Source organism: Pimephales promelas, chromosome 18 (assembly GCF_988280905.1).
Source record: "Pimephales promelas chromosome 18, fPimPro1.hap1.1, whole genome shotgun sequence".
Classification (NCBI taxonomy): domain Eukaryota; kingdom Metazoa; phylum Chordata; class Actinopteri; order Cypriniformes; family Leuciscidae; genus Pimephales; species Pimephales promelas.
The window spans coordinates 23,121,573-23,265,751 of record NC_142786.1 but is presented as its reverse complement, the minus strand read 5'-3'; the positions used below and the strand labels follow the sequence as shown (position 1 = coordinate 23,265,751).

At 38.4% G+C, this 144,179-nt stretch overlaps 3 protein-coding genes across 5 annotated transcripts; all 3 read left to right on the top strand.

Moving 5' to 3' along the window:
- The first annotated feature begins 73,357 nt into the window (after positions 1-73,357).
- sfpq (splicing factor proline/glutamine-rich) lies at positions 73,358-105,306 on the top strand. Of its 2 annotated transcripts, XR_005623857.2 has the most exons (12): positions 73,358-74,245; positions 74,703-74,891; positions 75,201-75,502; positions 75,612-75,707; positions 75,959-76,155; positions 76,238-76,322; positions 76,403-76,517; positions 76,609-76,657; positions 77,836-77,945; positions 103,313-103,364; positions 103,449-103,527; positions 105,193-105,306. XR_005623857.2 is itself a non-coding variant. In XM_039680706.2 (10 exons), exons 1-10 carry the CDS (start codon positions 73,574-73,576, stop codon positions 84,455-84,457), a joined length of 1,935 nt encoding a protein of 644 aa, XP_039536640.2. In that variant the 5' UTR covers positions 73,358-73,573; the 3' UTR covers positions 84,458-84,839. The 2 variants fall into 2 exon arrangements, 1 of the variants encoding a protein (XP_039536640.2); XM_039680706.2 differs by lacking the exons at positions 103,313-103,364; positions 103,449-103,527; positions 105,193-105,306 and adding an exon at positions 84,338-84,839.
- An 839-nt stretch (positions 105,307-106,145) lies between these two features.
- Positions 106,146-108,444, top strand: LOC148970987 (uncharacterized). The gene is made up of 2 exons (XM_089123167.1): positions 106,146-106,451; positions 107,809-108,444. Exons 1-2 carry the CDS (start codon positions 106,246-106,248, stop codon positions 108,362-108,364), a joined length of 762 nt encoding a protein of 253 aa, XP_088979293.1. The 5' UTR covers positions 106,146-106,245; the 3' UTR covers positions 108,365-108,444.
- A 2,632-nt stretch (positions 108,445-111,076) lies between these two features.
- LOC120485171 (zinc finger MYM-type protein 4) lies at positions 111,077-143,201 on the top strand. 2 transcript variants are annotated; one of them, XM_039680743.2, is made up of 29 exons: positions 111,077-111,842; positions 114,095-114,146; positions 114,804-114,890; positions 120,211-120,735; positions 120,830-120,882; positions 120,978-121,142; positions 123,238-123,292; positions 123,398-123,635; positions 124,848-124,977; positions 131,347-131,562; positions 131,641-131,791; positions 132,189-132,304; positions 132,398-132,619; positions 133,600-133,750; positions 133,882-134,057; positions 134,165-134,330; positions 134,416-134,568; positions 135,851-135,888; positions 136,136-136,280; positions 136,368-136,474; positions 137,182-137,353; positions 137,537-137,743; positions 138,245-138,348; positions 140,241-140,394; positions 140,633-140,784; positions 140,870-140,984; positions 141,064-141,303; positions 141,387-141,513; positions 142,468-143,201. In XM_039680743.2, exons 1-29 carry the CDS (start codon positions 111,552-111,554, stop codon positions 142,682-142,684), a joined length of 4,725 nt encoding a protein of 1,574 aa, XP_039536677.2. In that variant the 5' UTR covers positions 111,077-111,551; the 3' UTR covers positions 142,685-143,201. The 2 variants fall into 2 exon arrangements, with proteins under 2 accessions (XP_039536677.2, XP_039536678.2); XM_039680744.2 differs by lacking the exons at positions 111,077-111,842; positions 114,095-114,146; positions 114,804-114,890 and adding an exon at positions 117,100-117,290.
- Positions 143,202-144,179: the final 978 nt, after the last annotated feature.

Here is a 144,179-nt window from a genome sequence, read left to right as displayed (position 1 = left end):
GCTAAACCTAATTATATGCGAATTAGTGAGTCAGAGCTATGTTATAATTTACTCAGAATGCAAGCTATCCGAATTAGAGTCACCTTTTAAGGAAAGACTGAAATTTCAATAGATTTTGCTCATTCCTCTGAATAATATGTGCGTGAGCAACATTAAAATTACTTTAGCCTTCAGCTAGTGCAATTAGATTTTTTTTTTTTATTTAGAGTTTTTAACGTCATGAAATATGATCGATGGATAATTTCTGATCTATATTCCTTCCCCAAAACACTGACATTGGGTTTACAATATTTCTAAACAAACCGTAAAATGAAAATGAGCAAGAAATTTACTAAAGAAATTGCAATAGTCTTGATTTTTGTCCATGGGGAATTAACTGGATGGTTGTGGTTTGCTATTGGTTGATTTCATGAGAGTGACAGGTTTATTTTCATGGGTGCCAGGTGTGTGAGGGCATTTGTTCCCCTACAGTATTTCTTGTATGAAAATGTAATAAGCAGTGTTGGGAGTAACGCATTACAAAAGTAATACATTACAGTAACATATTACTTTTTGCTGTAACGCAGTAGTGTAAGGCATTACTAATCAATTTTCAGTAATATTTTACTCGTTACATGTTGTATTACAGTTGTATAACAGTGTATTGTCTGCTTTTACTTCTTAAAGGCAGTCTTAAAGCAGTCTTAGTGCCAGTTCAGAGCGGTCGCGTCTGTAACATTGTTTTTTCCTCATAAATGCGAACACGAAAGCTAAAATAAAATGAATATTTTAAGTTCTATGGAGACTGGAGAGCCAACCCTTCCTCATCCGATTTGCGCAGTGTAATTAACAGAATTACAAAAAATATATTTTACCTCCTATTTTTTTGTCACGCATGAATGTGTGTCTTTTCCCTAATATTAAAAATAGAACATAGACTGATATTTGTCTAATGTCTGGAGTCCTTTAAGGAAGTAGCCTATATACGTTTCAATACATGAATTTTCTGAGAATTTTTATTTCAAGTTTTGACTGCAAATGTCATGTCCATAATGCTGGACTTCCCCAATTTTAAATAATTTATCCTCAACTAGTTTTGTGGTGTAGGTCTACGTATTTTATAATGTTAACTTCAAATAATACTAATAGCCTAATTTAAAGATAAGGCAGCATTGGATCTGGACGGTAAGGAGAATAACGCTGGAGTTGTTGGAAGAGGTGTGTCGCGATTCTGTTCGTGGATCTGAGTCGTGTGGCGAATCGCGATTTCGGTTTCATATTGCATATCGTTACAGCCCAAAAGTTAAGTTCTACTTAGTTATTTTGGTGAAAGTAACTCAAAAGTAATACATGAGTAATGTAACGCATTACAATTCTGAGACAGTAATATTGTAAGGTAATGAATTACTTTTAAATAACAGTAACAAGTAATACCTAATGAATTACAGTTTGGAAGTAACTTGCACAACACTGGTAATAAGGTTATATAAGGTAATATAGTTTCATCGGTCTTATGGACTTTAAAGAGTTCTTCGACTTGCACAGAGAAGTGTAGTCATGAAGAACATCGCCCCTTTTCCTCACTTAGCCCTGCAGTATAAGAGATGAAAGGATGTATTAGCTTTCCCCTATTAAGGCACATTATATATTAAGCTTCAGAGAGAGAAAAGCCGGATTTTGCTCAAAAAGCAGATTTTTCACTTTCCTGTAGAACAAGGCAATTGTACTACATGTTGCTTCAGACATTGAGCATATAATATCTAAAATTAATAATAGTTGAATAAACTATACGCAGTTGTATGATTAGTATTTTTCATGTGTATTCAGATACCCTCAGCTTAGGCCAGCGTCCCGCTGGCTATTTTTTCAGTCAAATTTTCCATCGTAAACTGCATACAGTTGTTTGAAAATCAGAGGAAGTCTAGAGTCGCTCGGCAGGGGGGCGTTAACGGCCCAGCCGAATCTCTGACAACATCCACCATGTTTGATATTATTGCTCAGTTGGGGTTCTACGCTTGTGGAATTCAGTAATTGACCAGTCAGGAGTTTATGGGGCTCTCCTTCCCTCAAACAGATAATAAAATAAGAAAGCTAATGCCTAACAGACAGTGTTTACTAAAAAAAAAAAAGTGAAACTCTATTGCCTTGTCCTGAATGAACAAATACACATCAGATAACACAAATTCACAGCTTAAATGACTCTTTGAATTGAATGCTAATGCAATCTATTGAAGTTACTTGCTGTTCCTGTATATTCCTGTATATTTCGGCAAGCTTCACGCCGGTTTGCTGTCAACGTGGGGCATTGCAACACGTGGCAGAGAGAAAGTTCAGAGATTGTCGCTCATTCTGTCAATGCTGTTCCATTCTTAATGGGTGAACATGACAGACTTTGGACAGATAAGGGTGAGATTTTGGAAAGAACAGTCAGTAAGTGCGACATCCTTGACTACAACCGAGTTACTGATAGTGGAACACCTTATTATGACAGCAATTTAGTCACCAGAAAAGACAAGTTGGAGAAAGAAATCTGAGACCAGCGTCTTAATTAAGTCTCATTCCTATAGTTTTTAATATTTATTAAATTATTATGCTTTTATGCTTTTTATTATGCTTTTTTAATTATTAGTTTTCATGTGTGTAATATGTGTCTGTAAGTCTGGGAATGTAAAATGGGTAACACTTTACAATAAGGTTCGTTAGTTAACATTAGTTAACTACATTAGTTAACTAATACAGCATTTGTTAATCTTTGTTAATGTTATTTTCAACATTTACTAATACTTGATTAAAATCTTGTTAACATTAGTTAATGCACCATGAACTAACATGAACAAACAATGAACAACTGTATTTTCATGAACTAACATTAACAAAGATGAACAAATGCAGTAACAAATGTATTGCTCATGGTTAGTGCATGTTAGTTAATACATTAACTAATGTTAACTAATGAACCTTATTGTAAAGTGTTACCGTAAAATGTTTTAAAGATCAAAATACAATCAAGTAAGGCTATTGTCTCTTAAAAGAAAGAATCAATTCTGAACTGCCAAAGCATTTGCAATTCCAGTCTCACTTTCTGTTACAACACAGTATAATTGCATTGTATAATGTTCGACCAAAACAGAATGGGTCCTTTAAAATAGCGTAATATGGGGCACTTTAAAGAGATACTCCACCATTTTTTCATATTAAACTATGTTATTCCCTTAACTAAGACGAGTTGATACATACCTCTCTCGTCTCTGGCACGCGAGACACTTTGATCGCACTTAACTAGCCCAGTTCATTTAATATGGGCCAAGAGTTTACGACAGTAGTAGAGGACAATACTGTTTCCCAACTGTAGGGGGACCCCGAGAGCAAAAGTTACCTGGTGTTACTTTAAGGGAATAACAGTGTAATATGAAAGAACAGTGGAGTATACCTTTAAAATGTTATTTATGATTACATTTGTAAATATTCCCAAATTTTTTTTACTGGTCACACATTACTCCATTGCCTGTTGAATTGTCAGCTTTTCAATTCAAAACGTGTTCTTGTGTGAATATTTTATATTTTATTCTATATTTTATATTGATGAAGATATTAATGTATATTTTAATTGCAGATAATAATGTGATTGTAATTTATTGCGCTGAGCTACATTAGGGCAAAAATAAAATGGTGAACTAAGCAAAATCAAAATTACAATATTTCATTTATATTTAAACCAGCTGTTAAAGTAGTCGTAAAATAATAATTTTCTAGTTCTAGTTATTTTACCCAATATGTGTGTGTGTGATCTGTGTTGTTGTGCTTATTAGAGTCACATTGTTAGTTTAAAAGGAATTTAATTACTCCAGAGGAGTCCAGAGGAGCTTTCAAATTACACCCAACCATTTCCATTTATTAAGTTAAATCAGATCTTTATTCATCAGATGAAACTTGCAAAACATACTCTGAACATTTTGACCTCCAAAAGAATCTTACCTATTTGCATCTGAAAGCAACATTTAAAGGGCTCAAATGAAGATGAAAGTCTATTCCCTTACTGGATTTCAGTGGTTCCTGCCTTAAAGGGTACATATCATGCTAAATCATTCATTTTTACATATAAATCATACCGCTGTGATGTTTATTTAAAGTGTCCCCTTTAAATAAAAAGGAGATGCATCATACCCCGTCCGCTCTCCAGGTCGATGAGTTCACGGTCAGTTCAACTCCCCGTGTTCGGCCATTATTGTAGTTTGATTAGAGATATACGATTATACGATACCTTCAAAGAATATTTTTATTCACACGTTAATAAAATGTCAACAACAGAAGACTTGTCCATCAGTGGCGGCTGGTGAAAATTATTGTAGGGGGGGCTGAATAAGAGGGGGGTCGGTGGGTTCCCCCCCAGAAGATTTTGAAATTAGTAGATGTGATTTCCTGCATTCTGGTGCATTTTAGGCCTTAGGCCATGCCCTTACCTATACCAATAAAATAACTTAAACCAGTCAATACCAATGGTCAAATAATACAATAATAATAATAACAGTTTGACAGTTAATGATAATGAACAAGTTGCATGTTTATTATGCTCTGTGTGCTGACAGAAAAAGTGCAAACGCATAATATTGATAAATTATAATATAATAATAATTATAATACCTATAGGTAATACAAAAAAATAATAGGTAATACAACAATCTAGTTTAATCAACCCCCAGCTGTAGACTACATATTTTTGACAAATTGACAATTGGATAATGGATAACAATGTGTTGATACTAGAGAAAGAGAGAGAGAAAAGGCTCTGAAAGAGAGGTTGGGACAACATTCTTGATTGTAACACCCAACAATGAGAAGAAAGTTGATTTTAACTAGTATGAAACACAGTAATCTATCTCAGAACTTAAAAACATCAAAAACAAAGCAAACACACAGGTATTAATATTCCTATAACTATTTTAATATCAAATGTGTGTGAAACAGTGTTTATGTGTGTGTGAGTGAGTGAGTGAGTGAGTGAGTGACAGAGCGACTAACTTTACATTATTTCCACTCGACGTCACTGGCGCAGCCATTCTTCTCTCATCTGAGGTAAAAAAAAATGTCCCGTGGTGCGCGTGCACGGTGCACTCCCCTAATCTGATACTGTGGGCGATATTTTCAGTGCCCCCAAACCATAAAATTTGACGGCGCTGATTGGCGAAATATAAACTTTTTTGCATAGCAACCGGGGAACCATTGGCTTAAATTCCAGCACTGTGGGGCTGAGCGAACTGGCGCCCTGACAAGACAGCCTATTGGCTATACTACTACACCAACATGATAAAAGTAACGAAAGTGAATGCAAATATCATTCTGGTGAGTTCAAAACACTTTTCAAAGTAAAACCATTATTAGCATATAATTAACAAAGATTATTTTTCAAAATGATAAATTATAATATATATATTAAAAAAACAGACAGACAGGTCGGAGGGAGGGCGGCGCCCCAGCGCCCTCTATGGGCGAGCCGCCCCTGTTGTCCATCAAGCCTTACATATTCGAGCCAGAGCGAGCGAGTTAATGAAGACGACTTCTATTTGGCTCGTTCTTACATAGTAGAGCACGTTCGCACATGCGCACTCTTCAAACACGTTACTTCCAATCTTTTGACAAACTAAAAGACGTAAATTCCATTTGTATGTATTCTAAATAAAAGACACCGGTTGTCCTGAATGTCAGCTTGCTTATTTTGCTCAAGATAAGGATTTATTACCTCCAAATGTCATGCAATATAGAAACGATGCCTCTAACCACAGGTCGAGAGCTGTCGTTCAAACCACACAACTTTGCGATGCTGTTTGCGAATGTTCGTTGGAACGATGGTTTCGGGAAACACCGACTCATTGAACTATGCTGATAACGACGGAACTTGCGACCATAGTTGGCAAACGATCGGGAAACGCACCCCTGGTCCGTTTATTATGATCAGAGTGGGTAAGCGACAATCAAATCAAAAAGGGAGGAGTGCACAGAATCATCTCTCACTCCCTTGAAAATGTTCTCTCCACCTCCTGTAGTCTCCTCCGAGTCCTTGTCTCTTAGCTCTGTGGGTTCAGCTGTGCCTCGGGCCCATCGAGCCCTGCTCTGTGGCCAACAATACTGAAGAACAGCAGGTTTCAGGCTTGATATGTGGCTGCTTGTGTAATCAAACGCTCCCTGGCCAATACAACACTGTAGGGTTTTTTCATGACCTCTCTCTCTCTCTCTCTCTTTCTCTCTCTCTCGCTCTCTCTCTCTCTCTCTCTGATCGGCTTTCATAAAAAGAGTGTGACTTCAGGCAGAATGCACTTTTTGACAGATGACATTGTAGCTTTTACAATATAGTTTGATTCATTGTGCAATTTTGTAACTCTTCAAATATTCAAGTGGGTCAGGCTTGAAAGTCAAAGGCAGAAACTTAAGCTCTTGTAAAGGACTGTAAACGGAATGAATTATTACACAGCACCAATGACCCGCTAAACTTGAATGCCCTATACATTATGAAAGATGGTACAACAATACAGTATCTTCCACCCACTGTTTTTTTTTTTTTTTTTTTTTTTTTTTAAATAAGAATAAGCTGGGCAGTGTGTGTGTGTACGCTTGAGTTCAGAATAACTAAAAGCACTGAAGCTGTTAAGTGACTGACATCAGAATAGCGAACAGACCCTCATATCGCCTTTGTGTCTGGGGTACGAGTGACATTTTCATTCCTAATTCTGTTGTTTTGGGATTTTACAGTGAGATAAAACCCTTCTTGAATTGTTGTGTGCACCCACTTAATCATTTTATCAAATAACACCATGTATTCACATGTATGGAACAGTAATTTAAAATGAAGACACATGGAGTAATAAACAGGCCCGGTTTATTAGTTTCATTTTATTAATTTTATTTTGCAAGTGGAAAGTTGGCTGTCTCTCAAAACGTGTTATTTAATTAGAGTAGCATAAAGTATTGTATACCGGATTGTGCATATTCAATAATGCCACCCTTTGTTGTTTATATTCACTTATTTATCATTGCACCCCTTATATGAAGCTTTTGGCAAGCAGCATTTTGGATAGCACCATCAATATGTATTGTCTATCTATTTGTCATATTGTTCTCATGATACATTGCCAGTGTTGCCAATATTGAAAAACAGTAATTACATCTAAGATTATGGTGGACAAAAAACTGTAAGGTGAACTGTGTTCCCTTTCGTAGTCACTTCGAGTTACGTCAGAAGTGACGGAGATTGGGGGATTTCGCATAGAAAGCCAATCCTCTTCGAGTATTAAAACACGAGCCAATGGCATGCAATGCCTTGGGGCTGCGGAAATTTGCATAGCGTACTCCGCCCTACTCCGTGAGTATAAAAGGAGGAAGTGAACGCAACCGCAGTATGTTTTCGCTTCGGAGCCAAGAGAACCTCTTCACTCCTAAAAGCTGATTCAAGACTCTTCGAGAACGAGCGTCCTCTTCAGTGTTGGTGTGACGGCGGTACCCAGCGAGATTTTGCATTGCCTGCGATCTGAGCAGTGGTCTGCCAGACTTTGCACTTCTCCCTGGTAGCTTCAGCGCTGAAAGAGTGAATTTCTCCTTTCTCTAAAAGTGAAAGTGAAAGAGCTGCACGCGGCACGTCTTTTTAAAGATGGTTCGCCCGTGCCCTTCTGGATGTGGTAGATTTCTGTCATCATCTGATGGTCACGAACGCTGCTTTGTATGCCTGGGCATTCAGCATGCAGCAGCAGCGTTCGTGGATGACTCATGTTCCTTCTGTGGGAGCATGACCATCTCCACACTGAGGTCGAGGCTCAATGATCTCACTAGAGTGAGAGCCCCGGTCCCCCCCACTCGATCGGCTTCCTTCACGAAAGGGGGCCCGTCGACCCGGGGACCCGGCGATCTAACGGTGACGGTGTGGGATAGAGCCCCGACGATTCCTCGGGCCACACCTCCCGCCTCAGTGCGTGAGCCAGCGAGCGCCAGCTCGATTCAGTCGGCTGTCTCTTCGGCGGCGCCGGCTGCTTCTAGCAGCGCTCCAGATGATGATGTGATGTCTATCACTGCATCACTAGGCGGGCTTGAGTCCTCGGGAGAGGAAGATGCGGCTGCGTTGCCTCCTTCGGGGGTGCCAGCGTTGCCCGTGTCAGATCCCGAGCTGACGGCCATGCTGTCTCGAGCCGCTGGGAGTATCGGGCTAGAATGGAAACCTCCATCCTGCCCCGATCTCTCGCGGATGGATAACTGGTATCTGGACAAAGCTGCCGCCGCAAGGCCACGGCCAACTCCGATACCTTTTTTCCCCGAGCTGCATGCGGAGTTATCGCGCTCTTGGGGGGCTCCTTTGTCCACTCGAGAGCGCGATCTCTCCCCCGCCTTTCCCCCCCTCGACGGTGGGGCCGCCCGTGGGTACACTGGGATGCCCCCGGTGGAGCGCTCTGTTGTGATGCAGCTGTGTCCACAGAGCGCCTCCACCCGTGGTCCTCCTAAGCACCCATCCAAAGCCTGTGGGTTCTCGTCTGCTATGGCGGCGCGGGCCTATAGAGCGGCGGGACAGGCGGCCTCCGCTTTGCATGCCATGAGCACTTTGCAGGTCTTCCAAGCGAAGGTGCTCAGAGACATGCACGAGGGCGGGACTGACTCGACGGCATTTAAGGAATTGCGGTCCGCCACTGACCTTGCTCTCCGGGCAACGAAAGTGGCCGCTCGCGCCGTCGGTCAGGTGATGGCCACTTCGGTGGTTCAGGAGCGCCATCTCTGGCTCAACCTGGCAGATACGCGGAGCGCTGAGCGGACTCGTCTGCTCGACGCTCCGCTCTCCCAGGTTGGCCTTTTCGGCGGTGCGGTCGAGGACTTCGCCCAGCAGTTCTCCACCGCTCAGAAGCAGACGGAGGCCATCAAACACATCCTGCCCCGGCGACCAGCTGCTGCCTCCACCCAGTCATCGGCGCAGGTGCCTCCCTCTGCTCGCCGCCGAGGACGCCCCCCTGCGGCTCCCCTCCCTCCCGCCCGGCCCCAGCAGCAGCCTTCACCCGGGCCCCGGCGTCGAGGAGGCCGCAGGCCGGCGTCACAGCCCCCTCAGGCCGCTCGCCCCGCTAAACGCCAGGCCAAGCGAAGATCCTGACACGGGCCGCTCAGTGACGATCTCGAGTCTTTCCCAGGAGGCGGTAGCAGGCCCCCTCCTTCCCCCGGTGGAGGGCCGGGGGAGAATCTTTTGTTCTCAGCTCCCCGCTGCTCACCCACGGGTGGGCAGCACCCTGAACTGGTTAAAGAAAGACTTGACATCCTCACTGAGCTCACAGACTGGAGTGGGTGCGCTCGATGCCCCCGTGCGTCAGCCCACACACTCCTCTCTGTCTCTGAGGGCGCGGAAGGGTGCGTGTGTCGTCCCAGGGCTACACCAATCCCTTCCCCCTCTGTCGCCAGACCCCCGGCAGAACAGACCCCCGTGGAACGCTCCGCTTTCCCTGGTCCCTTCTGTCGGGGAGCGGGCTTCGACGCATCCGAGCGGGGTAACTCCTGCACGCGTGCCAGTCGACCCGCACCGCTGCCCCTCCGGGGGGACGTCTGTGGTTCGCATGACCCCGTTGGCTCATTTCCTGGAAGCCTGGTTAGCGCTTCCTGGGATATCCCGCTGGGTCATCAGAACGATCAGACTCGGCTACGCGATTCAGTTCGCACGGTCTCCTCCCCGCTTCACGGGAGTTCGCTCCACGATGGTCGGTGGCAATGCCCCAGTCTTGAGAGCGGAGATTGCGACCCTGCTGGCGAAGGGTGCAATCGAGACGGTCCCTCCAGCCGAGGTGAGGTCCGGGTTTTACAGCCCCTACTTCATTGTCCCCAAAAAGACCGGTGGGTTACGACCGATCCTGGACCTGCGCATTTTGAACCGTTCTCTCCATCGACTACCGTTCAAAATGCTCACGGCCAAACGCATTTTCGAATGTGTTCGGTATCAGGATTGGTTTGCAGCGATCGACCTGAAGGACGCGTACTTCCATGTGTCCATTTTACCTCGACACAGACCGTTTCTTCGGTTTGCCTTCGAGGGCCAGGCATATCAGTACGCCGTTCTCCCATTCGGGTTAGCTCTGTCCCCTCGCGTCTTCACGAAGATCGTCGAGGCAGCCCTTGTTCCCCTTCGCGAACACGGGGTTCGCATCCTGAACTATCTCGACGACTGGCTGATACTAGCACACTCTCGAGCTCAGCTTTGCGAACACAGAGACCTGGTGCTCCGGCACCTAGCCCGTCTGGGCCTTCGGGTCAACCGGGAGAAGAGCAAACTTTGCCCCGTGCAGAGGATCTCTTTTCTCGGCGTGGAGATAGACTCGGTCGCCATGTCCGCGCAGCTCACGAACGAGCGCGCGCACTCACTGCTGACTTGTCTTCGACAGTTCGAGGGCAAGAGTGCGGTTCCACTGAAACTATTTCAGAGGCTCCTGGGGCATATGGCATCCGCGGCCGCGGCAACGCCGCTCGGTTTGCTTCATATGAGACCGCTTCAGCTGTGGCTTCGCGATCGAGTCCCGAGGTGGGCATGGCATCGCGGCTCGCTCCGAGTCCCAGTGACTCCGGCATGCCGGCGAACCTTCTTCCCGTGGTCGAACCTCAGCTTCTTACGGACCGGCGTCCCTATTCAGCGAGTTTCCAGGCATCTCGTTGTCTCCACGGATGCATCTACCACGGGTTGGGGTGCCATGTGCAATGGGCATGCAGCCGCCGGTTCCTGGACAGGAGCCCAGCGCCTCATGCACATCAATTGCCTCGAGCTGTTGGCAGTACGGCTCGCCCTACACCGCTTCCGAGCGTTACTCAAGGGCCAGCATGTGCTTGTCCGCTCAGACAACACTACGGCAGTAGCGTACATCAACCACCAGGGGGGTCTACGCTCACGCCAGTTGTCGCAGCTCGCCCGCCACCTCTTGATATGGAGTCAGAAGCACCTGAGGTCCCTTCGTGCAGTGTACATTCCTGGAGACCGGAACTGGGCGGCCGACGAGCTGTCCCGGGTCCGTCCCCTCTCCGGCGAGTGGCGACTCCATCCCCAGTCGGTCCAGCTGATTTGGGACGAGTTCGGGGAGGCACAGATAGACCTGTTCGCCTCTCGGGACTCGTCCCACTGCGCCCAGTTTTATTCTCTGACCCGCGGCACTCTCGGCTCGGATGCGCTGGCGCACAGCTGGCCACGGGGCCCACGCAAGTATGCGTTTCCCCCAGTGAGCCTCCTTGCACGGGTGTTGTGCAAGATCAAGGAGGACGAGGAGCAGGTCTTGCTGGTAGCCCCCTACTGGCCCACCAAGACGTGGTTCTCCGATCTCATGCTCCTCGCGACAGCACCTCCTTGGCCTATTCCTCTGAGACAAGATCTACTCTCTCAGAGACGGGGCACTCTGTGGCACCCTCGTCCCGATCTTTGGAGGCTGCACGTGTGGCTCCTGGACGGGACGAGGCAGGTTTGAGTTCGCTGCCACCTGCGGTGGCGGCAACCATCACTTCCGCAAGAGCGTCGTCCACGAGACACCTTTATGCGTTGAAGTGGAACCTCTTCGTCAATTGGTGCTCTTCTCGCGGAGAAGACCCCCGGAGATGTTCGATCAGTGTCGTGCTTTCCTTCCTGCAAGAAGGGTTGGAGCGCAGGCTGTCGCCCTCCACCCTTAAGGTTTACGTCGCGGCCATTGCCGCTTCTCATGAAGCAGTGGAAGGTAAGTCCTTAGGGAAGCACGACCTGGTCATCAGGTTCCTGAGGGGAGCGAGGAGGCTGCATCCGCCTCGTCCTCCCCTCGTACCCTCTTGGGACCTCTCGGTAGTTTTAAATGCTCTGCAGAGGCATCCCTTTGAGCCTTTGCAATCGGTAGAGTTAAAGTTTCTGTCCATGAAGACAGCACTCCTGGTTGCATTGGCCTCCATCAAGAGGGTGGGGGACCTGCACGCATTCTCCGTTGACGAAGCGTGCCTGGAGTTCGGGCCGGCTTACTCTCACGTGATCCTGAGACCCCGGCCTGGTTATGTGCCCAAGGTTCCCACCACTCCCTTCCGGGACCAGGTGGTGAACCTGCAAGCGCTGCCCCTGGAGGAGGCAGACCCAGCCTTGGCACTGCTCTGTCCGGTACGTGCTCTCCGCACCTATGTCGACAGAACGCAGTGTTTCAGGACCTCAGACCAGCTCTTTGTCTGTCATGGAGGGAGCCAGAAGGGAAGGGCTCTCTCAAAGCAACGGCTGTCCCACTGGATTGTGGATGCCATTGCTTTGTCTTACCAGCAGCAAGGCCTTCCGTGCCCCCTTGGTGTGACGGCCCATTCCACTCGGAGTGTGGCCTCCTCTTGGGCTTTAGCGCACGGTGCCTCGCTAACAGACATCTGCAGAGCTGCAGGCTGGGCGACACCCAACACCTTCGCCAGATTCTATAATCTGCGAATTGAGCCGGTATCCTCTCACGTACTCGTTTCGGCCAGTTCTGGATCCGCTCAGGTGTCTTCGCTTGCTCGCCACTCCACTCCCCGGACTGGATAAGTGCGATATTTCCTCAGTTCTTCCATTGAAGCCTTGAGTCCTCCAGCACCGACGATGCGGGCACCACTGCTGTGGCTCTGGATGCTGGCTAGGTGCCTCCATGCGTACGGTTCCCCCTTGGTAACCGTCTCATGTGTATTATCCACTGTAAGCCTCTCTGAGCATGTGTCTTCCCTTGGCAAGCCATCTGCCACCCCTGGAGCTGAAATTAGTAGCCACCTACGGTTGGTGCTCCAGTGATTCCGTATGTGTTCCTATGTGGCCATATGTGTATTCGTAAGTCCTCCCTTCGGTAGGCAGCTGGTAGCATGTCCCCTTCGGGATATGTTTCCCAGTGTACCTTGGTAATCCTGTGTCTAAGTCGGATCCCCTAAGGAAAACAGGTAAGGCTCGGGGGTTAGACTTTCGCAGGGCACTGGAAGACAGCCTGAAGTTGGCGTGATGGCACAGACCCCCAATCTCCGTCACTTCTGACGTAACTCGAAGTGACTACGAAAGGGAACGTCTCGGTTACGTATGTAACCCTCGTTCCCTGAGTAGGGAACGGAGACGTTACGTCTCCCTGCCACTTCTGCTGTATCGCTGGGTAGAGGCCGAGTTCAGTCTTGGCTCCTCAGCGAAGACATACTGCGGTTGCGTTCACTTCCTCCTTTTATACTCACGGAGTAGGGCGGAGTACGCTATGCAAATTTCCGCAGCCCCAAGGCATTGCATGCCATTGGCTCGTGTTTTAATACTCGAAGAGGATTGGCTTTCTATGCGAAATCCCCCAATCTCCGTCACTTCTGACGTAACGTCTCCGTTCCCTACTCAGGGAACGAGGGTTACATACGTAACCGAGACGTTTTTCTTGCTTTAATGTTGATGTGTCAGTTTGTGTTATACAATGTACAAGCATTATGTGCTTATGTGTTTAGCTTCCTGAATGTGATGCAGAAAAGATGAGCCTGTATGATCATTATAAACTGACACTGCGTTTTGAACCAATTCATGGATATATTTGTTTGTTTACGGGTTTTAAACTTCATGCAAAGGCGAGATGTGCATGTTTGCCAATTACTTCGGCATGGAGAATTTTTTTAACCTTTTGCACTTTATAGAAGCATGAAGAACGCTATGAGGCATAAGTCAAATAATACATGTTTAATCACCACTTATTAGTTTCTAATTTATTGATAAAGATTCTTATTTTTAAACAGTAGTAAATACAAATATAGATTGTTTGCATGGCTAAACAGAATATTAAATGATTCAGTCAAACTAAAAACTAACAAAAGCTAAACATTTTGGGGTCAGAAAGATTTTTAATGTTTTGTAATAAGTCTCTTATGCTCACCAAGGCTGCCAAAGTTAATATTTGAATGGCAGTCGACATCCACAAATTTGGTATTCGTTGATTTTTGAAGTGTCATACACTTGCAAAGAAGCTAAAAATATAAACAACTACATCATTATGTTGATATCCTATATTTTTACAATAAACCCATTATGCAAGTTCACTTTAATACCCCGTGCTTTATAAAATCATCAACACTATCAGCCCTTACAAGTGTTTTATTTAACAGAATACATCACAATAAGCTAAAAACGAATGTGCAGGATACTTTACTTCCTGAACAAGTGCACGTCCGAATCCGTGTTGCTTTCACATTCACGCGAACCGTGCCATGGTTCAGAAGCAACCGAACTCAGACCACCTCTTCCAGGTAGTCTCGGGTTCGGTACCCCAGTGCGCACCCGGGTCCCATGGCAGTGTTCACATTAACGATTTTTCATGCGAACTGTGGCCCATTCCGAACTAAACTGCCAGTGTGAAAGCCCCCATATGGAGCAAACGAAAGAGGGTAACGAACAAAGCAGGTGGGCAAGATTAATCAATATCAGGTAACGAGATGGGAGGGGCTAGACAATTGACAGAAGAGCACAATACATGCTACAAATGCTCACAGACTGAACATAAACACAGGACAAACTGGGAATGTCAGAGTTCTGTCACCAACCAGAATACCTTGACATTCTTAATCTCTTTTAATGCTTCTGATTCGTGAATCGTGCAGGTTTCATTAGTGTGGCCTACCTGAACATACAATAAAAAACACCTGACATTGTAGTGTCCTGTCATGTGACTGTCAATCTGGAAGGATTGTATATCCTACCTGTCCATGCCAATCTCGCCTGGGTTTCATTGCACCGAGGTGGCATGTTTCTGCCTCCGCCACCCTGTTTGAGCAGAAGCTTCATCACCCAAGCATAAAGAGACTGTGTAAAACGCAGGGCTAACTCTCATTAGCTCTGATGGACAACCTCCCACACATCCTCCCCTTTCATTGCGTCAGTTATGTCAGATGACTGCTGTTCGGAATCGTAACACCACCTCGACTCCTTCATCGACCCACAGTGGGGCACCACTACATTCTGTGTGCCATCTGTGTTAAACTTAATAGGGCTGGTGTAATGAGAGCCTTGCCTGCTACTCTGTAAGGTATGAAAATGTTTACTTGCATACAATTTAGTAATTGAAGATCAGTTCTCGCCAGGCTTCCACTTGCCTTGCATACTCTGGTGTGAAGTGCTGGTCCGGTCGGTCGATCAGTTTAGAGCAGGGGTTTTCAATTCAGGTCCTGGCCACAAGGGAGTTTTAAGGGATCCATGGAAATGTTTAAAAACAGTGTAAAAAAAAATTAAAAAAAAATTTAATAAGTTCTCTCACACAAGGATGATCATTTTCAAGGGCCCTTGGCATTTAAAACAGAGAAACTACAAAAACAGATAATAAAAGAACTCAGCCTAATGTCATATGAATACAGACCCGCTCTCTTCCAAGGGAGGGATACCATATTTTATAGCCTTGATGAAGGTGATGACATTATTCATTTATGCAATTCATTAATTGCTGTCCAATTACAGCCATGTCAACCTTAACACGTCTCAAATTGAAGAGTACGCAGCGTTCTCGGTGGAATTAATTCTTTAATGATGTATCAATAAAAGTCTAGGAGTCATGTGACCCAGCGCTGTGGGAGAGTAGGGGTGACGGATGATAGATGAGCACGCAGGGAGAAGATATTAGACACACAAGAAAGCAAGCACATAGGCCTATACATTACTGTACAGCCCTAACAGATGTGCTCTTTAAGATCATACATGTAATAACTGATGTATTTTAAAAGAAAATGTAAATCACAATTAATTAACTCTTTTTATATTTCCGTAGTTCTCAGAAGCAGTCTTCATAGATGGGTAATTATCTACAGTGCTGAATGGGAGACGACAGCAAATATAATTTTTGTATTCACCCCAGAAGCAAAAGGAAAAAAATTGTTAAAGGGACAGTTCACTTTGAAATTAATTTTTTTTAATTTTTCGGTCAAACCATTTTTGTCTATCAGTCATATAATGGGGTCCACCCTCGGTTCACCTCAAAGAGCATGCACAGAGAAGTCAAAATTAAACATGATTTAATGACTCGTAAATGTAAGTGCACATTGATGGCCTAAGACAGGAAACGAGCGGTTTGTGTGAGAAAACGAACAGTATTTATATCGTTTTTTACCTCGTGTAAGCACAGCCATGTCCAACTGATCTGACGATACGGGCGCTTCGGTCTTCGCATGCGCCAGAAGTGATTGCTTGAGTGTTTGCGTCACTCATTGTTTACACAGAGATTTCGGAAGTTTTACCTTTCACTAAACATATTTAGATTTCGATATATCTTAATGTTAATAATACCAGTTTTTCTAACCCATACATGCTTAAACAATTGCCTGATGGGCTGAATGAGACCCTCTCTGATCACTGCGATTTCCTCTATAATCCTTGTACAATAAAATAAATAAGGGACGGAATTTGAGGCTGGGCGTGACGTCATACGGATTCACGTTCATCTGGCTATGTCTGGCAGGTTTCTGTATTCGCCGCCATTCTCCGTATTAGCGAAGACAATGACAAAATTTTAGTCAACTTTTGACAAAAGTGGAAGATGGATTCAAAGAGACCGACTTGTAGTTCATTCCAAACCCCAACGCAAACTCCACATAAGACAAAGAGTCTATAGTGCCAGGCGTCGGAATAAGACGAGAGTCAACATCGGGAAGGCTTTCAACAAATGGAGAGATCTCCGGTCTGCTCTAGGGCTCAAACAGGATCCTATACAAAGTAAGAACTTGTGTTTCCATACAATCATGTATTATGATTGGATACAGTAAACACATAAAACAGTTCAACATGGAGATAGATGGAAACAAAAAACAAAGTTTTCTACTACCCCCGTTTTCCCCTCACACATAAGTGTGTAATTTACTCAAATGCCTTTCCGTTTATATGTTTAAAAGGACTTACAGATTTATAACGTTATTACCTCTGAAGACATTATGACTGTAACAAAAGATTTGTGCGGCAGATGCTCCTTTGATTCTGAACAGCTCGAGCAACTCGAGTGTGTGTGGTCCATGAGCGTGCACACCTCTGGTTGCAGTTTTGTTTGTCACCAGAGGGGGCATAGTTCTGCAAAAACTCAGAGACTTGCGCAACCTTGCCCATTTTCATGACTTTCGAAATGACTTTCGAAATGACAGAAAAATATTGAGAGATAACAACAGTCAGAAGATTGAATGATGATTTGCCATCACTTCCTCAGCCGTTGTTCCCTCTACAATGTGTAATAACCATTATATAGAATTAGACTATACATTATAATTGAAATATACCCAAATAGATCAATGTTTTGCAATACAGAATCAAAGCGAAAACGGCACTGTATATTGCAACCCAGCCCTTTACTCACCAACATTGTTTTTTTGTTTGTTTGTTTGTTTTTTATTGTATGATTTTTTTTCTGTGGACTGCAAAAGGCAAGCGCCACAATTTTTATATTATTATTTGATCTAGCTTGATCTAGCTTGAATCTACTACTACTACTACTACTACTACTACTACAGTAGTATAGCTTTCAACACACATCTGTTCCAGTTTCCTACCTTTCTCTTCTACCCAAACTCCCTCTCCTCATGCACTTAGCTTAAGAACAGATGTGTCCACTAGTACTTTCTCCAAAACAGCTGTGGATTGTAGAACAAAATAGCTGCTTTTCCAGACAGCTCTCAGCAGTAAGCTGCCATCTTGTCAAGACCCTAAATGAACACCCACCACCCGAGGGTGAGGACCTCAACAAATAGAGGCATGTAGTACTGTAATTGTTACAATATGAATACAAGGTGCTGAAAGCATTCTTTAGAAATGTTGGCCCATATGGATAGGATAGCGTCTTGCAGTTGATGGAGATTTGTGGGATTCACATCCAGGGCACGAAGCTCCCGTTCCACCACATCCCAAAGATGCTCTATTGGGTTGAGATCTGGTGACTGTGGGGGCCATTTTAGTACAGTGAACTCATTGTCATGTTCAAGAAACCAATTTGAAATGATCCGAGCATTGTGACATGGTTCATTATCCTGCTGGAAGTAGCCATCAGAGGATGGGTACATGGTGGCCATAAAGGGATTGACATGGTCAGAAACAATGCTCAGGTAGGCTGTGGCATTTAAACTATGCCCAAAAGGCACTAAGGGCAAAGTGTGCCAAGAAAACATCCCCCACACCATTACACCACCACCACCAGCCTGCACAGTGGTAACAAGGCATGATCTCATTCTGTTCACACCAAATTCTGACTCTACCATCTGAATGTCTCAACAGAAATCGAGACTCATCAGACCAGGCAACATTTTTTCCAGTCTTCAACTGTCCAATTTTGGTGAGATCTTGCAAATTGTAGCCTCTTTTTCCAATTTGTAGTGGAGATGAGTGGTATCCGTTGGGGTCTTCTGCTGTTGTAGCCCATCCGCCTCAAGGTTGTGCGTGTTGTGGCTTCACAAATGCTTTGTTGCATACCTCGGTTGTAACGAGTGGTTATTTCAGTAGAAGTTGCTCTTCTATCAGCTTGAATCAGTCGGTCCATTCTCCTCTGACCTCTAGCATCAACAAGGCATTTTCGCCCTCAGAACTGCCACATACTGGATGTTTTTCCCTTTTCACACCATTCTTTGTAAACCAGTTTCATTAACTTTCAGTTTGGAGTTCAGGAGATTGTCTTGACCAGGACCACACCCCTAAATCCACTGAAGCAACTGCCATGTAGTTGGTTGATTAGATAATTACGTTAATGAGAAATTTAACAACTGAAGGTTCTCTCTGTATTGAAAGCACAACAATAGCAAGGCTAGAAGACAGAAATAAATTGAAAACTGTAGATGAAAATGTTTTTGCATAATTTAATTTCCACTTTTGAGATTCTGAAGACCCTACTGAAAATGAGTTGGTAGACTTTGTAATGAGGTGTATTCACACACTGTGATTATTCCATTCATATTAAGCTTCGTTAGAGACATATGCATTCAATTTATTATAATATCCTTGTTAGCGTTCCTTCTTTTCCACCTTCCAGCACGCACAGCTTTGAGAGTCAAACAATACAGCTTAATGAATATTTTAATACCCCACTCAATTACAAGCTTTACTTTTGAATGGAATATTTGGAAAAATAATTTAAAACAGAGTACAATTTTGGCCGTGTCCAAAAATCAATTGCTAATTGCTTTCTCTAATGGAATTGCTTCACTGTTAATTTGATGAATAACAAGGCCTATGACTTTACTTTTTTTAAGCCTTGCTTTAGGAACATTTATAATATAGATAACGGTGAACAGGTCAAGTTATCACAAGTTGAAAAGAAAAGAGATTTTGGTAACAGTGGCTGTCTTTAAGAGTGAGGTCAATTGAAACAATTATTTAAAAAAAATATATACAGTCCGAGCAGAGCAATCCTGGATTCCTCAATTCCTAGGAACAATTATCTTTATCAAAGCAAAAGTAAGAGGCAATATTGTGTCTAAAATTTTCTGTTTATACGTTCATTTGTTAATATGTGCAGCCAAAAAAGTCAATAAAATGAATAGGCGCCTCACACCATCTTAAATTGTGTGCCAAATTCCCCAAAAGCCCCACAGCACACTTGTATAAAGAGCTAAAGATGTTTTGCAAGGTTTACAGCAACAGAATATTAACAAAACAAAGTAACCCATAAATTGTATATATTAAATATTGTAAGTCTAGTGTGCACCACCCGTTAAGACAGGATTATGATGATGAAACGACGCACACCTAGTGAATATTAAAATCTATTACTGGACATTCCATGCCCAACACCTACATTCAATAAAGCTCAGGGAAAATAATGAAAGCAATTTGCGGTCCCGCAGGAGCATCAAGCACAACATGCCCATCTCTTTCAAGATTTGTGAGCTGTTTATTTGTCATAGCTGTAAATTACGCATATTTCTCTTTATAATGCTCTGGAGCCCACTTGGCAAATATGACGTTATGAAGAGGCGCATCTTTCCACCGAATCACTCACATTATACTGATGGCATCACCTTTAGACTCTCCAAGAGGGTCATATTTTCCGAAGACTCACTCTGGCTTCGGAAACAGTTGATGCGACCGGTGACTGCTGAGGGAAAAATGTAAATTATTCGCTCTGCCATACAAGATTGATTTTTCATTTTCTCCTGGTTAAATATTTACTTTGATGGAGGCAAGTGCACACATATATTCACATGTCTCATGATCAACAAATCACACTAAGTGCATTGCTGCTTTCCCCAATACTCCTTGTGAAAGTAATTAGGCCTTAATTCCTCCCGGGTGGTGATAAAGGTAGCATATAAATGACAGCCTATGAGGCTTCCCAATCATAGATTGTTGTCACTTAAGAAATAATAGATTTTCCCAGATCAGGACAGGGATGAATATTTATGGGGTGAGGAATTTATTAAAAGTCACTTTCTATTCTCCTTTTTGCTTGATTGGCTCTCGTGGAGAGAGAGGGAGCGAGGCTGTGTTGATCTTAAAGCATTCACTGTGACTGAATTAATGGACTTGTGTTAGAGAAAAATATCTGTGGAAAAGCAAAGACGGAGCATGTGATAGAGATTGCAGATCATTTACATTTTTGCTAATTGGAATGAGCAGCATCTTTCCTAAAACGTGTACTGTAGGTGGGGTCGGCACAGTGCGGGAAAAAACTGAATGTAATAATGGTAAATATGTGCAGAGAAAACAATTAAACATTAAAGGATAAATATAAGTTAATACGATTATGTAAATTAATAAACTCCAATTTATATAATCCCTCTGTTTATTTATATAAATTGTCAGGGCTCAGGTTTGATCTGTCTCTTTTCTCCTGCATGAGTCTTTGGCTGTGCGTCTGAAATCGCATACTTCCCTACTACATAGTAGGCAAAATAAGTACCGACTCAAGAGAGGAAGATTTTGAACACAGCCTTTGTTTTTATCTATTCTCTACTTATATAACCCTCTGGTTATCTTCTGGGTCTTTTTGACCCGCAATAAGTTCTCCTAAAAAATGTTTGTCCAAATATGAAAACTTCTACACCTCTTAACACTGTCTAGATCTACCAAAATGTATACAGTATATATATATATATATATATACTGTATATATTGGAATGATATCTGTTTTTATGTTAGCGTATAAAAAAGGCAGACACTTGTTATCTTCGGGGTTCCTGGAGACCCCTCATAGTGAATATACAAAATTCATCATCAAAATCAGAAACAACGAAGAAACAACGTAGATCACATAGACAGAAATAAAGTGGCACACTTCCAACAATGCAAAAATAAAATCCACACACACACAGTAATACATTTGTAAAGCTATACTATGCATACTGCCTGCAGTGCACTGACAACGAGACTGCATGTGATGACCACAAATTATTGTTCCTAGCTGTTTGATTTTTTCCCCATTCACTGTTTTTTCAACTAGTTTTATTTTTTTTACTGCTTTATTTGCTCATTTGTTATTGCTGTTCAGTTCACTGCATTTTGATGTTCATGTCATGTATTTTTACTCAATATGTAATATAACTGTTAATTTCTGTCATTTTTTGTTCTGAGTTAGTAAAACTGTAGAATTAAAAATGTAGAATTATATTAAAAACAGATGATAGAAATAAATTATTAAATCTAAAGACTCCAATTTTGAAATCTTGCTCAGGTTTGATTCTAAGCATAATGTAACATTATTGAAAAACTACGTCAGTACAAAAAATGCTAAACTTTGACAAAAAGTTTTTTTGTGTGTTATAATTGTGTTATAATTTATAATACTTAGATATGAATCCAACTGGAAAAACTTGTGAAAAGATATGTAGTTCGGTTAATCACATAACAAATAGCTTATGGTGGAGGTCTATGGCCATCTAGTGGTTAAAGTGAGTATTTTTTTTTTAAATAAAATTGGCAAAAATCTTACATTAAATAATTTAAAATGATCCATGTTATCCCCATAAATGTTAGAAAATTGGAAATCTGGAAATCTGAGGTTGGAAAGTTAAGAAAATTGGAAAGTTAGAAATCTGTGTCTTTTTGTAAATTTGACATAAAATGCTGTTTTTTGAAAAAAAAAAGCCTATTTAAATAAATATTTATTTATTTACAGAAATTTAAAAGATATCAAAAATTCTCCAAAAACTGCACGAATGTTGAGTGAAAACATTAATAAACAGACTAAAATTACATTTGTAAATATATACGTATATATATATATATATATATATATATACCTGGAAACCCCAAAGATAATGAGTGTAGACACAAATGAAGATAATCAGAGGGTTAAATCTCCAGTTTTCACCATTTACTTTGCAAGTGTTTTTTGTCATTTACGGCGCTTTACACGCTTCTCTTGTTATCTGTCTTATGTCGCTCTCTTTTTTTCTCTTATCTGCCCAGTTATTATCTTTGATGCCTGTGCTTACTGACCAGTGGCTTGTTCAGCAGGATTTCGGACTCTCACTCTGGACTGTTACTCATTTCCATGGCTCCTTCCAATTCTGTTTGATTGCCAGGGATAATCATCTGTAATGACCCTTGTCTATCTCTGACTATTGCTATACACATCTATTCGATGTGCAGCTGCTCACCTGACCACTGCCTGAACTTTGAACTCTCTTTCGATTGTGCCTTTGGATTGCTGATCTGGAATTTGGCAGCTCGGCATCTATTACCATTATCACTGAATAAAGCTTTTGTTTGAGCTTAACTGCATTTGGGTGCTTCCTTTCAGTGAGTCCTGACAATGAATTAAATGATATTCATTATGCCTAGATATTTATAAACGTCATTAGGAGAGCTGGGCACATTTTGGTTTTGGCTCAATTATTAAAAAAATAAATATTAAGTTAGATTCAACTTTTTTTTACACAAGCAACATACACATCTCTGCTACAAATGAAAAGTTTTATTGACCTACCATTTTTGTACAGTTGCACTGAAAGTGACAGAAGTGCAAATGTCACAACTTACCCCATATGCTGGGTTAATTGTAACAGACAGAGGCGTTAGTTGTAACACTTGTGTGTAACACACATAATTCAGTACTATTTTATTTGTATAGTTTGTATAAATAGATATCCCAACACTATCTCATGACCAATTCGTATGAATTCGACGCATGATTAAAAAGTGGCTAATTCGTACTAATTCGTACGACCTCACTCGTACTAATTCGTACGATTTGTCTAAACCCACGTGATGGTTAGGTTTAGGGGCGGGGTAAGGGGTAGGTCATTCGTACGAATTCATACGAATTGGCCAATTCGTAAAATATGTACGATTTAGCAAAATCGTATGAATTCGTACGAGTGAGGTCGTATGAATTGTTACGAATTAGCCACTTTTTAATCATTCGTCAAATTCGTACGACTTGGTCGTGAGATCGGGTTGGATATCCATACATCCATCCCTCATCAATCATCCTTCTGGATCAATATCATGGATATAGACATAGAAAAGTGCTGCACAGTTTTGCAATAAATAATAATAACTAAAATCATAAAATATTGTAATTGCAATTAAATTAGATTTTGTGTGTGGCAGCTGCATGTAAAATTATTATTAATAATAATAATAACAGTAATAATAATACAAATGAGCTTAAAATCAAAATTTAAAGGGTTTATTGCATTAAAAACAGGCCATATTTTTAATAAATAAACAAGTGATCAATGCATAGTAAACTACATTTTAAACATTTAAAATTCCAACATTTTTTGTGGAAGTCCAACAAAGTTCTGTATAAATAAATACTCTAACCTGAAAAGTTGTTTGCTCCCTGTTTTCATTTGATTCTCATTGTAGGCTACACTTGGTGGCTAAGTTGTAATACTGTGCTACAACTAACGTCGCTATGTATCACATATTTTAAGCCAAGCTAACAGTTGCTACGAATTGCTAACATGTTTCAAAACGGTGCTATGTTTGAGCCAACAAGACAGTGATTAAGGCAATATAAAGTTAGATTTGGAAACGTATACACCCAACTCAGAAACCGAAAAAAAAAAACCTATGATGAAAAAATGTACTTGCATGGTGTCAAAACACTCTTTGTCCAGTATCTTTAAATCTTATCAAAATCTATCAAATTTAAATCTTATCAAAACTTGCGGGAGACCGTCTCCTGGTAGCAAGAGAAAAAGAGCGGAAAGACAACCTGCTTGATCCTGACTGACTATGTAAAAGGTCTGTGTGCAACGCACTCGATGCTATTATCGTCTCTGTGTAAACTATAAAAACGTGAATTTGTGAAAACGGTGATGTTATGTGCATGCGTATGGCATGTACTAGAGAATAATGCCGTTTCTGACTCCATCTTTGTAGAAGCCAACGGAAGAAGAGTGCAGTCTGAGTGGTTGGATTATACCCATAATGCTTTACAATCCACCCTCAGCTGTAATTAACATCCCACACAGTGATATTCACTGCTTTCATAAGCTCTTGTCTCATGAGCACTTTTATGACATCTTGAATGCACACATCAGATAGTCCCTGAAATACCGCTGGAATCCGGATTGCTGCAATCAAATCAATCAGTCAGGATTTGGGATCTGTGGAGGGCTTAAGCTGAAAAGTGAATATTTAGTTTCATTGTCCGTTGTTACCATGGTGCATTGACATTCCAACAAGACATATTTCAGAAGCTAAAAATTCCATTTTGAATATTCTTCAGTAATGCACTTTATCATATCAGACTTCTAACTTTGACTTCACTTTCATGCAGTCTTTGAGAATCAAACCCATGACCTTGCCTTTAGTGTTATGTTCTATTATTTGAGCTGCAGGAATGCTTTACAGAAATGATTTTGTGTGTCATTCATTGTGATCTGAAATGTATTATGATAAGCAGATTATTTAGTGATGAAAAAAAATAAATGTCAGACTATTTCAGGCCATTTTCCAGTTAATCTAGACTTGATATTCAGTATCGTTCAAATGTTTGGTGTCAATTAGATTTTTTTTTAAAGAAATGAATACTTTTATTCAGGATGCATTAAAGTGACATTCAGGATTTCTGAAGGATCATGTGACACTGAAGACTGGAGTAAGGACTGCTAAAGTCTTGGTAAACATAAGAGATTGTCACTGGCTTACTTCCTGTCAATGGAAGGATGAAAAAACTGCTAATCATTATAAACAATATTCGTTCATAGATATGAATCTCTACCTCAGCTTGTTGCAAATGCCACTGTGAAATTAGATCCTCTTCCTCTCTAAGCATTAATTAACAGAGAAAGAAAGCGATTCGATTACATGGACTCGTTGTGCTTAATATCAGGGGAATCAAACAAGCCGCTGATTCAATATTGATTGAAGCTGTGCTGAGCATCTGACTTCTGTATCGATGAAATGCTGATGTCTGCACAGGCTCGTCCTTTTAAAGACCACCGACCTTATGTGTCTAACACAGCAAATGCTTGAAGTGTGGAAGCACAACAGGAACAGGAAATGCTGTTCATGCAGAGCTCTGTGTGTGAGGTCCAGGTGTGTCAAGTAGATAGATTAGGAATGTTTCCCGCCCCCTCTCGAATAAAACAAACAAATGCACTCATTGTTTTCTAAAAAGTTCAATCTGAGTGAAAGACCCAAATGTACAGCCATCAGGTTACATCATTATGACAATGTAGAGTCATCGAGTCATTTGCTTATTTTCTTTAGAAGGGGCTTATATTGAATGAGTAATTATTTCACGACCACTAAACACGTATGTTCTATATAGTACGAACGCAATCTGGACTTACATTCGCCATGTTGTCATTATCGTGTGATCTACCAGGGTCAGTCACGTTGCCTTACTGCCATTCACAAATCCTTTCCCGTGGCCTCATGGGATAGTAATCTCGCCGGAGGTAGTAGGTCATCCGGGTACTTTTGACGACTCTTATATGAGCACGGTGAATTCGGACAATCTTCTTATATCACATACTGTTTTTCTCTTACGGGAAATATGCGATTTCGGATGCAGCCCTGGTCATCACTTTCATTCAGGAACTAAACTCTTAAATAAAAGACTCTCTTGCTCATGATCATGACATTGCCTTATATCTATACTTTATTCTGATGAAAATACCTTAGATGCCTTGAAGAAGACAGAGAGATAGATATTGTCCCAATCATGTTTATTGTCTTTAAGTTTCTACAGTCAAAACGTCCCTATTTGCAGCCCATTCTCACCCCCAAGGCGTCACTTAACTGACGCCTTGGGAAGCATTTGGACATGCTTCAATATCTGACGCTTTAGGCGCCCTTTAGCGTCAGTTAGATGACGCCCTAGGATCGCGTGTACCCTACCCCCACCCCACACCTAAACCTAACCGCATCCTCTAACTGACGCTTTCCTTTAGCGTCAGTTAGATGACGCCGTAGGATCGCGTCATGTAAGTGACGCTAAAGGGCGCCTAAAACGTCAAATATTGAAGCATGGTCAAAGGTGACGCCTTGGGGTGAGAATGCGTTGCTATTTGCCAATTTGGCAACAGTTGCTATTTGGGTGGGGGTAGGGTACACGCGATCCTAGGGCGTCATCTTACTGACGCTAAAGGGCGCCTAAAGCGTCAGATATTGAAGCATGTCCAAATGCTTCCCAAGGCGTCAGTTAAGTGACGCCTTGGGGGTGAGAATGGGCTGTATTTGCTTGCTATTCAGCTGCAACCATCTCTGGATGTCGACATAAAGGATTGTCATATTATTTATGATTTTACAAATCTCATTCATGGACTTTCTGCGTGAGGGTGCCCTCTTGCTTCCAGTATGAATGAAACAGACATAATATGAAACTATTTAGTGATCCATGCTAACATCGCCGGATTATAAAAGGAAATTTGAAGTAAGCAAATGAGAATCCCACCCGTTCTCATTCCAAGGCGTCATATACTGACGCTTTTGACATTTCGTCTACATCCAACGCACATGGCACCCTTTAGCGTCAATATGAGACGCAGATACTGTATATATGGGCAAGATGGCGCCTCCTAGTGGCGAACAAAGCTCTGTGCCTGTTGTATTGACGTTAAAGGGTGCCATGTGCATTGGATTTAGACGTTGTTTAGTCAAGTACTTGCCGACCATTCAGGTGTTTTGTTTCTCAATGGATGTGGCTGAGGCTCATATTTCATCCGTATAGATTCCATTTTTAATTTTCATAAATCTTAACACAAATTCAGAAATGACAGTCACCACAGGATTTTATTACAGTAAAACAGAGTTAAAAATTAAAGCTTGAGTCTTCAACATTTTTAATGATGTATAGTTTTTCAAGTTAATTACATTATTTTACATTACAACTAACATTCATTTTGAACTATTGTAAACAAAGAACGTTTCAGTGGCAAGTTGCATTTACTAGCTACTTGAGATTAACTTGTCTTAAGAAATCGTTTGACCAACAAGCAGTTAGACCAGATGTAATAAATCTTGATTTTACGACTCAAATTAGATCAAACTACTGTATGTAACTGACTTTAAAAATATAGGAATAGTCTTGAAGAAATAAAATATGACTAATTTTTAGGACTAGTCTAAGCAGTTTATGTAACCATCCATGGGTTAAATATAACTTACAGCTCTGTTTAGGCATTAAGCGAAAGTCTCTTTAGATAATATTAATCACAGACCTTATTTACATATTTTATATATAAATTCTTGAGAAAATCCATAGATTTAAAATGCTGATTCTTTTCAGGGCTTTACAAGATTGTGAACTGATTTGGAAAAAAAATCTTTATTGTAATTGTATTAATATTGTATTCAAGCATATTCATTGTAATGAGCAACAACACTGGTATTACTGAGAAACAGGGCCTGAAATTAACACCCGACCACCTGCCAAATGCGGGTGAATTTTGCTATTGGCGGGTAACACTGTCAATCTACCTGCCACATTGGCAGGTAGCCAATGAGAATTGTGAGTGATTCATTAGGATTTTTACATTTCAAGGAAGTCCGCTATTGCGTTGGACTTTAGCTAAAATGTGGCGGCACATTACTGGGGTAAAGAGGCCAGCTGAAACAAAACAAACAGCCAACAAAAAGATGAGGATGAGAAAAAGAAAAGTAAAGAAGACATTTTATTACAAAGTGAACAATCGGCGGCAATGGCAAGGTTTGTGAGCGGCTGATTTATAACAGCGACTGTTGTTTCGTAACATTCATGCGATCAGAAAGAAGATGAGGCTCTTTTTCTGACTACGTATGCGAGAATTAAACTGTTGATGAGATGGGATGAGATAATGTAACGCGTCGCTGTTGCAGGTTAAAGTACAATGACAGTTGCACAGATGTGTGTGCGTGTGCAACTGTGCATGTTGGGAGTTGGGAACCGGTGAGAAAATGTCCGGTACCCGGTAATTTTATCAGTAATAACAGTATTAATTTAGTTCATATTTAACCGTTCCTGAACGCTGTAACTAAAAGCTGTTAAGAGTAAGACCTGTCTACGTGACTAAATCCGCCATCAACACAGCCGCGTGTGATTTGTTTACGAGCTGCGGTAGGTCTATCTGTTGAGTATACTATATTATAGGCTATACTATGCAGTATATGTTGTGCGTGTGTGTGTGTGTGTCTGTCAAAATCAATGAATAAAAAGATTTTTTTTTTTTTAAATGTATGTTAGCCTATTAAAGTTATTATTACTTGACAGCACTTAAATGTGTATTCTTACAAGTTAAAGAACAATATTGTGAAATTCCCGTTTTTTTTTTTTTGTTTTTTTTTACGTTTATGAGGCAAAAAAAAAATGGCTGGTAAAAAGTCTCTGTGGCAGGTGAATTTTTAAATCCACCTGCCACAGTGGCCGGTGGCCGAAAAAATTAACTTCAGGCCCTGCTGAGAAATGTTCATTTTCTATTTCGACTGGTAAAAACATTCCACCTATTATTTTTTAGTAATATAATTTCTCATTCATGCTATGTTTTTTGAGAGGTGAATGCATTTGCACAGTTGTGTTGGTGAGCATTCAATCCATTCCTAACTGTCTGCTTTCAGACCAAACTAATGTCCCCTCTGGAATTTGGTAATTGAAAATCTATGACTGAGTTCATTTTACAACACAGCTGACACAATTGCACAAAAGTTTTAGCTTAATATACTATCATATAACTCAAATCAATTCCTTGTTATTGGCTTTTTTGAGCAATGTCTTTATCAATACACAAACTTACAGGACATAATAAACCTCGCCAGAGGTGCAAGAGGACAACAGATTGCATCAGCTTTTCTTTTATTTTTAACCCTGCATTCCAGAGCACAAATACCTCTCAAAATCATACATATGAAGCAATGTGTGTGTTTGTTGCATCCATTCTCCATGGTATGACTGGTAAAGGTTTAACAGAGAATCCCTACTCAAGTTATACACAGTGTTTAGGGCGAACATTTCAAGCATACAGAACATGAACATTGTATGCATGGAGGCAAAATATCAAAGGCTACTGTCAAAATGAAAAACAAAAATCATAAATGATTGTGATGCTGTGGGATGCAACTGAAGAGAGAAAGCACAAAGCTCTACTTAATTATAGACAAGCTAAAACCTTCTGCATGATTTACCGTCTTTATTATCAGAATCTCCCCCACTATAAACGTAGCTATAATCTGCACACAGGCACCACATGGTAATCCTAAAGTTATATATGCAATTTGCAATTTGTCATACAATATGCAATGTGATTTTGTACACTCACCTAAAGGATTATTAGGAACACCATACTAATATTGTGTTTGACCCCCTTTCGCCTTCAGAACTGCCTTAATTCTATGGCATTGATTCAACAAGGTGCTGAAAGCATTCTTTAGAAATGTTGGCCCATAATGATAGGATAGCACCTTGCAGTTGATGGAGATTTGTGGGATGCACATCCAGGGCAAGAAGCTCTCGTTCCACCACATACCAAAGATGCTCTATTGGGTTGAGATCTGGTGACTGTGGGGGCCATTTTAGTACAGTGAACTCATTGTCATGTTCAAGAAACCAATTTGAAATGATTCGAGCTTTGTGACATGGTACATTATCCTGCTGGAAGTAGCCATCAGAGGATGGGTACAAGGAGGCCATAAAGGGATAGACATGGTCAGAAACAACGCTCAGGCCGTGGCATTTAAACGATGCCCAATTGGCACTAAGGGCCCTAAACGTCCCAAGAAAACATCTCCCACACCATTACACCACCAGCAGCCTGCACAGTGGTAACAAAGCATGATAGATCCATGTTTTCATTCTGTTTACACCAAATTCTGACTCTACCATCTGAATGTCTCAACAGAAATTGAGACTCATCAGACCAGGCAACATTTTTCCAGTCTTCAACTGTCCAATTTTGGTGAGCTCTTGCAAATTGTAGCCTCTTTTTCCTATTTGTAGTGGAGATAGTACCCGGAGGGGTCTTTTGCTGTTGTAGCCCATCCGCCTCAAGGTTGTGCGTGTTGTGGCTTCACAAATGCTTTGCTGCATACCTCAGTTGTAACGAGTGGTTATTTCAGTCAAAGTTGCTCTTTGAGGTTTGGAATGACATTGGGTTAGTAAATGATGACAAAAATGTTCATTTTTGGTTGAATTGCCACTTTAATATCTGACAAATCTAAAAATTTAATTTTTCATAATTGCTACTTTATAGTGGCAACAGGTTTACATATGCATATTTCGTAATCCTTGATCCAAATATGTTGCAGTTATGAGGCATTTATCCTTTATTAATGATGATGCTCATACTATTTTACCAAATGCTCCATAAATGATTTTTACCCTGTTTATGAATTATAATAAATGACTTGTCAAGAGGATATAGGTCTCGCAGTTGTAACAGGAACGACTGACCGTGAGAGATTAATTAGCATTGTACTTATAATTACTCAAAGATCAGCAGGGCCATTGTTCGCAATGACAGCAAAATGTGTTTAGCCTCAGATTTAGGTCAGCACATTAAAAAGCATAATTGAGGTGCCAAATGAGCCTAATTAATGAACACACAGTAATTAAAACTCAAGGAAAGAAGAATCCTGTTTTTTTACAAGGTACTCATGTGATCTACACAGCATACAGGCTGAGATGCATAATTTAAATAAAAAATATGGTTCTTTTAAACCAAATTATATGTGAAAATACCTCAAACACCCACACTATAAAGGTCAACGATACACCTGTCTATTAAACCTTTGACAAGTACAATCACAGTGAACATTCAAATTCAATCTTTCATAAAAATATTGTGATTCTCAATTTATCCAGGAATTTTGCAGCTCCACTTTCTGTATTTACACCGCTCCCAAACCCAATATCAAGCCTCTCATACAGGTACTCATACACGTATATGCAGCGCATTGTGTATGATAAATAATTACTTTACATATCCACAGAGCTGCTGGATGAGAAGAGGAAGAAAAGAAAGAAATATGACAAGACAATCTCGACACCTCCAGGGGAAGAGGAGGGCAGGCACTAGGTGAGATGGAGGAACTCTTTCATGGCCTTCGGGGATGCAGAAATCTGTTTGCTGTGACTGAACGCTGCTTCCTTCTGTGCAGAGATCCACCCCTCTGTCAGCGCTACAATCCTCATTCATTCATCAAGAGAATCACGAGCAAAGGGCCTGTGTATGCTGCATTAGCATATCAAAGCCACTCTTAATTCTAATTCCATCTAAAGTAATTTTTAAATGAGCATTGTTAACTGCTGACTAGGGCTAAGAAATTGAAAAAAAAGCACCTGCGATCAAGAGGAGGGGGCGGTGGTGTGATCAAAGGTATGGTAATATCTGCATAAAACAGTGAGTAGGAGTTACCATAAGACCTTTTGTGCAACTTTATATACTACAATTGTGGCTTTCTATTTCACAATGAGAATTTTTTCCTTATGACTTCTTTATTGCGGAAAGCAGGGCGGGGCCAATAGCCGTGAGAATGGAGCGAGGATGCACTGTAAAAAATGATGCAGGTGGGTGTTAAATACAACCTCTGCAAATCAGTTATATTTTACTTAAGTATATTAGTTAGCAAGTAAAATATATAAAAATGGGTACATTCTAACTACACTACCTATTTATTAACAGTAATATCTGGATCATTAAAAAATGAGTAAAACATACCCCATTATATTAGTTCAGTCATTGCAAATTGCGTATGCGTCAACTTCAACGTCCAGGCGGGAATCGCGGAATTCAAATTCAACGTCTTCAGAAGGACCACGAAGTGTTGAGCTCCAGGTAAGATGTTTTTTGTTGTTTTTTTTATCATGTTGTTATCATATAACCCAAATATTAACTTATTTAATGGTAAGATTCATAAAAAGATTTGTAATTTGCTCGCTTATGTCGGTGCCACAGCCAGCTGACAGGTTCGAATTTCAGGCTGGTCGATTTAGCTTTGATAATGTTAGTGTTATACTGGGTCTTATACTGGCAAATGCGAGTAAAAATCTACATTGATAATTAAAATATTAGCTGCCATTTGTGTCATGCACATTGCTGAAATTAGTGAACAGCTTAGCGAAGGTGCAGCTGTGTGATAAGGGTTTGTTCACGCCGACAGCGTTTTTATTTGATAGCCTATACGGTCGACGATGTCCTGTTATGAGGTCAGAAAAGTTTAAGTCGTTTTTTATGTGATTATTGTCATCATTGTTTTAATCAATGCTTGTGACAAATATTCTGGGTTGCTGTTTCAAATTAATAGGATTATTGTTGCTGGACGCGTATGTGTGTGTGTGCCGCACGTGCAGTTCAGAGAGAGTTCTCGAGTTGACTCTCTTCACTTTTCGAAGCGACGGCGAAGAAGCATCGCCTCTGAATGATAGGGATGGGGGTCGATTCCAAAAAGAATCGATTCCGAGGCGTTGGGAATTGAGAGTCGATTCCAAAGGTTCAAAATGCAAAGGTTGGGATCGATTCCATTAAGGGGAATGATCTTACTCGACTCGTAGTATAAGTAAATCTGATTTATGAAATCAATCGACAAAAACAATCAAATTATTTTTTAAGTCATTAAATTCAAGTTCAAAAAATCTAAATGTTCACCTATATAATCAGGTAGTGGCAACTCTATTATTCCTTTGTTCTATGTGGACATTTATTTCCTGAATGGTCCAGCATGACAATCTATTCCAATCCTTACAAGATATTTCCATCTAAAGTAAAGGATTAGATTGCTAATTGTTTTATTATAGGAAACTGGGGTCAAGAATTCAAGTATTTCTTTCGATTTTTTTTTTACCTGTTGAAATTGAAGTGCTGATTAATACAGAAACCCTGCTTTGTCTTGAAATAAATGACGTAAATAAAAAAGACAACTGTTTTGGAACAACGTGTTGTCAATATGCTTAAACTAACTTGAAAAAATGATATGCTTTTCCTTTTTCTTTTTAACAGGAGGACGAACTTGAGGGCCACACAAACCAAATAATGAAAGTTTTGGTGATTCATAATCCCACAGCCGAGGAGGACCCATCAGATGTGTTGGTTGTTATAGAGGGCAACAGAGTACTGACTGGATGTGGAAACAAAACCACATCATGCATTCTGTTGATGGGGCTGATGTATGCCCTCAACCTGGAGTACCCCAAAACCCTTAAATACACTTTTGACATGTTCCAGAAACTTTCAGTGTCACTTTCACTTTCAGCAGTTCGTGTCTGCTGTTAAAGTGGGGGAGTGAGGATGTGTGAAGACAAGCGAGGTTCTTTATGTGCATGACATCGAAGACCATGATTAATAAGAGTCTCAGACCATCATCAGAACGACCACAGAAATGCAAGTTGGTCAACAGATTTGTCTTTGTCTGTTTTTGTATTAGTTTTAAGAAGTTGTTAATGATATGTTGTGTCACTTGTAATTAAAGTCCCCGTGAACCGGAAGTCGCAAACGATTTTTCTCCAGTGCTGTGACGTATTTCCAAGTGAAACAGAATGTTTTTATTTTATTTAATTTTTTTAAATGAAATGTTTTTATCCATATTTGGTCAATAAAGAGTAATTTGTTACTGTTAAACTACTGTGTCCTGTGTCTGGCCATTTTTAAGTAAATTTAACCATCTCTGAATAAGTAATGTTTAATTATTGCTATTCACTTATTATCATTAATAATAATTACTGTTTTCTGCTAATAATAGAGTAATTATTACTCAATTTGTATAAGTAATTAGCTGTGTAATGTATTGAGAAATATTAGGTAGAATATTTACCTAATTTCGTTTAGTATATCATAGCTGTTAAAGTCCGGTACTCCTTACTCAAAAATATAGAATGAAATCTACCCAAACAAAATGAGTGCAAATTGTTACCTCACTTTTATTGAGTAGATTCTATAGGTTTGTTTTTACAGTGTGGAGGCGCGATTGCTAATCACACCTCCTCCTTACCTGAAACGTTAAAGGGATAGTTCACTTTGAAATGAATATGTTTTAGCTTACCTCAAGGGCATCCAATATATCGGTGTTTTTGTCTCCGCAGTAGTTTCAGTTTTGATGTTTTTTAGGTCAAACTGTTTGTGTCTATCAGTCATTTAATGGAGGTCTGTGGTCACCACCTCAAAGAGCATGCGCAAAGAAGTCCAAATTAAACATGATTTATGGACTTGTAAATGTAAGTATACATTGATGGTGGTTTGTGTGAGAAAATGAACAGTATTTATATTGTTTTTACCTCTTAACACAGCCACGTCCAAGTGATCTGATTTTGCGGGCACTTTTGTGGCTGTTACCAAAAAAATTTATATCGGGAACTGTGGCTGCCGGGGGCCGATCCTGACCTCCCTGGGGCCCCAAGCAAAACTCTGTTAAGGGGCCCTCTTAACTGGCATGCACTGTTTCAAGTCAGCCGCAGATCGGTCTGCGGAGAGCTGCATGAAGTCGGACAAGCCTTCTGATTGACGTGCTTTGATACAAGGGGGAGGCGGGGCCTTGAGTAATTTGCAGGGCCTTACGCAACTTGCGTAGTGTGCATATAGCGAGGATCAGCTCTGTTGCGTCCTAAATCACATTCTCTCTTGAGTAGGTACTCCATTTGAATAAGTAATTGCTTCACAACCACTAAAAAAGTACATTATATTTACACTCTAAGTACATCCCATGAATGATCAACCCATCACTAGCTAAGAGTCAGCTGATACAAGCTTGACTGACGTGGCCCGCCAGAACTAATTCCACACTCGATATCTCAACGTATCTCAAGCAAATCACACACATCGAAACTGTATAACTTCTGAATTAAATGAACAGGGGTGCTTTGGATGCTGATGATCATAATGAAAAAGATCTCCTATGAGGATATTAAATGAATGTGATTTCCTCCCTGTGCTTTGGAAAGTAAGTTTGAGCAGTGTCTAATTAACCTCATGCTGTGTGTGCCCACTTCAGCAATCAAGCCATTTAGGGCACTCACTCCACTGAGACATTTTTCAATTCTTACCTTTTAATTTAATTACAGTTTCAGAGCAAAGACAAGGTCACCTCAGCTGTTACACTGGATAAATATCAGCTGTGGGTGCTGAAATCCCAATCCGCATACAGGTTAATGGGTCATTCACACAGAATGTGTTCTTGTCTTCAGTCTATGCTAGATGTAAACATGCCACAGCCCCACACTTTTTTAGGTGTTAACTTGAAAGTAGTTAAACTATTGAGATGCAGTGTGGGCATGCTTTACATACGGACATTTTTTATATGTATAGCTTTTTAATGCATGTAATGGGCAGTTGCCTTCTAAAAATAGTCTTGTTTTCATCTCAGCGTTGCATTTTTAATTTCTGAAAGAAAAACGCATAAAAAAGATGTTATAAATAAAGCAGTGCTTGCTTACAAGTCTTCAACAGATGAAAAATCAGATAAAATTTAGCACAATATAACATTTGTATTATACAGTGATTTAGTTTATTAAATGTAGGCCATGACTTCTAGGAAATTTAAGCAAATTTTCAACTTGATTGTTTATGCAAGATATCCAAAATGTGCAAAAAATACACGCATGGAAAGCCCTAATGAAATGGCTAATTACATTTTTATATTATAAGGGAAACATTTGGTTTGTTATTTGTTGACAAACAGATAATGTAACACAGTCTCATCCCAAAAAGTCATATAACTGACGTTTTGGGACGTATTTTGACCATACGTCAATATCCGCCTTTTTAGGGCCCCCTTAAACGTCGGTAGATGGCGATCCCGGGCCGTCATACAACTGACGCTTTACCTTTAACGTCAGTTAGGTGACGGGTTAGGTTTAGGGTTAAGTTTAGGTATGGGGTAGAGTTAGGATCCCATAACCTCATCTACCGACGTTTAAGGGGGCCCTAAAAAGGCGAATATTGACGTATGGTCAAAAGACGTCCCAAAACGTCAGTTATATGACGATTTGGGATGAGACCGGGTTGGATAATATATGGTCAGTTTTCATGAAACCTTAGCATAAATCAATGTTATGCATATTATAAACTTATAAACTTGCACCAAACTGATGTGACAAAAGTTAATATGGAGTTATTCATAGTTTAAATAATAAATCAATGAAGTTCACTGATTAATTACTCATGGTACATCATGCTGAAAAAGTTCAACTTATAGGAGTAGTTCACTTTAAAAAAACTCAAACTCGTTTATCAAAATGAACAAATCTTTTTTCGTGTCATTTGGTTCATTCAACGAACGAAATGAACGAACTGACTTGGGAAAAGATTCGCTCATTTTGATGAACGAGTTCGAACAGGAGAGTCACGAACGTGCATCGCAGTACAGAGTAAGGCGAGCATTTGAGCTTAAAAAACTTAAACTTTGTCATTATTTTTTTTAAATGAGCGATCGTTTCACTTGATAAAACCCTTATTCATCGCCTGGAAAGCATTTAAAGCCCTTTGAACAGTTTGCAGTTTGCACTGAAACTTTTCTTAAGGTCTTTTGGACCTTGAACCATTTGGTTACCAGTAAAGTGCATTATATGGAAAAAAAATCCTGGAATGTTTTCATCAAAAAAACTTAATTTCTTTTCGACTGAAGAAAGAAAGTCCTGGACATCTTGGATAATATGGGGGTGAGTAAATTATCAGAGTAAAAATTAAAGTTTTTTAAAAGTGAACTACTCCTTTAAGCATCAGAGCCACATAAAGGACTGTAGACGCAACATTAGTCCAAAATACGTTTGGTTTTTAAAGTTGTAGGAGTTGAGCTAAAGTTATTATTCCCCTAAACTGTTTTTTCTTATCTCTTTTATATTGGCTGTATTCTTTCACATTTACATTATTTACATTGCACAGAGTCCTTGGTCTGAATATTAAAGGGGCAACAGGGGAAACAAAAAACAGTCCAGAAACAAGGTTAAAATGGTCCTCTCAAACACAACTAGAGAAGTGTGTGTGCTACAGTCTGATTAATACATGAAGAGGAATTTAGAAACATCTCGGTGGAGAGAGAAGTGAACTCAGCTGCCGAGCAGTACTGTATACTGGAATCTTCACCCATATCACACAGCAAAGCAGATGCTCATGCAGGCAGCCCGAATGAAACTGTTTTCAAGTTTTTTAAAATTCAGTTTCCTTGTTTATTTTGTATTCTTTTCAGTCTGGTGGTGCGACACAACTATTTTTATTTGACAGATGCATTCAGATTTTAGTGTTGTTTTGGTGACTCCATTTCCCTAACCTATTTTTCCCCTTGAAAAATACTTGACATCCTGAAACACAGAGAGCAATATGTCAATGTAATCAGTTTGATTACTGGTGTGATTACTGAAGCCAGGTGATTCTACACTTGAGCTGGCTCACAAGTGCCTGGCCATGTGACAGTATTCTGCTAAAGCCTTGTTCACACTACATGATTTTAAAACATCGGGCTGTACTGTGCGGTTCACACTACATGACTTGCTCTCTGTGAAATCAGGAGTGCTCAAGTTGTTTAGCTGTTCACACAACACAACACAACGTGATTGATCCGCAACAGGAGGTAATGCACTACACGAGTTGACAACGCACTACATAGAGATACAACCACAAACGGATGATAAGAGCAAATCATGTGTGACTCTAGTGAGAGCTGTTTCAGTACTATGGTACGGTCTAAATCCTGAAAATAATCAAATAAATAACGAGTTGACAACAACTCTGTCACCCAACGATTCTATCTTGTCTACAAACCACGTTTTGTCACAAAAAACCACGCCACAAAACGAACCAGAAATGACGCCAAACAGCACGTGTGCCAATACCCAGCGAAGAAGAGAAGAACACAACACGCGAATATGGACGTCAGACAGAAACTAGTGCTGCACACTGTTTGCTCGACGATCTGCTCTGAGAAAAAAAAATGCAAAAAAGAAAAAGTAAGATTTACCTGGTGTCCTCAACCCATGCGTTGCTATGATTGGCTGTACTCATGACATCACTGAGATTGAGTCGCGCGACTGCGCAAGATATCTAGCATGCTAGATATTTTTCTGAGCTCGGTGACCTGTCTGCGAGCTGTCTGCGAGCTGTCTTTGATGCGTTGTTGGCTCTTTCACACTAACTGATTGGCGAGCGTTAATCGCCCGCTAATCGCCCGCGATTTGCACGCGATAACACCCTGACTTGTCGGCGACTCAACGATTTGCAAATCGGGCTTAAATCGGGCTTAAAATCACGTAGTGTGAACTAGGCTTTAGACGTTAAAGGGTGCCATGTGCGTTGGATATTTATGCTTTTGCAAAAGCGTTTTATATGGCGCTTTGGGATGAGAATGCGTTGCACTTCCACGTTCTATGTCAGAAAGAGAAGTTGACTGTAGTCACATTATTTTAAAAACATCTTTACCTTTCTGAGCCTTGAAAGTTGCAATGACGTTGCTGCCTATATGGATGGTTTAGAAACCTCTTGGATTTCATCAAAAAAAGTCTATTGTAAGTCTACTATTGTACGTCTATCCCTCACAGTTTTCATCCACGTTAAATTCAATAATGCCGTCTAACCTCACTAAGCTCTATTAAAGATCAGATAACTTTCAACAAATATTCTATTAACGTTACTGGAAGCAGGGGCGGAGTGGGACAAAAAAATCTACCGGGAAATTTCGTAGACCACCGGCCCTCGTCGCCGGCACGATTTTAATAGCCGATAGCATTTACAGTTTTATTGAATTTTGTACATTTTAAGGTTAAATGCATCAATCTCGTGCTCTCTGAGAGATCACAATTAAGAGCTTCAACCCATGAACTGCCCGTATTAAAAGTATTAATTTGTACCAGGACAATAAAGAGGGCTCAAACATCTTTTTAGTTATGAGAGTCTCAGTCTGCATTACATTATCAATGGTGTTTTAGGATGCCAAACATTTATTATAATAATGTAATAATGATTTATAATTATTCCTATGACGTACTGTAAAATCAATTTAGCCTAGAAATGTACTATGTAAATGAAAATGAGTATTTCAAAAGTATATTTTAACCTACATTACACTATAATATAGGAAAATTAAAATACGTTTGTCCTAATTTCTTCACTTGCAAGAAATAAACCCTTGAGCTTTTATTTAGGAGAAAACACCAGACCATGATGATCGCGTGAGCAAAGTAATCACGCAGCACAAACTGGATGCTATTCTAATGTCAGTTATTATAATGGCGCAACGCCATATCATGGTTTCAATTTTAGTTAGTTGGCAAAATATAACGCTATAGAGACCTTAATGTTAGGTTTTACATGTATCTTTACATATGTGTTGGGAAAAGGGAGAAGAGAGAGAGAGAGTTCAGCAAAAGGCGGATTGGAACTCGCGTTCAGCGCATCTAAAGCTGCTTTCAAGCACTTCACGCCCTATGACCTACGCCACTGAAGTTGTTTCAAGATGGGCGTCTTTTTTGCTGTAAAGGCAGGCACTTCGTGCAAATATATACTCCATTAGAGAAAATGTTAAAAAAATGTTTTCTTCCCTTAGCTTGGGCCCCAAGTGCACATGGCGAACTTCCAATAAATACATTTTATCAGACCGGCCCTCACGGCCTCGAAACACTAACGGCCCACCGGGAAAACTCCCGACTCTCCCGATTGCCACTCCGCTACTGACTGGAAGAATGTTTGATCATAACTTTGAAAGAACCTTGCCAGAACGCTGGGTCTATATTAGGGATGGCGAAAACTAATGATTTTCTTGACCGACCACCAAGCCTCATTAGCAGGATGAAAGCGGTTAACCGATTAGTTTAAAAATATGCTACGCTATTAGAAATAACAGCCATTTCGAGCCGCCCTTGCTCCCCGCTCACACACACGCACTATTGTCTCTGAGCGCTCCTTGTCACATTTCCTACCAGCTAGCATGGATGACACGGTAGGCTTTGGCTACCTTTCTCACCCGAAGAGGCTTGCAGGTGTCGCGTTTTCAGGTGATCCATCATAGATGATGTCCTACTACTGTATTTAAGCACTGTATCACACAAGTTACAACTTACATCTGTGTCATTCTTTTTGGTAAAATGGTCCCACACACTATTCTTTGCATGCTTCATTCTGTCGTCTGCCCTGGCTCTAACCTTGAGTGTTTTAGCCTGTAGCGTTTACTTTTCGCAAACCTTGTGACGTTGCGCCAAATGTTTTTATTGGTTTATTAAGTACAAACAGGTGAGTTATGAAAAATTGAGTGAGGAATTTCTTCATACTAAAAATATGAATGAGATTGCTAACTGTAGTAGCCTTTAGTCCACTGTCTAATAGCCTAGATATTTTTTTCTGACTACCAACAACTTTGATCGGTTAATGCTGATACGGTCAACCATCGGTCAAACGGTCATCAGCATCCCTAGTCTATATCATCATATGGTCTATCCATGTGAATTAAAAATAAATTAAATGCTTTCTTTAGTTTTGGGTAGACATGTTTTTTGTTTGTTTGTTTTTTCACTATTTTGTCCTTCTGTACAAGAATAGTTACACTAGTAAGTTTAGTATATCCCTTTGAGGCCCACGAATGGCTGCACTTAAAACACATCTATTTCTGTGCTCTGTTGTTGTGCTATACTTGAAATATTTATGCCATCTGACGAAACTAGCTGAGTAAGGCTCACTGTACTAGGAATATCAACTGAAAACAGTAATTTGCTTGGCACTCACCCTAAAAGTAATCTCAGGGGCAGGTTGTTTGCTTCATTATGACAGGATTCCAAATGTGTAGGATGGTAATGTGTTCAATATTAATTGAGGGGCACAAAGAGAATGCTAATGGAGAGGGTTCTCATCGGGGGCAAGGAACTTGCAGAAGATCCCAGTAGTTTGGTAAATCGTGTTACCGTGGAAAAGCAACATGTGCTGGGTAATACGGAGGGCCATGCTAATGCGGCACAAAGCACTCCTCATTTCAAGCTCCATTTGCTTGTCTTAGAGAGGCAGTGCCTCCTTTCACACTTTTGTCTACCGTGGCACAGCTACAGCAACACTGACACTTCAGGGATGATAAATGCACATTAAATTAACATATTTCATGATACTAGACTGAAAACGGTTTTGTCTTTTACAGGATTCATAAACATCAGAGAAATATAAACATGCTAATGTTACTGTAGCCAAAGGGTGTCCGGATGTGATAAGTAAGCAAACAGCCTTTACCGTGGCCTAAACATAATTTCACTTGTAGCTCTTGCATATGTATAAAGCCACACTCTTAGAAAACATTTCAGAGTGCTTCAGCATAGAACCCTGGGGATTTTGACACCAAACCTAAAGATAGAAAAAACTATTTAAAAAATGGCTTTATGGTGCATATTTTGCAACGGAACTTTGACAAACATCCAAAACAATGCTGTGTGCTATAGGCTAAATACGCTTGCTATACGTGTGTACATTTGATGGTATATGATGGTGCTGACAACTCGTGAAGATGTGTAAAAGATTCAAAAAAGCATCAGGAACCCCTCTGTCACACACACAAGTGATGATCTTCTGATGCCTGTACCGAATTGTGATGGGCAACATTGCGATAACAATGAAGAAAAAAAACACACTATGGAGTTCTCAAAAACCTTTCCATTGTCAAAATATATTCTTCAGGAACATTTCTGTAGTTTACTTGGTTAAATTCATGAAAATAATGGTTATCTTCACATTTAGCTTCATGTGACACAATCATATCCAATCAGTTACAGTGATTTTGGACCAGGATGCCAAAACAGAGTTTATAAAGTGTTTTTTTTTACAGGAGACATACACTGTTAAGTTGTGGGTTAATTCTGAAAGAAATGAATACTTTAATTAATCAAGGATGCATTAAATTAACTGATTAAAAGTGTCAGTAAAGGCATTTATAATGTCACAAAGTATTTTTTATTTCAAATTAAAGGGTTAGTTCACCCAAAAATGAAAATCAAGTCATTAATTACTCACCCCCATGCTGTACCAACCCCATAAGACATTCGTTTGTCTTCGGAACACAAATGAAGATATTTTTGATTAAAATCTGAGAGGTGGATCACTGCTACATATAGGCTTCCTAAGGGATTGAAACTGGACGGCAAGGACGAAAAGGAATAGTCAAATAAAGTCGTTATTTTTGTTTGTCTTTTCGCACAAAAATATTATTGTCGCTTGATAAACGTATACTTGAGCCACTGTAGTCACATGGAATATTTAAACATTTTCTTCGATGACTTTCTGGGCTGTCAAGTTTCGATCCCTTAGGCAGCCTATGTAGCAGTGACAGCCCGTTCTCATCCTTTAGCGTCACATTGAACGCTATGTGACAAAACGGCGCTATACTACGCACATGGCACCCTTTATCGTTAATATTCCCAAGGCGTCATAAATCCTTTAGCGTAATATGAGACTACCATAACCTACCCCACACCTAAACCTAACCATCACAGCGCGTGTTATATTAATGATAACGAGTGCCATGTGCGTAGTATAGCGCCGTTTTGTCATATAGCGTTCTATATGCACTGTAAAAAAATATTGTTGGTTTAACTTAAAAAAGTAAGTAACCTGGTTGCCTTAAAATTTTAAGTTCATTGAACTGGAAAAAGTGAGTCAATACAATGAAGGAGATTGATTTAATCATCAGAAACTCAAAATGATATGTTATCTGAACTAAATAAATGATTTAAGTTGATTTGACAAAAGAAAAAATGTTGTGATTACTACAATGTAAAAAAAAAATATTGTTGGTTTAACTTAAAAAAGTAAGTAACCTGGGTTGCCTTAAAATTTTAAGTTGATTGAACTGGAAAAAGTGAGTTAATACAATGAAGGATATTAATTTAATCATCAGAAACTCAAAATAATAAGTTATCTCAACTAAATAAATTATTATAAAGTTGATTTGACAAAAGAAAATATGTTGTGATAACAAATGTTGAAAATATTTTTTTTACAGTGTGACGCTAAAGGATGAGAATGTGTTGGCAGTGATTAACCTCTCAAATTTAATAAAAAATATCTTCATTTGTGTTCCGAAGACGAACGAAGATCTTACGGGGTTGGTACAGCATGGGGATGAGTAATTAATCACGTAATTTTCATTTTTGTGTGAACTAACCCTTTAATACTGGTCTATTTATCAAAGAGTCCTGATTTTCTTTTTTTTTTTTTACCACCGTTTCCACAAAAATATTATGCAGCACAACTGTTTTCAACATTGATATTAATAAGAAATGTTTATTGAGCACCAAATCAGCAGATTAGAATGTACAAATAAATGCTTTGGTGAGCATTTAACTAACTACATTCAAACCAATACATATGTTTGTAGTGTCATGAAAAAATAAACTCGTTTTAATTGCTTGTTGCTTTATCGTGACACACACAATGGAGGATGAAAGAAAAAAAAAACAGGGTATCTTTCAGGTACAAAAAGACGCTATTAATCTCTGACAGACATTCAATCAAGCACCAGGCATTAGATGCCATTTGTTTTAGTTTAAACACACAACTAATGTCCCTTTTTGGGGGTTGTACAGCACTGGGTTCAAATCAGGTTAAAGCAAAATAGAGAGAGAGAGTGAGAGAGCACAAGATCAACGCTGCTTTCATTCCAAGGGCTCATATATTCCACAGTCCGCTAAATATTTAGACATTTTGACAAACAGCCCGTCAGCATAAGTCAGTGGAGAGCTGGAAAGACACAAAAGCAGAGCAGAGGTAAGTCTATGTTCGGTCCCATTCCTCACCCCATGAAACACTTCTGTCGAGCACACAGCCTTTTTTAAAGCAGCCCTGAGAAGCACATTCAGCCTCGGCATCAAACGGAGTCATTGATGGGAAGGGATGATAGAGATGGGCCGAATAAGTTGGTAAAATATGAATGTTTCTCTTGGCAGCTCATTACGGCAGGTTGAATAATTTCCATAGCATTTTCCACTCATTTTACGGTTTACAGAGGATCTGAATAAATCACAAGGACCTTACAGAAATTTAAAGAAAGGCATCAGATGCATCATTCTAGTTTAAAAATAAAAACCCTAAACGAAAAACATGAAATGGCTTTACAGGAAAGGGTTTTAGAGGAAACCTAAACTGACAAGCACAGTATATGTTTACTTGGGGACCTCTTTAAGGTCCTCTTAAAGGGGTGGTGATGGTGCAGTAGATAAGACACGTGCCTTTGGTGTGAGAGACCTGGGTTCGAATCCACTGTGAGACACCAATGTGTCCCTGAGCAAGACACTTAACCCCTAGTTGCTCCAGAGGCGTGCGACCTCTGACATATATCAATTGTAAGTTGCTTTGGATAAAAGCGTAAGCTAAATGAATAAAAAAGCATCTGAATCTGAGCATAATCTGTGTGATGTGGATGTCTGTACGAGCTCTGCAATTTGGCTCTCCAGTCAAATCACATCACGTTTATTTCAACACATTCTCATCCTTTTTGTCGTCATATAGGTGACGCCATATGGCATTTTGTCGAAATACTACGCATATGGCTCCCTTTAGCGTCAATATAACACACACTCTGTTATGGGTAGGTTTAGGTCTGGGGTAGGGTCTGCATCTTATATTGACGCTAAAGGACGCCAGTCACCTGTATGACGCCTTTGGTTCTGCGTGTTATATTGACGCTAAAGGGTGCCATGTGCGTATTTCGATGAAATGTCATATGGCGTCACCTACGTATAAAACGCCAAAGGATGAGAACAGGCTTGATTATTTATATAGCAATTTATACAGTAGATTGTTTAAAAGCATGCAGCTTTACCAGTGTTAAACATAAAACAAAAAATGAAAAAGCTGTTTTGAACTCCTGAAACAAACTTCAAATGAACTTTATTTTGGCCTGATTTAGTTTGAAATGACATCACACCAGCTTCACTTGAAGTATTGCTGCATTCCAGACAACTCGGAATCAGTTTTTTCTTACCTCCTATTTGGAAGTGAGATCGGAAATGCCACTCGAAGTTAGACATCCAACCTGTGAAGTTGGGGCAGATTGATCAAACACAACCACAGCAAGACTTGTCATTTGACATCACTTCCAAGATGGCAGAAAGCCCTGCTCTGAATAAGCTAAAAACAAAAACAAAAAAACTTTTATCTTTAAGTTTATATAATGGTACCTTATTTTTGCTGTTTTCAAAGCAAACACCAGCATTTTGTGTTATTTTTTTGACACAAAAACACTAAAATGATCTGGTTGTCTTGTGAAAGTGATGTGTGATTGACTAGAATTCACTGAGGTCTGAAGTGGGACATTTCAATTTGGATGTTACCACTTCCAACTTTTTCTCGAATATAGGCCTTTATTCTCAATGCAAGAGTTTCTATAAAATGTTTTTTTTTTTTTTAAATTAAGGTAAAACATAATTTCACTTTATGGGTTATAATTAGATTTGCTGGCATTAACTACATTACGTCCCCTTGGAATTATAAGGTTCTATCTGACATTTTTGTCAAAATTGAGTTATTCACATATTCTAATTCTGTGACAATTTATTTACATTATGTGATGTGTTTTGTACATTTAGGGTCCCTGTTATTTTTATGTTTGAAAGAAACTTGTTCCCCATACACATTTTCCTGTATGGAATGCAAAAACTTTGAGGCTCAATATCTCGAAACTGTTCAGAACGCAGATAGAACCCTATAATTCCAAGGGGACGATTAGCAGAATCAGTTGTTTAATTTCAGATATAACATTCACTCTCAAATGTTCACCTTTAAGAAATTAGTTTGAGCAGATGGGGACAGTTGTAACATGACTAGTATCCCCCAAATTTACTTCTCTTGGAAGGCAAGAAACATAGATGTTAAAAAGCAAAAAGTGTGGTAAAATAGTTGGCACACTGACAATGACAAGAAAACAAATGTTCTCGCCAAAAAGACATTACATTTTTCATCTATTTGATAAAAGTAATCTATTTGCAAACTTTCTGGGCGCATAGATCTAGGCTATGCACAAAACGATTTTTTTAAGCAGAGTATATATTTTATAAATACTCAATATATATTTTATAATGACATTACAGTGTTTCCTCTAGGATTTTTCCAAGCTGTGGGGGCAGGCCCATTTCCCCGGTGGGGGGGCCTTGTCTCCCCAAAGTATTATAATCGATCATGCGCATCCCGTGTGCAGAATGATGCACTTGAAGCAACACCAAGTCACAGCAAGCAATGCTTCACATTGAAAAGAACATAGCGAAGGGATTATATCTATAATATGCTTAGTAGGGCTGGACGATTTGGGGAAAAAGTCATATTGCCATTGCAATTACTGAGGTCAATATTGCAATTGTGATGTGCGATTCCGATATAATAAAATGGTTTCATGAGTCCAACTTGCTTGGTTCTAAAGTAAAATGCACACACAGATTAGTGATCATTCTGTGTATTAATGTTTATTTCTCAACTCAAACTACAGACAACAACTAAATGATTGATAACACCTATAATGATCAATAAACCATCAACCAAACCATCATTACAGTGAAAGCTATCAACTTTTAAAAAAAAATTATTAGGCTAAAAAAAAAATTAACAACTTTTAAATTAAGTGAACTTCAAACAATCCCCACATAAACCCATAATAAAAACCATATTTACCTGTGCCCTTCCTGTCTTAACAGGTAGGATACAGAAATTGAATAAAGTTATCAAACAGTCTGTGCTGCATGAATTATAAATTATATATAGAATAATCCTTATTAAAGCTACAAAAGTTCTTTAGTCAAGATCAGTGAGTAAATTTCTAATTTCCCTTTGTTCTTTTAACTTGACTGACAGAACGCTTTATTCGCTGCTGGCGCTTTAAGAGAACCCGTTGCCGAGACGCGGATCTCACATGCGCCTCATAGCACAACTCTTTTCGTCCATAAGACTTTTCTTACGTTATGAAGATACTCGACAAAACGACATTTTGGCATAATTGTGTGTGTTATTGTTCGTTCAAGCTCGAAAGAGAACTGTATTCTGGCACGTGTCAGTGCATGCGCATTATGGCGCGCGTCTTTCTGCGAGTCTCATTTAGGGCATTCACAGGCAGCTTTTCAGTTCTTGTCGTGCAAAATGCGAAAAGGCATTTGCACAAATAAGAGCAGGATCGTGTAACACTAGTCAAAGGATGAAAAAAAAGAAGAGATGCTGCGTTAATAGCCCTAATTTGTTTATTTCATATAAAATCGCGGCATTTTGCGTTATATAATTGCATAGGTTTGAGATCGCTATTACGATTGCGATATGATTAATCGTGCAGCACTAATGCTTAGTGTATTCTATATGCAACAGTTTTTTGAGCCTTTTCTTTTAACAGTATTAAATTTCAGTGCGCATGAAGAACAATACTCTCTCGACTCCATGCTGTAATCTTACTTAAAGGGATTGTGAAAGGTATGGGCAATAAACTCCACTCCAGCAAGATAAAGTCATTTTATGAAAACCATAGACCTTTATGCTTTATCTACAAATGAAGTAATAATGGGAATATTGACCTTGAAGAGAGTGTTGTCGTGTCGCAAACGAACGCGACGGGCTGTGTGAATTCTGAATGGAGAATGACTGAGGCGAGATGACTTTCCGTTAACTTTAACTTAGCGACTAAAATTACACATTATGCAATGACTTTAGAAGTCTTGGAATATAGGGTGAAAACTTGATTGTGCTTTACAAAGTTTTTTATGCCTTTAGTGGGGCTTAACAAAATAACATAATACTATGCAGAATATCGGACGTCACTGAGAAGCTGTAGCCGTGGCGGGAGGATTTTAAGTGTGGCGGCCCGCCACGGGAGAATGAATGTAGAGGAAACACTGCATTATAATTATACATGTAGCCTACATTAATATGTTTTTAACAGAATTACGATTACTGTATAGCAGGGCATTCAGTTACTTTTGAAAGGACAATAAAAAATTGTCAGTGTATTTCATAAGACTTTAACTTTGCCAGCTATATAAAAAAATCTATCATTTCCTCACGTTTTACCATTGCTTTTTAGTGACAGTCGATATGCATGGGACATTGACAGTGATGGTCCCACACCCACTCCCTTCTTCTCACAGCTATCTACGCCCATTTAAGTTGCACTTAAATAGGTGTGGGACTGGGGCCTGGGACTGGCCCCTAACTGGCCAGTCCATATTTGTATTCTCCATAGGTTAGAGGTAGAGAGACTTGCGTAGGGTGCTGGATGTGGCAGCAACGGTGGCGTGTTCCATAGGGATCCCAATTACGTCATCAAGTCAACATTAAGCCGAACATGAGCGACAGATAAAAAACGTCTTAGTTGCTAATGTAACTCTCGTTCCCTGAAGCGGAGACTTTCACCCATCACCGTCCCATCACCATCGTTGCTGACCATCGCTGTACGGACGCCACAATCTCAGCTCCTCAGCTAAAAACCAATGTGTGCGTGTGCCCACTTCCTGCAGAGCGGGTCGCGTGACGTGATTCACGCACGCCAAGATTCATTGGCTCATTCTGTAGACACTCGAAGACAACAGGGCTCCCTGAAGTGATCCCAATTACGTTGTCATGTTGATGTTACGTCTACCGTTCCCTCCTTAAGGGAAAGGGGGTTACATTAGTAACCGAGATGTTACCCTAGTTAAACAAACTCTATCTACTTTCTATCTACTAACTCTAGTACTTTACTCAACAAGTTCGCAAACTTTTGTGACCTTTCTGTATGCATTCTAATAAGAAAAAGTAAAACTTTGCACACTATTGCTTCCTTTGTTTTATCTGGAGTGTTATTTTGTAAATGATCATTGTCTGAGAGTGAAGGACTGTCAGATACAGCAGACAAGAGGATGTGTCTATTAGTTTTGTTTTGGGCGCAGGTGACATAAGAATAATGTCCAGTCTAGGGCTCTTGGTGCAGAAATATTGCTGAGAGAGAACGAGAGCACTGCCCCACTCTCTGCCATTCTCATTCATAGCAATCCAATAAGGGACAAAGAAAGGAAAAAGATATAAACATTGTGACTAATGGAATTGGTACATGGCCACAGGCTAAAGGAACAGAATCCAGTGTAAATCGAAGCTGACAGATGCAGAGAGGAATTATGCAGATGTGCTTATGACTCAGGATTTAGGGAAGCTGAGAACAGACACATGCATGTGGCAACAAAACAAATAAATATAAGATTGCAGAACTAGAACAAAGGACGTGTATAACTTTTAAAAAGTACTTTCAAATATTGAGTAAGGAGTAAACGCTGTTTTTTTAGCATGATGAAATTTCTATATTTCCTGTTTTAAGGGCCACTGAGGAATGTGTCTCTTATTAAGTTCAATTCGTTAATATTAATGCATCTTTACAACATCAATGCAATTATTTTACGAGTATTAATCTAGGTATAAATGTCAATTTATAAATATATATTTTTATTCAAAATACACTAACTGTAACATTAACTTATACTTCATGTTAAAAATGTATTTGTATAACCAAAGATCACCTTATTGGGGAGTCACCTTATCTTTTTGTGATTTAAGTAAGTTTTATACAGAATGAAATGGCTTTTTAAATAACATATGGAATATAATCTACACTTACATGAGATGAAGACTCAATGAAGACATTTAAAAGAGCTGATTTATTTGCATTTACAGGATCATTCACATGTTGAGATCACATGACCAGCCCAATTGATCATTTTCATCAAATTAAAAAAAAATGCTTAGGTGTAGTTCAAGATATCTGCCATTTCAACCAATGAAACTTGCTGGACAAATACAAGAATATGATCATTTAATAGTCAAACGAGTAAACTTTTTACACTTTAATATTAATTCTAGCCATGTTCTTGCTGGGAAAATATATAAACATATTAAAACGTTCTGTGAGTACTGCATGACATTTTTTTTTTGTGCTTTCAGGAGACGAAAAAAAAAAAAATACATGTGCTGCCATCAAGCGAAAGCCTTGCCAAGAATTATATTAGCTGATACATCATCATTTTCAGCCTCAAGACATTATGTGCTCATGCCTGGAGAGGTAGCTTACAGTATCGTGGATCCCATCAGCCATGTCATTCAAAATATTTCCCCCCACTTTTTTTCTGAAGGCAGCACAATAGAAACAAAAAGTCATTAACATAAAGGAATTAATCATAAACAGATCTCTACATACCAAGGTCAGATCAATAACCACACTATTTTAGCACTTTTTCTCTGCTAAATTTCAACAAAACTTGTGCGGCCATGAATAGCATCACACTGAGTTAACATCAAGAAGTCTGCGGGGTTACTTGAGGTTATAAATGAGGTTAGTTATCCACATTTGCACAAAACGCACCACTTCGTCAGGGCCGTGAGACAGCATGGGCTTAGTTAAGCACTAGCTGACCCACTGTCGGCCATGAATCTTTCATCACAACTATATTACACTTCCACAGTCTATGCTGCCCGATCTGTGTGCGGAACCATCCTTTCGTGTAGTATCCATTATTAAACCCGGCATGGAAACCCACAGGGAGGGGGTTAGCGCAGAGGTATTTGGGGTGCAGTACTCAGCTTGACTGAAAGAAAAGGTTAGGAGTGCAAGAAAACACAACCAGTTTTTTTTTTTTTTTTTTTTTTTTCAGGGGGTCTTCAGCAGCATAAATAAATAAAAATGTATTGTGTCTTGAGAACTATGTGGCACAATTAATGTAGGCAAAAAAAAAAAACTTGTTTTGTGTCAATATCACTTTGTGTATATTATGAGGTCAAAACCAACCATTCTACCGATACATATTTATATATATATTCAGTAGTGGCCAAAGGTAAGATAAGGGGGCGATATTTGTTTTTAATGACCCTACAATTTTGATTAAACCATCAAAATAAGAGAATAATACTTTAGATTTGTTTTAAAATATTTTAAATGTTAGGGAAGAACAAAACCCTAATCTTGGTTAGTATTTATCTGACAAACTTTTAATTTCCTATTCATAAAATGCATAGAAATACAGGAAGCTAACAGGAAAGGCATACATTGACTACAACATAAACAGTTAATAATATTTTGTTGGTTCTCTCTTATTTTTGCATATGTTAATCATTTATTTGCATGACAGCCTGGCCAAAAAATGATGTCCGTACAATTTGGCATGTTTATTGTGAATTATCACAAATAAAACAATTGACTCCAAGCTCATACGTAATGTGCTTTATCTTTAACATATTTTTAATAATATTTGAATGAAGGTTGAATTGTCAATTTTCCTAAAGGACATCCCTTTTGGCTACTCCATAGCTATACATATTTAGTATATTTTCTAATGAACAGCAATACTAAATATACTGATTATATACTTAGGTTCTTTTAGTTTGTGAAACCTAAAATGGTAACACTGTACTTGAAGTGGTGTGCATAAGACTAACATGACACCTTCATAATCATGACATGACATATGTTATGAATATGAAGGAAGTTTTATGCATGTTTGCGAGTTGTGACAACTGTCATTAAGTGTCATTCGCTCAGTTATGATATTTTGAATGCAAATATGACATAGTTTGAGATGTCTTAGTTATGACATCTTGACATAAACCAATACATCATAACCTGTCAGTGTCTTTGTCATGACAACTTAAAGGGTTAGTTCACCCAAAAATGAAAAATCTGTCAGTATTTACTCACCCTCATGTTGTTCCAGCCCTGTAAGACCTTCGTTCATCTTCGGAACACAAATTAAGATATTTAAGATATTAAGATCGCTCCTGCATACAGTCCATAGGCTTCTTGAGGGACTGGCTCTTGCTGTCCTCGAAAAGTCTTTAAAGACATCGTTAAAATAGTCCAAGTGACTACAGGGGCTAAAAAACAACAAAAATAACGACTTTATTTCAACTATTCGTTTATTTCTCCCTCTGCGCGAGTCAGGTTACTAGTTTAATAGCGTAAGCTTCTGTTATTGTACGTCACACGCATCACACACACATGACCAGCGTCGGCCAATAGTGAGCCTACGTGTGACGTAGCTCTACGCAATCACACTACGTTAACTGACTTACAGGCTCATGGAGAAGGAAGTGAATAGTTGAAATAAAGTCGTTATTTTTGTTGTTTTTTTGCGCACAAAAGTGTTCTCGTCGTTTGATAAACTTAAGATTGAGCCCCTGTAGTCACTTGGACTATTTTAACGATGTCTTTAATGACTTTTCGGGGACAGCAAGAGCCAGTCCCTCAAGAAGCCTATGGACTGTATGCAGGAGCGATCTTAATATCTTAAATATCTTAATTTGTGTTCCGAAGATGAACGAAGGTCTTACGGGGTTGGAACAACATGAGGGTGAGTAAATACTGACAGAATTTTCATTTTTGGGTGAACTAACCCTTTAACAAAATTAAGTTAAATTGTCATGTGGTTGGCTTTGACATTGGCTGTCATGAGGCCATTATAACTGGCCATTATAACTGTCATGGTTATGGAGGTGTTATGTCAATCTTATGCACACCCCTTCAAGTAAAGTGTTGCCCCTAAAATATTAACTAACAAATTAAACACCTTAAGAAATGTAACCTTTTTGTAAAGTTGTTTTACTGTCCATTTTATTCAGTAAATAAATAAATATAAACATATACATAAACCTCGCTCTGTATAGAAACATTATACATATCTAAATGACATTTACACATTTAAATTAACCAAAAAAAAAATGTTTTAAATAAAACAAAAACTGTATCACTAGACTGTCTTATCTTGAAATCAAGTGTTTTAGTTTGTTTTAATAGGCGATTAATCGTTTTAAGGCAGGACATTAATAAACATGTGTATGATGCCTCTGAATGTCGGTATGGTGAGGGAACTAAAAGAGTGGGACCAGACCCCATAAACAGACATTTATTTTCACAAGTGCTGGCTGACGAGCTCTATTGAAATGCAAATGTTTCTACAGGCTTTTACTTTTTCACTGGTGCAAGAGCTCCATACTCACCCTTAAGCATGAACCTCTACTTCCATTTTTGTACATCCACAAATGCCACCGATGACCTTTCGAGGATTTGACTGCAAAGCGAAATGTGAAGTGGCAGGTAATTACTCATGTGTGATGGCTGCCTGTCAATCTTGTCTCCCTAAGCCATTGTTATTTCAGCCCATTGCACTTCGTGTACCTTCCTTGATGTATACATTTCTTTAAGGTCTGAAATCCCAGTCCCTTGTCCTGCTCGCAGACAAGAGCTCAATGCTATCAAAAAATGTACCAGCTCCCTTTAGGATGGTCATGTACAAGACAAAATGCAAATAGAGTTTACATGTATTAAAAAGAAAAGGAAAAGTATAAAGGCAACAACACCTTATCCTTTAACATTCAGAGGAAATGTTCAGCCTTGTAATACTTGCAAAGAAACACGTTCGGTATATACCAGCTAAGCCCTTTTAACTTTTTGTCAACATAACTGTTCGTCGTCCCCAATGGGCGCTCAAGTCTTCGTCTCCGCTACAAAGGCAGAAATTTGCAAATGTAAAGAGTGCATCTCCCCAGGGCACCAATTAAATCTTCCTTTAGCTGAACGACAGCATGAATCCCATCTTTTGGTCGCTTTTTTCTCTCTCTATCTTCTAAACTTGTAACAAACTCTTGAAATCTGCACAATAGAAGGCTATTAAAAACAAGAGCCTCTGTGATAGAAATGGAGGAAGATGCTATTAGTCACGCATTAGGTTTAAATTATGGAAGAATTTCTGACTGCATAATCGAATATCTGCCGCTGAGAAATCATTATCATATGCTTTGCATTAACTCGGGTTGTGGTGTATCCAAGGGACTGATGTGTGGGAATGCAAACCTGAAGACTTTTGTACCATCCAGCGCTGCACCAAAAATTGACCATGCTGGGCCACAGGTTGAGGTAAAAAATGAATATATTTACATTGGAATTGTATTTACATTGAACCAGGAAGACCAATATGTCTCAGAGTACAAAAAGAGGCAGATGTATCACCCAACTCAAGCTGTTTTGTTTGCCACCGTTGCCTACTGTCTGAGGAAGGCAAACTTGAGATGGCAGCAGGTGGCTCTGGGGCATCGTGTCAGCATTCATTTGAGAGACTAAATCCTATCATTGAGACAAAGCAAAACTCGTTGCACTGATGCTTCTTCTGCATAGTTCTTTCACAGCATCAATCTGCCTTCTGGGTGTCCATCTGTCTGTTTGCTAAAAGAAATCCGGATTATCCGTGATGGAGTGCTTGAGGGTCAGTGAAACCATCGACGTATAATTGCAGATGCTGATTGTTTTGATACAAATTAATGGACGAATTTACGAGAGGCTGTTTGTTAGCGCTGCCTGTGGCGAAAGCAAATAAACAATACATTTTGGGAACATTATGCAAATCACCTTTTCATTTATGTTGAAATACCACTGAACAGTGTCAGCCTATGAATGAGGCTTATAATCAATCAAATATTAAAATGTAAAAATCTCACTTGCTCTCTTTTCTATAAATACATTTTGCTTAATCTTAACGTACCTAGTCGATCGTTCTCTGAGATTTGTTTTCATGAAAATCGAATGTAAACAGTTTTATCTCTAGATAAAACTAGAGTAGAGTAATGAAAAATAAAAATCGCTAGTTAATATCACTAACAAGGCTCAAAATAGCCCTCACTAACACAGTGACATAATGAGGATCCCTATAGCAAACCGAAGCATAGTACATGTACAGACCATTTAATAAGAAGATATTTTATTATTTATTTTTATTTATTATTAAGCCTACTTACAGGTTGTGGCCCAACAACTGCTGCCTCTGGTTTTAAAGTTGGAATTGCTTCATGTTTTAGCAACAGATTCTTGTTGCATCCGGCATTGAATTCGTGGAGATTCAAGCTGTCTTCCGTAAAATGTGCAGCACAGAGTGCTAAATTACGGTTGTAATTTTCAGGAACATAATCAAATATAAATTGTATCCATTGTTGACGAACTACAGCATCCGTGGGAAGCCCGAACACAGAAGACCTGACAGCTGGATGAACACAACACACTCGATGAGCCGCAGAAATATGGCCATGCCCTTTTTTGCATATTCCGTAGGGAGGGTTGATGTAAATGTATGGGTTAGTGACGTCTAAAACCCGTTGTAGTCCCAATCGAGTCGTTTTTGTAGGCATTAAACTTCCTGATTTTTAAAAGACGATATCGAACTTTCAGCTTTGCAGATACTGTTCATGCACCAACAGCAACATTACACACTATTTAAAATGAAAAAAGTGAAACCGCAATCAACCCTCCCCTCTAACTTCTGTTAGAAAAGTGAAATCATACTTTACCACCCCTTTAAAACAACAACAGCAATACTACTACTAATAATAATGCTAATTATTATTATTTATAGTAATACTTTGAATCAGTCTGTGATGCATTCCAGTCCAAAATGTCTCAAAAAACAGACAAGTAAAAAAAAATTGCAGGTCATCTGTTCATTCAGTAAAGTGCTGAACAAATAAAGAGAGAAAGAAGTCTTTACATCCTTTTTGGAACACAAGATAAGGAACAGATCTCGGCTGTTGTTAGAAGTGGAGGGAAACCATGACCTTGCTTGAACCAGACTCCTTCTGCCTGAACACACTGTCCCAAGCGATCAATTTTGATTCATGCTTGTTCTGCAACATCATCTCAACTAAAGGAAAACACCTTGTATCCACAGTGTATACAGTTTTATAAAATCACTGCACAGTGCACAAAAGTTTAATGTTAAGAGAAAGAGAAAATATTAGAGACAGCATCTCCTGTCAATAAATATAACAGACTAGTTTGCTTTTTGTTTTTCGTCAGACAGTAGCAGTACAATGTAGTCCATCACAATACAAGAGACTGTGATTCAAGGCCCTGATACACTCACTACAAAGTTATATTTCCATCTCTACTCACAAATAAAAAGTTGGAAATACCTTTTTGCAACGAACATCCTGACGCCGCCCACGCTGCTGAGAGCAATGTTTAAATGATTATGTAAATGTATGCAGCACACTTTCCTCTCAATAACAAAATAAACATAACAAGCCATGAGAAAACAACGAAAGCATATATGATCATAGTGATGTGGATGTGTTTGCACAAACACTACGATTCAGCATGTCGACAGATGAGGTAGGCCTAATTAAAATGACACCGCTTGATATTTGAGACTTTAGAGATTAGACTGTATAGATTTTGCTTGTTTGAATAATCCCTTTTCTTACCATGACACATTAACATTACTGTACAGAATAGCTCTTTCGGTATTATCATATTGTATAAGCATTCATTTCATGCGTCATTCAATGGAAGAGGCTCAGGTACACATGACTGTCACATCGGCCCGAATTCTTCACATTAAAATCAGTCTACAGGCTTTCAGAAAATCTAGGTGTCTTTTTTTAAGTTTTATTACAAGGTGTTCACAAATTGGCAATAAAAAAGAGATTAATACATGAACATTCTCACATACATGCCTTTTAATTAAATGAGTTACTTGTCATTTCTTTGTAATTTACTTGCAGTTTTTGAGTGAACATTTTTTAATATTCACTGGAGTAAGTAAATCCTACACCATTATTTTCCAGTGTACTGTATTTAAAGGAGAACTCCGGCCAATTTTAACATTGAGCTAATTTTTGTACATTTGGAGGGCTGTCAGTACAGACCAAAACGTCAAAAATTGCCTACACCGTGTAATCGTCTTTTTAAAATTCGCACACTGTTGACTTCAATGGGGCATGTTCTAAGCCTGCTTTTAGCGTCTTAACATTCTTGATTAATCATTACAAGTGCACAACCATGTGAGTCGTGTTATTAAGAGTGAACACGGTCAATCTGACTGCAGTATGTGAAAGATATTAATAAAAATTATGTTAATTCAGCTAGCTCACATATCTCTATTTGCTTCCTGTTTTCGGTTAACACAGTCTCATCCCAAGAAGTCATATAACTGACGTCTTGGGACGTCTTTTGACCATACGTCAACATCCGCCTTTTTAGGGTACCCTTAAACGTCGGTTACATGACGATCCCGGGCCGTCATACAACTGACGCTTTACCTTTAACGTCGGTTAGGTGACGGGGTAGGTTTAGGGGTAGGTTTAGGTCTGGGGTAGGGTTAGGATCCGATAACGTCATCTAACCGACGTTTAAGGGTACCCTAAAAAGGCGGATTTTGACGTATGGTCAAAAGACGTCCCAAGATGTCAGTTATATGACGTCTTGGGATGAGACCACAGTAGTCGATTGACGATCTCACGCACGCGATCATTAGTGAATATCATCTCAAACCTCCTCCGTGTGTTCAACATCTGATTCGGATAAACTATCCATTTGAGCTGATATTCTCAGAACACCACACAGTGGTAGGTTTGAGATATTTACCAATGATCGCGCGCATGAACTCGACAATCGACTACTGTGGTCTTCGACCGAAAAAGGGAAGTAAATACAGATATGTGAGCTGGCTGCATTAACATCATTTTTATTCACATCTACTGCAGTCAAATTGACCGTGGTCACTCTTAATAACACCACTCACATGGCTGTGCACTCGTGATGACAAATCAAGGATGTTAAGAGGCTAAAAGCAATTTTTACATTTTTGTGCGGAGCTCTTGTGTTTCAAAAAATTAAATGAACTGAAATGAACCTAAAAAAGAAGCTACAAGGGATTTATAAGATTAAAAATGAGTTAATAAAGTTAAACTAAGCTCAAATCCTCAGTTCATATGAGACACACACACACTTACAAACACCCATTAGCATCTCCTACATGGTCCCTGTGTTGCTCTAGAGTTTCAAATATCTCAAATTCTCCCATGACCTCAGAAAGAAAATTGCCTCCTACATTATTATCGTCTACGCCAGTTGCCATGCAGGGAAGGTCAGACTCAAGGGGAAATGCACAACGTTTATGTGAGAGTACATCTGCATGACTGCCACCGTTTATCTTTCCCCACCACCTTAGAACTAATCCTTGCTGTTCATGCCATATGAGAGGCAGGGTGAGCCACAGGGTGGGACTGTATTACCCCAAAGACATTTGCGGTATTTGAAAAGGAAAAGGGAATGACTCTGAGATGTCTGACTGATGCATGCAGTAGTGTTAATTTCGTTAACGAAAACTAAACGAAAATATTTTCGTCAACGCACATTTTTCACCGAACGAAAACTAGACGAGACGAGACTAAAATCCCCACTAATAAACAATAACTGGGAGTAAATCAGAAATAATTTTCGTAGACTAATAAAGACGAGACGAAAATGCAGTTCGGTAAATAAAGACTGGGCTAAAATCTATGGACATTTTAGTTCACGAACAAAGACGAGACGAAAATTGCATATTATTATATGATATGGTTTTGTCAAATCCTGTCTCCTCCTCCGCCTTCTCCTCGTCAGCTCTTCCGCCACACACCCACTTTCAAACCTGGAGCGGGCGGGCACAGTCAGAGTAGCCTATACACAACACATGGAGCAGACAGGTTTTTAAAAGTAAAACATGCTTTGCACGGGGCTCGGGAGAAAGAAGAGACGTGATATATGGACACATTTTGTTACAATGATAAACTAACTAATGATGGCTAACTTTCATAGCATTTAGTATCCAGGCTGGCTATGTTACGTTAGCTTCTTAGCACGTAGCGACCATAGCCACTTGTTGATAGAATTGTATGTGAAGTTAAATTTATGCTAACTTAGATATGTTATACTGGCCGGGCAACTATAGTTTCAGTTAAATTTGATTAAAGCAGACAGACGCTTTAGTTAAAAAGATTTCATACGTTCTAGCAAGCCTTGTTTCACCTTAAATACTGTACCTTTATATACCATGTGAACTAGCTGGCAGGAAAGCACTTTTGTTGTATCAGTTGGAGTTTTTTTTTTTTTTTCATAACATTGACCTCAAATCTATTTATTTTATTATTCTATGTGAACTAGCTTTAAACAGCCAGCACTTGTGTTAAGTTCATAATACACTTTATTTTATTTATTTGTTTCCTTTGTCAGGTGTATTTTATTTGTTTTAATGCAAGCATTTGTGTTTGTGTCTTTGAACCTTAACAATGTTCAAAATAAATATGCAAATATTGTCAGAACATCTTCCATGTCTGCATGTGTTCCTTAAAATTGTGTTTTTTATCAAAAAGATGAGAGAAAATGTTGAAATGTGAAATAATTTTAGGAAATGTTAAATATTATCTGCTGACAAAAAAGTAAAAGGTTAAAATTATGTCCTGACTAAAACTAGACTAAAATGTTGACAGTTTTTTTTTACTAAAACTAAACGAATAAAATTATGTTTTCTTGGACTAAAATAAAGACTAAAATGCTCGACTTATAGTCGACTAAAACTAGACTAAATAAAAATGGGATGATGTCGACTAAATGTGATAAAAACTAACAAGCGATGCTGAAACTGGACTAAAACTGAAACTAAATTTAAAAATGGCTGGTAAAATTAACACTAGCATGCAGCCACACACGCTGCAGTTCCTCTTTTGAAGGGTCTTCTCAAGCCATTGATTGCTGTCTTGGCTATCAACAATTACTGAATACATGAATGAAAATGAAAGAATTTATGATCTAAAAGCTTGCTTGTGTGTTCAATGCTCTGCTTAATATGTGCAGTCTTAATATCTGCAGTCTTTAGCCTCCTTGTTAGAGTGCCTGACTCTCATGCCGGAGACCCAGGTTCGAGGCCTGCTCGGAGGGGGTCGAGTGGGACCCAGGTATAGGGGTTACACATTAGGGGGTTCATTAGTTTATCACACCATTTCTCAGGGGAAAGCAAAACCTTTCCAAGAGAATAGAAAAGTTTTGCGAGCGAATGCAAAAGGATCCTTCACCATGTCCCTTTACTGGCTCCGTAGAATTAAACTTGTAAAATAAATATTTGAATCCATTTATGACAAGAAATTTTAAGTATTTTCATCGTAATATTGTCCAAAGCCCCATTTTAAATGCCTGAGGCAGTTTTGGAATGAACTGTATATTTCAGTTTAATGTGATGACTGCATCAAGGACAGCTTTAAAGTTTGTACGGCAGCTTACAGCATAAGAAAACTGATTCATTTGAGAACTAAACTTGTCAAGCTCTCCAACAATTTCTGATTGATCAGAATCACGGAAGTGGGAGAAATGCTTGCCTTCCCAGCGGTTCACTAAAGCATTTCACTAAATCTCAATACATTCTGAAAAGTTTGTAGGAAGACGGAAATAACACCCCTTGAGACGTTAATTATTTTCCTTTGGGTGAATGTACACATTTCATCAAGAAATAAACAGTGATCAAAACCACTTTAATCTTTCAGAATTCTGCATTTCATTAGATTTCGGAGGAGTGCGCATTAGTATCATGCTTCTGTGTGCACATTTTCCGAGCAGTGCCGTATTTAATCTGCTGTTTTGAATAATTTCAATAAAAGTTCATTGAGACTTTACATAGTGCCCAAATTCAGCATGGACGATCAACATACAATGCTCAAATATGACCATGAACATGTAATCTAATGTAAAAAAGGCAATGCTAAAGTGTCGAGACCAAGAATAAGCCATATCCATCTCTCTCGAGATTTGTGTGTTTTAATATCCAAGGTTAGATGGCTCTTGAAGTAATGACTGCTCTGATCTCCTGTTATCGTTCTCTGCTCACTCCCTTTTATCCCCTAATTGACTCACTTAAGTGCCCTGTTGCGTTATTCAACTGCAGGAATAAATAGTACTTTGATCCCCCAACAATGAGCCCGTGATCTTGAGGATAATGCACCCATCATTCAGCTCGATCATCTCCTCTTTTTCTGTAAAGATACCCACTCTACCACTGTATATGGGCACATTCGAGTACTGTGGTGCCTCGAAGCCAATGACCTTCAACCAGTGCATAATCATTGACGTCTGACTGCTTACTTTTTACATCTCTCAATTCACTGTAGATCAGCTATCTGTAAAATGAGCTATTCAAAAGGATCCCTTCACAGTGTCCAGTGGAAGTGTGGTTTGATTTAGCAGATGTTATTTAAAGCTTAGCTCTTGACAATGAGATTGTTTGCACACCCTTCAGAGACCAAACTATTCGATTTTGTAAACTGTACATGAGGTTCAAGCCGATTAAATTACACACGAATAAATACTGCCAATACTAATGCTAACAATTCAAAAACTCTTGTGGATGGAAATATGTGTACACCAACATATCACAATAATGTGTCCCAAAAAATTGCATTTCCAGCTAAATGCAAACAAATCTATTTGGTCAAAACTACATACGTCTACTGTACATAAATCCAGAACTGTAGGTTATTATATTTATGGTGAAAATAGTGAATGGGCTGTTAAATTGTGCTGATTTTTGGACATTTCTAATCACAAAGCTACTGTTTATATTTCAGTTTTGACTTAGTAATGAGCAAATAATCTTTTTTCAGACTTTGATCAATACATCATCTATTTATCAAGAGCAAAATTATTTCAAATGTTTAAGCAACGTCTAATTTGCATGAGCTATAAGTGTAAGCTACAGTGTACACTGTCCTGCACCATTTAGTTTAGACACCTAGTTTGACTTAAGTAAGCAAATAACAGTCTGATGTGACATCATTTAGAATAAAATCAGGCCAAAACTATCTTTTTTTGGAGTTTGTTTTGGGATTTTGAAACAGCTTGCCAAAACGAACTTTCCAGAACGGTCTGCTCTGAGTGGTTAACAACACCGGTGGTTACGTAATTGGTAGGTGTGGCTCTGGGGCTCCGCCCTCTTTGACGTGGAAATATTCTCTGGTTCATTTTGAGGTCAAGGTCAGACATCTGTGTGTGTGAAACCCAAGAGAGCTGCTTTACAGTTGAAATCAAAGTGTAACTTTTTTTTCTTTGTTTTTCATATTTAATAAAGCTGTTTGTTTAAAGCTAGAAGTGCCAGAATTCCAAAACTACTAGAACGGCCACAAACGGTCATTTTGACCGTTAGATTCAAAACAGTGTTTATTTCTTTGACGAATAATTTTCGTAATTATTTTCGTCAACCACATTTTTTCAAAGACGGAAACGAGACGATAACTAAATAAAAACTAGGTTTGAATGACAAAAACTATGACGAAAATGTTAGATAGTGACGATATGCGAAGCGGTCAATAGGCTAATAATAATAATAGGACTCGCAGAACTAGTGAACAGCCCATGCAGCAAAACAAACAGCGCAGGACAGGGCAGCAGAGCTCACCAGGATCATCCGATATGAATTGAACATCTGGATCCACCGTGTCTGATGATATCAGCCGTCTCTTTTTCCTTGATGTGAACTCTGACTCTGAATCACTCTCTGATGATATATAGCCTATAACGCAAGTATTGATAACTGTAGTCTGGTTTTGTTTGCTTATTTCTGATCAACAACTAATGTAGAAATTATTATAAAGCAAACACCACTACAGAGGTGACCGGACGGACCTTTCTGTTGACAGTTGAGAGAGAGAGACCACGATCAACCGCGGGATATTTAACAAAAAAAATATCGCGAAATTCAGTGCGGTCAATATGACCGTCTATGGCCGAAATAGGTAAATATGTTCATTTGTTTTGTTTTGCCTTACGTTTACGTAACTTAATTTATATGAAAATCATTTTAAATGAAAATACAGACAATTTTAGGAAAAGTCAGGTACCAGCAGGATTCTATTATTTTTTTCAACAAAGTTATTGTAGATATAAAATTCAAAACGGTCAAAATGACCGTTTTGGCCGTTCTAGTGTTAAAAATCTTAAATTGTATAAATAAAATTGGTACATAAATACACATGTCATGACTTGACTGGATTGCTGAATTGCAGAGCTCATGCAAACATATCTACATCACAATGATCAGAACAGCAGCAAAGCAGCAGACCTTGGTTTGATATCTTCCCCAACCCCAAAAATTATAAATGACATTGCCTCAGTCTTTGCTGATATTTTTAATTGCAATGCAAATGCCAACATGTTGTAGGTTTGTTGTCATTATTTCAGTGCCTGCAGAGTTAATCACTTCCTGTGTCATTTGGGATTTGACCTTAGTTAGGGTTAGCAATTAACACAGTGTCTCCAAAACAACAAAGTTGAGGTTTAATTTTCAAAGAATGATGGCAGCATATCTTGAAGGGATAGTTCACCCAAATAACGGTTACCGAAACTTGTTTGATTGCCTTTGTCACCACTAACTTTGGTTGTAGATTTTTTGCTATAAATTTCTCAATTTGTGTTCCAAAAACAGAATAAAGTTTTATAGGTTTGTAAAAGATGTGAGACTGAGTACAATGGCGAGAAACTTCATTTTTGGGTGAACTATTTAAGTTTCTTCTTCCTTTAAAACAAAAAACACCAAGACTGTACAAGAACATCCACTAGAGACTCTTTTTCCTATTTTAGCTCAAAATGGTGGGTTGTAGAAGAGAGGAGTTCTGTAGTTCTACCGAGCGGACAAGAAAGTGTGCTACATGCTTTTCCCCTTCATCAATGCATGATTGGTTACTCAACTCTGCCACAAAGGAACTGGATAGGATTGTGCACTCAGCCTAAAAAGCTTTGGCTGCCACATTCTAAAAAACAAGTCTTAAAATATTCCAAATACTTCAGCTGTGTCCTGTAGCCGATGCACTAGTAACTCGAGGTGATTAAAATGAAAACCACTAATGTTCTCAATAGAAGGCTATTTACTGTAACAACTCCTGTCTGCATTTATTCAAGATTTAAAATAAGCTTAACTTGAAAAAGTGCCTTGATTTTATTCCATATTCCACAGCCCTGTGTCTCGCATTTTTAAATGCAAAAATTCCGTGCATGGCCTATTCAGAAATCAGAAATCACCATTACAGTTACATCAGCAACAACACGTTCACTGTGGGAATATGTGAAGAGAGTTTCAACCAGTATAACAAAAAGCATTAATAAAAAAAATGGCCTGTCCTACCTTTAAATTGAGCATTGTGTGCTAGGGCCAGTTCACACAGAATGCACTTTTGCTGTCAAAAACTGAGAAGCCATTCAGAAAAAAAAAAGTTCTTTCTAGCAAAAGCTCTAAGCATTTTTTAAAAGTTGAACTTCTTTTAACTTAAGCGCCACATTTTTAGAATGATGTGTCAATTGTGAGGCGCTGCAAGTAACGCGAGACGTGAATGCAGCAATCAAAGACGTCTGTTTAGCACGTACACATTGAAAAACAATGAAAAGTAGCGCATAAGAATGGAAAAACACGGCCCTGTATGATTGAAAATAATCCAAGACATTTGAAATGAACTTTACTGTGTTCCACCCCTTCTTTCAACCACAAGGAACATTTGGAGTTCCCAAAGACACAGAGGGGCTGATAGTGACAAGGTCTGTAGGCTGAGATTTGTGTACTTTGGGGGTCAATGAATTGTCTAACAATTGGGTTTTAGTCACATGGTCTGGGGGAAAGGATAAGAGAAGACTATAACTGTTAGACTATAACTCTGTCTCTTTTTATGCTCTGGCTCTCTCCCATTCTTGCCTCCTCTTTTCTCTCTCTCTCTCTCTCTCTCTCTCTCTCTCTATCTCTCTCTGGTAATACATGCTGTGTAAGATTATTGTTATGAGTTATCATCATCCCATACATTTATTTTGTAACTATTTTAAGTGTAACGTAACCATAACCATATTTTGTCATGAAACCTTTTCAATTATACAGTTAATGTGCTAACTAGTCTTGATTTGGTATTGACTTTGAAGTGCTACCTATTGAAATACAATGCTGTCACTCTCGATAGCAAAGCTCTCCCACATATTGAGCTACTATAACTGCACTTATTTCCATCGTTGGTATAAGTGGCAGTGGGTGGAATGGAAAAGAAATGTACAGTTTTCTGCCATTTAAAAAAGTTTCATTAGTCATTTGGCAGTCTTGCAGCCGGAATCCCTGCAGAAAATCCACCCTTACAGCCCCAAAGATGTTCATCCAAATGTATTTACAGTGAAAAACAATGGAAAATTGGAGCAGCGGAATGGAAAAAAAAATGTATTCAATGTGAAGGGCTCTTATAGTAATACTAATACTGAGGTCGATTTTACATTGGATAACTAAGACCCAAGATGGCACCAGAACTGGTCGAAATGAAACAGAAGTGTGATAAGTGAGACAAAAAAGTAAGGCCAGTTTGAGCGTCAACGTTGCCATTGATGATGGAGAATATATAGCTACTGCATGTCTGACCATGATTGACCAATTAATCAGAATAAAGTATTCCAGACAGCCGTGTAAAATTAACTGACCAGAAGACCCCCCATCCTTGTCAGCTTTTGATTGTTCTGGCAAACAACATTCCTGTCTGCTATAGATACTCTAACGGGAAAATCTTGAGGAGCATGTTAAAGAGTGCCCAGTGGGGAGACCACCTCCCTTCCACTACACTGTATGGAGCACAAGGAAGTCCACTATCATCAGGAAGAAACTCACTCATCCTTCACGCTTATGCACTCAACCCTCGGGATGGAGGGTAAGGATCCATCCAAACACCACAAAAAAAAATATATATATATATATATTTTAACAGGTAGTTTCTTCAGAGTTATTTTTTTTCTGACTGCTCATACATACATGACATACCTGCATACTTATCTGGATTATTTGGGCCAATAAATTGCACAGTCACATTTTAAAAAAATAATATATATATATATATATATATATATATATATATCTTTCAAGCAATTTTACAAATTATTACACTCACAATAAAAGACAAGCAATTGATTTGTTACAGGATTTTGTTCTAGCTGATTTATGCTTATTGTTTGTATAGTCTGTATGTCCCTCCCTCATGTCTTATTTGTCTGTTGTTTTAAATAGTGTTTCTAAATGCTAAAAGTTTGCTCCAAGGTTTCGGTTTCCTATGAAGCCAAAAGAAACAAAAAAACAAAGACAGTAAAATCGGCCCGTTCTCATCCCAAGGTGTCATCTAACTGACGCTTTTGACCATGCGTCAACATCCGACGCACAGCAGCCTTTAGCGTCAATATGAGACGCGCCTCCTAGTGGTCTAACCCTAACCCTACACCAGACCCAAACCTACCCGCGTCATCTAACTGACGCTAAAGGTTGCCATGTTCGTCGGATTCAGATGCATGGTCAAAAGCGTCAGTTAGATGACGCCCTAGGATACTTTATACACTATACCGTATATAAATTAACCTAGTCAACAGCCCTAATAGTCAGATTATTAATCACAATTATCATAATTCTTTATTACCTGTCTCTCAGAAATTAGTTTGGTGCCATCACCACCATCAAGCACAACTACAAGACAGTCAATGGCAATTCTATATTACAATATAGTTACTGAAGAGAGGCATCAAATAACATGAGAACATACGGTAACAACCACATCATCACAAATTCATATAATTACATAAGAAACTGAATACATCCAAATAGATGGCTCTTAAATGAGGGTATTTTACATGCTACGTTCATTTAGTGTCTCCTTGAAGCAGTGACTCAATATATCTGGCCTTAAATCTCTCCTCAATGTTGTAGCACTAGAGCCATCAAGTGGCTGATAAATATATCTTTAATTCCTGATCATTTTACTATATGAAGAGTTCAGATGCAAAAGCCTCTAAATGCCATTTGAAATGTTCTTCTTTAATGATGATTTTTATCAAGCTTGTATATTTAAGTTCAGTGATTTCACGTAAATGGCAATGATAATTACCTATTAATTGTTATTTAAGTGAAATTACTGAACTTAAATATACAAGTTTGATAAAAATCATCATTAAAGAAGAAAATTTCAAAAGGCATTTAGAGGCTTTTGCATCTGAACTCTTCATATATATATATATATATATATATATATAAATACTGTATATATATATAGAACCCCGGGGTTCTTGACTTGCCAAAAAGGTTCAAAGAAAAATGTCTTAATGATTGCATACGTCTATATTTAACAGGTTATTTACATTTTTCTAGTGACAAATCATGTTTATGAACTGTTTAATTCATAAAACTTCATTAAAATGAATAATTAATTAAAACTAAATCCATGATGGAACCCCTGAAAGGTTCTATGAAGCACCTGACAGAACCCTTTAAGGATCTAGAACCTTTTCTTCTAAGAGTGAGGACTGATCTTCACCCTTTCAGCTTCTTCAAACCATGGGGATATCTTTTTTCAATTGATCTGAATGAATAAATAAATGTTAAGAATCTCACTTTTTTCCCTTACCTGTCTTGTGAAAACACCTGCAATGTCTGTATCATGTGCATTCATTTTTACATTTATATTCGGGACAAAATCTTTTTAATGTATCAACTGGCTGTCTGGAAGTGTAACCATATAATGTGAATGCACTTATGGTAATTGGAGTGATCCAGATGTAACTGAGTGAGGGTAAGTGTTTTAGGGAAAGGAAGGCACTTGAAGTTGAATTGTGAGTGTTCATTAATGTTTGGTATAATGTAGGCTACTTGTGTGTCCTTGAAATGTATCTGTATCAGAAGAGTATAGGTTACTTATGGTATTTGAAAAGCAGACAGTTTATGAAATGTATTGGTAGTGCTCAGTACAAGTGTATTAAGTGTGCATAAGAGTCCATTTAAATTGAAACAGACAAGCAACACTGAGGGTCAGCAACTAGACATCACACACTTGCAGTTGTTTAAAGTCTAAAACCTAAAGTTAAAAAGCTTCAGGGCATGTCTAGCTTCAGGCCAACAAACTATTGTTTGAAGATCTGTCAAAAAATTGGTCTGACGAGACAATGCAACCCATAATAATGAGCTAAACAAAATTTTCTCTTGTCACACTGAAGTAATTAACAAAAAAATGATCATTTAAATTGACAGTGTGCGACTTAAAGATGCTGAAACCCACTTTTAAATTGAGTGGTTTTGCTCTGAAGCACCATCAAATGAATGTGTTCTCATCACCCTGGGAATTAACTGAGAGTGCACTGAGCAGAAACAATTGTTCAAAACAGACTAATTGATGTGTATGTGTTTAACATATATTTATTCCTGTATTAGTTACTAATGGCAGTAATCATATTTGTTTGATTTTCTAAAATGTGTCAGAAGCAATCAAATGTTTCAGGCAAAACTCATTAGGACTACAAACTAGAGCGCACTTGTGTCATATTTAAATGACTAGACTTAATACAAGTTGCTTTCATTTCATATGGTATCTCATGAAAAATGCAATGGAATGAAATGACAAGCATCATTTGGTGATCCATACAAAATCATGCATAGGCTAATAATTTTTCTTTTAGGAAAAAAAAAGGAAAGGAAAAGATCACATGCTGGCATGTGGCATATATTTGTAACTGTGCCATTTAATTAGGTGAACACACACACACACACACACACACACATATATGAAGAGTTCAGATGCAAAACCCTCTAAATGCCATTTGAAATTTTCTTCTTTAATGATGATTTTTATCAAGCTTGTATATTTAAGTTCAGTAATTTCACTTACATGGCAATGATAATTACCTATTAATTGTTATTTAAGTGATATTACTGAACTTAAATATACAAGTTTGATAAAAATCATCATTAAAGAAGAAAATTTCAAATGGCATTTAGAGGCTTTTGCATCTGAACTCTTCATATATATATATATATATATATATATATATATATATATATAATGAACAATTATGTAGGCCTATAGAAGAATAGATTCTCACTGAAAAGCAGAGGCAAGAGAAAACTGAAGTTTTTCTATGGGCTGATACTGTCCTCTAGTGTAAAAAATAATAATAGCATAAAAGCAGCTGAGGGAGGTTTCATATTCTGTCAGACTAAATAAATGCACCACAAACCCCACAGACAGGTTCAACAGGACATATTTTATCCAAAAAAGTAAAACAAAACACATTTAATTAAAGGAAGGGTCCAAGGCATTCATTGAAGATATCGAAATCAAACTGAATGCAGAAGGCCAAAAGATAAACTGAACTACTACGAAAGAACAGTATAGCTACTTTAAGATTATCCTCAGACCTTTTAAATGCATGGTCACAAACACAAGCTTGTTAGGTAGCTAATGTTCATGTTCATATATTGACGTCATATTGTAGCCTAGCTATAATTTATCAAGGGTTTTTTTTCTGCTTTTTTGTTGTTTTCTTAAGATTGCTCTGCTCTTGAAATTGAGGATAGACCAAACCCTCCTCATACTTGTGTTATTATTTCTCCTGTTGTTATTTCACTTATCTCCCCTATGCCTAATGTAAAGGGCATTCAAGATATCGTTAAAAGAAAAGCAAAATTTTTGTTTTGCAAAGAAATGAAGACAGATTTCATTTTTTTTTTACAAGAATCCCACTTTAAGTCCAGATCTCTGGTTAGCAAATGGAAATAATCATTCAGACCTCTGATATCCCACAACCCTGTGCTTTCCATTCTGTGACAGTTGAGCTAAAAAAAAAATGCCACCTGAAAGTTGTAGTTGGTTTTCAGTTTGTACAAATGCACTTTTTCTGTCCAATGTATTCTACTTCTGATGTAATTTCTTGTGAGAAATATTTGTATTAATTAAATATGCTTAAAGCTTTCTCATTTTGTTGTAGATCATTAAACCATCACGCTGCCTCAGAAGTCTTTCCAAAATCAGTTTCATGATATTTGTGCGCAAATGCTACCTACGAAGACATTGTAAGGCAGCGCAGCAACAACTCAGCTGCTATAGTTTTTGGACACAGCCTAGATAGGCTACACTCGTTATTGCGGTGCATTATGGGATTGTCCACTATGTTGCCTGTCCAAACACCACACTAACATACATAACCATGTCCAAACATAACATGTCCAAACATACACAGGGCCCCCTTGTTATCGTGTTCTGGGGGGTGGCCATCTTGATTGAAATCGTGGGGAGCTTGGTAATGTAACTATAATGTGAACTTTGGTAATGGAAGTGATCTATATGTAACTGAATGAAGTATAGTGTTTTAGGGCAGGGAAGCGATGTAAATGTTCATTAAAGTCCCTGTGAACCGGAAGTTGCAAACGATTTTTCTCCAGTGCTGTGACGTATTTCCAAGTGAAACGGAATATTGAACAGAGGGCAGGGTTTTACTCTAGCGCTCCTCCTCTCCATCTCTCGCTCATAGCAAACTAACGGTTTGAGGGGAGTGGTTAAGCGTTTCCCCACCCAAACTGTGAAACCTACGTCATCAGAAAAAGAAACCGTTCCAGACCGGAAGTAACTTTTCAGATTTTGATTAAAGATTAAGGTAAAACATTTTTTTTTAATATATATTCACTTGCACGGATTAATTGTTCACCACAAGACTAGTAATATGCGCTAACAAAGTAAATAGGTTCAATTTTGATTTCACGGGGACTTTAATGTTATAATGCACTTGCCTGTCCTTGAAATGTGTGTCAGAAGACTAGGTAACTTTAAAGGAGTAGTTCACTTTTAAAACACTTTTGCTGATAATTTACTCACCCCCATGTCATCCAAGATGTTCATGAAAGGTGTTTTTGATAAAAACATTCCAGAATTTTCTCCATATAATGGACTTCATTGGGAACCAAATGGTTCAAGGTCCAAATGAGAGTTTCAGTGCAGCTTCAAAGGGCTTCAAACGACACCAGATGATGAATAAGAGTCTTGGTTCCCAATTTGAATAAGAATAAGGGTCTTGGTTCCCATTTGTTTGGTTCCCAATTAAGTCCATTATATGGAGAAAATCCTAGAATGTTTTCATCAAAAACCTTAATTTCTTTTCAACTGAAGAAAGGCAGACATGGACATCTTGGATAGCATGAGGGTGAGTAAATTATCAGCAAAAGTTTTTTTTTTTTTTTTTTTTAAAGTGAGCTACTCCTTTAAGAGTTGAAAAGCAGATATAAAATGTAGTGCTGAGTACAAGTGTATTTAGCGAGTGTTTTGAGTGTGCTCAATCAAATCGAAACAGACAATGTCACACTGAGGGTGAGCAACTAGACATCACACAATTGCAGTTTAAAGTAGTTAAAGTCAAAAACCTAAACTTAAAAAGCTTCAGGGCATGTCTAGCTTCAGGCCAACAAACCATTGTTTGAAGTTGTGTCAAAAATAATTGGACTGTGTTGAGGCAATGCAACCCATAATAATGAGCTAAACTAAATTTTCTCTTGTCACACTGAAGTAATTAACAACAAAAAAAGATCATTTAAATTGACAGTGCTGAGACTTACAGATGCTGAAATCCTCTTTTTAAGTTGAGATGTTTTGCTCTGAAGCAACAAATGAATGTTTTCACTTCACAAAGGCTGAATAATGCAAGAACTTCTGACAAAAGTGTCGGCCTCTGAGGTCGGGGCCCTAGAAACGTCCCCACCTTTAGCCCCACCAGCAAGCAACGGCACTGAAAGAAACGGAATTAATTGAAATGACTCTTTACATTTTTGTTGAACCAAGAGAAAACCGCACACTGAACACAACATCTCATCTTTGTTCAAGTCAAGAGTAGTCTGTCCAAAACTGGCACTGCAAGATGCACTTTACTCTTCCCAGCAAGGTAGATGAAAGTGACACAGAAGTGCTTCTGAAGTGGCATTTAGTTATTTTTACACAGACTGCTTAATGGTGCTCAGAGGTGGCATAATGCATTAGCACAGCAGTTACAACAGTATTATTTTATACTAGGCACAATTTATTCTGTTTTTTTTTTTTTGTGGCATTGCATGTACATTTAATTTTAAGAATTGCACTGGGCAACTAACTGAAGTGGTTTAGGCTGATATACCAATATTACATGGGGCTGTACTGTACATCAATCTATATATATTGTCATGAGAAAATGATTATAATAAAGAGGCAGTGTGTTGGTCGGATATATTGTTACAGTTATGAAAAAATAACGTTTTTACAGCACAGCGTGGATCGTAACATGTAGGCTACAGCACATGTCGAGTACCTAATTGCTTTTATTAAATGGTTACCACACAATACAAACCACATAAAAGCCATTAATATACAATATAGGCTATAGGCCTACATTAAATGCCATCCTTCTGCTAAAAATTAGTCCCTGACATTGACAGTAAACTGCAAGAGAATGTTATATATATATGCCTCATATGGAGCTCAAATTAAAGCACGTATTAAGACTCAGTTGGTGTGTGTTTAAATTATAATTTTACACAATATATGATGAGCCTGCCTTACATCTGCTTATTTTTTAGCACGAGAAAACGTCTCTTGCATCAAATAGAATGAATGGCTAATTTTAACTGCAAATGAAGAGTTCAGATGCAAAAGCCTCTAAATGCCATTTGAAATTTTCTTCTTTAATGATGATTTTTTTTTATCAAACTTGTATATTTAAGTTCAGTAATTTCACTTAAATAACAATTAATAGGTAATTATCATTGCCATTTAAGTGAAATTACTGAACTTAAATATACAAGCTTGATAAAAATCATCATTAAAGAAGAAAATTTCAAATGGCATTTAGAGGCTTTTGCATCTGAACTCTTCAAATATTAATAATAACAATAAACCTGGCTACTTTTGCTTCATCTCTTCTTATAGAGACCAGGAAGGTGGGCCACAACATGAAACCAGACTTCTGCCCCATGGAAATCATATTGCCACCGTCCGAATTGTTCCCTATTCCCTACGTAGTGCACTATGTGCCATTAACCATACTAATTATAAATGTATAAGTGACTTTTAGCTGCAGCTTCAGCTATAATGAAGGGGGCGGTAGATTCTAGAGACCATCTGACTGAAAACTCATGAGAAGCGAAGTCCACAGTGATGTCATCAAAATCTTTGATCCTGGCAGAAGTGAGAGACTGTACGTTTTAAATGCTTATATAGGCCTATATATACTAAATGTGCGATTTTTTTCATTGTTTTGGAGCACACTTGCTTATAACAGTATGGCTATCATTCACACTCAAAAACAAAAAAAAAGGAATTAATTAAAATAATTTACTTTATTTTATTTACTTTATGTGGACTGTAAAGTAATAATATTCTATTTAAAGTGAAGTTCCTTTTACTCATGATAGCCTATTTGGGTAGTTTACCATCGTCCGGTAAAAAGTAGGCTACTTCGAAACTTGTAGTACACTCAGTAAAGGTTAAACGCCACTAGAGCGCGCCATTAACCATTTGGACAGGATCTGGTTTGGGGCGGAGGCTCTTGAGCACGTGATACCTCCCATTTCCACGATCCTCTCAGCTCTCGCGCAACCAACGGCCATTTTACAAAGCCAGCTTGGAGAGCCGGATATCCACTTCTCGTCGGCATCTAATCGTTAGTTTTGAATATAGTGCGCTATTTAGCCTAATCTATTACTCTCGAAAGTTTTTTTAACGGTTTTTCCTTCCCGCTTGTGAGAAAATGTCTCGTGACCGCTCCCGTAACCGTGGAGGATTCCAGTACCGAGGCCGCGGAGGAATGGGAATGGGAATGCGTGGTGGGATGGGAAACCCTAACTTTCGAAATCAAAACCAGTATCCTTATCAAAACCGAGGAAACCATATGGGTGGTGGGTTTAAGCCGAATCAGGGAAACCATCCCAACCAGGCCCCTATAACACAGAAGCCACAGGAATCCAATCAGAACAAGCCAGTAGTCCAGTCACCTCCGGCGCAAGGCCCTGGTCTGGCCCAGCAAAGCAACAACAAAGGCCCTTCTCCTCAACAGACCGCCATCGCCGCTCCGCCGAAGGTCCAGGCTCCGCCGCAGATTCAGTCTCCACCACCACAGAAGATCCAGTCTCCACCGCCACAGAAGATCCAGTCTCCACCGCCACAGAAGATCCAGTCTCCACCGCCACAGAAGATCCAGCCTCCACCGCCACAGAAGACCCAGCCTCCACCACAGATCCAGGCTCCACCGCCACAGAATAACGCGAAAACCCCAGGTATCGGTTCCCAACAGAACCAGATCAGAAAGAACCAACCTAAAGTTGGGTTGGGGAATGGTCAAAAACAGCCTGTTCCCACGAAGAAAGAACCGGAAAACATGCAACAACAGAGTACCACGAGCACCGACGGCTCTCAGCCTCAGGTAAAATATAATAACGTTAAATTTATTCTTGGATTAACGTAAAATAACATTGGTCGTTTTTATTGATATTTTGAGGGATTTCTGTAACGTTACGTTCAATTGAAAGTTGTAAGTTAATTTAAAACACATTTCAGTAGTGCGGGGAACAGGGTCAGATCCGCCATTTTGTATAGACGCTTAAACAAAGGTTGCACTCATTACTGGTCCCCCGATGTGTCGGTCGCTTTGTCTGACTTTTTGACGTTTATTTCGCTTAACGTTAAGAACGCGTTTTGCTATAATTTCTATGTTTTAGTGTGGCCTAGTTTGATAAATATAGGTCATGTTTGTGTTTGCATTGTAGATTGCAGGCATTGTAAAGTAACACTTATTGAATTGTAATATTGCGCTCAAGTTAAGCCCTACGATAGGTTTACCAGCAGATTTTGATTGTTATTGTGTGACTTTTTGATTTTAGGAATTGAAGGCAACCCTGTCTTTGCTGCGCAAGCCTGGGGAGAAAACCTACACTCAACGTTGCCGTCTGTTTATTGGGAACCTACCGAACGACATCAGTGAAGCCGAATTCAGGAAATTGTTTGCAAAGTATGGGGAACCCAGTGAGATTTTCATCAATCAAAGCAAAGGTTTTGGATTCATCAGGCTGGTGAGACTTATAACTACATTTGCATTACATTTATTAATTTAGCTGACACTTTTATCCAAAGCGTCAGCTTTTAGACTTACAATTGATATGTCAGAGGTCGCACGCCTCTGGAGCAACTAGGAGTTAAGTTTCTTGCTCAGGGACACATTGGTGTCTCACCATGGATTCGAACCCAGGTCTCTCACACCAAAGGCATGTGTCTTATCCACTGCGCCATCACCACCCCGTGCCATAACTCATTCCTTGTACGTGTTAAGTAGCCTATTTTAAATATTCCTTATTTAATTGAGTCTTTGTATGTATTTTAAGGAATCCCGTGCTTTGGCAGAGGTTGCAAAAGCTGAGCTGGATGATATTCCGATGAAAGGCAGGCCTCTCAGAGTTCGTTTCGCCACTCATTCTGCTGCACTTTCTGTGCGCAACTTATCTCCATTTGTGTCCAATGAGCTGCTGGAGGAGGCCTTCTCTCAGTTTGGAGTGGTGGAGAGGGCTGTAGTTATCGTAGATGACCGTGGCCGCTCCACAGGGAAGGGCATTGTTGAGTTTTCTTCCAAACCAGCTGCACGGAAAGCTATTGATCGTATCAGTGATGGAGTGTTCCTTCTCACATCGTAAGTTATTGTAATATGAACGATGACCATATGGTCTCATTAAATGGTCATTATTTTTACTGGATAGACTTGTAGAAAATATCTTAATATCATTTTATTATTTTTATAGGTCACCCCGTCCGATTGTGGTTGAATTGTTAGAGCAGTATGATGATGAGGATGGTTTGCCAGAGAAACTTGCACAGAAGAACCCCAGTTATCAGAAGTAAGTTCCAAATAATCATGTTTGCAATGTTCAATTAGCTGACATTGAATTTAATCAAGTAAATTCTTGTCGGCATTTAATCAATTAACCGTTTACATCCCCAATCTGTTTCTCTTGTGCATATCGTTTTAAAATATTGCGATTATTCTGTGATTAAAGCTCAATCAATCGCAGCATGAAAATTTGATACCGGCACATGGCTAGTCATAATCATAGATACATTTGTTAATGGGCTTTGATTTTGCCCTCAGAGAGCGAGATCAACCTCCTCGGTTTGCACGTCCTGGCACCTTTGAGTTTGAATACTCCCAGCGATGGAAGTCCCTAGATGAGATGGAGAAACAACAGAGGCAGCAAGTGGAAAAAAACATACGTGAGGCCCGTGAAAAGCTGGAAGGGGAGATGGAAGATGCCTATCATGAGCATCAAGCGAACATGCTCAGACAGGGTGAGTATTGTCTCTTAAATCGATTTTTTTTTTTTTAAATAATGAGATGAATAATTGTTTATGTGGTATATTTTGTTTAAAGACCTTCTTAGACGTCAGGAGGAACTTCGTCGGATGGAAGAAATGCACAGTCAGGAGATGCAGAAACGTAAAGAGATGCAACTCAGGTATGTCTGGTGTTGTGTATTGTGGTCCTGGAAACCCTTGCTGTGATGTTAGCTAACTGAGTGATTGTTCCCACCCACAGGCAGGAAGAGGAACGCCGTAGGAGAGAGGAGGAGATGATGCGGCAGAGGGAACTTGAAGAACAGATGAGGCGTAAACGTGAGGAATCTTACAGAATGGGTGGCTTCATGGATAATGTAAGTAATGCAGTTAGAAAGCTCTTAACATTTAACTGCCATATTTGTCGAAACCTTTTAAATAAAACCATTTCCCTACTTTTTTTTGCAGAGAGAAAGGGAGATGAGAATGAATTCTAGTGGAGGCCTGGGGTTGACTGGTAAGAGGCACTCTAGATCTGAAAACTAAAAAAATGAACATGCTGTTGTCTGCTGATATAATTCATGAATATGTATATGTGTGTGTGGATAACAAGTGTAATGACTAGGGATCACAATACCAAAATTCCAGTAGTCAGTACCGATACCATTCATTTTACGGTTCTCTGTACAAATTTTGGTTACACAGCAGAATCAGTTTGAACGATTTTTCCAATTTATTTTACTATTTGAAGAAAATATTCAATTCAATGACTATTATTTATGACGGTAAATTTTTGAAAGCATTGAAGGCTATATGCTGTTTAAACGAAAATATTGATATTGAGGAATATTGCTTATAAAAAATGTCTCAGCACTTTCATGAAGAGGACGCAACTTCACACCCTTCGTGCATGCATGCGCATCCAGAACCGGGTTTGACCGGGTACTTGGTACCTACGATACTTGGTACCGTGACGTTTACAATTTTTTTAGTACCTACTTGGTACTGAATATTTTGACAACACTGAAAAATTCTATATTTTTAGCATTCCTCTTTGGGTCATCATGACACAGGTTTGTGTTGCCTCACTTTTACTTGTGTCTTCGGCTCCGTTTGCAGTGCAGTCTGCAATATAAATACATGTTTTGTCTCTTAGAGATGCACATTTAGCAGAAACCTGAGTTGACTGTAGTAGTATGGTGGAAGTTAAGATTAAATTTAGGAAACTCAATAGTAAAAATATTGAGCCAAAATTATTTCTGAAAATTAAAATTCAGGGTAGTCTCTCTTAAGCCGAAACATAGCTTGAGAGCAAAACAGTATTAATTCAGTCAAATCATACATATTTTTCAAAGAACAAGATTTTCAAAGTTGATTGGATAAACAAATGAGCAGATTACCATAGGGCCTCCTACTTTTATCATAGTAAATTTTATGGTTCATCGACATCCCATAATATGCATATAATATGCATAATAATTAATAACTGATAATGTCTAAATTTATCAGCATGATCAAAACGTTGCAGAAAAAACGGTTACACAATCTACCACATGCCTTCCCTATGACTGATATTTATTTATTTTTTGGATATTTACCTTCAGGTTGTGAAACGTAAACCTAAATTACTGTGAAATCTTTGCATGCTTTAAGGGTTAATGAAACTAATATATGCCTTTTTAAAAATTTAAACAGATATGTCATTTGGGTCGCCTGGCCAGAAGTTCCCATTGACAGGAATGAAATTTGAAGGGCATCAAGGAATGGGTGGATCCACACCAGGGAGCATGGCGTCCAACGAAATGGTAATGTATTACTGAGTTGAAAGCTCGAGTGAATGTGGCGGGAGAATGTGTGTATTGAATGCTTGCCAATCTTTGAGTTGAGCTATCGTGGTTCATAGGAACTGAGGCCATTTTGTGTTTGAAGGTTTACAAGTTAGGTGTGGATGGATTAATTGTAGACCCGTCAGTGGGAAGTGTTTTTTTTTTTTCTCTCTCTTTTGTGATTTTTATTAGTCCCTCCATCTAGTAGCAGAAGCACTCAAGCTCAGCTCCCCTCACAGGTTGCTTTTGCAAGTCTGTCTGCACTAAGGCCCATGAATTTTTATACACCTGCTTGCAACATAACATGTACTTGTAAGTCCTGTCTAAATTGCAAATAAAGACAGGCATGTTTGCGCTCTGTTTGTGTAGCCTTTGAATTAGCAATGTGCGATCTTTTCAAACACAAGTCCTGGTCGGTGAAACCGTATGTGGTGAAACAATACCCTATAAAACGCTGTGCCTGTTTATTTGTTTTTATTATTATTATTTAACTGTTGCAAATCCATGTCAGTGCTGCGATGGTAATCGCATGGAAATGCTATTTCCATGCTTGGAGCTCTTTTTTGTCATTTTGAGAGACTGGGCATTTAGTGCAGATAAACTTGAGCAACTTAATCACAAAATGAAGAAGAAATTAAGTTATAGTGACTGTGGCTGAGCTTTCGAGTAACTGGTTGGAGGCGTCCTGGTTGGCATTTCATTGGATGGTGAGATTGGAGTTGGGTTTGGCCCACATTTGTTGTAAAGTAAATGGATAAGGTGTCTGCTCAAACATGGCACACATTCTTTAATTGTCAAGAAATAATTCTTTTTTTTTCTGGTGTGCTTTGGATATTTCTACTATTTCATTTTAAGAGTTTAAGCATTTAGGTCTCAAGTAAAACGGCAGTTTGTATTATGTAGTTACTCTATGAAACTTACCATTTAAACCTTTTAAGACCATAATTTAGGGGTGTGCGATTATTGACAAAATATCATCTCAATATTTTCAGGGATTTTGCTAATGTCTTTGCTTAGTGTGTTTTGTGCTGGTACCTTGGACGGCCATGGACTGCTTAGTCCCCTTTGTTAATTTTCATGTTCTGTGAATTTTACCATATCTTAATTTTTACCTTTTTATAAGGGCAATTTTTCTTACCAACTTATATGTAGCCAATGCATCATTTGTTAAATACTACATTTGATTAATATTCAATTAGAATTGGAGACTATTGAACTTGGTATCAACTAAATCCCTCTTTGTAATGCAAATGAAACACAAGTTGTATCTGAAGTGGCATTAAGATATATTTACACAGAGTTAAATGCTGCTCAGGGGTGACATTCACTTAACCTACAGTTACAACTGCAAAACTGTTTAAAAATTAAACTAAATCACCAGTAGGTGGTGGAGTAAGTCACGGTGAGTGTGCTCTCTAGCCATGTTTTTGTAAAGTGAGGGACATACTCGATGTCATATTGCACATTGTTAAAACAAAAATGACATTGAAAATAAAAATGAATTAAATGATATATTATAGTAGATGATATATCGCACACCCCTATAATGCATATCACAGACCTGTGAATTTCTATTACATGTTTACGTGCCCAAGCTTTTGCTGAGAAGCTCTGTGTTGCAGGAAAGTAATTCAGTAGGAAGGCCAGTGCTTTACAATTTGTTGGATTGTCGAGCTTGTTTCCTGTGTGCTACTTTCACCTCAGTATTTTTATAGCTGAACCTTTCGATTTCCCCAGTTAGCAGGCAGTGTTGCTAGAAATGGGGGAATTGGGGTTTCCATCCAATATGATTCAGCAAGTAGGAGTAAAATATCTCCACATTTCAGAGGCATTTAAGGAGTAGAATCTGTAAGTGAAACCTTATGAGCATCTCATCCTGTTGTCAGATATACACAAATCCGCCGCAAACTCTATAGGCGGCGCCATCTTGCCTGCAGCCATTACTGCGTGCTTGCTAAGGGTGAGGGTGTGACACTTGCCGGTGCCCTCTAATGACATTTCAATGAAAGTGGATCCTGCTCATGAAAGAAAATGTCTGGTGAAATGGAAAATTGGTTAGATGTCAGGTAGTGGCCAAAACTTACCCATAAAGGTATTTTATTTACAACATAATGTAGTAATTTCATTTACATTACATTTGGCTGACGCATGTTTTAATTGAAGACAACAGTAAAATGAATGCTGTCATTATTAGCTGTGTTGCTAATATGTTCACAAGCTTAAAAAGTTGTAATAATACTATACCCTGTAATAATATTATTTAAATACAAATCCTACATGTTTCGTGTGAATGAATGGTGCAGTCGACGTGCATTTTTTTTTATTTAACGCGCGCTGAAGCATGTTTGATGCTCGAGCGGTTTATATGCCAATATGAGGACACGACTGCATGAACTTCCTCGAGACGCGCTTGGTTCTTGCTGAGCCCTGAGAAATTTGGTAATGTGTGATAAAGAACCGAAAAGAAACCGATTTGAGAGTGTGATAAAGAACCAAAAAGAATGACACTTGAGGGCCCTGCATCTACTTTACTTTATCCCACCCGCAAATAGACTTTTTTTCAGTACTTCCAAATAGTTTCAACTTAGTTAGCCTATGTGTCGGCTCCACACACAACAAATAATTGATCAGGATCATTTATGCTGATATTAAAGCATTAACACACAAACCACTGCACTGTTAATTTAACATAAACGCAAGCAGGCTACTGCGTGCATGGTTTGGCTTGACTGAATTAGAGGTCGACCGATATGTTGTTTTTTTTGTTTGTTTGTTTTATTCACGCCGATACCGATCTTTTGAAATCCGGGTCAGCCGATTAAGGCTGCCGATTTATTTTGGCCGATATTTGCTTGGTTTTTAACCTCTATTTGAAAGATAAAATGTAAAAGAAATGATAATTACTTAACATAGGCAAACTTTCTCAACAAAAACATTTTATCCTCTCAAAAAATGTCCTGAAACATGTATTTTTGGTTTGTTTTGTTTGTTGACGGACAGACAAATGGACAACCTAATTATCACAAAAAAGGAGAAAAAAAACTTTAAATGATTGTTTTTTTTATATATAAGATTTATTATATTTTATTTAATTTAACTTCTAACAATAATGTATTGTTAGAAGTTGTCAAGTAAATTGCTGTCAAGTAAATTGCTGTTAAACGACAAAAACAACCACCAGATGGGAAAATGATATTTTACAAAAACTTTAAATTCACCTCAACGCACCGTCTGTTGTTCTACAAACAACGGCATCCCGCTGTTTGACCTTTTAGTCTACAGTGAAATACAGTCACACTTTACACTGTTTGGCCAGCATTTTAACCATGTTTAATCCAGCTACTAACTAACGGTCAGTGTTGTGCCTGAACGTGTTCATATTTAGGTCTGCTGCTCACTCAGCTGGAAAATGACTCTAGCGGCAGCGTGCGTCAAACACGTGTTCCACAACTAGGGCCCTATGATTTCCGCGATAACGAAATCGCGGCCGGAATCGCGGAATTTTCCAATAAACGCGGAATCTAGTGTTAACACGGAATTTCGTGGATTTTTACATATTTGGTTTGAAATTCTGTTTTTGTGTGGGAGATGAACGCATGTCTGGTGAAAATGCAGACCGGGGGAAGCAAATCCCTCAACCCGTCATTTCAGCTCCAATGGCGAACTCAAATCAATGAAAGCATGGCGAAGCGGCTCTCCGGCTCTGCTTTCGTCGTCTAAAAGTTAAGAAACTCAACGCTATAAGCCGCCAGTGCCGAGCCAAGCAGTTCGCATGTGACTTATGCAGTGTTTCCCACACATTGACTTATTCGCCGCCACATACTGCGTTTCAGTTTATCACTATTTAAAACACGCAGTGTATTCTTTCAGTTGTATTTCCTCGCTCTCCCTCTGTCTCTCTCTCTCTCTCTCTCTCTCTCTCTCTCTCTCACACACACACGACGTGCACACCGCGTCTGTCTGAGGCGCCGGACTGGACAAAAGCGAAGCGAACTCCGTGAGAGACAGAGTGTGACTTTATTTAAACTTATATAAACTAATATAATGTATATTCCTGGACAGTTTAAAGCTCATAACCATATTTTGTTGTTACTTGAAGAGTGCAGTGTTATGTTGCATCATGCAGTATTTGTCCTGAAAAGGCTACTATGTAAATGTCTGTATTACCTCAATAAATTTAAGGTCATTCCTAATTTATTTGTATTTTTTTAATACATTTTAATCATTAACTTTAAAAGCATACTATTTTACTATTTTTACAACTAAAATAACAGTCAAGGGTAAAAAAAATTATAAAACGGAATTTGGGAAAAAGTAAAAACGGAATTTGGGAAAAAATAAAATTGATTTCATAGGGCCCTACACCACAACACTAGGCTGCCCACAGATGTGCCTGCTTAATAATCGGCTTGATATACTTGGAAATTGGCCGCTGCCGATTATGTTAAAAAATGCCAAAAATCGGCCGATTATTCGGTCTACCTCTAGACTGAATGTCCTCAAAGTGCGTTCCCTTAAAAATTCCTAAAAAGCTGACATCAGTTTATCGTGATCTCACACATCTGTTATCAATTAAGTTGACTGCACAATGAATCTTTCATAATTATACACTTTGTTCGTTATAATTAGAGGATTTGCCAGCATACACAATTCACACACAGTGAGTGCATTACCGCCCACAATCTGTATTTCCGTAAACATGGGCAGTCAATGCACAACAAAGGTTTGAATTTCACAAACAATTTTATTTGTTGTTAAAACAGCCAACCACACAACACGCTCTTCCGAGCATCACTGGACAGTATACATACCTAAAAAAACACTACATAGAAATAACATTTCATACAGCTAACATCTGCTGCAGCCACCTATGGGACCAACGCTACTATCTTAGCAGCAAGGCACGCAGTAATGGCGGCGCTGCTTTATTTTCGTGTTTTGCCGGATTTGTGTATAAAACTCGATAGTGGTTTCATTTGAACATAGGTGGAGCTTACCCCTGGAATTTGCTATTACCAAAGCAGAAAGAGGCTTTATTCTGTATTGAAACTGTATGATCTTTTTAAGTGTCTGAAGGCAAGTATTTTGTCTTAATGTTTAATTTTATACCTGAATGAACTTTTAGTAGGTAAGAATCTCATATTTATTTTTACTTTTAAGTCAACATGAAATCAAAATGGACCCAATATACTTCAATGCAAGTGTTTTTGTGTTTTTTTTTTTATTTAAAAAAAAAAGTTATAACTTGCTCCACCTCAAACTATTGTCTTTGTTGGCTGATTTCACCAACACCACCTAAATTTAGGCCTATGAGTGCTGGTTGTTTTGTTGACTAAGCGGTCAACCATTTTTGAAGAAAAAAAAAACTTGTAACAAATGGTTATATAGTGGCAGTTCTTTTCACAGATTGTCAATGTGCTATAGCAATGTTAAATGTAAATTACCAATCTTAGGCTTTCAGTATTAAAAGAAGTATGATGATCTTAAATCTGTAACTTTCGATTTACTGCATTACTTTTTGTTGGGCTAAACTTTTCAATTGAACTTTGAAAAAAAAAGATAAGAAAATTGATTGCTCATTCAGGCACTGCCTCAATTTCATCCAATTAACTATCACACTGCTTGTTCTGACAAGCGTCTTAGGCTATATCTGATGAACATCATAATTACAATAAATTCAGAAGTCTAAAATTGATCTGTGATTGCTAAATAGTTAAAAAATAGCATTTAAAAGAAAACAATCTGAAATCATATCATGATCATGTAAAAAACACTTTTTAAAATATGGTTTGTTTAATAAAGGAAAACTACTCATAAATGCTTAATTCTAAGTTCCAAGAACTTAATTTTTAGAACTATTTAATTATCATTTTGATATAATTTTTAGAAAGATTTACATTAATTTTGTTAAAAATAATTTTCTATACATGTTGTAAGAATTTGTAATTGCCCATTGGGCTAGGAAGGTTTTTGTCTATTAATGAAGTACAAACCCCTTTGTCATAATCATAAGTTTAGCGCATCCAACAGTAAGCTCAACTTTGAGACAATTCTGTTTCGATCTAATATTTGAGCCCTTTTTTTTATTTTGGCAGCGACATTGGAATGCAATGTAATGGTATTTGACTAATGAATACATTACCCTCTCTTCCTTTTCCTATGTCACCTCTGGCACCTGTGGATCTGCGTGTTGGAACTGTTTCACCGATTGTTTTCCTTGGATCCCACTTAAATAATACTTTTGCTCAAAATATGAACTCATGGAACTCGTTACCCTTTATTGCTTTTATCCCATTCCCATGGATGTAAACTCCATAATTTCTACAAAACTAAATCCCCAACTGATACATAACTGAAAACGGTCTGTTTAGCGCAATGAGCGTTTCCCACAAGGTGGGCCCGGTGGTCCAAGGGGCATGGGTGCTGGAAACCCAGGATTTGGCAGGGTCCGTGAGGAATATGATGGAGCTGCCAAGAAGCCTCGCTTCTGATCTGGCACTTTAAAAGCAAAGTTTGTGTATGGAATTCCAGAGGCTCAGTTCTGGAGTCACAATTGATGTATTTAAGTTTGAAGAATTTTCTTGCAATTTTAGCCTGAAAACTCATCCCATTTGTGGCAAGATCTTTTTCGTCCTATTTTTATTTTGTATTCTTAATAGGTTTAATAAAACCATTGAGGTCAGCGCTGGCTTAGTGCTGCTAACATGTAATCCACTTTCTAATTAGTCTTTATCTTGTCATGTTACTTGTGTTATGCTGGTGAATATTGTAAATTTGTTCTGATCTTTCTATGGCTGTGTTCTGTGCCATTCACATTTAAAATAATACATGTACATTTTCAATAAAGAGTGCAGTTGGTTCTCCCAAACCCCATTCAGGTTTTGTTGGCACAATGTTTAATTTTGTGATGTGTCGGGCATCTAACACCTGACACATCATACACCCATAAGCATCTAGGACATTCTCTTAATCTCTCTTAATCTGCCTGGAGTTTTACTTAATGAAACCTTTAGGGCTGCCCCCGACTAAAGATTTTTCTAATCGACTAGTATTCGTTCATTGAGGCATTTGTTGACTAATCTGGCTTTTATATTAATTTAAGTATATACTGAGCATTTAATATATGGACGTAATATATACTATCTATTTTATTCCGTGCTCATAGCAACAAGACTTTATTAGAATTTATTAATGAACTAGTGTTTAAGTCCATTTCATCTGTAAAGATGAGTTTGACTATCCCTACTCGCCATCTCTGCGGTTTAGTGGCTGGATGCGCCTTTAGAGAGAAGCGCACTTTTCATATAGATTATATTTCAGAGTACTTAAGTTTGAATTGGCTCATTTAAAAGTAGACATTTCAAGCTTTCTGTAGTATTTCTCATGTCTGTGATGGAAGTAGCCTATACTGAGTTTTGGTTCATTTTTGACGCGCTCCAGTTCACGGAAGCCGAGAGGGCAGAAAGCACATCATGTTTGTTTTCTCTATTTTTAAAAAGCACTGTTTTGTTGTGAGTTTACACAAGTAAAAGTACTCTTACATTTTTGATATTTTACTCTTTTCTGGATGACAAAAAATTTAGTTATTTCACTGATAAAGGCCTGCAGTCATTGCCATGATAGCTTTGGGTGTGCCTAATAGCACATTTATCTAGGTTAACATTAGAGTGAGCAACCATGTAAAGTAGCTACTACTTGCATGTTTCAAATGCCATATTTGAGGTGGTGTTCCGATACTACTATCGGAAATGCCGCCTATACCAATAAAAATTCTGGCATCGGTATCGGCGAGTACTTCTATCCGCGTACCGATCCGAAACCATTTTCTTAAACAATGTCTAGTTATACACGCTAGCTTTGCTTACCGCTGCAAAACGGAGATCAATTCTACTTCGCTGCTCTAAACAGTGGTTGCTTGTGGAAACACGGGAAGTCGTGCTGTTGCCACAAGAAAACACGCGCAGATGCGCCCTGGCATAATGTCCGCAGTTTGGCTGTATTTCAGACTGGACCAACCAGCCAATAAAACGGCGACATGTCTCAAATGTCGTTTATTGATCTTCAGTTATAAAGAGATTATTTTCTTATATTATTCATATAATTTTTTTAGATTCCTAGATTTATTTGTTGCACTTTTATTTATATATATATATATATATATATATATATATATATATTAGTTATTTTGTAAATCTAAAATCAAAAAGTTCGCTCAATGTATTTGTCCATGTTTAATTTAGGAATAAGTTTGAAGCACACCATAATAATTCTATCAATTCATACAGTGCTAGAATGAATTACAGCTGAATAGATACTGTACACACCCAGGTATCGGATCAGTACTTTGGTATCGGCCGATACCCTGAGTCCAGGTATCGGGAAAAGAAAAAGGGTATCGGAACATCTCTAATTTGAGGTTGATGGATAATGGGCAAACCTTTGGATTATCACAAGCACCCACAGTTAATGATCTGTCCCTCACAGACGTCACTATCTGTGGCTTTTTTTAAAATTATTATTATTTATTTTATTTTTTTACGGCTAACAGAGTAATACAATTTGTCGAGTATTAGGGGGCAGCCCTAGATATTTTTCTATTTATAGTTTAAAGTTTAGATTTAGCATTGCCATTGTACAACTTGGCTATTAAGTTAAATATGGATTGCTGGTGTGGCATCAATTTAGTTTTATTGTTTGGAATTATAATTTCAACAGGATGACTTGGTTTCATTTCAAATCTCACCCAAGATTGGTTCTATAGCAAGAACACGCATTGTTTTGATTTCAATCATAAGTTATAGTTATAAATTAAATTAAATAATGACAAAACAGGTTAACTCAACTGTGGATCGTAATCACCGAAAAAAGTATTCTACTAATCTATTTTATAATTATAAATGTTTTTCTTTATCAAGTTTATACTGGCAAACCAGTAGTGAGTTTTTTTTTAGTTTTTTGCTACCACCTATAGTTTAATTGGGTTATTTACACCAAGTGGTAATGAGGAAGAAATTATTTGAAACATTTTTCTAGTGTACTCCCACCGTCATCTCCCAATGGAAAGCAAACCATTGGATAAGCTGTGGACCAGTTGGAATGGAACAGATCAATGTTTTGATATCACCATTTTACTGTCTTTTTAAAAATCTTTTTTTTTTATTATATATAACTTTTTTGCTCTTGTCAGAATATTTGGAAAATTTAATGGAAATCATCTGATTAATATTTGTTGGAAAATTTCTTTGTGAAATAATGGGAAAACAGATTAAATTTACTCTTTGGAAAAAATCATTGATGCCTGCCATGTCCGGGACTGCGGACAGTTGATTCACAAGCAATGCCTGTACATTTTTATGAAACCAAAAGGGGTTGGAAAAACAAACTAATCCGAGTTTGTTTTTGGATGGCAATCTTAACTTTCACAAACATTACAAATCTGATTTTGGTTACATGATTTACAAGTATCCATTTAAAAAAGTATACTGCTGTCATTGTAGGTTTATTACTCAAACTATAACATTTTCTTTTACATGATATTAGGTCTGGGTGTTGTATAGACTAAGGTATGTAGATATAATTTCACAAAAAGTCTTATGTGACAAGTTATTACCATTTATTCCTGGAGTGAGCTTCTGTGGGAAAGTGCAAGATCCAATTTGTCTTCAACATGAGACATGCTTGATATTAAGTTGCTCTGATGTTCGAGATGTTTTCCTCACTTCCTCACTTGCATTGAGGTTTATCCTGACCGCAAGAAAGTCTTCAACTTTTTTGAACCAGCACTGTTGTGCGCATGAATGTCCAATAGATGGCTTGCAATAATTCTGAAATATTTTAGACACATTTTACAAAGATTTTTTAGCCTCTTTAAAGTTGTACATATGGTACAGGCAAGTAGTAACTGTAAAGAGACTATTGTGATGGATAAAACTAATGTATTATAATTACTATAAGATGAGAATGTTCTTTTCAACTACTTACCAATTAACATTAGTCTTTGCTTTTGTTTGTTTGTTTTTTTTGGTTTTTTTACTACACTTTTTTTTTTTAACCCCCTTTTAGCTGTGAATGTATATGACCATCCAGTGAATATTAGTTTCTGTTCCTCTCAATTCTGATTTCGTTTTAACTCCCACGGTAGCCAATGTAGTGCAAGATTAACATGGCTTCCAGTTTGACCTCGTCCATGACCGTTAACTCAAACGTAAACACGAAAGGCAAAGCTTGAATTAACGGTATGTCCCTCTTCGCCTAATGTACTTTCAAGATGGAGGGGCAACATGGCGACCGACATTAGAACCTCTTACCCGTATTTATTTTCAATAGCATATTATACACTCACGAGAATACTTTATTACTTGAACGAAATAAATATACATTGAGCACATATATTTTTGAAAGAACTAAGTGTTTTTAGCTAAGAATAAACTAAAAGAGTTACACAGTGTAGCTTTAAGAAGCAATTTTAGGATGTAATATTTATATTTAAACTTATTTTGCACAATTAACAGCCTAGCCTACATGGATTCATCCACTGTATGTTTTCATAGCCTTCAATTTGCACATTGTTTGCAGAACAACATTTTGCAGGATATGAAATAACTTAATATACTGTATATACACACCCAAAAAAATCACCCAGCTCTAGTTATTATACAAGTAGAACTAGTAAAAGTCGACTAATTGTGCAGTGGTTACAGGGACACATACTTATTCAACAAGTAGCATGTTACTTGTGGTGATTTTAATTTCTACCATTTTATCCTTTTCTAGTTACGATGGATGACTCGTTGAAATCTTCAAAATATTGCTACCTATCTATGTTTGAAAGCACGGTTTAAATGGTTAGATTTAGCTTGTGTAGTATCCACAGCACCACCTCAATGTTTCTGTTTCAATGTATTTTGTTTTGCCAGTCAAACCAAAATCAATTTGCATAGTTGGTAGCATTATTGATGTGGCAAGACAATGAAATTGCTTGCTTTCCTTTACCCTCCATGTCTCTTTGAATGTTTTGAGGTGCTGCATAGAATGTTATTTCTCTAAATTTGCAATACCTTAATGGGAACCATTAGTGTAAGCATCAGAGCAAGGCCAGTTGCAGGTTAGCTTGTAAATGATGAGCAAAATACAAAATCGATTTGAATAATGTAAACTACAAATCAAAATAAACAAGTAGCAAGGCTTGTTTTGTGTATAACACAAGCTATTCATTCTCTTCATTCATTCTCTAGAGTAATTTATAACGTTGCTCTTTTTTTCAGATTAAAACTTGACTTATATATTACAATATCATTCATTTAAAATTATATTTTTGGGGAGAGAAACAAATTGACATCAACATGACAACATCCCACCAAGCCGTTATTTTGGAATGAGTGCTTTACCAATTTAAATTGTCTTCTCCACCAAGTAACTATTAACACTGTCGAGCTTTTCTTCTAACTGTTCTAAATGTTCTGCTGCTCTTAAATTTGGAGACGGGCAATTAATTTGACAATTATCTCACTATTAAATTTATATCTAGAAGTTATTAATATAATTGCTAAATTAATTTAAATTCACTTTGCATGATGTGAGACCTTTTAAGTGGACCAGATTTCTGTGTAAAAAAAAATGTCCTTATTCCTGACCCATGCATGCCATTGGTCATTTACCAGGTCACACTATTTTGATATTGCCTTTTGGAGTGAGGGCACTGCTACCTATTAGCTGACGTGCTTCTACATTGTTTATTTTTTTCTACATTTAAAAAAGTAATGGTAGTGTAATTTAAACAAATATTTCTTAATTTGAATGACATATGGAATATGAGTTCCATATCCATATTCCTTGATTTTGCGAGTTGTCAACAAAACTGAACTGCACGCACTCTGTAAAAAGTATTTAAAAGAAAAATGAGTGTAACGACCTTTGCCGGTGTTGCAAAAATAATTTAAGGATTCGCGGAATTCTTGCAAACTCTAAAAACATTTTGGAACGAAATAGAAAATGTGAACGTATATACAAACAAGTTCTCCGTTTAGGATTTAGGAAATCTGCTTGCATTTGTCGGACCGGTCTCAACTTTATAACACAGAGCTCAACTTGACGGATTTTGATAAATGGAGAGATGACGAAAGAGACCAGGCTGAAGAAGAGTTCATTTGAGTCTTCAGAGAAAAGACCGGGAGCCAAAAAGATGTATTTAATGATGATTTAAATACAAAAATGATAAGTAGCATCTAAGAATTTATTTTAAAAAATACACCACTTATAAGGGGTGTAGTGACCTATAACAAAGTGTCACCATTGTTTGATGCAGCGTTGGCTTTGACATGAGTTGCATCGCCGGGATGCCCATTTCGGCCAAAGGAGATCAAAGGAGAAACCACAATGACCACAGGGTTTTCATTGCGTCCCATCTTCTAAACAACCATCGGAGCCAGCTGATAAATTAAACTTTTGCCGAATCCTGTAGGAAGGACGGCAAACACAACTTGGCGATTGACAAATGCCTTTATTGCAATTCTCTGTTCGTCTTTTAAAACCAATGGGCTGTCGATTTCTTTTAAAACAAGCGCGATAGCGGAATCTATATATCTCAATTCTCCAGCTGCAGTCATCTTTGTTGTAAACCAGTTCAAACCAAGAGCTCTTTGATGACGTGATGATAGCATACCTGCAGATCATCTGTCCATCATATAAAGCCCGCCCTGGCAATTTGATTGGCCCGATCATTTTTTTTTTTTTTACTGATCATAATTACTCGTCAATGGATCGAGTCCAGACCAAACTTCCTGACCAAAAATGTTGTGGGCGGGGTTCGGGCTGGCATCCAGACTAAGGACACAGCTATCAATTAGCTTGATTTCTTCTACATTCTTTTCTTTCTACATTTTAAAAAAAATCAATGGTACTATAATTATTAAAGCAAATATTTCTTAATTTGAATGCCATGTGTAATATGAGATTCAATTTTGTTGCTAGTGATCATTTAATGTAACATTTTGTATTTAAATCACATGGCTTATGTAATTAAGATAATTTTAACATCAAGAATGGAGCTGGAAAAAGGTAACCTCACTTACAGATTTTCCAAGATACATTGTGGTAAAATGTATTGTCTATTGTGTTGGCTTTCTATACATTTTTTTCCTTAACAGGTTTGTTCGTGACTTCCGAAGTATCTTCGAGTTTGGAACTCTTTTGGATTTTAGCCATTTATCCACTATTAATCTAAGCCTCATACGGCATGCCCATGGACTGTTCACCAGCTGTTTAATGCATAATGCTCACAAAATGGCTGGAGATTTTTCAGAACACCAGGCTCTAGTCTGTTTGGCTGGCTTTTTTAATTTTCAGGATGCTTAGGTTTTTGTCAGTTTACCTGGAAATATTTACAATTTCCCAGGCTTCTTCAATGAGCACTTCAAGGGAAGAACTAGTCGCTGGATTTGCCAAAGATTGTGAGGTTCGAGGCATTAACTTCAAGAGCTTTGTTCAAGACACTTGGTAGCAAGTACACAAGTCATCATTGACCACACCAAAATGTTATGCCGATTTTATCTCTTAAGCACCATGAGTTAAAACAGACCATGCTTGGTCAGTTTGTCACCTCTTTTGCTCTAGGTCATCTGTTTTTGGGCAGAATGAATATGTGAGCCTAATCCACTACAAAATGACATTATGGTATGTAATCATTTATTTATCATTGACCAAATCCATGTTGGCTTGTTTGTCCTATTTGGAACAACCAAGTTTATTTTGCTTCATTACAATTACTAGTGTGGCACCTTACCTCTTTGTGTCCCAAATTTAGAGTATTGGTATTAATTTAAGTTCTTGGGGGAACATCTGGGGGAAAAGGCATTAAAGTAATTTAAAGAAAACTTTAAAGTTAGGATACCTTCTACTTGTCTTAAATCCTCAAAGGTAAGACCACACACACCCATACATGATGTATTCCAGGGCTTGATTACAAAAACTTCCAAGTCAGTTGGTGGAATTGTAAATGGCTCGATTGATTACACAATCGAAATGCATGCATTAGGGATGTCAATTTACACATGTGATCGATCATCGTTTAAATGAATTTATAAATTAAACGTTAGCCTTAATATTGCAATATGCGTCTATAGCAGTGGCAAATAGCCAACTTGATGACAGTGACAGATGACATGTTCCCCACCAAATGAATGATTAGGGTTTTCGTCTAATAAAGGCCTAGTAGAATTGTAAAATGAGTCTGCGAATTGATCATTTAATTAAATTACTTATGTTGCCGAATATAGCGACCTATAGCCTACAACGTGTCAACGACGCTGCCTCACATGCGTGCTAGTCAGAATGTATAACTCCTGTTGTGGATGCTTCTATAACAATGCACTGAAACATGGCAACTAAACCCAATTAATTCGCAACAATTCTCATTGTTCTGTTATGGAATGACAGCCCCAATTGTAGTTATTAGGAATGCAAAAAGTTAATTGATTTTCGATTAATTGTCGACAAGAATTTACTCAAATTAATTGTCGGCTAATTGATCATTGCGAACTTGACGGGATGTTCTAACGCGAGAGAGCCGACACAAACTTGAGGCAGCAAAAAAGAAACCAAACATGAGGCGGTCAAAACGGAGTGGAATGCATCGACATTGACTACCAGCTATGCAGCGTGCTAACCAGCTGTATTCTAACAATAACTTGGCTCATACCTGTCAACACTCCCGTTTTCCCGGGTTTCTCACCTTTTTTTTTTTAGCCTCATCTCCCTCCCGGTTTGTTATTTTTCCCGGGAAACTAATATAACTGTCTGTCACACTTTCATACGTGGTGTGTTGACTTCACATAGACAGCAAAAGGGTTGTTCGAGGTGCACGGCACATACTATACAATACAGCTGATAGTTCAACAGTAGGGCTGGGAAAAAAAATCGATTTTTCGATTAATCGTTTTTTAAAATGTGTTCGATTTAAAATCGATTCTCAATGGCCACGAATCGATTTTTTCCATATAAAGGGCTCGCGGACGCGGTGCTGCATCTTCTCGTCTCTCTGCACTAGGCAAGCGCCAAAGCTGTCGATACACACACGCGTTTAGGAGTCGGGACATGACGGAATATTCACTTAACAATCGGGCCAGCATTGCATCATAACCTATGATCATAACTAAGGTTTATCATTTTCACGTCTTTTTAAGTTTTACAAGCAATGTTAAACCATCCCGTGCAAACCTGCGTGCAAAGTACAACCTAAATCTGCCTCACAAACAGCTCGCCAGAAACAAACGTTTTACCCCTGGATTATATCACTTTAACAGTTAAAACACACGACATTATGTCAAAACTCTGGTCTTGGTGAGTAACCTCTTAAAGACAGTCGGTAATGTCTTAAATTAGCATTAAACGCGTGTGACAGAAAGTTAATGAAACAGTAATGGATTCGCGCACTAGTTCTTAAAGTGAATGCAGCCATTTGTGTCAGTCATTAATTCTGTTGTCATAACAACAGAATATAGTATTAATTGTAAGCAATCAGAATTAATAGCCTTTGTATTTAATTCAGTCTGGACTAAAAAGACTATCCAGTGTTATTTTACATTGGATTACTTTATTCAGTTTCTGTAGTATTATACCCAAAAAACTACCCCAAAATGTCTCTTAATTTGTGTCTTTATTCTATTGTATTTATTTGTGCTATTTTTTTCAATTTAATTCAAAGATTGAAATCAAGCTTCCATACATAAACTCTTAAAACAAAAATAAACAAAAAAATTACATTACCATTTTAGGTAAGATCAATGTAAAAAAAGGTCTAAATATTTATATATCTATTTATCTATATCTATCTTAAAATAACATGATACTGTTTGATCAAGCTGTGCGACTGTTCAGACTTTTTTTGCATATTGCATCAAAATCCTGTTTATTCGTTCTATGCATTTAGTGTACCTAAAATAAAAAGAGTTTTATATACAGGTTTATGGCTCTTAATTTCCTTGTATTAATTAACCACTAGTAAACTTATGTCCACTGTTCTTTTTTATAAATATAGGATTTGTATTACATCTTCATTATAGTCGAATCGAGAATCAAATCAGGAATCGAGAATCGAAAATTGAATCGAGAATCGAAATCGAATCGAACTGAGAGCTTGTGAATCGAAATCGAATCAATTGAAATGTGAATCGATACCCAGCCCTATTCAACAGAGAGCGTCCAGCTCTTAAAGGGGCCATACCTCATTTCCACCTTTACAAGTTCATGGTCGATAAGGTTGATCAACTAATGATTAATGAATTAATCGAGAATTTGCATCCCTAGTAGAGTCATGCATTATTGTTTGAGCGTCATGTGTTGAATGGACATTGGTAAACTGAGGAGCTTTTTGAAAGCGCCTTATTTTATCTCAACAAAACATATCTTACCGGTATGAACAAAATAAACATTCTATGAACTATATCTACACACAATGGCGCTGATTCACAAGTGAATTTGAGCAAAGTTACTTGTTAGTCAGAACGTAAAACTCCTGTTGTGGATGTGTTTATCCTGGAGCAACATGCTAAAACACAGCAAACCCAAATAATTCCTAACGTTCTATAACAATATTGTTCTGTATAATGTTATGCAATATGACGGTCCCAATCGTAGTGATTATAAGTCGCGCATTGCCGTTTGAGCTTCATGCGCTGAAGCGGACCAACTTTATCTAGCTTTATTGTGTTCTAACCCATTTCAAATTAATTATAGCCAATTATTTCCATCTTGAGACAGGTTCTTAATATTTAAGAATAGTATATTTTTGATATTGGATATAAATACTGGAATTTTTCCAGAATTACAAAACATAAATTCCATGGAGTTTGTAAGAATGTTCTTAATTTTTTTAACAAAACATTTGATCTTTTATCCGACCATAGTTCTCAATTTTAGAATTAAAATATGAGTTCATAGTGTTTAAATAGCAACTATTATTATTTGTGATATTGAAGTTGTTCTATTATGTGGTTTCTTTTGAGCAACTTTCTTTCTATATTTCATTGATTGCATTGTTGAGGATCAAGATATTTTTGACATGCCTGTTTCTTTTTTTTTATTTTAGGTAATGTTAGTTCGGTAAGATGATCTTTGAGTAATTCAAAATGATTATGGAATTAAAATGGCTAAAACTTCTAAATCTAATCAAACCATCAAATTGCAGGAGCTGATTTCTTCAAGAAACAAGTGATGAACCATGTGAGAACTGCTAAGGATTGCCCTTAATTTAGGCAGTTTGGGCATTTTGTTTGAGGCTAAAATTCACATTTGCGTAATACTTAAACGTGTAAGCTTTGAGAGAGATGAATTGCTTTCAAATTGCTATCCATTAGAGATGTCCGAATCAGCTCCAACATCACTTGAATCCACTGTTCTAAACAAATCAACCCACCACACTTATGTTTTTTAAAGCAAAAGTTATCTTTGCCAAAATTATATTTCTATAATCGCCTAAACCAGGAGTCAGCAACCTATATGGCACGCGGAGGGGTAGTTGCTGGTACTTGAGCAAACGTGAGAGATGCATGCCTTTAATTCAGATAAAGCAATGATAGAGTACATCTCTGAAAGCATGAGCAGCGCATCACACACAAGTTACTGACTGACAGCTTGTTCCGCTATTTGTTCCTCTTAGCTTTGAAGGGAAAAAACAATGTGAATTGTATACATTTTGGAGCTATGAAGTATATAACGTCCTGTTCAAAATTCTACACATTGCACGATGATGGTGCATGTGCAAACTCCATTAATGCTGTTCTCTTCATGTTTCAAGTAGCTCAGTGTTTATTCAGCACATCCTGAACACACAGTTGACTTAAAAATAGCCAGACTAAATTATATTACCAGTGCTCATGCCGCTCTCTCTCCCATTGTGGTCTTTGATTTTGAAATTAGCTGATGATTAATAAAGACTTTGACATGAATTCCATGGAATTTGAAAATTAAAACAAATTTTAATGGAAAATTGCTTCCATCATTATGTTGGAGAAAACACTTCAGAATTTTTACTTTATTTTTTAGTTAAAGCTGTCAAGTTAAGCAATGCCTCATGTAGGTTCCTTTGTTTTATACAATGACCACTAAGAGGAGCTCTAGGCATATTGTCTTTTATTGGTTTTCCCTGACGAGATGTATATATTTGTTGTTGGAAAAAGTAAAAGAGTGAAACATTTTGTTTTACTGTGAAATGATTGTTCCAGGTCTTAAAAATCAACGCATTATATGTCGTCCATCTGCAATTTTTGGAACGCTTTTATTACTTGATCGCAGCGTCCTCAGATATCACCGCGAATCGTGCATCACTACTATGCATTGACAAAAAACACGATCTAATATTTTTTTGTAGACTATATTATTTTGAGTATTCTGTGTTTGAAGACAGGAGGGCTGTTTAGAAGCATCAGGAAATTAATTAATCTGAATGTTCTCCTGCAAGAGTGTTCAAATTCCCACTTTAAGCTGCTGTAGCTAGTTTTTTGGATATTAGCAGGAAGAGATAAAAATAAACTGGTTTCTCATTTTCAAGAACACTACACCACCTCCAGGCTTGGTAAGTGCAAAACGCATGATTATTTCACAGGCTGCCAAGTCCTGCAAACCATTGTAATTGTGGCTGTTTGGTAGTTAATAGGGAATTTAAGAAAACTAAATTTAGCTCCACAGTTTACATCTATCCACCTTATGTAACTTGAATGTGTAGGTTTCTGTTCTCATCCACTTTCAGTTATTTTAGCTGTACAAAAACGGGTTGTTACGCTGCTTGATATTGCAAACTGATACTTGTTATATTATTTTAATTTTAAATTATTTTATCATTTGCAGCATTTTGTTCTTGTAGTTTCTCTGTAGCGGCAAATTAATCTGTCTCAGAGCATTCACAGAAAGTAGCTTACATCTGCGTTGAAGAATAAGGTGGATTTTTATTTATTATATATATATATATACATACACACACACACACACACATATTTATATATATATATATATTTATTTATTTAGTCCTGATTCACACCAGGAGAAGAAGGGATCGGAGAGGGGAATCACTTATCAACTTCAGACCATGTTTAAAGTGATGGGTCTTTTAATTATATTTACTCAGCCTTGTGTCATTCCAAACCTTTATGATTTTCTTCTGAGTTGTACACACAAATTGTGGGAAAGCATTTGTCAAGCTCATCAAAAAGCTCCAATATTAGTCCATAGGAAATGTACAATATAATCCATGACTTTGTGTTAAGGTACAGTCACACTAGCAAAATTTCTCTTTTCAAAGTCAAGAGCCAAAATTGTGTAAGGGAGGGGATTTAAGGTTGATTTTTATTGATCCTGTGATCAAAGCTGAATTATCAGCTTTCAGTGTCCCTTGATCCTTCAGAAATCATTCCAGTATGATGATTTGTTGAACAGTTTTTTTTAAAATCGTGATTGTTTTTCAGGATTCTTTGAATAGAAAGTTGAAAGAAAAATGTGAATTAACATTTGACTGGTTATGTATCTCAAATAAAAAAATGCGGAATGAGTGAAATGGCCAATCATGATTCCATAACCCTCTCGGGGTTGCCTCCAAAGAGGCTTGACTGAAAACAAATTTGTGAAACTTCACAGATCAACGATAAATGTGACCACACCTTTAGGCCTCATTTACACCTGGTATTAAGATGTTTTAGTCGATCAGATCACAAGTGGACAAATCTAGATACAGGTGTAAATTGGGTCCAATTCTCTTCCAGAGGTAATCGCAAATGCATTGGGCTGGGTTGCTTTTGTAGTGTAGATTCTCATGTGGTCGAATCCCTTTGAACAGCCACAAAAGCTGCCTAATCTCTGCCTACTGACCTAATGCCCAAACATTATGGGAAGCATGAAAACTAGACTGGATTTAAACTTTGTTGGCTGAAGACCCAAGTTTGGTTTGTAGACGAATATGTTCTAAGCACAAAGTTCTCTCTACATTCTTGATTTCTAACACGCACTCACTGGGTTCAGCACCATCTTGCGGCTGTCAGAGCAGAAATTAAAACTGCTGGTCTGTGTATGTTTCCATTGTAAGCCCATAGATTTACCCACACAGACTCCCTTCTCTAAGAAGTCAGGACACAAGTGATTTAAAGTGGACAAAGGAGTCAGATTAAGGGTACGTTTACACATCAACGATGCATTTTAAACAAATTGTTTCCTTTGCTTTTTCGTGTGCAGAAGACATTTTCAAAAAGCTCGTCGTTGACAAGGATCCACAAATTGTACTAAAGTGTAATTTTGTGAAATAACGGCGCCTAAAAGCAGAACATAAGCAGAATTTCAGAGTTTTTTGTAGTTTACATGGAGACCATAATGGTGTCATTTTCAAAATCTTGACTTTGAAACCCGCTTTCAAAAGTTTGCATCTTCAGGCCCCCCAAAACACCATTGTCGTGTTTTTTGTTTTTCGTTGAAAGCAATCTCGTATGAATACCCCTAAAACCAGATGTCTCCCTTGTCTAGTTGTGATCCGATCCACCAAATCGCTAGCCTGACAAGCCAGACTTATCATGATGTTAGGTTTGGGAACTCACAATTGGCCTACCTAAATCTGAGGGGCGGGATAAAAGGTTGTCTTTCAGTATCCCTCTGCACGCAATAGGATAGCGCCACAACCAACCAGAGCAACGAACGGCTGTGGATGAGTGAGTCCAATGCGTTTTCCCTCCACCGGAGCAAGTTGATATATTATATATTATATCCGAACACATTCGAAGAATGACTTATGTGACGTTCTCTTAACTCCAAGTCATCCAGAGTCGTGGCCAAAGCCGAATCAAAAGACCGCTGTTCGCCAGCAGCATCTTGTTTGTTTTTAAGTAGCAGGGAAATCAGCTATGGAAAATCACGGCGCAGAACTGTCACACCTCTGACGTCATTGTGTTAAGCCCGCCCACCAATACACGATGTGATTGGCCTGACCAGAGTTTGGTTTTTCCACTTCAAAAGCCAACAGAGAGTTGCTAGACCACACTTTGCTGCAAAATAATTTTTGCCGCCGCTAGGGTGCGTCTAGATTTCTAGACTACAAATCGCATCTTAGGTGCAAACAAGCTTATGTAGAAGAAAATCACATTGGTTTCGAGTGACACAAGGGATTGTGAACTACACACAATGGGTCTCATTCATGAAACATTCGTAAATATACAAGTAAATATGAGAGTGATTTGCGCGTAAAGAGAACTTCCCGAAAACTCTTCTCCTGATTCACAAATACTTCGTAAACGTCAGATGTAATAGTGAAGTGTGTGTGTTAATGAATTCAAACCAGTCGTAAATGGAATGCACGTGCACGTTCTTTCTCAATTATCATAAATCCCGCCCATTATATCCGACTGACATCTATAGGCATATAATAACATGAATATGAATGAAAAAGAACATTTCTCGGATGCAGAAATTGAAGTTTTATTATCAGAAGTTAAATTTAAAACACCAATTTTATTTTCAAGCGTTGCCTAGCTACATAGTGGCGTATCAGGTCCTAAAAAATGGAAGCTTAGCAGCATATTACAGGTGCAGTTAATGGAGTTTCATCTGTTAATTGAACAGTCCCAGAAGTGAGAAGAAAATGGTTCGGCATTAAGTTTGACAGCAGAAAACGAATTAGTTCACTTCGGAAAAATCGTGGCCTATTCAAACTGGAGGAGGACTGCCATCGATCACCAGATCTGCTATTACTGGCTCTCATAATAGAAGTAAAAAGAAAAACCGTATGTAATTACTATATAAAATATTTTTTTCAAAATGCTGTTTAAATATGTACCCGATTAAGGTGAATTAAATGCAGCCTTATTCATGAGCAAAACATTCGGATGTGAAGCGCACCATTTACGGGTGGCTGGGAGCAGGTGTAGATTTCTTGCGTACCAACTAACATTTGGAAAATACGAACATTTTAATGAATCTGAAAATTTACGCCAGAACCAATTTACACACAAATTCGTTCTGCTCATGTTTCATGAATGAGACCCAATTTTTATTTTATTTTTATTTTTACAATTTTTGGGTAAATATTTGACATCAAAACTTGAGCCATTGGAATGACTTTTTATATAGTGTTTAATGGCCCGTTCACACCTATAACGATAACGATAGTAGTGTCCACACCAGCGAACGATATTATTCTGTTTATTCTAAGTGTCTGTTTTTCTATGTTCAAGCTCGTTATAGCCGTATAGATTCTGATTGGCTGTCAATGTTTCTAACGTTCATCAGCAGGATAAAATTGTTCGGAAAGTGATTCCAACAACATACTGTTATCGTTATAGCCGTGGTGTGGACTACTATTCTTTAATATTGAGTATTTAATATTCTTTAACAGTTTTTTTTTTAAGAACTATAACATTATAGTTATCATCCTTGGGTGTAAATGGGCCTTAATTCAAGACGGATTTTAAAAGTGAATAAATTCCTTAAATTTTGGTTAGGCTAGCAGGAATTCACACAGAGTATGTCAACTTTCTCTAGTTTTTTGACATCCCCTGCATGTAGTTAGCACTGTAGACTGGGACCATGAATTTCCATATACTATTTGTAGTGTGACTCAGACTCTATGGTTAAGACTGTTTTTCCCCTTGGCAGAATACAGTGGATTCTTGCCTCTTTCAGGCTCCTGAGACTTTAGCAACATGACGAGCTTGTCTCTGTCTGTACTGTGTATTGAGTGAATGGTGGTGCTATAGCTGAGCATTAGGGGCCAGTGTCCAGCTTACCCACAGACTCCAGCAGTTGGTAACATTGAGGATTAGTTCTACAGATCAGTGGACAGTTGAGCCTGGACTTATTTGCATCAAGAGGTGTGCTTGCATATCACCGGAAAAGGTAAGTGATCTTGTCTTTGTTCCATGAAAATAAAGTACTTCTTTCATCAGCTGTGTTGAAATACTACCAGGGTTCTGGCATCACACTCCTGAAAATGGATTCACAGTGCAGAAATTGTTTTTGTAAGCAATATTTGAAATGTGTTTGGTACTTTGGCTCCCTCTGTGTGTATTTCAGCTGCTCTGTAATGTCTTCCACACAGTAGCTATCTTCAGGGACAGCAGCAGCAGCACCACTGCTTCACCAGGCATCAGGCATTTAAGCACTGCACACTAATGAAATATCAAGAACCTCACGATCGAGGGGGTGGTGGCATTCTGTTGACTCGAGGTACTGTGAGAAGCAATATTTGGTTTCTGCTTATGCAGGGATGATACAAAATGTGGTCTGTTTAGGATGTTTAAGGTGCTGAGAACTATAATCTGAATAGAAATGCTCAGATAAAGAGCATTTTCAGTTCACTTGAGTTTAGTTAAAAGGCACATCACATTTCACTGTTGTCTGTTGGGGACTTTCTAAACATGAACAGACTCGGGGGGGGGGGGGGGAAGAAACTCAATTTCAAGAGTAATTGCCTTTATTTTCTTTTTTAGTATGCTAGATTTCACTCTTTTTTCATCTTATTTTTAATGAAAGTAAAATAGCTACATGGTTTTTGCCTTGTTGAACAGATTTCAGAATAGATGAGTGCATGGAGAAATCATAATATTTGTTTTCATAGTAGAAATTTTGAAGCTGTAGTGGTCAAGCGGCAGTTCATTGCTGGTATATACACATACATAGGCGCTGTCCTTCCGAAGTTTGGTGTCTGTTTATTTTATATATATACATATATATATATATATACATACATGTATATAAGTCTCCCCAAGGCTGCATTTATTTGGTCAAAATCCAGTGAAAACCATACAATTTAAAATGATTCTTATATTCTAATGTATTTTGTAAATGTAATTTTATTCCTGATAACAAAGCTTAATTTTCAGCATTACTCCAGTCATTAGTTTTACAAGATCCTTCTGAAATCAGTTTAGTATGTTGATTTGCTGCTAAAGAAAAATTTCTTAATGCCAAAACATTTTGCTACTTAATATTTTTGTGGAAACCATGATACTAACATGATACTACATGACTTAGTTTTAGTGAAACAGAAATAGTTTATAAAATAAAGATTTGTCACTGTCAATTTTATAATTGTATTTAGTTGTCTGTATTTAGTAGTTTCCCTAATGACCCTGATTTCTGTTTGGCTTATCTTAGTACATTATTTCTATTAATTCAGCTTTATTTTCTGATGCCAAGCATGTTAGATTCCACAATATAACTCGGCAGACTTTTACCACTCATATTCTTTCCAATCTCTTGAATGCTTAAACCTTGTCTATCAACATTATCTGTCGTAGTGTGGAGCAAATCACTCTATTGGGTAGTCTTTAATTTTTTCTTAAATTTTCTCTTGTTGCAAAAATGCATCATTCAGTTTTAGTCATTTTTCTTTCTCTCTCTTCTCAAACCTGGCAGTCTTTCCAGTCTGTTTACTTCATAACTAATTCGGTGTGTGTGTGTATATATATTCATAACTATTTGGTATTTATATATCACAGAAACATGCTGCCTCCACTCTTTTTGAATATTTTCTATGTGGACTGGGGTGGGACATACTCTGGATAATGAAAGTGCTTTAACGTACTTTAACAGTGTTTTCCCAAATGTATTGTGTTCTTATATTCTACACAAAAGTATTGCACTCATCTCAGTGACTCATTCTACAGCAGTGTATTGCACCCGTGTTACTGAACACTGAGCAGACTCTATTAATGGTGCCCTAAATTCACTCTGGTGAGTGTGTGTGTGTGTGTGTGTGTTCCTGCTCCTGCGGATGATGGGCAGATCTTTACATATGTGTAATGCTGGATCAGCATTTTGACCGTCTGGATGTATGTGTAGGTGTCTGTTTATCTACACTGTGATCCATTCGCCTTGGTCCCAATCTGTCATTTTGATAACAATAGTATGGACCTTGAGTTTTCATCTCTATGGAGTGTGATGCCAGAACTGCCCGTTTGACCTAGTGGCTGCCACAGAGCAGCAGATCTTTAACCCAACATCCTTATCTTTTAGAAATCGGCAATCGTGTTTGAGGTGGTGTCGTCTGTACTGAAATGAGTCCAAATGTCCTTTACCATGTCAGTTAGTGATCTATACAGCAACCGTGTTTTTGCATGAAGTCATATTTGCTCTTCAGCAGTATATGTAATAAAAAATAAAAGTGACTTGTCTATGTTTAACTTGAATATGCCTAACCATTTATGTGCACGTTATGTGCTTTATTTTTTTTCATGAAGTTGGAATTTAGATGTTGGATAGAGAACTAAAGTAGCTATAATTCCTTTTGTCTTGCATTTCATATATTTAGTATTAGATATTGTTGTGGATGATAATAGCCTGTGTATTTCTGTATCCTCACTGTCTTTCTCTTACTGCAGGGGCCTCAGGTGATTGAAGGAGGTTAAGAAGCATCATACGTTTCATGAATGGGTAAGCATTCATCGAAGACAATGACAAGTAAGTGATGATGCCGCTTGTGTTTGCGTGACGGAGTAAAAAGGTCTTGTCTTTTAGATCAACCAAGGAACCTGTTCTCGGAACTATCGACTTGTTCGGCCTGAGATGTTCCTGCGCAGTGGACAATAATGTGCAGGTCTGTGATGTAATAGATGTATTAGTGTATTTGTGCAGTGAATTAATACAAAATTTTGGTAGTGAATAATTTTACGTCCAAATTACTGTAATGTCTTTTTTTTTTTTTTTTTTTGTACAAATTATAGCCGTTCAACATTACAGTTTAATTGAAAGTGATAATTTTTAAAATGAACTTAAATTAAGTGAATTAAAAACTATCTTAAACTATCTAACACAAACCCATTATAAATATCACATTTACTGACCTGTGTATTTTAAAGGTGCTCTAGCAATCATGTTTTGTCAAACAGAACGAGGCTAGCTCGACCCTCCCTTCTCACTATTCCCTCCACCCCCACTCCCAAATCATTCTTGTCGGTTATTGGCTGGAACCCTCTTTTGTGGTCCAGGGTTTTTTTTTTGACATTTGTGGAGCCTGGGCTGTCTACTAGGGGTGTAACGGTACACAAATCACGGTTCGGTACATACCTCGGTTTTAAAGTCACCGTTCGGTACGTTTTCGAAATAAAAGAAAGAAATGCCAGAGAAATTTCGTGTTTGTTAAAAGTAAAAAAATATTTTTAAATAAGTTTGAGTTCCTACATCTTGAAACTTTCAAGTTTATAGATGGGTGTCATCTTTGAAGGATGAACAAATAATGTTTTGGTCATCACATTAAAAATAATATTTAAATGAATATTTATTTATATAATATTTGAGTTTTGAAGTGCTGGAAAAAGATGTGTGAAGTATTTGAAAGCATTTTACTATTCCAGCCAAACTGGTTACAGTTCGTGTTACTATATTAAATCCATGGTGAATGTTGCTGGTCTGTGGACGTTTAAAGTATTACTAGTTCATTCACGGCACAATGTTTCTCCTGGTTTCCACGTCAGCGCTGTTTGATCTAATAGAGATCTACAGTTAATAACGGAGAAATATGAATGGTTCTCACTAGATCTCGCAGCGATGTAATTACTTAAGTACTTCTTTACTGGATCTCTTAGCGCTGTGTAGAAACAGTGTCGCTTGATCGAGATCGGCTCGCGCTGCACAGATGTTGCCGGTCCGAACTGATAAACCATCCGTTAAGCACATAATGAGTAGCGCAGTTGCGTTCCGCTTTCATTGCGCTTGCCATTTGATGTTGCGCAACGTTGTGGTGGCCGCACCAGCGCAAAATTTTGACGGCAGGAAAAATGGTCCAAGGAAACCGTTCTGTTTGAATGCGTACTGAACCAGAAGCCACAAACCAAAACGGTTCAATACGAATACATGTACCATTACACCCCTACTGTCTACAGAGACCCTGATTTTTTGTTGTTGTTGTTGTTGTTGTTGTCGTTTTTTACAGTGTGTTCAGGGGCCAGGCAGCTAGCGGATAGTGAGATGTTTGCTGTAATTGACCAAAAATAAAAAATGTTTCGGCCTAAAAAAGTGACATTGCTTAGAGCATTTATGTTTACAAATAGAAGTTTTACTAGTTATTTCACATTTCTTTCTCTCCTTCTCGTGTGTGTATATATATGAAGTGTGTGAGTGTATGTATCTATGTATGAAGTGTGTATGTATAAAACAATCTTTTACTTGGTGTTAAATCCTACTGGTTTTAATCCAAGATAAGAGAAAACTCTTATGTAACCAAATTATAAATTTTGACATTATTTTTCTTTGTCCTGTTTAGTCCTGTGGGAGTGTGACGCACAGATGAGACATGGCAGCTGGGAAATCTCTAATGCAGCACTGGATGCATCATGATTATATCCAATGTTTTTCTTTTAATAAACGGTCAAAGATGCCTTTGTCTGGTTTTGTGAATTTTTTTTTTTTATTAAACCAAGATTGCAAGTTTTAAGTGTACGTGCAGACCCTAGCGGACTTTAAAATTGATGTTTTTGTGGTGTTGCTAGTCTATTAGCAGTGTGGGTTTATCATATAAATTTAATGTCTGTTTATTAAACTTACTGGCAAGATTTATTTAAAACAAACTCAAGACATGTTTGAGAGGTCGATAAACGCAGACAGACCTCTGTAACCCAGTAACACCCAGGCTGCTGTCCAGTATCCATTAAGGTCAAGGTGCTATGTTTCTCTTGTTTTATCACTGTTGTTCTATTGGCTGACAGCTACTGCTGGAAGTAGTTCAAAAAGAAAAATAAACCTGCAGTCTGATAAGTGCGGTGGGGTCAATGTGGCTTAGGCTTTTTAGACCATGTTTTGAGGATTTTCTCAGGGATTGTTAGTGTTGTGATTAACTATTAAATTCACATCCTTTTGATGGTCACTAAATACTGTATCACCAGAAATATTTACTGACATGGCAGTTAGCAGCTAAAGTTAAAAACTTGAATATGATCCACAAATCTAAGACTAGGTTTTATGTGTACTTAACATGGGTTGTGTTCCTTTTCAGTCATTTCAAATCATGTACACGTGTCCTAGTTTATTTTAAATGGTACATGTCACAATTAATTTGCCAATGATTTGTTAAATTGAAGATGATTCAGAGACAACCTTGCCATCAGATATCTCCATGTTCCATGATGTCTCAGAAACGCTCAAGTCTTTCTTTGTGCTGTAAGATGACAACGGAACGAAAGAAAGGGAGAATTTTGTGGTGTGCGACCAATGGGCTTGCCTGATGTATTTTTAATGTGCATGAATGATTGATCACTGTATGTAGACACATGCTCCCCCGAGGGGCGGCTGCAGTCCGTCTGGTGCTGTCGGTGCAGACATGAGTGCAGCCAGACCTTCTGCACTGAGCGTGAACACTGTGGAATTAAAGCATCAGTGGGCAATGCAGAGAAACCACACTCTGGTTCGGACGTACCTGCTCTCCAGCTCCGCAATCCCTCTTCCTGCCTCGTGGAGCAGAGAGAATTTCAGGCTTCCATCATTATCCAGATCAACACATGGTCGGAACACCATGGTGACTCTCAGGTAAGCTGATATCTGGCGCCTCCAACTCTATTGGCTGGGACTCCAGGAGCAATTTTAGAGAAGTCCTTAATTAAAACTATTAACATCACTGATTCCATCTAAATACATTGTTTTATACCAACAAAACTATTTTAATGCGTTAAATCAGGAGGAAATAGTGGAATTCATATAAAAAAAAATCATTCAATAAAAGGATCTATGTATTATATGACTAATTTTTTTTTTAAGAAAATTGAAGGCACATGAAATTGAATTTTAGGTTAATATTTATAGTATTTCAATTCAATATTTGTCAAATTAATTTTCATCTAATTATTTTTCAAATTCAGAATAAGTGTAATGCCTACAGCAATGCAATACCCAGAATTAGTAGTTTGTTGAGGTCTGCATTAAACTTCTAAGCTGTACATATGTGTAGACATGTCTTCATCAAAAACTGCTACACACCATGGAGAACCAGGTGGAGAATGCTCTAGAAATCCGAGAAACATTCTTCTTGTGTGGCAACACACCCAAACAGCTCACAGGAAAAAACAACAGCTAAATTACACTGATTATCCAATGACAGCAGCTAATGTTCCAATGGGGTTCTCAAACAGTAATGTGAATGATTGCTATATTTGTAAAAGCAGAGGAAAGATGTAAATTGTTAATGTAAATTATTAGTAATGTATTTTTTTTATTTTATTTTTTATAAATATCTTGTTATATAAAAAATGTTGTATTGTTTGTGAGTCTCAGTTGGTAGGCCTATTGCGTAGTTATCAAAATTCTAACATCTTAAAGTGAAAACGTTCTCTACTTTTCAAGTTTGGCGTCAGTAAGATTTTTTTTAAGAATCTTTGCTGACCAGCCATCTAGATTTAAAATTAGTCAAGTTCAAGTGTTAATATTTAAAACGACTGTTTTCTATTTGAACATATTTTAAAATTAAATGTATTCTTGATATCATAACTGAATTTTCAGCATCTTTAGTCCAGTCCATGGGTCACATGATCATTCAGAAAATCATTAGGTCGTCTGTCGTCAACAGCAACGCTTCGCAGCAGATACTGATCGGTGTTGGTGTTTTGGTGTAAAATACCGCGAGAGCGATGCGAAAGTATGGAGAACTCTCGCGGTACTTTGATGTCGTGCCGATTCGAAAACGCCTTCTTTGCTGCTCATCTCAAAAAACATTTTGTAATATTGAAATCTTTTTTTTATTTATTGTTTTTTTTTTCAAATAACTTATAAACAACTTTCCCCCAAAAAATACTTTTTTTTAACAGAAGGTCTTTATCTTTCTATTCCTTCCGCTTACATAAATATTCTTTTGTTTGATTAACCTCATATCTGTCTGTTTTTGGTCTCCCAGTAAAAGTGAACCTTCCCTGTTCACCCCAGGCCAGAGGGCTGCTTTCGAGGGGCTTTCAAAAAACCACCACCCCCTTTTATGCAAACGTGGTGGCCCATCTCTTCCCTCCTGCAAGACCCCTACTGTGAACACATCGACAACTCAACAGAGCTATCATCAAGTGTATATGCATTTCTCTCAGCCTCTCAGGCCTGTACTAAAGCCTGGACAAACGCTTCCTCGCAGTCAGCGGCGGCCCACGGAGAGAAAAGAGAGGCAGCCCGTAAACCTCGAGACGTTATCTGTCAGGGGAAAGACTTTCCTCCCCACCCGCCATTACCCTGACGGCGCTTCATCATCTCGGTCTCACACACACCAGCTGCATGTGTTCCTGCCTGCAGAGGGCGCTGGGCCGGGGGAAGACCGGGACAGTGAGTCGATTGATGAGGGTTTCATGGATGAGCTGGATAGCAAAGTTAACACACTGAGGGCGAGGCTTCAACAATATCCAAAGAAACCCAAACAGTGTGATATAGAAAAATCACTGACAGGTGAAATGGTACAATTAACATCTTAGTGTAGCATTAAAGCATTTCATATTTTGCGATATCTGAACTAGAAATTGCAAATGTTTACTCTCAAGCAATGTGTGTAAATTATAATATATTTCATTATAATAAAACAAAATTATGATAAAAAATGTTGTGTGTTGATCTATAGAAGGAAATTTCATGATATCCCCACAGGTTGTTAACTACAATACAGGCCTATTGATTCCAATTAAAGCTGTTAAAAATTGACCAAAATATATATTTTTTTATCTAGTACGTACCAGCCGGTGTTCAAAGCTGTCTGCTTGCCTTAGCTTGATTTAAAGCAGTAAGCTTGTAATAATGTTTTTAATTCTAGTGGTACTGGTGGATTTCCGCGGGAGATTCAAGCATGTCTTTGCGTCATTACGTCACATCTGTAAAGAAGAGGCTCGGCTAGTATACGATATATTGAGTCATTACGTCACATCGCGGTGACTGGCAGCCGCACATTCTCCTCAAAACATTGAATTCATCTGCTCTGTGTCAAGGCAACTGGTTCTCATTCCCAGGGCATCATATTGCTTTTGTCACGTCTACCGCACATGGCACACTTTAGCGTCAATATGAGACGCACAGAGCTTTCCACTTACTCCAATGTAGGCCAAACCATGTACAACCATCTGCGGTATTGGACGCCCAGGGCATAGCGAACTGAGTGTTGAAGTAACTGCATAAGTTTGTGGACTACCGGCAAGATGGTGGAATGGGCAAGCAATACTATCTGATTCTGAGCTCTTGTTCACCTGCTCCGAATTTTTTACTTAAAATTTTAATGTGAGTGATTAAAAGGGTTAAAAACGGTAAAGTGAACATTTTTTTTTCAAACATTTAAAGCCCAATCAATGTTTTAACCAAACATGCCAAACAGAAAGATGAAACCTAGATCAGCCGCTACCTCAGGCAAAGCAAACATGGTTACACGCAGATGGATGTTACAACCTGTGGCGGCGAAAAAATTTCCCTTCTACTCCAACGGAAGGTGCAGTGCCTCCTTCAAAGGCAAAAACCTCACAAGATGTGTCTGAAGTTCCAAATGCGGTGCTCGTTGAAGCTATAGAAAAGCTTGCCTCCAGAATCGATCGCTTTGGTGACCAGCTGAGAGAAAGCTCTGTCATAGTGGCTAGACGTGGATGCCACCGAGATTAAAGAGTCCAAGGTCAAGATTCAAGCCATAGAAAAAGAAATGCCCCGTCTCTTAAAGGAAAACGAAGAGCTGAAAGATAAAATCACGGAGTTGGAGTTTTACAAGAGACGCCGGAACCTTAAAATACATAGGTTGAAAGAAAAAGTTGACGTAAACATCCGAGACGTGATCAAGAGCATCCTTTCCAAATTAGTGCCGCAATGGCAGCATTCATCAATGGATTCGGTAGTCGATACTGTGCACCGCATAGGGAGAAAAGAAAAGGGGAGAGACCGTCAGGTTATTATCCAATTCGCCATGAGATTCCATCTGGAAGCTGTCTAAAAACTCAAAGATTTGCAAAGATCTGCAGTAGCACCTTTCACAGTACAAGTTGAGAGTTGGATCCAGATCTAAGGGGTGGAGATGGGTAGGATTAGGGATCAGGGGGTGGAGATGATTAGGGGTGGGGTTAGGGATCAGGGGGTGGAGATGGGTAGGATTAGGGGTGGGGTTAGGGATCAGGAGGTGGAGATGGGTAGAATTAGGGGTGGGGTTAGGGATCAGGGGGTGGAGATTTGAAATTAGATGGGTTCCATTTTTACTGGACAATGATCTACAAGCATAATTTCAGTCCTCACAACATCCCTTTGTGGAACTGTATGTCGTATTTAGGAAAAAGTCCTTATTCTACAAAAAATGGTGAGAGAATGGAAAATGGTCTGTGATGCATATTTTAGATAAAACTGGATACTCATTTGAGACTGTCCTTTGAGACTTTCTGTTTAAAATTTTATTTATTTGACAGAAACAGTATGATAACATCAAAGCAATCCCACATTCTATAATTTAGATTTATTTCAGCGCATCCCAAGTAATGTAACCCCCTTAAGATTTTAAGAAACATCTTAAATTTCCAGTTTCACCAAAAGCAAAGGAAATACATTTAAACATTTTGAATGGAGTTTATCCATCAATCCATCATCATAATTTTTAGGATGTCGATTTGGTTTTGCCTATACCTTTTGGGAGGACTTGCATGGTTATTCCCTAATATTTAAGATGTACCTGTACTAAAGGCATATGTAATATTTGGTATCTTTATGAAAGATAAAATGCTTGGTTTGGCAGTTAACACATTTATTGTTCTTGGGAAATTCTTTTACCACAAGAATAGATTCCTGATAACACTTTCAAATTTTTAATGTTTTTCATAAAAAATGTGTCATTACTTCTTATCGCTAAAAAGAATGCCTGATCTTCTCGACTTTGATAGAAGATGTGAAACTTTATGAAAACCCCAACCCCCTTTTTTTCTTTTTTTTAAGTGTTTTGCTGCTTGTCTGTTGTCTGAGACATTTCTGTGTTGTACTTGACCATTTTTGGTTGTTCTTGTTGTTGATACTGTTCACATACAGTATAATGTGGCGGTGACACTGTTTATTCTGTTATAAATATGATTACTGATTCATCTGCTGTTGGGGAGAGGCTTCCGGGAGGGATATAGTTAACGGGGAGGGGCTTAAGACGAAAAGGAGCGAGAGAGAGAGAGAGAGAAACTGAAAGCGGTGCGGAGAAAAAAAGTATTCTGTTACATCTCTATTTGGGCGTTCATGTTGTTTTTGGGGGACAGTTAAGGGAGAACTCCTGGTAATTTTTAAGTTAATCTTGATCCTTATAGCTTTGTGAGTACTATTGAAAACAAATTGGTGCTTGTAACACAGAGCTGCTACAGCTAATGCCCAGAGCTCCCACTCAGCTAAAACGGCAGTTATGGGGGCATGTACATAAAGAGTGTATTTGTGCCTCTTAACAGACACAAAATGCAATTAAAATGTCTGTCCAACATGAACAGGACCCTTACAATAGAACAAGATGCGTTTAGCAACTTAGCCATTGTTTACATCCACCTAAATAGTGTTTTAGACGGCTAGCTGTAGAGCGCTGAAGTCCCGTGGGAACTGTAATTAGCCGTAAGAAAATAGCAGTGTGTGTGCAGGCGAGGAGCGTATCAAGAGTGAAGATTGGTGCTCACAAGTGAAGAAGAAATGGTTCGCGTTTGTGCCGTTCCGAATTGTGGCAACAAAATGCGAAAATATAAAAACTTAAATTTTCATCGTCTTCCTCTCCGTGATCGCGAGATTCTGCCATTGTGGCTAGATGTTCTTCAACTTGATGTGAAAACTCCCATACAAATACTACGCGCTAAAGATTACCGCGTTTGCAGCGAACACTTTGACAAGGATGATTACACAAACACAGCACATCGGGGCCGGTTGAAGAAAAATGCCATTCCCTGGACGAAGACGGGAGCAGCCACTGTGGAGGGAACGTTAAATGTAATAAAAACTTTATTTATCCTTTCATTTGGGCACACACGGCTTGAGGAAAATATAATTGTTTTGTAGTCTTATTTGCAAAACTTTAATTATTTCCCTAGCCTTTAATGTCTTCAATTATATTTCTGTAACTAAGAGCTAATTTCTATGAGAATACAATGGACTTGCTAGAGAGAATAAAGTGGGTGGGAGGGTGAGGGGCTATTTTCCCAGAGAAGTCATGTCAAATGACGTCTCTGGGAAAATACTGTCCGAATGACCACACGAAAGGATAGATATATACAAATAGCAAATATTTCTGTGTTATGCAGTTGAATAACTCCCACCTGCAAACTCCCTCATAGCACACACCCATAGTACAGGCCTACATCACGGAGACGTCTATTTGAAGTGTGTGTTTACATATGGAAGAGTGATTGCTCACCTGCAATATGTCTATTGGAAGCTTCCTGTCAGATGTCAAATAGACGTTTAGAAGATGTCTTGATTTAGAATCCATGTTAAACTGACATGTTAAAGGGACGCTCCACCCATTTGCATTAAGCTTTCTCTTGTTTGAAACCCAGTTATACTATTGAATGTTCGTGCAACACTCTCTATCTAGCAGCCCTCACTCGTCCTGCTCGCCACAGTAAACATGATGAATGGCGACTGTAGAACGCAAAAGCCGAATCCCGGACATTTTGTGTGATCTCGAAACACATTTTCGGGCAGACTCATCACGGAGATTCACTAGTAGCCTAGACTTGTTGTTTATCTCCTGCGCTCTGTTACCGGTAGGCGTGGCCTCCTAGGGCAGTGAAGCAAGTGCATTCGGGGAGTTGTTGTCTTTCATCCACATAAGCCAAAAATACATTTTTCTGGCTTTTCTCAGTCTAGAAAGCTCCAAATTCAAAAATAGTTTCTTCATTTCTTCTACACATTCATCTGTCCAGAGTTTACAGTTTGTAAACAGCAGATGCTTTCCAGATGAAGAAATCTTTAACAGACACCTTGCAGACATGTGTGCTATCTGGGCTGCTATTTACCTTTTTCCAGCTACAACTGAGTTCCCATGGGACTTCAGCGCTCTGCAGATAGCCGTATAAAACACTATTTAGGTGAATTTAAACAATGTCTAAGTTGCTAAACACATATTGTTGTCATGTAAGGGCCCTGTTCATGTTGGACAGGCATTTTAATTGTATTTTGTGTCTGTTAAGAGGCAAAAAGACACTCTTTATGTACATGCCCCCCTAACTGCCGTTATAGTTGAGTGGGAGCTCTGGGCATTAGCTGTAGCAGCTCCTTGTTGCAAGCACCAATCCGTTTCGGGTTGTTTTTTCTATAATGATGAAGATTAACTGACTATTTTATCCCGGAGTCGACTCGGATGCGGAGTTACCCAGTGCCTGCGTGACTCGCCATAAACATTAATGGAGAGAAATAACTCCGACTATAGAAAAAAAAAGAAAGAAAAAAGGTGCGATTAACTGAGAAAGTTGGTAGCACCAGTTCAACCACTGGAAAAGTTAGTCTGGAGCCCTGTGGATGTTCCGTCAGTTCAACTAGGATGGTTCACATCACAACACAAAAGTCTGTGTGCTTGTCTGATTCGGAGATTTCGTCCAGGAGAAATTGCCATTGTTGAAATTCTCTGCAGCAGACGGACTCTATCTGTGTCCGTAGGCCGTAGCGAGAGCACATGCACAGCAGTCCGCCTCAGCTCGAGCCAGTCCGGGCAGCCGCCTCCGGTTCCTCCATCAGCCTCAGCTGCTCTTCACTATACTGCGGCTCGTAAAGATAGCCACGAACATCGGATCCGAGCAGCAGCATTTCAAAATCCTCTTCTTCCATATCATGTTTAGTTTATTCCGACATTGTCATACTTCCACTATCTCCACAGCGCTTGTTAGCTTAGCTTCCAAACAAGATGGCTAATGTTTGTAGTCTCTAAACATTTGAATGAAATGTGACTTCCTGCTTATTATGACGCAAAATTACGATTTTTACGTCACAATAAAGCAGGAAGTAAAACGCTTAAATCCTTATTTCTCCCATCTCAAGGGAAAATAAGGGAATAAACCATGACCATTCAAAAATATGACTGGGTTTCTAAAGATACAAAGCTTAATGCAAATGGATGAAGTGTCCCTTTAAAAATTGCCCAGAGTTCTTTTTGCATATGGCAAAATGTTGACAATTATTTTACACCTAAATTATTAACTAATTATTTGGAGTAATGTGTTTTTGTGTCGTCTTGAATTACACAGAGTGAGGCTCAGAAGGAACTCGAGTCACAGAGGGAACACAACCCAACAACAAGTATGTGTCCCTGTAACCACTGCACAATTAGTCGACTTTTACTAGTTCTACTTGTAATAATAACTAGGGCTGGTTATATATATATATGTGTGTGTGTGTGTGTGTGTGTGTGTGTGTGTATGTGTGTATGTGTGTATATATAATATATATATATATATATATGTCTACAAATTGCCATAATTATCTTCAGTCCACCAATAGTGATAGATCAGTATTAGAACTTGAGATCGGTGATTGTATGCTTTATGCCGTAGGCACTGGTCAAATATACAAAGTATACTTTGAGTGGAAAGCTCTGCGTATGTCATATTGACGCTAAAGGGTGCTATGTGCGTTGGTAGTAGACGCCAACGGACTTGACAAAAGCATAAGTATATGATGCCCTGGGAATGAGAACGAGTTGGCATTATCAAGGCACAACCCATGCAAAGTAGATAATTCTGCGAATATCTCCAATTGCAGATTTGAACAGAGATGGCAACAAAGAGGAAAAACGAAAACAACGACGGATTGCAGCTTTAAGCTTTTATCTGACATTTTATCACAGTCTCGAATTTAGGTTAAAATGCCAATTGGTTATTGGTCATTTATGCAGTTTAGCAGCTCATTTGATTTATTCTATTTAACTTTTTACTCTTATTATCCTTGTTCACTTAGGTGCCAAATTCGGAGTCCCCACACCAGCCGTTTGTATAATGTGGGTCCACGGTCACAAACTCTCCAGTAGTGGGTCACTAAAAAGAGGTAAATGGCTAATATCTTAGACGTTTGCATTCACGCTTACTCAATCGAAGATATTTTATACAGCCTCCTTGGTTTTATACACTTGAATTAAAGTAGCATTTTCTTTAGACAGAGGTCATGACCACTACTAGATATAAGCTGACCAATATTACTTCTCTGATGGTAGCTTTGGTTTGGTCATGCCATGGTTTCTCACGTACACTTGACTAAAGTAACAGTACATTAAAGGGGTGGTTTACTGTTTTTTTCTTTGCATGATTGTGTTTATGGGTTGCAATATAACACGTATTCGTGGTTTTTCTTTTTTTTAAAGTCTTATTTTTCATAAATTTCACCTTTATTGTAAGGTCTGCTCTGTCATTTGAAAGACTGGTTGACTTCCCGATTCTATGAAACCACTCCCTCAGAAAATGCCTCCCTCAGTAAAATGCGCTGCACAGAGAGCTATGATTGTAATTTTCAGGAACATAATCAAACAAATTGTATCCATCGTTGGCAAACTACGACGTCCACGGGAAGCCCGAACACAGAAGACCTGATAGCTTGATGAACGTAACACACTCGATGAATCGCAGAAATAACAGATTAAAATAAACAAGTCAGATGGGAAAATTTAAATTTTTCATTTTGCTGCATAATAATTCTGCTCACCAAGAGTTGCCCAATAATTGTGCACACATAGATATTCTCCTAAAAAGCCAACTTCACTTTTGCTTCTTTAAATATTCAGGATTGAGGTTTATTAACATTTTGGATGGACTGAGTGGAGTGTCGTTTTTCAATAATAAAAAGAATCCTCAAAAATACAACTTGCCTAATAATTTTGCACGCAGTGTACAATACAATAACATCAAATGCTCGAAGATTGAATAAAAGATGTACCTGACTCAGGAAATATATAATTAGCCCTGAATAATCTCATTACAAATTGCCCCGAGACGCTTCTTTATATACTCAGATAGACCAAGAAACCTATATCCTAACAGTATGAATTTGCATTCACCACTGTCTCCAGTTTATACTTTTTTTGTAAACACCATTAGAGTGGGTGTGGATTAGGATTATACCGAGGTGAGACTTGCACCTTAAATGGTGATGATACTAATTTCACAAGAGAGAGTTCAAATGTTAATTTCCTTTGTTTTCTCAGAGAGTTGCCCTCTCTTCCAGTTATTCCAATCTTATAATGACATCACTCTACACTTCAACCTCTCTCTCATCAGATTTTCTTTCCTGTTTATTGCTCGGGCCCCCTATAAATACTCTCTGAAGCTGCAGCTCAAATCAGTCACTTGTTCACACAATTGCTATTTTCTACATGGTGAATGGCCCCTAGTACACTATAAAGGGGACGATTCAGACAGTGTAAATATCCTTTCCATTGGGATGAATGTAGTCTGCTCCGATCCAGAGACAAGATAGCACAGAGCGGATCGTATGTGTTGTACACATCAATAGAGAGCGAGAAGATTAAACACAATTTGCTGATGTTTCAACACTGCAAAATTTATGTGGAATGGAAATACCCTGCAAGTTCTCCACCTAGTGTTGATGAACCCACAATTACAATTACATACAAATTATTTACATTTTATAAACCTTACACATTCAACATAGTGTTAGCCTACTAGTGCTGTCAATGTTTCACAGATTTAGGGATTTATAAAATACATATTTGAATCTGTCACAAATGTGTGAGTTGACGCAGACCAGAAAACATAATATGAGCCATTTGAATTCTGCACTGAATGCTTTATTTTAAACTAGTGATATGAAGCCAGGAAAAACACATATGAATTTAATTCATTATTAATTCATTATTCAACACACTGAATAATGCTGCGTGTTTAATGCATAGACTGGTTTCATGGCACTTTAGTGGGAAAATATGCCTGTAATATTTGTTTGCATGGTTGTATTACATTTTTATTATAAACATTATGCAATCACAACTGAAATTAAAAGCAGCTAGTAGTCGTCAAATGAAATTTCTTTGACTGGTTTTTTTTTTTTTGTGAGCCTCAAGCTTCTTTTTTATCTCGGATATTTTAATGAACCTGTTCACAAAAAACAGTCTTAATCAGTATGAAAACAAAGTATCAAAATGAACTGTTGAATGTGTGAAGTGCTCAATTCATTCACTCGCTCGCGCCCGCCCACCGCTAGTTGTGCGCATCTCCCACAATGCACCGCTGCACTTAGAAAGGGAAGTGCTTTCGCGGTAGAGTCAGCTAGTCGACCCAGCTAGTTCAACCAGCTAGTGATCCTGCTCTAGCAACTTTTTCCGCTATTTAGTTTTTTTTTTTTAAAACAGAAGCGACCCACCGTGCATCACACAGGAGTTGTATATCGGCTGTGTCGCGAGAGGGATTGTTGAAAGAATACGTCGAGCGCTTTAAAGTGAGTATTTTAACTGTTCGGAAAGGTGGCCCGCGTGTTGTTTATCGTCTGTGCAGAGATTCGCTGCAGAAACATGCATGCCCTGCAGTATTTTACCTTTATACGCTCCGTTCGGGCTGCGACTTTCTTTGAATGCATATTTTAAAGACATGTGACAGAGTATTTAATTTTTGCGTTCCCATCGAATAGTGAGCTAAGGACAAAAGAACGGCGCTTTATCATAAAAAGGGAATTAATGCAATTTTGAAGAAATTGATCATGTATGATGATCAGCCAGCATTGGTATTAGCTAAAGGTGCTTGTTTATAATCCTGAGACTCCATGTTATGTGCAGCTGTGGACTAAAATCCATTGTGTAGGCTGATGTTTTGAAATATTTGAATTATATAAAATATTGCAGAAACGTTGATATTTTCATCCGTAAAACTGTGGATATATAAGGATATATCTATTATTTGTTGTTGTTTTGCCACACATGGGATAAGTTATTTGCAACAATGTTTGCGTGGTAATTAATTGTATTATTTTGAATAAAATAGAATGATAGAATTATACACAATTTATTTATGATACAATGTGTTATTCATTTATAAATATGTATTTCCCCCCAGGCAAATTTGTTTGAAAAATAAACCATTAAATGACACTTTCTGGAGAGTTTTGTGCAAAGAAATTGAGTCTTAAATGATATATGAAAAACTGCAAGGTTAAAGGTGCCATATGGAATAATTGAGGTAAAAATATCCGAAAAATGAGCTACACAAATCAAAAGAATGAGAAGAAATAAGTGCAATGATGTCATTAAAAAACTGACAAGTTATAGTGCTGCCGAGATATAACCTAAATTAGCATGCTAAATTACTAGCCCCGGCCCGGCAGTTGACGTAATACCAGTTTCGGCCATGGGCTTTTCTGTGCATGACAAAACAGATGTGGCGTGAGAGTGTGTGAAAAGTTGTGTGTCTCACGGTGAATTTGTGAGTTGGCAGCTCTGAAAGGCGCTAGCTTGGTCCACATCAGGGAATGCTGTCTGTCAAATTAATTCAAACTAATGAAAAAAATGTAACATGAACAAAACGAATACCATAAACTAAAAATGCCTGGGCTTTAATTTTCCCATATCGTCGAAATGCACCGGCTTGTCTATGAGACAGCCTTTATAATTTAGAATTGAGATGTTGTTCATTTAGTCTCTAATCTCTGAAAATCTCCAAATGATCCACGTGAAACTGCAGTCTTGCAACCTTTTACTATCGTGTCAATTGATTTGATTAATATGCGCGAAAGAGACATGCAACACAGCGCTCGCCCGTGTTGTTTGAAGACATGAGTGCGCATTTTTGAGGTATTTTTCTGGAGGTATACTGCCCCCATCTGGTATGGAATATGGTGTATGATTTGATTTTTTTTATCCCAGAGGGCACCTTTAAGAGCATATAGGCTACTTTGCATTGTTGTAGTATCAACATGTATGGGGTATTTTGCATTTACATTACTGTTATCAGTCATGTACTGATTAACTCAAATAAATGGTTGATTTGATTTCTATTAGCTATAAAATACTAAAAAATAAAATCAATCTATCCCTTGTGGAAAGGTTGCTTGGTAGCTAAAAGTAGGTCTAGCAAGTCTTATTTCATGTAATTCACACAGATCAAACACATCTATGCTGAAAGAATAGATTGCTAGTTTATTTTGAGTTGCCAGCTAGCAGGAGTTCTCTTGGAAGTTTGCTGATAATCCGGTGTCTGAAGTAAAATGCTCAAAACATCTCCTGAGAAAAATACCAAGTCTTGGTTATTAAATTTTGGGTTAGTCTTATTTTCCTTACCTTGCCATTCAAGGCCAGGGCACTTTTTGTACTTTTCTTGAACTTTTTGTGCGCTTCCACATCCCGTGTAACTACGGATCTCCCAGTAACATATTGATGCGTACTTTTATCCGTGTCATCTAGATGCGCATACACGAGCGGTGCGGGATCGTGGTCGACTGACGACATAAGCAGCTGAAGAATAAAGCCGTTTTTAAAAATTGAATTATGTATTTAAAAGTTGCAAAACAAAATCTTACACTGGGAAATACTTGGGGGGACAAAACTCAAGACATGTCCCCGACTCCCCGCGTATAATGGTTCCTACGCCCCTGGGTTTGCCAAGTAAAGTGTAAATACTCAATGTTACCATCCCCTTTCAACAGTACTGTCCCCTTTTTTTCCCGCAGCGTTGGTTCCAGGAGTATTTTTTTTTTCCCATGGCGATTAAATTAAAAACTTCGTTAAAGAGTTTAACGCCATGAACCAAGCAACGAGGTGAATCATAATATTACAAACTTTGATTTTGAAGCAAAGAAGGTTGAAATGAAAAATGAAAATCAGACAAAATGACAAGTACATAAACTAAGACTTTGTTTACTTAACGGCTTTAGTGACGGAACAAGCTTTACGGTGATAATAGGAAATTAAAGTAACAAAGATTGTTTTGTTTTACAGCAGCTCTAGAATAAAGTTATTTCTTCTATTACAATCCCATGAAGCATTGCGAAAAGCTTAATCGAAGGGTTAGTGCATCTAAAAACGAAATTTCTGTCATTAATTACTCACCCTCATGTTGTTTCAAACCCGTAAGACATTCGTTTATTTTTGGAACTCAAATTAAGCTAATTTTGATAATATGAGAGCTTTCTGCCCACAATGCACACCCATCATACCAGGTGTAATTGTAAACAGGGCCTCCAGTTTTGTTTTCTGCCACTTTAGTAGAATGGCGGTAAAAAACACTGAAAGTGATTTCAACGATAACGTTTCTCCGTGTCGTTATAGTTGTGGTGAGGACTCTGCTATTCTTTTTAATTTAGAATGATTTTTAAAACTTTATTGGTGTTAGTCTGGGCCTTTAATAATGTAATAATTTCCCACATTTAGGAGCGAAGTCTGGCCCCTCACCCTCTACAGAGGCAGTTTCACACCTGGACTCTACGTCTGCATTGGGTGTCCTTATGGCCAGTGAGGATTTCCCAGGACATCTCACTGGAGATGCAGCTGTTGTAGAAGAGAAGCTTGATTCAGTGGAGCCATTCAAGCTGGATGCCACTGAAGCAGGTGTGGATGAGCCAAACCCTCAAAGCAGCCTGATGGAGCAGGAGGAAGAAGAGGAGATGGAGAAAGATCTGGATTTAAAACCTGATATGGACCAAGAAAACAGTCCAGAAAAGGATAGTCCAACCAACCAGGATGAAGAAGAAAATTGTGTACAGGGACATTGTGAACAGAAGGATGCTACAGAACTGATGAAGAACGAAGACAAGAACAATGCAGAGAACATGGCAGAGTTATCACATGAGCTTGTGATTGCTAAAGTTGAGGACTTCACGAATGAAATGGCAATAGATGTGGACCAGACTGAGGATCGGGATGGGAAGATGGAGGTTGATAGACCAGAAGATGCAGGTTGGTGTGATCTTGATGCTTTAACGTTTGTTGAGATGAGTTGCTAACCTTTTATTTATATTGATTGATATGTTACACATTTTTTATTTAACAGTAAAATTGTTGGCTAAACCAATAAAAAGTGAGAGAACTGAACCTTCTGCCACGGTAAGCAAAATTATTATGTTTACCATTGAATTTCATTTGATAATCCTTTGGAGAAGTACATTCCTTACACTAAAACACTCTTCATCTAAATCCAGCCAACACATTCAGTGGTAAACACTGAGTTGAAACCCCAAGTGGCCCATCCCTCCACTGCATTACCAGTGAAGGTGAAGGATGAGCCAATGGATGAGGAGTACGAGAAAGCGTCGACACATCTGCAGCCAGTGGGAAACATTAAAGATGAACCCGACAGCGCAGCTGTGAGTTTCACCTGTGATTTACGTCTTTTATTTTTTTGTAAAGGGGTAACAAAGGTTGAGCAATATTCTAAATCATGACATGCCTATATATAGTGGTGTAACATTTATAGAACAGTAATTGCCCACATAAACCCACCCTGTATTCAATTCACATATATACATAATGTACATTATTTATATATATGTATATTAGTGCTGTCAAACGATTAAAATATTTAATCGCATTAATGTCATAGTTAACTCGCGATTAATCACATATTTTTATCTATTCTAAATGTCTCTTGATTTCATTTTGTCCCATTATTTTTTTTCCTCATTTTAATGCTCTTATCAACATGGTAAAATGGATGCCCAAATGAGTGTGTGCCTGTTATTTTGTTTCTGGTCTAGCTAGATCCGCTTGCGCATTGGTCGACGAAGCAACAAAACGTCCTCCTCGTGCGGCGCAAGCGATTGAAATGAATGGGTTTCATTGCGCAGCGCACGCATGCCGCGTCCTGTTGCAAAAGCATGTGAAAAAACTACAAAGTTTGCTAGGCCAAAAAGACTGTTAATCGCGCGATAAAAAATGACGCCGTTAAAATGGGTTTGCGTTAATGCCGTTAATAACGTATTTATCTGGCAGCCCTTATATATATATATATATATATATATATATTTATAATATATATACATATATATATTAGGGCTGCCAGTTTAACATGTTATTAACGGCGTTAAAGCAAACCCATTTTTACGGCGTTAATTTTTTTTATCGCGCGATTAACAGTCTTTTTGGCCTAGCAAACTTTGTAGTTTTTTCACATGGTTTTGCAATCCATTTTTGATCCATTTCGGTGTCTCGCGCTCGTTATCCACTCAAAGCCGGCTCGCAAGCCCAAACGTGTGTTTGCGGCGTGCCTGTTGTTTTGTTTACGGTCTAGATCCGCTTGCGCTTTGGTCGAAAAAGCAAAACAAAACGTCCTCGCGCGGTGCAAGCCATTGAAATGAAAGGGTTTCAGAGCGCAGCGCGAGGACGTTTTGTGCCGCACACACTCGTTTCGGCTTGCGAGCCGGCCAAATAGTAACATTACTTTTGAGTGGATGACGAGCGCGAGACGCCGAAATGGATGCCCTAAAATTCTGAATGGAAAGTTTACTTTTAAAAAGTTGCCATATTGCCCCATTGACAAGACCAAGTGATCTGTGTTTTGTCGTTGTGAACTGAGCGATCATCATCGCAGCACGTCCAGTCTGAAACACCACTTGAAACACCACGTCTCCGCCCCCTTGACAATGTTAGGGCCTCGTCAGTATTTCTTTCACCCTTTTATTGATACAGTGTTACATTGTGTGAGAGATTATTTATAGGCTATATATTCCAATGTTATTTTCAATAATGATTTTTCCACTTTTCCATGTTGATAAGAGCATTAAAATGAGAAAAAAATTATGTAACAAAAAGAAATCAAGAGACATTTAGAATAGATAAAAATGTGCGATTAAACGCGGGTTAACTATGACATTAATGCGATTGATCGCGATTAAATATTTGAATCGTTTGACAGCACTATATATATATGTACAGTATGTATGTGAATTGATAACAGGGTGGGTTTATGTGGACAATTACTGTTCTATAAATGTTACACCTATATATAGGCATGTCTTGATTTAGTCTTTAGCACATAATTGTAATATGAATAATTGTGATTAATAATTTAATTGAATTTAATTGGGGGGAAAAGGCTAAATATACAGTCTCTTATGCTCACCATGGCTGCATTTATTTGATACAGTAAAAACAGTAATGTTGTGAAATGTTACAATTTAAAATAGTTTTTCATACTTAAACATTTTAAAATGTAATTCCTCTGATCAAAGCTGAATTATTCAGCATCATTACTTCAGTCTCCATATATCAGTGTCACATGATCCTTCAGAAATCATTCTAATATGTTGATTTGCTGCTATTGTAATCTGATATTGTTTTAATCACTAATGTTGAAAACAGTTTGTGCTGCTTAATATTTTTGTGATAATAGTGCTGCATTTTATTTCAAGAGGCGATGAAAATATGCGTTTGTTTTGAACACCATTGTGTTCTTGCTTTCAGGATTCTAACCAGACACCTGATGCGATCAAAATCAGCGCAGTGTTCTCTGTAGGAGGTAATGCCACAACTCTAAAAATATGTTATGATATTTTGCTACCTGGGTGAATAGGGAAAGTTACATCCTATATTTTTTTACTTATTCCTCTTCATGTGACTGCAGCTCCAACAGTCGACCCAGCAAAGGCCACAATAGGTCCTACACTATCCCTTCGTCCTCTGGCCCCAGCCAATCCAGTTGGTGTGGTCTGCACAGGATGTCACAAAGTCCTGCTAAAGGGACAGACGGCGTTCCAGCGCAAAGGCTGTCCTAAACTCTACTGCTCACCTCAGTGTCTCTGCAGCACCTCCACCATGGTGGTCAAGATACCTCAGAAGAAGCAATGTTACCACTGCCTCAAGTATGCATACATTAAAACCTTTAGATTTACATTTTTAAATTTGCATTACATTTGATGTTTATGCTTTTGCATTTAAAAATGACTTCCAAAGCATTCAAATACTTTGTTTTTTAATATGAACTAGGCCTGTCTTAAGTGGCATTTTTGTTGACATTTACTCAAGCCCCGTCCACACTATTGCATTTTTCACTAGAGCTTTTGCTACGTTTGCACCTCTCGTCCAGACTAAAACGGAAAAAACGAAGACCTAGAAATGGAGAAGTTTAGAAACGCTGCATCTCCGTTTTGCATTTTGAGTCTCCGGAGGGCGTTTTAGTGTAGACGGAACAAAACAGGAGTTTAGAAACGATGACGCAGAGACTCACGTTCTGCTCTATGATTGGGTGTCATCAGTCATGACGTGTCCTTCCCTGATTCGTCAGCCACTGTTTACACCGGCACGCACATGCCCAGTGTTGGTGAATGGTCACGTGATCCGCGTTTCAGTCGTTTTAATATGGACGGAGATCAATTCTAATACTCAGATAAAACGCTGGTGTGGATGGAGATTGTATTTGTTTTAATTCTCAGTTTTTAAACCAAAACGCAGTAGTGTGGACGGGGCCTCACCCTCATATCATTCTAAATCCATACGACATTTGTTCGTCTTCGAAACGCAAAGGAAGATATTTTTAATGAAATCTGAATTTGTGCATCAAAACATTCATAACGAGATTATGATATTATAAAACGTTATGAATTGAGCATTTTAATCCAAGTCTTGATTGCTTTAATTAGTGAACATACATGGAGCATTTAAATTTGGTCATGAAGGCTCAACTACGCAAACCAAGTTTTTTTTTTTCTCGCGCTTCAAGCAGGTATGGTTGAGCTTCTATTTATGTTTGCTGATCTAACGAAGTCTAAATTAAATGTGTTACTTTCATAATAGAAAGTATCGTGTCTTCAGAACACTTGGATTAAACAGCATGTTTTTTATGATCTCTATGAACGTTTTGAAGCATCAGAGTTTTGTGAAAATAGACTTTTAATCGAGGGAACAAAATCTCTTAATCTTACGGGTTTAGAAATACAAAAGGTTGAGTAAATGGCAGAATTTTATTTTTGAGTGAGCTTTAATTTTATAATAACATGCTGCTTTATTTTAAAAGGTTAAACTGTAATATAACAATATAGCATATAAAACTTTGTACCATTTCTGTTTCTGTGCAGAGACATTCTTGACCCAAAAGATGTAGTCAATGCCCCGGTGGACATGTCAGGGACTATGAAGGAGTTTTGCAGTCAGAAATGCCTTAGCGCTTTAAAGTTCAAGTGCAGTGTGTGTCAGAAGTCAGGAATGGTGAGTGTCCATCTCTATATGTTCAACTGCACTGCAGCCCTGACTCTTCGGCACGCAACATTAATCATGTTTTTGACCCCAAAAGACCTGTTCACACCAAGACAAATGTTCAATATGATAAATATTTTAATTTAGATGAACAGCTGTTATTGTGTGTGTTCAGCCACAAGCGTTTACATGCTTTTAGCGTTACATTTCTTTACGGAGGGGGATCTAATCCCTTTTCCGTCACACATTTGCGGTTTTGGCCACATGCCAGAGCCTGCTGATGTTACATTCAATTGATTTGGAGGCACTCGCAAACAATTTTGCCAAGTGATGGTAAATGGCAAGAGGAAGAATCTGGAACTGGCTCTCTCACCACAGCGAATGCAAAAATCTCATCGGCTCTTTGAATGTACATTTTGGTATTACTTTCTTTGTGGTAAGTAGGAAATAGAAAGTTGCGCTGTGCTTTTGGTACCTGGCTAACCAGGTTTACCATTTTCTATTTTGGGGTAACCGTTTCTGCTGCTCTAAAAGTGCCACTTAATAATTTTAGGTTGCGCTAAAACATTCTCTCCCTAAAAAGTCCCACAATGCACCCTGGAAACCAGACGAAATCAAAAGACGCCCTACATTCTTTTTTCTTCTAATTTCAGAAGCTGTTTCCCTCGGATATATACGTCACAACAAGGAAAAAATGACAATCTCAACTTCCGTTTCATGCTAAAAAATTAGCATGTTGCATTCTAAAAATTAAACTTAAATCGCATGAGCCAACTCAACACACATGAAGACACAATACAGGTTTTAAAAAACAAACCATAATTTTATTATATTTCAGAAAGATGTGCTGCTGTTGATTAATACCAGTGGTGAAATTCAACCTATGTCTGAACTGATTTAATTTTGACATTTAACGTTGTGTTGGTGTGAACAGGCCTTTAATTCAGATGATATGAGATAAAAGTACTGTGAAATAATGTCAAGACAAAAGCTTTGTTGCACTCTCTTTTCTTTTCACACAAAAAGACTGAGCAACAGGTATTTTCAGTCCTTTTTAAGTTAAGCAAGCACTGTGTAGTGTGCTTTAATGCCCTGAGGTTCTAGTGTCATCTTTTTTCTGTTATAATGATGGCAACAATTTAAAATACTCTATTTCTGGTTAAACAGAAAGTGTCTGCTTTCATATGTCCACTCACAACAACAAAAAGTGCTCTGGTAAAATACAGAAAAGATTCTGAAGGTGCTTTCTGCTGTTTAGGTCTCTGATCTTTGAAAATCTGCATATAAGTGCTGCACTGACATGAGAGACACTGACATTTTTGTCTCTACAAAATCGAAAGAATCGAAAAACAAATATCCTCTGATTATGTAATGCAAATGAAATTGACACTTAGCAGTCTGAAAAAGTTGCCTTGTGTATTTACTCATGTAATTTTAATTTAGATGTCTTATTTAAATTTATATTATCTATTTTTATTTATTCAATTTAGTAGTGTAACATTTTAAAGGCAAGTTAGGCAAGTCAAGCATTTTTTTTTTTTATAGATGATTGCTATACTTCAATAAATGTGGCAAATATGCATTCATATTTTTATTCATACATGCTTTTCATAGTAAAGTGGCCCATTATGCTATTTTAAAGGTTCCTAATTTTGGTTTGGAGGTCTCCTACAACACGTTTGCATGCATCAAGTGTCAAAAACTTTCATTTTCTCATTATTGGTCATTCAGTGTTACTGCAAAGATTGATTTTTAATTGTAATTTAAAAAATCTTCTAAAACGTAAACCATTTTCATCTATTAATCTATGTAGGTTGAATAATGTCTGTCGCTCTGGGGTCTGATTGGCTGCTGGGCTCAAGAATATTAATCACATTTGTCTGCGTTCGCCCAAGCTGATTGGCTTGGACTGTGATAGGTGGGCCAATGGGATTGCCGATTGTTCATTCTCCATCTGCCGAAGGATTCGAATGGCTAAAATAAGCCAATTTAGTCATTTTGACAAGAAAAAATAATATTAATGAATATCGTTTGCATATAGCGTGTCAGTTCTACTACTGTTTTGCACCCTCGCCTCGCGCTCTCTGTGTGTGTGTTGCCGCTGTCAGCGATGCACTGGTGAGTGCGGCGTCAACAAAAGTGTGTGCATTAAAAAGCAGCGTTCTGCATTCCACCTACGATTTATTCCTGCAATATTTAAGATTTTTGCGAACATTTTACTCTTATTGAATACGTCAACTTAGATGCGAAACGTTACCTTTTATCTGCCTGATCTATTTATCGCGTTCTATGTGCTCCCACTCGGTTATGACCCGGGCGAGCCATACAAATATGGTAAAAGCTCCCCCATCAATGTGATAAAAATAGCATAGCTTCATTCAATTCATTCACTTTTCATCGCTTTTGGAAGATGGCACACTGCACGTGTGAGGAACCTGTCGTGGTCCTGGACAGTGAGGAAGAGCTCACCTATTCCTCAGATGAAGAGCACGAGTCTGATGATGAATGGTTGCATTTTGAAGAGCGAATTGATCCAGAAGAGGATTACAGTTCTGATGAGTAAGTCTATTCTCTCTTTAGGTATCATCTTATGGTTGCACTTTTTATTTTACAGTACGTGCACTTTCAGTTTACTTATCAAGAAAGTACTAGGGGTAGGTTTCTAGTTATTACCCTATTATTGTAATATCTACAATATACAGTATGTAGCCTACATGGACTGTAAAATAAATTGCTACCCATGTTATTTTTAGAGAAGCATGTACATATTTTACTTTGCATGGTTTGTTATATTTTGAGTAAAATATGTTGCCCTTGACTTCTAAAACAAGCATGTACTACATAGAGTACCATTCAAAGGTTTGGGGTCACCAAGATGTGTTTTTCGAAAGAAATAAACACTGTTATTCAGCAAGAACACATTAAATACATCAAATGTGTCAGTAAAGACATTTTATAATGTTACTAAATATTTCTGTTTCAAATAAATTTTGTTAAGAAAAACACATTTTCCATAACAATGTTTTAACCGTTTTTAACTGTTAGAATACTAATAAATGATTCTTTAGCAGCAAATAGACATTTTAGCATGATTTTTGAAGGATCATGCGTCATTAAAGACTAATGCTGAAAATTCAACTTTGCATCACAGGAATACATTTGTTATATTACTTTAGAACAGTAATTTTAATATTTCACAATAATCTGATATAAATATTAATCTAATAAATGCAGCCTCAGTAAGCTACACAAACAAAAAAACATTAAACATATAACCCAACGTTATCGCAAACCTTTTGAATGACATTGTGTATTAAAATAAATATGATATATTATTTATACTATATTACTATATTTAATGTAAAATACCTTATCAGTAGGGTTGGGTATCGTTTGAATTTGAACGATTCTGATTCCGATTCCTTGTTTCGATTCCGGTTACTAACGATTCTAGATTCCGATTCTTTTAAGAGGCAGGGTCAAAAAAGTTTAGCTAACCTTGCTAACCAATGGCCTTTCTGAAGGTAATAATCCTTTCTGAAGGAAATACTCCTTCTGTAAAAATACTCCTTTTGTCACAAATTTTGCATTTTGCCGAGATTTCGTTATTTTTAGAGAAGCGAAGCCACACTTTGGATCGCCGACGTAAGGTACTCATGTTCGACTCGCGTGGTTATGCCAACACTTCCGGTAGATGCTTCTTTGTTGGTGTTGTTCAGCGGTTTCTTCTTCCGCTCGGCGGACTGTGAATATCGAAACTAGGAATCGAAATTTTTACTTTTGAACGATTCCGTGAAAAACGAAAAGTTAGTCTCGGTTCCAATCGATACTCGATTCTCGATACCCAACCCTACTTATCAGTAAAGCTTGTTCACAAATGTCTGATTAGGTGTAAATGTTTGTAATGTGCTATAAATGTATGCATGTGTTTTTCAGTATTGTGGATCAATAATGTAGTTGCTTTGATACAATTATTAGCATTCTCACAGTTTTTGGGTTTTTTTTTTTTTGCAGGTATGACAATGATAATGACCTGATGCCGGTTGCAAAGAAAGCCAAGACGGTCAGGCTGCCGAATCAGACATGGAAAACAGAGAAAGAAGTCGACTTGGTTCCACATATTCTGAGATTCTTGCCCTCACGGGAACCTGGACCTCAGCTGCGTATGAGTGACTCGTACTCCCCTCTTAGTCTCTTCAAATTGTTTTTCTCTGAAAGCGCCGTTTCAACCTTGTGCTACAACACTAACGCTCAGGCCGCGAGGTCACTTGCGAGGGGGCGCAAATACAAGTGGACGGATGTCGACGTTTGCGAGATGTACCGCTACTTTGGGCTGGTATTCTACATGGGCATGGTGAAGCTGAGCTCCATCAGTGACTACTGGCGGCAGGGCAGTCTTTTCTCTGTGCCTTTTCCCTCCACAGTTATGTCAAGGGACAGATACCGCACTATATCGTGGAACATGCACATGAGTCACCCAGCCGGAGACAAAGAAAATGACAGAAAGAAGGGCACAGATGGGTATGACCGCCTTTTCAGGGTCAAACCCCTCATAGACACAATCCGTCTTGCATGCAAAAACACCTATCATCCTAGAAAAGATTTAGCCGTGGACGAAAGAATGGTGGCATGCAAAGCGAACACGGGACTGACACAGCAAACGAAAACCAAGCCAACCAAGTGGGGCTTCAAGCTGTTTGTCCTCGCCGATACATCAAATGGATACACTGTGGACTTTTCCGTGTACACTGGAAAGAATACCAATGCCACTGGCCATGGACTACCATATGATACAGTTATGTCTCTTGTGGACAAAAAACATTTTGGATCTGGGTACCATGTGTACATGGATAACTTCTACACGAGTCCGAAGCTCTTAAAAGACCTGCTAGACTTGAAGATTGGTGCCTGTGGGACCTACAGAGACTGCCCACAGAATGCAGATAACTCGCTGACCAAAAAGTCCACCAGGGGATCAATTAGGTGGATTCGGGATGGTCCACTTGTGTACGTGAAGTGGATGGACACACGAGAGGTGTCTGTCTGTTCCACTATCCATCCTGCCTACACCGGAGACACCGTGCAGAGGAGGGTGAAAGAATCGAAAGGATGGGGCTTAAAGACTTTTCCCTGTCCCGCACCCATCATTGCGTACAACCAACACATGGGGGGCGTTGACCTGTCCGATCAACTCTTGCAATACTACACCACACAGCACAAAACCCTGAAGTGGTACAGAAAAATCTTTCTGCACTTATTGGACATTGCCGCCACCAACTCCTTTACGTTGCACAAAGAGCTATACGGCAACTTGACCCAAAAAGGGTTTATGGAGCAACTCATCGCAGAGCTCTGTGATATGTCGCTGAAAACACCACGAAAACAGAGCTCGACTGACCATGTGCCTGTTCCAGGAGCTCAGCTGAGCTCAGATGCCAGGAAAATCGCCTCTGCTGGACGTCGGATCTGTGTGCACTGCAAAGCGGCGCATGGCAAGAAGCAGCAAACCCCGTGGAAGTGTCAGGCATGTGACGTGCACTTGTGTCTTCAGTTGACCAGGAACTGTTTCCAAGAATGGCACAAAACTCTGTGACTGTGTGTGCTCAAATGTGCTTGGGACCTTCTGTCTGTTTATCTTTATGTCTGTCTCTGTATGATATTGTACACTTGTAAATAAACTGCAAACAAAGTAAAATATTCTATCTTTTAGTCTTCGCATAATTTATTTTGGTTTCCTTACTGTGGCATCCCCAGATCGGAATATTTCCCCAAATGTGAAACACGTCAAAGGTGGTGTTTTATTCGAGTGAATAAGATAGTTTTCACAACTTATTGTTACAAACTCTGATCTACAAAATCCAGTTGCCAAAGTCTTTTATGGCCTAATATCTGCCTATTTATATGCATAATTTAGAAATATATGTAGTTTTTTTTATTATTGATCAGTGTGCTAAGTTCTGAGTCTTGTTTTTGCTTTGTCGTCAAACTTTATGGAGCTGGTTGTGGGTGGATGGGGTGAGGGTGGGGTGTATTTGAAGCCATTCAGCATAAGGCAGCAACATAAAATATGGGGTGTTTGTATTTGTTAGAAAATCAACCTTTCTTTGCACTGTACTTATTGCTCAATGTAGGACAGCAACTTCTGTTTAGTGTACTTTAGGTTCAGGAAAAGCAAATCTTTATCATAACTGACTGGCTGTTTGATACATTTGCATTTTGTTACTTTATATTTCTCTTGAAAAAACAAAGTATGTCATAGTGGGGGTTTTTTTTCTGCCTGTGACAATTATGTAACCGTTTCTGTGGCTGCCTTATAAGATCCATATTAAAATAAAGTTCAGTAGTTTTAAAAGTTTGCTGTTGCAATTGCATTTCTCATAGACGTACACTCATGAAGTGAACTTCAAGGGCTCCATCCAAAAACTGTGCAGCGACAGCTGCTTCAACCAGTTCCGCATCTCCAATAAGCTGATCATGAACAGCTGTGTGAACTGTGGTGGATACTGCTATGGCACAGACAGTCAGTGTCTGTCTCTGCGGATAGAGGAAAAAGTTTTGAAGTTCTGCAAACAAAACTGCCTCCTAGCCTTCAAAAAGGTAACGGCAAAGGAATACCTAAATATGTGTTGGTTATGTTGTTGAAAGTCATTAAATAATTTGATCTTCCTTTTGTAGAGGAGTCTGAAGCCTGTCTCCTGCAAAAATTGTCGTACCATGCGCCCGGTTGCAGAAATGGTGTACAGTCCGAGCGCAGAGGGAGTCCGAGAGCTTTTCTGCTCCACTTCCTGTGTTACAGCAAATAAAGTTCAGACTGTCAGTTCTTCAGGTAACACAACCACATATTCACATTATTAGAGGTCTTCTCTTTTGGAAGTATAGACCTTATTCAGAGCAGCGCCATGACGGGCTGTGAGGGATAAACTTACCGTGTTTCCAATGGCGTCCGCTGTAAAAAGCTGAATAAAACTCCTAGATAACTTACAATTTTCCACAGCTTACATGGTCGGGAGTTTTTTTTGTCAACTGAAATTTCTTGGAAAGATATTTTTCCAGTGTTTCATGAGCAGAACAATCTGAAAACACATTAAATAACAGTACAGCCCATTGAAGAGATGCAAGTCTATCCCTCACAGCCTCGCTTTCATTCTCATTAAAAATCAAAGATGGCGCTGCCGTGAATAAGGCGTATACTCAGATGTCCTTTTTGTTTGCTTTCAAATAAGGCGCTCCAGTGGAATGCAACAGCTGCAAGATGAATCTAACTCCTCAGTATCATCTAGCCATGTCTGACGGAACCATCCAGAACTTCTGCTCCTTTTCCTGCGTAGTATCATATCAGGTAGGGTTTAGTGCTTTTGCAGATCACTCTTTCATGATGTGTTAATCATAGAAGCAGAGATATTTGAATGTTTCACTTTCTGATTTTGATCAGGACTCCTTCAGTAAGACAAAACCAAACAACCAGGTAAACTCCATAACCTCCACCACAAATACCACATCTACCCCAAAACCTGCTGCTCCCAAACCTGCTTCATCAGAGTCTAGCTCCTCAACGACTAGCGCTCCCAGTGGTCCGGTGCAGACAGTCACCAAGATCCCCTGCTCTCAGTGTCTGAACTCATTCTTCCACAGACCAGAACTGCTGGAGTTCAAGGTACTCCTGTTCACTACTGTAGACTGCAACTAATAAACCAAATATTTCACATAATTGGAGTTCATGATTTTACAGGTGTAATGAATTCTTGGAATGGCATGCAACAATTTGCACAGATTTTTTTTCAAGATATACCGATAATTATTATTTCGATGTCAATAACTGATATACTGGCCATTTATCAGGTCACAATCTAGAGTCTCATTTATTGGCTGAATCTGATATGAGTGCTGACATATCATGCATTCCTATTTGCATTGTAAAGTGTATAATTAAAGGGATAGTTCACTTTGAAATTAATTTTTGGTATGTTTCAGCTTTCCTCAAGGGCATCCAAGATGTACAGTAGGTGTCTTTGTTTCCACAGTATTTTCAATTTTGATATTTTTAGGTCAAACCGTTCATGTCTATCAGTCATATAATGGAGGTAAATTAAATATGATTTAATGACCCATAAATGTAAGTACACATTGATGGCATAAGACACAAAATGAGTTGTTTGTGTGAGAAAATGAACAGTATTTATATCGTTTTTACCTCTTGTAACCACAGCCACAAAGCGCCCGCGCCCTCAGACCACTTGGACGTGGCTGTGATTACAAGAGATAAAAATGATATAAATACTGTTCGTTTTCTCACACCAACCGCTCCTTCCGTGTCTTAGGCCATCAATGTGTACTTACATTTACGAGTCATTAAATCAGGTTTAATTTGGACTTCTCTGTGCATGCTCTTTGAGGTGGTGACCTTAGACCTCCATTATGAGACTGGTTTGACCTAAAAATATCAGAATTGAAAATACTGCAGAAACAAAGAAACCTACATATTGGATGCCCTTGAGGTAAGCTAAACATATCAAAAAATTAATATCAAAGTGAACTATCCCTTTAACAATCTGATCAGTAGTTTGTTTTTCTGTATAATTGCTACTCGACAGTGACCATAAACCTAATTGGTTGCATGCTTTCCCGACCTTTCAGAGGAAAATGTACGCTTTCTGCAGTACCACTTGTGTTGAGGAGTTCAAACAGATCAACAACGTCATGGCTCGCTGTGAGTACTGCAAGATCGATAAAGTTGTTAAGGAGGTGAAAAGGATAAACAAGATTGACCGCTGTTTCTGCAGTGAGGGTATGTGCCAAGAGCAAAACTAAGATATTATTTGCATACCATTTGTTTTCTTTTTGATTCGTTTATGCATGTCGTAATAATAAGTTGTGTAATCTAATGTGACAATTCATTTTTCGTACATCTCACCACAGGATGCAAGTTACTTTATAAGCATGACCTGGTCAAGCGCTGGGGGAAGAAACACTGTCGCAACTGCTTCTACTGTAGTGGCTCCTCTCAGACTGTAGTCACTGAAATTGTTGATAAAGTAGAGGTGGAGTTCTGTGGGAGTGTGTGCTTACAACAACATAACTTATTAATGCGTAAGGTAATATTTGAGCTCTTTTATTATTATTATTGAGAACTGCAACATTACACTTAAGACATTATGCCATGGTTGTGGCTTTCAACTAACAGCGAGTACATTTCTGACAGGAAATAAAGTGTTCCATGTGCAGGCAGGCCAAGATGATGAGAGAGACCGTGAAATGGCTCGGTGAGATTAAGCATTTCTGTAGCTTGCAATGCTTGATGTTCTTTTGCAGTCTGCAGGGCATCACTGGGCCTGTCAGACCTGGAAGCAAACCTCTGACCACACAAGGTATGTCTACCTGTAGATATTTGTGGATTTTTTTTATCTTATTCTTGATGTTTGTATCTTATTTTTTGATGTTTGGTTTCCTCAGGGACAAGCCCAGTGCCGTCTCCAGCCCCTCTAGCTACAGTTAATCGCACATCCCTGATCACTAAAGAGGCCACACCGGTCATTGACAATGTTATTTCACTCTCAAGTGCATCCAATGGACAGCCGTGTGTTTTAGGAAACCTCGTTCTGCAAGGTGACTATCCTCACTATCCTATGCATAGTATATCAATACCATAATGGTTATCGGTCGACATTAGAGATGTTCATTTATCAGTAATATTTACTTTACTAGTAATTTATAAATACTAATACTAATTTATTTATATTAGTAATTTTTATATATATATGTATACTATAAATATACATATATTGATTTTTTTTTATTAAATTAAGTCATGCAAATTGGATCTTTTATTGTGCATGCACATTCCCCTTGCAGTCATTTAATTAAATAGCTCTAATATTTTAATAACACTGTTAAATGTAACCTTTAGCCAATCTCACAAATAATATACATTTTTGATACTGTAATGTTTCAATAGCTAAATTCACTTGTGTTGTAAATCTATTTTTAGTCTTTTTTTTTATAATATGAAAATACTTATCGGATTATCTATCTCTGTAATGCCTGGTTCAGATTACACAACTTTTTTGTCTGTTACGACAGTCAATGTGTCAGATTACACGATTTTGACTCTTAATATTTTGTGTCGTGGATGAGAAACATATCTGACTACACGTTGCTTCCTGACCAGTCATCGCGTGCCTTCTTTAACACGGCCCGTGATGTCATCAAGAAGGCGAAACTAGTTGCGAGTGACTTCCGGAAACGAACGTTAAACAAACAATGGATGAAGCAGTGAGTGTTGTATTGGCTGTCCTGTGTTCAGAAAAAAAATAAAATAAATAAAGAAAACCCGACAATGGGACACGTTCCTGGATTGCTCGAAGAGGACAGTATGGGCCGTCAATCCTCCAAAGAGAACTTGAGTTAAAATATTGTTTTCTTATATATTTTTACTTTTAGCACCATAGTCTCTCTTTCGTTTCACCATTTTTGAAGGTTGTGTACGGAAAAGCTTGTGCTCCTATTGGTCAACCTCATACATGTGACGGAACCGTCGTGGATGACCGTTAAAAAAATTAAACATGCTAGTCTTTTCGTTGTGATGCCGTGAAGCATTATAGACGCAACGTAGGTTGTTGCCCACTATGACACACTATACGACGCCCGTTGTCATTTACGAATCCCCCGACACCCTACGTCAAAAGGATTGTGCCAACAACGGGCTAAAATCGTGTAATCTGAACCAGGCATTAGGGATTGTATTGGTGCCGTACACATTGCCAGTTACATAATTGTTTGCATTGGATGTTTATGGCATGGAATTCCCTTGTTTGTTTATTTTTTACAACTAAGCAACCATTCAACTATTCTATGTTATCTCTCACAATTAATTTTTTTGCTTCCTCAGGCTCTATTCCAGCTGCTACTGCAAAAATTTCTGTAAATGTGAGTTTTTTTCACTTTCAATAGACTGTGCCCTCCTTACCCCCATCCCCCTCAACCAGTTCAGTGCCAATCCCACCCTACAGCTAATGTCATCGGTTAAGGTGTAGGCTATGGTTATGGGCTATTTGTTCTAGAATTGTGTAGGCAATCAGCACTGTAATTGGTCATGTCAATAATATCTAAACAAAAGCTGCTCTTGAAATGTGTAAAAATCAACCACTGATCAGTCGTTCTCTCTTTACCCCAGGCGGCCAGCACACAGACAGACAGTGTAAAGGCTCCTGCTCCACCACCCCGAATCCTGAAGAACAAGGCACTACTCTGTAAACCCTTTTGTCAGAACAAAGGCACATCCTGTAAACCCAATGTCTGCGACATGAACACACAAACAGGTACTATGAAGCACTGTTGCAGACTTGTCTATTGTGGGAATTACGTGTTTTGTCACTCACATGTTGTGCTTGTCGGTTGTCTTCTAGATGGACCTTCTGTGATAGTACTTCCTGTGCCAGTGCCAGTATATGTTCCGGTTCCCATGAATCTCTACACACAATACACTCCAAAGTCTGTGGGGTTACCGCTACCAGTGAGTATATTCCGGTTATTCCCTTTTCTTATCTTCATCTTTGAGTTTTGAAACTATTATAGTTTTATACTAGCCTAGCCTAACTATACTAGCCTAACGCCAAACCACGTACCATTGAGAATGAGATGTGGTCTGGGAACCACGTTCATTTTCTCGTATTTGAGGCGTGGTTTACGAATGCCCAGAGACTTATTATTGGGTGCTACGAATGTCTATCAAATGCGCCTGTACGTAGCTTAGTCAATTGGGTCAATGAGACCAGATGACGCATGTAGAGTGACAGAAAATTAGACGTGGCAGACTGTGGCAAGGCAGCATGGGGAAACCCAGGCTAGTTTTAAACATTTTTGCTACCAAAATCAATATCTATCAATAATAACTGAAATAAAACAAACTAACAGAGCACTCTAAACTAATTAAATGTTTATCACTCATAAAATGTCAAATAAACATAACTAGTATTATGACTAAAATCTCACTAAACTGAGAAATTTCGCTCATTTAAAAAGAGTCTTGATACCAAAAAACTTTAGGGGGGAAAATACTAAAGATAATAGTGAAAACTAGACAAACTGAAACCTGAACTATTATAATTAAAGTAAATTGCATATCGTAGATTAAATTTGAAGGCAAACTCTAGACTTCTACCCCTGATTACACCCTTTGTATATACTTGAATTATCATGTGTCTCTGTCTGTTTATGTAGGTTCCAGTGCCCTTGTTCTTCCCCACGACTCTGGACAGCGCTGAGCGCATTGTGAAGACCATTCAGGAAATCAAAGAGAAGATCCCAGATGACCCTCTGGAGGCCGACCTCATCATGATGGCGGAGATGGTGGCTGAAGATACAGAGAGGGAGAAAGGCATCACATCTGTTGGTAAATTAGGAACAATTTTATGGTTTTTATTTTTCACTTTTCTTACATTGTTGCAGCTCCTCTCTTCCCAGTCTGTCAGTAACGCTTTGTTTATTTCCTGTTTATATGAAGCCCCTCTTTCCGAAAAGTGAATTTGTCTGCTTGTTTTCTTTTTGTTCACTAGCCTTTTGTTTTGTTATTCAGATCAGGCTGAAAATATAATGGAGGACCTTGATCTGGAAGCCCTGTCCAACAATCTGAGTTGGGAGGAGGACTCGGTGTCTTCAGCTCAGACATGGGATCAACCCCCAGAGCCTGAAAGACTTCCACCATCCAGATCTGCCACACTGATCCCTGTCCCTACCTCAGCAGAAGAGCCACAGATGGACCTGGAGGCGGATTACCCAGTCGGTAAGAGCTTTTACAGAGGACAAAAGTCGGAACGCACAATCCAAGTTGTTTATTTTCCATTAATGTTTCATGTATCGTTATTAGGGCTGTTGTTAACACATGCGTTTTTATTTGATTTTCTTCGCGTCATCGCATTAAGAAAATGTTGTGATGTGCAAGTGACTTGCACGCTTAAACAAAAAAGTCTATTAGACGGTGCATACACGGCAACCATGTCCTTCCAAGCTCACGGCCAAGCACGAGTGCTCTTGTTGCATTCTGAAACATCACCGCTAGAGGCCGCTAAAAAATGCATAGAGCACCTTTAAATCACATATTTAAAATATAGACCTACTGTCTTTGTTTCTACATTAATTTGGAGATTAAATGTGAAATTATTACAATGAAAAATATATTTGAAAGAGATTGATCACACCAAACATTAATGTTTTTATTACAGAAAGATTTGCAATTCATTTTTAATCCATTGATAGCACTAATCTTGATCCTCTTACGTTTCAGAGAGCATTGAACTTTTCAGAGGGAAAACGCAAAAGGAGGCAACAGATACTGGCAAACGCAAATCTCGCAAGAGAGGACGTGATGGCCTCCCTCAGAAGAAACGGGTAAAGACAACTACTGTTTAATTATTCTCAACATTTCACATAAACTTTCAAACACTAACTATAGCAATACAGGATAACATTTATTTTATCATACTGAGTGTGTAAGGCCTACAAAATCGATCCAAAGACGGCATTCGATTTGAGGCGAAGGTTTCATGCTTGTTCCGTCTTTCCCATGGCAAAGTGATTTAATTAAATGCAACACATTTAATCTTATGTATTAACTCGTTTCATCTGACTCCATAAAAGGAAAAAGGTTTAACGATGATATCTGTGCATCATTAAATGTACGTTAATGTTTGACTATTCCTTTTAACTCTAATAAAAATAAAGTCAAAGTCTGTAATCAAATATAACAATTTATTATGTCAGGTAAATGTGTCATTACAATTCAATAATCAATTGAAAGATAATCAATGCAAACCATCAAATGTTCCTAGAACAATGAACTTTACCCAACATGTGGTTACGTGAGCTGAGAGTCGCGATATTCTCAACCTCACGGGCTCATCTTAATACAGAAAATGTAGCCCTGAACTCTCCGTTTCATTTCCTTATATAGCCAGACCTCACCTGATATGTAAATCATCAGGTTACAATGGAAAGTTACTGTATTCCCCCAACATACTTACTGGGGGTAGAAGTTTTGACTGTTAAGAACAGTGGAAATTAGCATTCAGACAATCTCAGAAGGTTGACTCAAAGACACATCCACTCTGTGTGCTAGATATTTATATATTCTTGAGAACTTTATTACCTTTTGATTTACTTCTTTGGGAATGAGACATTATTACCAGTCACCCTGAGACCTTTAAAATGATACTAAACAATCCTTAAAGATTATCACATTCACATTAAAACCATATATATTCTTGTGTGAGTTTTCGGTGTTACTGACAGAGAGAGAAAGATAAGATGCTCAGAGGAAGGGGGTAAGAGATCAAATGTTAATTTTGCAAGCAATGCCATTGTCTTGAACCAGTTTTCCAGTCTTACATGTGACAAATCAGTTTGTTTATACTGCAATATTTTAAGAGCATTTTGTGGTTGCATTGGATTTTCTCCTTTCCATGTTCGTGGAGTATACAGTGGGTACAGAGAGTATTCAGTATTCAGACCCCCTTAAATTGTTGACTCTTTGTTATATTGCCGCCATTTGCTAAAATCATTTAAGTTCATTTTTTCCCCTCATTATTGTACACACAGCACCCCATATTGACAGAAAAACACAGAACTGTTGACATTTTTGCACATTTATTAAAAAAAAAAAAAAACTGAAATCACATGGTCCTAAGTATTCAGACCCTTTGCTTAGTATATTTAGTAGAAGCACCATTTTGATCTAATACAGCCAAGAGTCTTTTTGGGAAAGATGCAACAAGTTTTTCACATCTGGATTTGGGTATCCTCTGCCATTCCTCCTTGCAGATCCTCTCCAGTTCTGTCAGGTTGAATGGTTAACGATGGTGGACAGCCATTTTCAGGTCTCCCCAGAGATGCTCAATTGGGTTTAGGTCAGGGCTCTGGCTGGGCCATTCAAGAACAGCCACGGAGTTGTTGTGACGCCACTCCTTCTTTACTATTCTCACCAAGGCTCTTCTCCCCCGATAGCTCAGTTTGGCCGGACGGCCAGCTCTAGGAAGGGTTCTGGTCGTCCTAAACATCTTCCATTTAAGGATTATGGAGGCCACTGTGCTCTTAGGAACCTTAAGTGCAGCAGAATTTTTTTGTAACCTTGGCCAGATCTGTGCCTTGCCTCAATTCTGTCAAGAAGTTAAGGTTTTTGATGAAAAAATTCCAGGATTTTTCTCCATATAATGAATTTTACTGGTAACTAAACGGTTCAAGGTCCAAAAGACATGTTTGATTGTGTTTTATTGGTGTGTGTGTAGGGCCGCAAGAGTGCAGCAGTGGTTCCAGCCAAACCGGCTCCAGACAACTTCTCAAACCTCTCCAAACTGCAACATGAGTATGCAGTCAATGCCTGGAGAGACTGGGTGCGCTGGAGGAACGCCCAACCCAACATGGAGACTCCCAAATTTGGCTGTAGGTCTCAGTTTGATGTATACCCAACATATTATCCCCAAAAGAAAGTTCCACAATTTAAAACAATTATTCATAAAAGTGGCTTAACGTGTTTCACAAGTTATATATATTTATTTGGCTATATGTATTTAGAAGGATTGAACCATAAACTTTACCATTGCTTGCATCATGCTTTAATTAAGCTACAAAATCTTCAACATGCCATTTAAGCATCAAACTCATCGTCCTTCATCCACAGCGCGTACTATAACGGTAAAGGAGGACCTGTTGAAGTGTTGCACGGCTGAACTGAGCTACGGCCTCTGCAAGTTCATCTCTGAAGTTCGTCGACCCAACGGAGAGAAGTACAGCCCTGACAGCGTCTATTACCTCTGCTTGGGCATCCAGCAGGTGAGACGAGAAGAAATCACACACGCTCAACACATTTAGTCATGATGTATTTAGTTTAATTGGCCCTCGTCGATTATGTTTACAGTTCCTGTTTGAGAACAATCGGATGGAGAACATCTTCTCGGATCTCTTCTACACCAAATTCTGCCATGAAATGACCAACTTACTTAAAGGATGGAAACCAACTATATTACCCACTGGTGAGTATTTTAAGAAACTGACATGATACTGGCTTGTTTCTCTGTTGTGCTACTAACGCTTGTGTGTGTGTTTGTGCAGGTTACGTTCATTCTCGTGTGGAGGAGGAGTATCTGTGGAACTGTAAGCAGCTGGGAGCGTTTTCACCCGGCGTGCTGCTCAACACGTTGCTCTATTTCTTCACCAAGTTCTTCAACTATAAGACAGTGGAGCAACACCGTCGCCTCTCTTTCGGCCACATCGTCCGCTGCTCTCGAAGCAAGGGCAGCACCAAAATGGCCTGTTTGCGTTTCTATCCCCCCAAAGATGACACAAGCTCTGGTCAGTGGTCAGCCATACCATCATAGCCTGATTGTGTGTTTTGTGTTCTTGTTGGGTGTATCATTTGTTTTTGCTCAATGTAGATGGCGTCCCTGCAAAGAAAAGAAAGGAAGAGGATGATGACAGTGACACTATATATGAGATAAAGGAAAATTTTGACAATCCTCTCCGCTGTCCTGTCAGGCTGTACGAATTCTATATCTCAAAATGGTATGTTTGAAATGTGAAATGACCGCTATGCATACATTAATAAACACACACACGCGCTTGACATTAACACCCTACAAATGCAGGTTGATTTCAGTGGTGGCATGTAACAGTCACTCCTACTAGCCACTTAAAATGCACCTGAAATAAACTACGCGCAATGTAGTGTTATCAAAAAATAAAAAATATGTATGTGTATATATATATATATATATATATATATATATATATATATATATATATATATATATATATATATATACATACTGACATGCCTGAAACGCTTCCAATACTAAGTGTTTGCTGAATAGATTCATGATACCAGCTGCACTTTTTGTGCGCACATAAAGATGTCTAAATTGATATCCTAAATTGAGTTCTCTTTCGCTGCTTAATGTGCTTAAACAGTCAAATGCACACGAAATAATGTCGAAACTCCAGTCTTGGCGTATTCACGTAAACAGTCAGTTATGTTTTAAGTGAACGTAAACGGTTGAAAAAGAAAACGCATGTGAAATGGTATAATGGATCAGTGCATCAGGTCTTAAAGTGACTGCAGCATAATAAACCTACTGCCAAATTGTGAGATTAAAAATATCTAAATGCAGTTTTTTTGCATGTCGAAATTGTGGCTAGTGAAAATGCTGAGTGGATTGTAACTTTGGAAAACCACTATAGCCACAGTGGCTGTTGAGCAAGACATTTGTCAAACGCTGAATCTCTTTTTCACTACAAATGTCATCAGTGTCACTTTTGATAAATTGAATGCATCCTTGCTGAACAAAAGTTTAAATTTCTTTAAAAAAAAAAGTCTTACTGACCCCAAACTTTTGAACGGTTTAATGTTACAAAATATTTTTATTTCAGATAAATGCTTTACTTAATAAAAAAGTAAAGTGCATTTAAAATAAGGGAATATCATTGCTGCCCTATAATACACTCGTATTTTTCTTCCAGCTCACCCAGTGTGAGGCAATGCACGACCCAGTTCTACCTGAGCCCTGAGCGTTCCTGTGTACCCAGCAGTCCCATGTGGTTCTCAACCACCTCGCTGACTGATGAGATTCTGGACAGCATGCTCACACGCATCCTTACTGTCAGAGAACTGCACCTCGAGACGGACAAAACTCCCGCTGAGATCGATTCAGACAGTGACACGGATTTCAGACCGTGACCGTGAACGGAGACTCTCGCCTTAAGCGCACATCAAAATTGCAGAGTGAAGGAGGTGTCTTGGGGAAACGGTTCTCCTGGATGGCTCTGTGTAATTCTACAAAGATGACAACCTAAATGCCATTGTATTGGCTTGCGGATATTGATAGTGATTCCCAGGACTGGAAAACAAGTGTTTTGTCATTGTATTTTCCATGTAATAGTAGTTACGAGGCTGTACAGTTTTTCTTTTGGTTGTATGGGTTACATTTAGAGGACAATTTTATACAGTGCCACATTATACATAAGTGATCTTAAAAAGGGATTACTTCCCATTCTCTGTATTATGAAACACTAATAACATTGACAGCATCTTTGTACAACAGGCATTAAAAACAGTGGCTAATATATCCTCCCTTTGTTCATTGTAAAAATGAATGAGTGTTTTCATTCTTTTTGCAACCTTGCCATTCCAGGGTTTATTAATTCCTGTAATGGGCAACACTGTATTTCTTTGGATTAAAAAAGACAAAGCGGAATCTCTCATTTAATGTTTCAACATACTGGCTTTCAAGGTGTATCTTCACAAGTTGACATTTCAAATAAAGAATTACATACTTGCCTTTTCCACAGAAATGCATTTGTGCATTGCAGTCTCATTTTAAAATAAATTTGTACACATTGATATTCTGTTTGTGTACATTACAAAATGGCAAATGTAGGTCAGGAAAGCAAGAAATTGGTTCGAGATACAAAGATGTAAATGAGTGAAATTAAAATGTTCACTCCTTCTTTAATATGGAAAGGTGCAATTTAATACTTGATTTCATGTCCACATTAATTTTAGAGATCACCAAAAAAAAATGTCAATTTTGCGATGGGTAAAATTAATTTTAATCGACTTTTAACACCATTATCCCTGCACTCCTCCGGATTGAATTAACCCAGCTCTCTGTTCCGAGCCATATCTATATTGTACACAATACCATGATATAATTTTAATTTGACTTGGATTAAATTACTTTTAAGGCTAAAAAGAAACAGTATGCTGTTGGGAGAGTGTTTTTATATTACCAGAACAGTGTTCAGTGGATTAAATCATTTAGTAGATTAACGATCGATCAATCAACACTCGTACAGTCATAAATTATTAAATCAACATTCGAATTTGACAAATAATCAATTTTCTTGTCCCTAATAGTCAACATAATGCAGGGGAAATTGTAAAATTAACTGCAGCAGTACTAACGTGCATCATAAAATTACAACACTGACTGTCGACAGTTTCTTTTCCATGGATAATTTTACCATCCATGTATGTATGTGGTTACAGTCAAATCATATAAAACCATAGACTGTAAAAAAATAAACAGTGAAATCGTCCTCGAACTCTTCTGTCTTGCCTGCACTCGAGACAGGACGCGTGAAGCCCCGCCCCGCTCGCTCCTGAAAATCGCTTCTCATTTGCATAAAGTTGACATTTCTGAACTCTTGTCGTTTGACACGCCCACATTCTG

Coding starts and splice junctions, on each gene's coding strand:
- LOC148970987 (XM_089123167.1), top strand. CDS start 106,246: ATGAGTGCAGCCAGACCTTCTGCACTGAGCGTGAACACTGTGGAATTA. Junction 106,452..107,808: donor AACACCATGGTGACTCTCAG/GTAAGCTGATAT, acceptor TTGGTCTCCCAG/TAAAAGTGAACCTTCCCTGT.
- sfpq (XM_039680706.2), top strand. CDS start 73,574: ATGTCTCGTGACCGCTCCCGTAACCGTGGAGGATTCCAGTACCGAGGC. Junction 76,518..76,608: donor TGGGTGGCTTCATGGATAAT/GTAAGTAATGCA, acceptor TTTTTTTTGCAG/AGAGAAAGGGAGATGAGAAT. Junction 77,946..84,337: donor GCATGGCGTCCAACGAAATG/GTAATGTATTAC, acceptor CGGTCTGTTTAG/CGCAATGAGCGTTTCCCACA.
- LOC120485171 (XM_039680743.2), top strand. CDS start 111,552: ATGGTTCGCGTTTGTGCCGTTCCGAATTGTGGCAACAAAATGCGAAAA. Junction 123,293..123,397: donor CGCAGTGTTCTCTGTAGGAG/GTAATGCCACAA, acceptor ATGTGACTGCAG/CTCCAACAGTCGACCCAGCA. Junction 140,395..140,632: donor GGAGACTCCCAAATTTGGCT/GTAGGTCTCAGT, acceptor CTTCATCCACAG/CGCGTACTATAACGGTAAAG.